Consider the following 132,947-nt stretch of genomic DNA (forward strand, 5'->3'; position numbering starts at 1 on the left):
CTAAGCACCAATGAGCTCAGATAAGTTTACAGCAGATATCCAGAACTTCATTGCCCATTGTTCATGAAAATCAGGCTGAGATTCACATAGCAGAAGGCTGAACTGAGCAGAGCACAGACCAGTTCTGACCAGAAAAGACGGACACTGGGGAGCAGGGAACAGAAGGGTCAAGCCGCTTCACAAAAAGGTCAGGCAGCTTCACAAGCCCCATGTGCTTCATCTCAATGGAGAGACTAGTATGAGTAAAGAATGGTACACAAAAAGTAATGTAAAATACTTGTATACTGCTTTGAAACCTAGCCTAGGCACGTTAATTGATAAAGGTAGCAACTCAATTTATATTTTCTATGCGTACTTGCTGTCCTAATAATTTTGGAAACACAGATTGTAGACTCTTTGACTCTAGTATGAAATTAATGCATTTCTTTCTTTTTCTTCCTAAATGTGTGGAACAGGAAACTATTTGGCTACAGTTAGAGGAAATGAAACCTCAACAATTCACTGTGATTGTTTTTTTAGCATTATAGTAACATACTCTTTTTTTTGAGTGAGCTGAAGATAGAAACACAAACCTAAATCAATTTATTCCATTCTTTACTTAGTTCACAGTAATGCTGGAATCCTAATTGCGAGACTTTTATGGCAGCTTCACTTGTCCTGATGCAAAATTGAGTGAGAACCAGATGAAATCTAGGCTACCACAATGGGCTCTTCTTTCCCATTTCAAGTCCAATCTTCATAAACCACTGACTGCTACATTAACCAGTGCTTGTGCTCCTTCTGACATGTCATCACAAGAGAACTGGCAAAATGCAAGAAGGTAGAGACAATGAAGGGGGAAAGAGGAAGTATTTGTTTAAAAAGATGGTATATTCAGTATATTGACATGCTGAAACTTTTTAAAAAATATTTTACGATTCTATGAGATTATATGCTTCTATAATTAGAAATTTTAAACCATTTATTCTTAACCTAAGTATTTATTTAAATGTGAGTGCTCTCAGTTTTTCTTCCAGATTATATGATGCCCATTTTTGATTGAAATAGTATTAATTCCTGTGAAAAAAGGCACTTGACATGATCAGGGCGTATGTACTATAGGGAAACATAAAAGGATTAATGTTCTAAAATGGCTCTTAGCAAGATGCATATACCCGCACACCATATAATTTGTACAACTTTAGATATTACTGTACCTTGCTTAGTTCTATCTTTGAGACACAGTGACCTTTCAACATGTGACTTAATTTAGCAGACTAAGGGAACTTTGATAGTACTCACTGAAACCCCCAAAGAGATCCACTTCTTACAGAGTTCAGCTTACCCACTCATCTAAGATCCCAACATGCCACTTCAGTGAACTGATTTTTAGAAAGACTAAACATTTGAATTGTATCATGACGGTAATAGAAGTCATAAAAATGCAACTACATTCATAGTCTACTTTATTTTCCCTAATTGACTTCGTATCTGCTGATCTCCGATGCTTTCTAGGTCAGTCTGTTGGAGATACAGCCAGTGGCTTAAAGGACAAAATTTCTTTCTGCAGATGAATCATCAAGGAGAAGTTGCTCTCATGCAAGTAGAAAGATATCTTCACCAACTAAAGCAGAAGAGAAAAACAGTGTGGGAATTGAGAGATATAAATATTTCCTTTTCTCTTTTAACCCTTTCAAAGATTATGACCATAAAGAAAACACTGCAATGAGACTTACCCTTTCTTTACACAGATCTTCATTCACACTAGATGGAGGGTAATGTTATATAAAAACAAAGTCATCATCTGAATGCTGCTCTGCCCCTAAGGCTTGTGGAATGAAATAGAAGACATAATTTCAGTGACATAAACCTCTGTCAGGGTATATTGCATTATACTAGAGAGCCTTATTAAAAATAAAAGTACATTAAACAACTTAACATGCTTATTTATCCAACTTAGAATACCTTATTTGTTATGCCACTGAATCCTTCCATTTTACAAAACATTTTAATTTATCAAGGTGACTCTTGGGCAACAAGTACTCCCCAACACAAGTCCTACAAGTAGCACTGCCAACAAACTAGAATACAAATAACTTTTAGAAGTGAGGTCCTTGTAGGGAGGTGGGAATAAGCCTTAGAGGAGACAGCATCTGAGTTCCTCTGTCTGAAGTTCCTCAAATTTACCACTCTCTCATGCTTCTGCTACTCCCCCATCCTTTTATTCATTTAATAGTCTCTGATTATGAACGCACTTGTCAACATCCAAAGAGCTGTTAACTGTAATTATTGATGACAGCTGGAAGGTGTATTGAACTCCTCTCAAATAAACTAATTAAGAACAATTCCAGTGACTAGAAAGCATAAAATTCAGCATAGGCTTCTCTGAAGCCAATACTACTAATAGATAGGAACCTTATGTAACTTTTCTCATCTGTTATTACTACTCTCCTTCTTTAAACAGAAGAGCCATAAATGACTGAAGAGGATATGTCAGTGGAACTGCAATTTACTTTTTAGAGGATGGACATAATTGCAAGCCATCAGGAAGACTGTAATGAATGTAAGGAGAAGGAAAATTATATATAAAATAATACTGTGCCATGATAAAAAATCACACCAATTTACAATGTTTACCAATTTACCATATTTAGCAGTAACTCAGTTATTCCAGAAGGGTAAACTACTGAATTCTTACCTCCAATGCTACAAAATCTGGTGTCTAGACCTTATTTACATGTATAGAGAATTAATCTAAACCCTATAAAGCACATATTGCAATAAAGAACAATCCTCCTCTCCTCTATGTTAAATACAGTATATGCACTGCTAAGATGCGTGCAAAACCTCCTTATTTTCTACTAAATTTATCAATATGTTGCCTAAATGGCTGTGGGAAAAAAAGACTCCAAGCCAAATTAGGTAGGAGATAAGGATACAAACGCTTTAATGAGCCCCCAGGCTTTCTGGAATACCCCCAGCGCTCCCGAAATACAGATGTCCACAGTTTTTATAACAATTTTCGCTCAATCCCCGTCCTGCCACCACCCAGGTTCTGCCCTTGCCACGCCTCTTGGAAATTGGGTCTGGGGGCGTTTTGGGACCCCCTCTTCTTCATCTTCATCTTCCTCAGTGCACGTAATATCCTTGGAGGCCTTCCAGAATTCTAGGCCTGAAGGTTTTTGGGTCTATGGCTGTATCTTGTTCCGTAGGGTTAGGGTGTTCTTCTACAATTCTACCTTGAAAAAGAGACTAAACAGGCTGTGGAATTTAGGGAATTGATATGGGAATGGGTAACAGGGGTTTGAGCTGGTGTGTTAAAGGGTAAAGGGATAATATGCTGCTACTCTAAAATCTACATTTACTACATAACTACTTCTAAGATCTACAAAAATTAAAAAAATCAAAACATCAAAACTCCAAGGTATCAATATCACTAAGGATATTGAGGAGCTATCTGAGATGCTTGGTAAACAGTTGTGGCTTGCAATCCAAGATAAGGGCACTTATCCTTGGTAAATATAAAACATTCAAAGCAGGAGCTACCCTAAAAAAAAAGGATGTAGTGTGTTTCTATTGCCAGTCTGTAGGTCCTGCTGCATGATGAGAAAGGTCCCCAAAACCACTCCAGATAAAAGAGATGTGGACGGGTTTGAAACAGGATATTCCAAAACAGAGACTATTCTGGATGAATGCAGCTGAAAATCCTTCAGACTCAACCAACCACCTTCCATCCAAACTGGCTAACATTCCTTTGCATGGATTCTTGTAAAGACACATGAGTTTATTACTCATTTCTGAGAATACTACTCCTAAAAGCTAGCAACCATGGACAGAAGGTTTCAGAAGGTTTCCAAGTAGCAGGAAGAAAACAAAACCTGAAACCTCCAAACAAATTCATGTGTATATTCAAACAGCAAACTGACCTTACCTTCAAAAGTAAACAGGTTGTTACTAGTTGGCATCAACTAACTAGAATATTCTTAAGGTAAATACATTGGAGTAGAAATAAAATCAACATCCCCAAATTGTCGATAACTGCTATTCAGGCCACAAAGCAGATGAAAGAATTAAACACCTGAATTATGCTCCCAATAAACAATCTGCCACAATACTGGGAGGCATGTTCAGTTAGCCTAGGTATGGAGAGCAAAAGGAAGAGCTTTTTGCAGTAAGTAAGAAGGACTTTCTGTTTCACTCAAGATTAATATCTATGAGCAGTTCAAGGTGCAGGAAAAAGTCAACATCAGAATAAAGTCTTAGATGTACAGATGTAAAACACCATGTAAGACCCCAGGTCACCAAGAGAGTTTTACTTTAAAAATACACAAGTTCCCTCTACATTATTTGCCCTCTGGACGTATTAGAAGAGTCTTAAGTTCTTTCAACACCTTAACAGAGAGCGGAAAGGAGAAATTCTGCACACATTTTCTCAGGGAGTACTTTACTGGTAAACTTTAGGAAATAAATCTTGGCAAAAGTTTAAAGGCCACTCTGGGACTCTGGGGTGGGGTGAGGGGTGGTGCTCCCATTGTGTCATCCAATCAGAGGCTGGGTTAGTAAAGGTATTTAGTAAAATGATGTTCTTGAGTAACCTCCAATCTGTTAAATCGCAATAGGTTTCATTATTACCAATTTTCCCTACCTGAGTATTTTTGCTTCTCACTTAAATAGAGGAGGAGAAAAAAAAAATCTTATTAGTACTCTGTTCCCTCCTGGTGGAGAAGTATTTTCAGATTTCAGATTATCCATGGGGCTGAGAAAAAGAAATCACCTGTTGTGAAGTATCAAGACGATGTAACGTACAGTATATATGCCATTCTTAAATGGTTGTATTGGTAATTGCTTTCCTAGTCTCAAAGTTAGTTCTTCACAGTTCCTTTTGCTTAATTCCCCAATTTTTTTCAGCATTACATATAGATTTATGGGCAGAAAAGATATGTGTAGAAAAATGGGGGTTTATGATGTACCACTTTAGTATGTTGACCCTAGTCGGATGTTAGGTATCCACTAAAGCCACTCTCTCACTCTCCCTCTGCAATTAGACAGAGGAGAGAATAAAAAACCAAAACAGCTAGGGATTCATGAGTTGAGATAACAGCTGGGAGAGGTCACTTACTGATTACCCTCATGGGCAAAACAGACTCAAACTGGGCATAGTACTTAAATTTATTACTAACAAGGTAAGAGCCAAAGAGTGAGAAATCTCTTAAGAACTTTTTCTCCCCACCCCTCCTTCCTTCCATGTTCTCCCTCCTCCCCCTCAGCGGTGCAGGGGGATGGGGAATCGGGGTTATGGTCAGTTGTTTCTGCCGCTGCTCTGGAGAGGAGTCCTTCCCCTGCTCCCATGGGGTCCCTCCCACAGGAGACAGTCCTTGATGGACCTCTCCTGAGTGAGTCCATCCCTCAGGCAGCAGCTCTTCCCATGGGTCACTCCTCCATGGTGTGCAGTCCTTCATGAATGAGCTGTACTGATGTGGGTCCCCCACAGGGGCCACAAGTCCTACCCAGGAAAAACCTGCTCCAGTGTGGCTTCCCTCTCCATGGGTCACAGGTGTCCGGCAGGATCCTGTTCCATCTTGGGCCTCCCATGGGGTCACAGTCCCTCATGCATCCACCTGCTCCAGCATGGGCTCCTCCATGGGCTGCAGGGGGGTCTCTGCACCCCGATGTCCCTCCCTGGGCTGCAGGGGCACAGCTGCCCCACCATGGGCTGCACCAGGGGCTGCAGGGCCTCAGCTCCAGTGCCTGGAGCACCTCCTGCCCCTCCTTCTGCACTGACCTTGGTGTCTGCCTTGTTGTTCCCATGTTCTCACTCCGCTCTTCCCTGGCTAGAATTTTTTCTGTGCCACAACCTTCTGTCCTTAAATATGTTATCACAGAGGCATTACTGTTACTCCTGATTGGCTCGGCCTTGGCCAGCAGCAGGCAGTCCATCCTGGAGCCGGCTGGCATTGGCTCCATGGGACCGGGGAAGCTTCTGGCAGCTTCTAACAGAAGCCACCCCCTAGCCCCCCATTACCAAAACCCAGCCACAGAAACCACTACAACCATATACATGCATAAAATTACAAAGCTGCAGTCAATCTGTCCTTCTCATATGATTCCTTAAGAGAAAATAACAGAAGACACCTTTACCTATTTAACAAAAAGCTGCTTGAAAAATAGAAGCTCGGCAGTAAAAGGAATTATTAGGTCCTATTCATACATGAAAATGACTGCCATGAAAAAGGTAAATGTTATGTGGTAAAAGGGCATTTCTTCAATAATTTCTATTTGACAGCCTCTTTGAGATGGCAAATGTCACTTGTTTCCCACCTGTTCATGATGTCATCTTTGTGAGATACTTGTTGACATAAGATTCATGTTTCTCTGCCTGAACCAAAGTATGGCTGATGCTATAGCTGTGAAGATATAAATTTGTTGAGAATTTGACTTATTTGACACATAGAATTTATCTTCCTACTGCCATCATACTCAAGTGCAGCCCCATAAAGTTCTTTAATGGCTATGGTCTACCCACAAAAGGAAGGGAAGCATCACCAAGTTTTAGAACAACAAAAAAATAATTAAAAATTCCATCTTCTAAAATAAGGCCTCCTCTGACCAAGAAGAAAAGTCTTAAATGGCCTGAATTCTTTGAGAGGTATAAACACAGAACATGTCTGAAGGAGGAAAAAAAACATAATTGAACACACAAAATGTTGGTCAAACTGATGAAATCAAATTTCCAGGTGTTCACATGGCTATTAGTGATTAAGAGCATACCTTATTTAGAAAAAAAACACAGCCACAGCTGCTGTCTCAGTTCTGGACGCAGGTTCAAAATGAGGAATTCACTTCCATTGTTCCCTGCGGCGATGGTGCTGCCCCTCATGAGAATGAATCTACATGAGGAGTAATCTAGCTCTTGTAACAGCTTTTGGGGCAGCATTAATGCCTCCCAGGTGAAAAAGTTTTCCCTAAATAATTAATGCTAACCACTTTCCATTTGTAAGAGTAGCCTATATGAAATTGACTAATCAATCTGGGCAGAGCTAAGTTCAAGAGTTTTTCCTTTACAGAAAAAAAACACGTAATGAAAAGACGTAAATAAATGGAACTGATTTCCATCTTCCAGCTGTTTTGATGGGATCAGGAGAACTTCAGACAAAAAATCAGTTTTAATAATAAACCAGCTAGACTCAGAGAAACCAGACAGTCTATCTAAGGCAATATGAATGATGACTGACAGACACATATAAGGAGATATCAAAGACATCTATTGGTTTAATTTTCTTCAGAATTAACATAGAAATATATGCTTCTTTGTAAGAACTACATACATTTTATTTAGATAAAGGTGTGCAATGAGGAAAGTATGATTCTCTACCATTGTTGAGAAACTAAAAAGGGACAATAGTAACAGTTATGTTAATTTCATAACTCCTGTCTACAGCAATTAAATCAGCTTGTATATTTGCGGTATAAAGAATCAGTACATTGATGTTATATAGAATGCAAATGTTTCAATCATTGATTCTGAACTAATTAAAGTTTCTATCTTCTGAAGTTCCTCACTGCTGTGGGTGATGATCAAGCAGTTCAGAGTTTGGCATAATCTTTCAGGATCATTTCCAATTTCTGGCTCAGCATGATGTTACCTTTCACTTTCAGTTTACCGGAGAAGAATGCCTAAAAGGAGTAGACAGAAGGAAAAGAAAGTGTATATTCAGTTGTTTGCACACAAACCAAAGAGTTGCTAGAACCAAATAAGAAGCCGAAGGTTAAGAGTGGTTGTTTAGCACTCAGGAGAAAGCCTTCAGGGCAGGATGCCTGATGGTTACCAGTTATTAATGAAAACCATTCCAATTCAATTCTAATACCATCCAGAAACAGTTCTCTGTCTGTAGCTCAGACAAGGCTAAATCTATCACTCAGGGGGAAAAAAGTAAATACAAAGTAACTTCAGCAACCTCTATTTCTTTTCTTTGTATAGCACAGAGGACTTCTCCTGCTTTAAGACAAATGCCTTCACAGAAGCTGATGGCAAAATTTCAGCAGGGCACAAAAATAAAGCTCCCAGCCTCATCCCCCCATGCTACACTTATCCATATATCCCCGTAAGAAATGAAAAAACATAATGAAAAGGTTATTTAATGAAAACTAAAGGCTAAACTAAAAGGTAAGCTACTCACTCAACTTCATAACAAATGAACCAGAAACTTGCACAATGTATGTACACACATATTTCAAAGAAAGGCTCTGGGTTTATACATAGCATGTTTTCACTGAAATGCTGGTATATTACATTTTTATTGTCCCTACTTCAAAGAGCTGTATACCTTGTTTCAAATTCAGTTCGTAATTTTTTAAAACTAGTTTTGCTTCACTGTGGCTTTGCAGTTTGAAAGCTCTTTGAAAGTTCTTTGAATGTGCTTTTGCATAGTTCCATTAACTTGAAATACATTCAAATAAAGAATAGAGACAGCCAGCAGAAAAGAATTTGAATAGATGCTTTGAGCTTCTTTAGATGAAAAACTTCACAGAAAGTCAAAGGAAATACAAATGCCCAAGAATAGATCATGTTCCTGAATTGCAATCACTGTTCTTTAGCACTCTGATGATTACATGTCAACATCTTGTTCGTTTATGCTTTATGCGTGCTATATACAGAGGGTCACAAATGATTTTATTCATGTGGTATGTAGGAATTATAACAAACATTCACCATGATCGTTAGTCTCCAATTTTACAAAGTCTCGAGCAACTTCTGCTTGGGATCAAAGAAAAGGAACTGTTTGATATATGATGAGCTCAATTAAAGTTTTCATTTGCTCAAGCTTTAATCTGTAAGCTGACATATTAAATTTGTGACAGTTTAATTTACTTTTACATAAGGCATTTTTATTAGCAAAATAGTAGTTTTAAGCAGTTGATTACTCTGAGAAACTGAAAGTGCAGACCCAGATTACAGACCTTTCTTAAATCTTTCTTTCCCTGAAAAATCATCCTACTTTGGGTGAATTTTGACCAGTTTCAATACATCTACATGCATTCACTGTCCAACCTTTCTCTCTAGTGCAGTACTAGCAGTAAATCAAACATTGCAATAAATACCAACTTGCTGCAACACGACAATCAAAAAAGCCTGAATGATCAAAGTGACAAACCTACACTTGCAAATCATATATTGTGAAGTACCAGGAAGCAAACAAACTACTAACTTTGTTGCAGATTTTGGAATGCAAACAGTCAAGAATCAGAGCTTGATTTAAGGCAAATAGTATGTCCCTATGCAAGTGAGTATGTCTGTGACACACATGTTTTACCTTTTGGGGGTTGGTCTTCTGTTGTACCACATCCATGAAATCCTCATCAGAGAGAGTGAAGGTGGTATCAGGAGAATTTCTGGCAGGTCCTTGATACACTGCTCCAGAGCCATTCTTTAAGTCAATCGCTGAGAAGCAAAAGCAAAGATAGTTTTATATTTATATCAAATATAAAATCTTCAGGCAAAAGAACACTTCTCTCCTTATATAATTTAAAGCATCCAGTCTAAACTCTCACCTATCAGCCACTAAGAAAATGAATGGGGTATAATTCTTCTTCTTCTTTAATGAAAGAAAATAAAAAATTATCCGTGTGGTAATGTGGAGGGAACTTGCAGCAGGGACTGCCATTTAAAAATTCTTGCAGCAATGGTTAAAACTATTTTTGAACAACACTAAAGATGCATAAGATATTAATTAGTGCAGTTACTGCACAAATGTTAGTTAGTAATGAAATTCTAATGCTTGAAAACAATATCCTATAGTCAGACAAGGCAGATGTGGTGCCATTCAAACACACTGCTGCATTTTCCCTGTTCTGCCCCACAGGCAATATAGCCTGTTCTGCTTGATGTAAAGAACATTTACAGCCTTGCCAAGAATCTGTCTTTCTCTTCCTCAAACTGTCTGTAGCTTCAGAGTGTTCTTTTCCCACACCAAATGACCTGCCAAAATAATCTATTACAAAGCTAACACTATCAGGTACTCTGTCATTTGGCTAGAAGAGTATTTTGACAGGATGTGCTCTGCCAAATCATTCTCAAATTTTGCAAATTCCCTGTCTTACCTTTACACCTCTTCCTCTTGATCCATCATGCTCCAACCCCACACATTATTCAAGTGCATGTTCCCATAATGAAGGACATGGCATCTCTAATCACAGAATCATGGATGCCAGTTGATTGCTCTTCACTGACAAATTTTAAGGCACTTGTGAAACCATGGAGACTTATTTCTGCATAAACTATCTTATGTGCATTCTATGTCAAATAATTTTTTTAAAGGGTAAGGGGAATCATGAAGACTGGGAGTAGCTTTAGTCTAAGTCTCTAATTTTCTGAAATTTATCCAGTTATAACAAAACTAGAAGGGAAGTTAAGTTGCTCAGTGAGAAGTAACATACTGAACTATTATATCCAGTTGATTTTAAAGTAAATTATAATTTCTGGAGCAGGTTTCATGCATATCACCTTCAAGCATATAACTTGTTACAATATGAGGACAAAGAAAACAATGACTGATCACCAGACGAATGACCTATAAATTTTTGTTTGTGGGTAGGAGCTGTGCAACATCCTTTTGACACAAAACAGCTACTATTTGGCCTAACATCATATGTGAGCCTTTAAACATTGCTCCTGTAGGTTATATAGGCCTATTATTAGAGAAAAAAAAGACCAAAAAATCACCTACTGAATCATGAAATGCAAGCTTCACAGTGGATACCAGCTCCTCAGACTAAGTTAACTAAGCTTAACTATCCATGGGCTTTCAGAACACACCACTACTCAAATGCTAACAATGTTACAAACCATAGAAATGTAGCCAAACTGAACTCCCTTTGAGCCAAACAGTATTGGTCAGCAAGCTCAAAAGATTAATTTACAAAACAGACATGGTGTCTAGGATGCTTTAAGTTCTTAATTATTCGTTTTGAATTACTTCCAGACCTTAGAAATCCCTTCTAGTGCTTCACTTTGCATGCACTAATTTTTTTCCTGTCCTTACCCTTTCTGGACTGTTCCAGAAGGCACACAGACACTGAAAGCCTGACATAACGTTTCCCAAGACACAACTTCTTCTTTTCGCTACGTACTGACTGGAAAAGCAATTTTGATTTATCTTATTGATGAGACTCATCCTTCAGTCTCAGCAGTGTAAAATTTTGATACAAAAAGAATTAAAAAGGTGTAGTGGCTCAGGCAATTTCGAATACCTAAGTTTTATTTTGAATATAGTACATACTTAACAGTTGTTAAATTGTTGTACATTAAGTTGTTACTTAACATTGTTACACTCCCTATTCTCCATTTTCTAGCCAAATCACAGGACCACTGTTTACCAATCAACATCTACAATTAATTGTAAGCCCTCAAAGCACAAACATACCTTTAAACATTGCATAATCATGGTACCACAGGAAAACCTTTTATATTTACAGAATCACAAAAATCACAGAATCATTAGGGTTGGAAAAGACCTCTAAGATGTTGGAGTCCAACCTCTGACTCATCACTACCTTGACAACTAAACCACAGTGCTAAATGCCATGTCCAGTCTTTTCTTAACACCTCCAGACTCCACCCTTTCCGCGAAGAAATTCCTTCTGATATCCAACATGAATCAGATCACTTCCTGTTGTCCTGGTGCTAGTTGCCAGGGAGAAGAGGCCGATCCCCACCTGGCTACAACCTCCTTTCAGGTGGTTTTAGAGAGTGATAAGGTTTCCCCTGAGCCTCCTTTTCTCCAGGCTAAACACTCCCAGCTCCCTCAGTCACTCCTTATAGGACTTGTGCTCGACACTCTTCACCAGCTCTGCTGCCCTTCTCCAGACATGCTCCAGCTCCTCAATGTCTTTCTTGTAGTAAGGGGCTCAGAACTGGAAACAGCACTCAAGACGTGGCCTCACTACTGCCGAGTACAGAGGGACAATCACTGCCCTGATTCTGCTGGCCATGTTATTTTTGATACAAGCCAGGATGCCAATGGCCTTCCTGGCCACCTGGGCACACTGCTGGCTCCCATACAGCTGTTGACCAGCACTCCGAGGTTTTTTTCCAACAGGCAACTTTCCAGCCACTCTTCCCCAAGCCTGTAGAGCTGCAGGGGGTTGCTGAGATTCAAGGGCAGGACTTGGCACTTCACCTCGTTGAATCTCATCCAACTGGCCTTGGTCCATTGATCCAGCCTGTCCAAATCCCTCTGCAGAGCCTTCCAAGCCTCTAGCAGATCTATACTTCCACCCAACTCAGTGTCATCTGCAAACAGACTGAGGGGACACTGGATGCCCTCACCCAGATAATCAAAGATGAAATTAAAGACATTAAACCAAACTGGTACAAATATTGAGTCATTGGGAATACCACTCGTGATTGGATACCAACTGGATGCAACATCATTCATCACCACTCTCTGGGCCCGGCCATCCACCTAGTTTTTAACCCAGAAAAGAGTGCTTTTCCAGGAAAATGCCATGGGAGACTGTATCAAAGGCTTTGCTGAGGCAGACACATCCACAGCCTGTCCCTCATCCACTAGGATGGTCATAAGAGGAGACCAGGTTGATCAGGCAGGACCTGTCTCTCCTAAACCCCTGTTGACTGGGCCTGATCCTTTGGTTATTCTGCCTGTGCCATATGATCACACTCAAGATAATCTGCTCCATAACCTTGCTGGGCACCGAGGTTAGGCTGACCACACCAAATTCTTAACCTACCTCAAATTTCTAAAAAGAAAAAGGAAAAAAAAAACAAAAAGGACCGATGTAATGGTATGTTCTTAAAATATTATTTTCACTTCTTCTGTATTCTTTATAGAGAGCATCAAGATTTTTGATAAGGAAGAAAAATTGAAAAGGAATTACAGAGCAGCCACAAAAGAAAACCACTCTGACATCAAAAACTGTCTTTTCCACAAAAACATGAAAAATCTTTTATTGTTACTTAAAGTAATTAAATATCTAGTAATTATTATCACCCACAAGATACTGTTGTCCGAGATATAATAAAAAGAGGGGGGAAATCACATGTATAGAAGTTAAAACACTAGACATTGAGATTCTAAGATTTAGTATAAATATTTTGCTTTGTCTTTGAAGAGCACCTTACCTTTTCTAGGAGAGAAATATTAACAATTAGACTCATTTTTGTTTGTTTTGGTTTGGGATTTATTACGCTTTTAAAGGGCAATGGTAATAGTAAAATTTTTCCTCAAAGCAAACGAAACGAAGTGTCACCCATTCTTCACTGCCTGAAATCATTCTGCATCATAAAATTATTGAGCAGTTTCACCCTGATTTGTCAGCTGTTCCCAAGCAACTACAAGTAACAATTTCTCCCTGGTTCTCATAACAAGGTTTTAATCTTCCAAGAACTGTAAAGGAACAGAAATATCTCCTGCCTTCAGCTGTGTCTTCAGCAGCATGAGGAAAAGCAACAGATGGGTAAACTCTTCTGAGAACTGTTCCAGAAAGCCATTAACTATGAGCTAATAAATCTCAATGGCAATGCCTTTTCTCTTCTCTGGAAAGAGAAGTTGAAATGAACTACCTTAATTCTAAAAAAAAGATTAATATTTTATAACCACTGAAAACAAAGGCAGTTGTTGTACAGTAATAAATATGAAAGAGAGAGCAAAGCATGTTTTAGGTAGTGAAGCAAACTAGGGAAATCAAAGGGAGGGTGTCAACTAAGAATTTTGTTAAAAAACAATAAAAGATAGCTCCAGTACCACTACACTTATTCCTTAGGTTTTGATACTGCTAAAATCTGTATTGCTTTATCTTCTTAAGAGTATTTTCATCATCCTCTTAAATTAGAACAGCTTGCTTTTGTATAGAAATACCATTAATTCAGGACAATTATCAGTGGTTACAGTTAAAACGTTGTTTAGACAGAAGATGAGCTGTCCAAAATTTCACATCCTGATTGCAAGGTCAATTGTTCTACACCTCTCCACAGCTTCACAAAATCCACAGACAACTACATAAAAGTCACTGCTGGTTAAACAGGCTAGTGTTACTAATATTGGTGCTTCCATCAAGAAGTGTCTCTGTAACAACAAAAGCTAATTCAATTCACAAATTACACTTAAACTAATAAAAATCTTGGTTTACTGCAGAGAGTAGAGATCAAAAGGTCACACCTGCAGTTGAAACAAAACACTAGAAATAAATGTAAACATGAAAAAAAACAATCTTCTGGTTCCCTGAAGTTTGAAAAAGACCAGAATGACTGCATACATGAGAACAAATTTCATAGGATCATTAGGTTGATGATTTCATAGAATCATTAAGGTTGAAACAGACCTCTGAGATCAAGTCCAACCTTTGGCTGATCATCACCTTGACAACTAGACACGGCCCCAAGTGCCACATCCAGTCATTTCTTGGACACCTCCAGTGATGGTGACTTTGCCACCTCCATGGGCAATCCATTCCAACGTTTAACAACTTCTTCCATGAAAAAATTCTTCCTGATGTCCAACATGAACCTCCTCTGCTGCAGCTTGAGGTCATTTCCTCTCATCCTGTCGCTTGCTACTTGGCAGAAGAGGCTGACCCCCACCTGGCTACAACTTCCTTTCAGATAGTTGTGGAGAGTGATGACGTCTGCCCTGAGACTTCTTTTCTCCAAGCTAAATAGCCCCAGCTCCCTCAGCTGCTCTTTGTAAGACTTGTGGTCCAGACCCTACAGCAGCTTCATTGCCTTTCTCTGGACTTACTCCAGCACCTCAATGTCCTTCCTGAACTGAGAGGCCCTGAGCTGGACACAGGACTCGATGTGTAGCCGCAACAGCAGCCCTTAATACTGCTGCCTTCTCTCTTATGCTTCCCTCCCATATCTTAGGAGGCTGAAGGATGTTAGCAGAAGATGCTGGAGCTACAATCACTGGCTAAGACTGCAGTGGGCTGCAGGGCCCAGATTGTTCCCAGCTGCAGATACAGCAGTTGTCAACTGCTGCAGTTACCACAACAGCACAAAGCTGTGCAAAAGTGACAAGTCAAAAAATTGAAACACAATGCAGGACAACTATGTAACAAATTTAATAAGGGGAAGAGGCCTAGCAGTTAGCCCAAGAGAACCAGAAACACTGCTTCTAAAGGCCTGGGAGGCCTTTAAAAAGAGATACCTAAAAAGAAGAGAGATAATGGCATCAAATTCATGGCTTAAAACAAAACAAAAAACTCCTCCCAAATAATATTCCTCCTCTCACTTCAGTTCAAAGAATTTTGACCATACATTGAAATTGTATGTAGTATTTAGCCAGGTGAATCAAAATCTAAATTAATTTTAATGTCATATTTTTCTTTTTGCTCTCTTGTAGATATGTACATTATAGGATCTACCCTTCAAACAGCAATTTTACTTAGAAAAGAGAGAAAGAATTTTGCTAATCTAACAGCATAACATTTACAAAACTAATTTAAAATTACTGTAAATAGAAGATCAACTAGTAATCAGTAGGTCAAATTGAAATGTAGTGTAAACTCATTCTACTGACAGAGTTGAGTACCTCTGTAAATCTGAAGCAGGTTTGAAAAGCAAAAAGAGTGATAACTAAATCTGAGCTATAGCAAAGGCTACATCTTACTATCATCTTCACTTTTTAAAGTAAGAAATTAATTTGTCAAAGGTTAAAATTTCTAATTATGTACAGAAGCTTCCATTACATTAACAAATGAAAAAGTCAAGCATTCAAGTCAGTAAATGGCATTGTCAACATTATGTATTCTATCATCATTCATGTGCTTTACAAAAGTCTTGCTGGTGACCTATATATAAGGCTCTCATAAAGATCATATAAAGACAGAAATCTTTTAAGTTATTGAGAATATTTTAACTGCAAGAAAGCTGTCTTCCTTTGAATGTAAAATCATAAACTACTCTCTTCTTCCACATGCACTATGCAAAATGATTTATACCAGCATCTGGTAGAAGAGACAGTACATGATGATGCTCCTGAATACTGAATAATAAAATAACATATGTAAACGTGCAAAAAGAATTAAGCTGGCAACTGCTTATAAATCTCTTTTTCTTTTTTCTCTTTGTATTTGTTTGGGTGTGTTTTCAATGGCAGGAACAGTGTTTTAAAAAACTCACAAAATAAAATTGCCATCATGCAGACACATACGTACCCTGCCATTAGAAATCCATTGGAGTTATGAAGGCAGCAATAGTAGCAAGTTACTGATCCATAATAAGGACAAACTGTGAGGGTCAACACTACAGTTGTCATAACTGCTAACACTGCTAGTGAGTTTTCATAACTATTTTAATATTACAATTTAATATTTAAATTATTTAATAAACCACAGAGACTACAGCAATTCATAAGCTTGAAGGAACTTACCAAACTATATAAATATTCCCAGTAACTTTTCCAAGATTTTGGAAATGCTCAATACTCTTAATACTAGTCAGCAACAGGAAATGTTTAAAATATTAGATTACCTCCTCCACCCTCCATCCCACAGGGAGCTTTCAGTTTTTTTCCAAATTCGTATAAAAGTACAAATAATTTTTACTGCAACAGAAGCAGAGGGAACAGGACAAACAAAAGTTATGTCTATTTAAACCCTATAAGCTAGGGAAATACCTACTGGAAGAAGGCTACTTTACTCCTACTGCTTCAGCAGGAAACATGGGAGAGGACAAGCTTTGTTTGAAAAGCAAAAAAGGCTGACCACTGATTTACTTGACGGAGGAGTCTGGATACAATGGCACATACGACAACTGTAGTGTTTCCCCTCTAATGAAACTTGGTCTCATGAGGCAGGTAAGGCCACTGCTCAGGCCTAAATCTATCAGTGTGTTTGTTCTGTACTCGGTAGTTTGCAATTTCAAACCTTACCGAGCGAGAAACTTTATTCATGTCTGGAATATTCCTCAGCAGATTTTTCCTCCACTGTATTGTCCCTCAAAATACACACTTAATACTGAATTTAGGTGACCAACAAAGTTAAGGACAATGATAAATCATCCTGACATAGTTTTTCAGCTGTTATTATAAACATGACCATCACTTGTATCACATTTAGTTACACATGAAACAAAAGGCAGGACCTATGTAGTGTACAGATTGATTCCCAACAAACACAAGTATCCACATTAAGTATTTTGGAGTTTAACCTATGCATTTATAATTATCTTCTAAAAATGTAGGCAAGAATGTAAGAAAGACTTCATAAGCCTTTTGCTGAGGTTCTAAGCATGTCCATAATTTAAATTACTGAGTGTAAAAATGGAAAACTGCAAATAGGAGAAATGATTAAGAGTAGTAATGAATTTTAAGACAGAACATCTGAGGTGGATTATTCAATATTTCCCCCATCTCATTTTGATGTATAGGTAATAAGCTTGCATAATTTACACAGGTATATTCAGTATATTGATTAACTGCTATCCAAGTGAAAGTCACCCTTTATTCCTCAAAAACTGCTTAAAAGGCAAAACAGGTAGAACACAAGTATTTTGATCAATCTATATATAATATTTTTCCCAAAAATTAACAGCACTCTTGCTACTCAGAATCTCTGGTGGTTCACATTAGGCAAAGATAAGGTAAAACTACAGGTTTCCAAATTGCTCTGTAAAAGGATAAGCAGTTTCTTAAACACAATAACCATTTCTTGAGAACAGACATTGTGAAGATTTAACAATAGCTTTAAAAAAATCACAGTGTACAGAACAAAACACAACACAGTCCTGCTTTGAACTACTGTCAGTCTCTCCCCTCAGCCCATCAAAGGGGAACTCACTCATCTGCATCTCCCTCAAAACTCTTCCGACTACATGCAACCATAAAGACCAATGAAAATGAAGCAGTCTAAGCAAAAGACTTGACCCAAAGACTTTAATTTCTCCACAAAAAATCAAAGGTTTGAAAGTTACAACCTGACTAAGCTTCACCCCTTTAGAAAAACTTTACATTCCACTAACAGACAAGTAGATGCATGAACTAAAAAACAAATAAATCCCCAAAACAATAAATAGGGTTTTAAATTGTTTGTTTTTTTTAAATACATGTCCTTAAAAAGATAGCACAAGAGAATTTAAGAAGAAAAGATTTTTTAGGAAGTAGTTTTGGCTCCATCAGACCAATTCACACAATTCCATAATCCACTTTACCAGAAACAGTTCTGCTCTGACCTACTGCTATTAAAGCCTTTAGCCTCTTTTCATCAACCAGTCCCACGCTTAAACGATAAGAAATCATGATTGTACCTTCATTAAACCTTGATCTCAGAAGATCTGAATGGAAACAAATTGGCTATATTTTCACTGAAGTGACAAGAACAATGCAGTAGAAATAATTACTTATTTTACATCCATTAGCATGTACATCACCAGCAGACTAATTGCTGTAACACAGAGCTCCTAGTAGGCTAATGCAGCATACTTTCCTAAATCAGTGGCAATCCAATCTGGAAAATGTAAACAGCAATGCAGTTCAGTTCCAAAGGATATTTGCCTATGCCTGCATCTAAATAAGCAAGTTACGGAAGTATGTTCCTAGAAAGGTTAGTAACTGCCATTCTGGAACTTTATCTGATCCCCTTGTCAGTTGTGCATCCAGAATGCATTCAGACTTTCAGGTCCCAGTGAATATTCATCTACTACCTTATGTTTATTTTCAAGCCATCAGTTTAATTAGAATGAAACAATTAATATCACTTCATTAAAAAAATGCATCAGATTATTATACAAAAGCTACAACTTACTCCACTGCATTGCTGTTTTTCCATCTTTAGTGATGTCCCACTGGAATACAGCATTTACTTTCTTTACCAATTCATTTCCAAGCTCTTTGACACGACGACCAATTTCTTCAAACACAAGGTCACTCTGCAACCCTACAGTCTTTAAAAAAGAAAGTATGAAGAACTGAAAATTGAAACTTTGTTAAAAGGTACTGAATATGTCTCTTAGTTTATGCATTGTGTCCAGGAAAAGTATCTGCAGCAGAATCATTAAATGCAATTGAGATTTCTTCCACCACAAAATAATTCCCTCTACCAGCCGTAAGCACTGAAGAATACATTTAAGCAGAAAATGCTTCATTCCAAATTTTCGTTTCAAATTATTTCAAATCTTGCTTTTGCAGTTTTGTCATTTATCACTAAAAGATAGGCTTTTTAGTTAGTGCTCTAAGAGTTTCTAAGTTGCCCTTTATTCCCTTTGGAGGATAACCATTGTTACTTTTTCCACAGGGAATGGTAGGTTAGTTTTTAAAACAAAAAATTGGTTTTACCAGTATACTGCTTTAACTTGACATAGAAGTTGTTGAAAACATACTAAACTATGAACGCAGTCAAAACTCCAATGAAGACAGAATTTAAGAGTGCAAATAGCTACTTTTACATTTTCAACTTTTCTAAACACATTATTGTGCAAGCCTTTCATTGACTTTCTTTAGCAAATACTTGTGCTAGATAAAAGGTTACACCTTCAGAAGCTACTCCAGTGACATTTCTCATCTAACTGGAACTGGAGCAGAGAAGCTCTTACAGTTGTAGTTGTTCTGCTGTACCCACCTGTACACCAGAATGCAGCGCTTCTCAGGTTGCTATCCTGTGACCTCTTTGGTTATGCCCAATATATTCCATTATACAACAGGGCATTATACAACAGTGGCATTTAAATTTGCCAATCTTCACTCAGTCAGATTAGTCTCCCTCTCAGCAAATGTCTGTCACAGCACCTTAATTTCTCAGAGTAAGTTTATACAAAAACACTTTTGTATTGTCTTAAATGTCTTTCAGACCACATTAAGAACCAAGGTCATTCTCAGCACTGCAAGTACAATTCTGTCTGCTGTGCAAGCCCAGTATGCAAGGCTTAAGGTAGGAATGCATGCAGAGGATTTTTTAAAATATACACAGTATAAAGTGCATATTGTGTTAGGCCTAACCACATGTACAAATAGCTCTCAGAGTCTTATCTCAAAATGATTCAATGACAAAACTGTTGTTTTCTATGAGTACATTATCTCATTTTCATTTATTCTAATGCCTCCTTGCCACTCTCTCCATGTCTCTGAAAAAATTGAGAAAGGTCAGTCACACACTTATACATCCTACATAGATTCTGATCTTTAACATCTACAAAATAAAAACAAAATCCTTGTTCTACAGATATAGGATGTAATTTCAGTTTTAAGTTACGCAAGTGCTCAAAACCTGTGGCCCTCACTGGTACGTGCCTCACTTGTTTTGTAACATTACAGCACAAGGCTTATTATAAGAGTTCAGTTAGCATCAAGCACATTAAACTACATCAGCCATCCTGCGTGTCTTAAAACAACTGGAATTTTCCTCTCAAAGAGATCAATTAACCTCTGCATCTTAAACAACATATGTGTTCATTCTTTTTAACTTACACATTCATCCACGTATCTCAAATAAGACTAGTAAGTGATCTAAGTATCTTTCCTGTGTTTATCACAAAAATAAAGCCTAACTATGCTGCTTTGCAAGGTAGGATTTTTATTGCTTCCCCCTACCTTCAGAGGCTCTCGAGCAGAAGGCTTATCCAAGGCTGGTACTATATCCACATAGCCCCCTGCAATAGCAACTTCTCCAGTCTCCTTGACCTGTGGGGACAGCGAAATACATTAAGGAGGTTATTTGCTAAAAGTAACAACAGAAGGGCATCCAAGGAGTTCTCCTTATATTTTAAAATTAGAGATGAAGAAAATAGAAAACATAAAAGTTAGAGAGTGAAAAAAATGCCTCATAAATGAGCTGTAGTCTTGAGGCAAACTGTTAGTATCCCACATTTTTCAAGCAGCTCTTCAATTGAAATAACTATGTGCCTCTTGAGAAATTGTACCAAAACATAGTTCTGGTTTTCTGTCCACAAAATAGTAGAAAAATCTTATTAATCTGAAAGTTTACCTCCATTGTCGTAAGTTACTGTTAGTGTTTCTTTACAAATAGTTCTGAGAAAGACATTGTTCTAAAATGTTTTTCCTTGAAGTAGACATTCAGTTGTCAGGAGTCCATTTAGACAATTTCAATACCTCCACATGCCTTATACTGCAACTTGCACTAGAAACAATTTTTAAAGCATTTTAAACCAAGAAAGACTACAAGAGAAGGATGAAAAATATCTGAATTCCCTTCTGGTTTAATTTTTTGGAAATAGTTAAATCAAAGAAGAAAACAGATTTCATTTTGGCATTGTCTCTTTGAGGAGTGTAACAAACCATTCTGACTTATGGCAGCAAACAGAAGATGGCAAACTGATTCACTGACAATGCATACAGAGAGTCAAGAAAACAGAACATTATTCAGTATCACAGTCTAGTTTATTGCTCTACTACAATTACTCAAATTATGCCTAACAGCTTGTCACCCACTGCCACTGCACTTCAGACAATGCCAAAACTGGAATCAAATTAGTTCAAATCAAAGTAATGTGTCCACTTTTAGTTTCATTTAGCCAGAGTTTATTTCAAGCACAAAGATGCTTTCAATTCAGAAAAATCCAAAATGGAATAAGAAACAGAATTCTACTTAACTCATAACTGTTCAAACAAGGCAGATTTCTACTATCCTGTTAAACCTTGTAATTTCTCTCTAAAATCACCTACTTCTAACTTGTGTGAGGAAAGAAACCTGTAGAAAAATTCACCAAAACTCTATGTATTAGCAATGACTAAACCAAGCATAATTACAAATTCAGCTTTTAAACAGAAGAAAATAACTCACCCTGTTTACAAATTCCAAAGGGCTTGGAAGCATATCATGAGCTCTACTGGTTTACACAGTGCACACAAACCCTCAAAAGTAAATACCTGAATTCTAGAAATTCTGTCAGGACTGGGTGGTATTATCTTTTAAATATAACTACAGTAATCTCCAAAGCTCATCTGAGGCACCAAACTACCTGAGTTACTACTAGTAATCAGAGATGGACAGTTTGTACATGGGATTCACTATATTGTTAATATTCTGAAACTCTATAGCTGCTAACACTTATCAGGTCTGCAAACAGAATTTATCTCCTTCAGTCAACATATATACCACAAAGCTCTATTCCTGAGGACACAGCAATCGTGTGTCCCTATGATGACTCCCCTTATTTGATTTAGTGTGTCAATCCTCCCTGCAGCTGCAACTGTACCTGCGGCCTTACTCACTAATCAAACAGCTGATATGGGACTGCAGAATTTTGACCAGCCAAAGTAATGTAAATTCTATCTGCATTAGTCAACACATATTGACAAATACCAGTATTAAACCACGGTTTACGAAATGACAATGCCATACAATACTACATCAGAAGTGATGAACATCTATTTTTTGCCCTTTACCCGAAGCATTTTACTCTCAGTTTCCAAAAAAGAGCATAAGATGTGTAGGCGAGGATTATAGGATACCCACATAAAATGTTAATAGCAATGTCAAAGAAAACAGACTAATGCAACACCAGAATTTATAAAAGGGTAAACTCTGTTTTATTGTACTTTCTGTGTCCAACTGCTATGAAATTTCCATTTTAGGTAAGTTTTCCTATGTTTAATTCAATTTAAGCTAAATTTGAGGCACGTACACCTGCAAAAACTGTCAGGGGTTGATTTAAGATACATATTAAAAAAAGGGGTGCACATGCAAGGTTATGAGTAACTGCAGAACACAAGTGCAAACTGAGTATGACTGCTTTCTGCTCTTCCACACTGGACAAACACAGAAAATGCAACACAATGAAATGAGTTCTCATTTAATATGAAGGTATTTAGTCCTATAATGGTATTTTGATTGAAATCCTAATGACACTATAAAATATTTCCTTCTATTCCTAATTTCTTTACAAAACCCTTGTCAGGGGAGTGTTTTTTTTGTTTTGGTTTTTTTTTTTTTGCTTCCCCCAAACCCCCAGTGTTTTAACCAACACATCTTTCTCTCAAGCCCACAATGATGAGATTGTTCTGACCTTGGTCTGAAAATGGATTCTATTTCCTTCCTTCCACATTTCTGTCTGCAAAGTTTGCCCTGGAAAGACTGGTTTTGCAAAGCGAACCTAAAAGCAAAACAAGAAGAAAAACCAAGTGAGACTGTGAACAGATCTGTCATATGTACATGCAACACTTCAAAGCACCGATTCTACTGAAATGATAGAGCAAAGAGGAAAATTAATCAACTATTAATGTAGAATGCCTAAATATTTAAGAAAACATACAAGATGGAGGCATAAAAATGCACACAGAAGTAAAAGCAATTCTGTAAGTTAAGACAGTGCAAAAGCCTTTTCTCCACTCTAAAGATTTGTCACTAAAACCAGAAAAATCAAGAAGATCAACTGCAAAGAATAAACACACAGACCTTGATTGCCTTGAATCTGTTCACATCATTATTTGCAAACTGCTTCAAAACGTTCCTAGCAGCAAACCCAAAGGTGCATAGTCCATGAAGTATAGGCTTCTGAAATCCTATTTAAAGAAGTAACATTTTAACACTTTAAAATTAGGACCTTGAATGTTGCTTCTATGAACATCTACAGTTCATTCATAGTATTTTCATCCAATAATGTTCTTAAACCTTTTTAACCTGATTTATCTCACTGACAAAGCATCTGTTATCATTTATTTTCCTCTGCTTTTAGGCAAAGGAAAGCATTTGCTGAGAACCAGCACTTCAACAATGCCTATGGTCTGCAAGACTCACAAGTAGGATTAGTCCCTGTCTGTAGAGGTAACAAAATGAAAAATATGGAGATTAGCTGTTTTAGTATATGTGCATATATGTGCACAGGCACACCAGGCACACAGTTACATGGAAGACGCATATCAAGGGTAAGAGGTATTGTAATTATTGAAAGATGACAATACTATTTGATGTTTCCTATTCATGGTTGCCAATACGGTGCTCACTTCAGGATTAACTTCTCCTTATTTAGAAGTGCAAAAAACCCTGAGAAGATTTCAGGAATTTTGAACACATGCAACAAACAAACAGATAAACAAAACAGGCTAAAAAAAGTGCAGTATTTTTCTTATACTGGCATTTTTTGGCAAGTTTCCTCGCACTTCTATGCTTTGGAGTGGGCGTTCAACCTTGGCAGAGGATAAGCTTTATATTAGTGTTGAATCTTTTTCCAGTACTGTCAAAGTCTGACAAAAAAGCCCTTTGAGAACTGGCCTCAGATTTATTAAAGTGCAACAGTAAAGTTATAAAGATGCTGCTTTTATGTTTTGATCCCTTAACAAGTTGCTCTGACCTGACAAAGCATGTAAACAGTAATTGACCATACGTGCAACAGCCCATGGAACTCAGATACATCTGTCTAGCTTTGGCTCTGAAATCATTTGCTTTGCCCAGAACTCATCTGCCACTCTTGTCTGCCAGAGTCTGTTTTTCCTGAGCTCTAAACAACTCCTGATAGCATCTACACAGCATGAAATGCCCCAAGGGACAACAGCTGGGAGAAAAAGCAAAAGTAAAACCAAACAAAAAAGAGGAGACGGGACAAAGTGTAGCCTGCAGAAAAATGGAAGATGTAAAAGAAAGAAATCACCTTCAAGACAAAGAGAAAAAAGAAAAGAGAAAGTGGTTTTGGCTGGGATACAATTTTTCTTCCCTAGTAGGCTGTACAGTGCTGTGCTTGGCTCTCACTTTAGGGTAAGAATAATGCTGAAAATAACTCACAGGTTGGCTGTTGCGAAGTTGCGCCTAACCTAAGCCAAATGTCTCATGCTCTGCCAGTGAGCAGGAGCACAAGAAGCTATGAGGAAGGGCTGCCGACCTGCCCAAGAGCATATTACATCCCACAGAACGTCATGTCCAGTATATGAACTGGGGGGAACTGGTCAGGAGCCGCTGATCACAGTTCAGGGATAGGCAGGGCATCAGTCCCTGTGTTGTGCATCACTTGTTTCTCTTGAGGAATTTTGCTTTCATTTTCTCTCTCCTCTCCATTATGATTACTAGAAACATCATCAGTATTATTGGCATAATGTTTTACTTTGTTTCAGTTATTAAAGTGTTCTTATCCCAATCCACAAGTTTTACATTTTCTTCTCTCCATCTCTCCTTCCCATCCCACTAGGACTAGGGGTGGTGGAGAAACTTGAAGGGAAGAGAGAGGGAAGGAATGAGCAAGCGGCTGTGTGGTAATTAGTTGCTGTCTGAGGTTAAACCATGACAAACTCAAGGCTGGGGAAGATGGGAATTATGAGAAAGTCCAAAGGAAAGACAAGGCTACCAGGATCAAGTGTAAGAAAGAGAAATTCTGATTCTTTAGGTTAGAAGAGAAGATGTGACATGACAAGCTAGAAGGAACACGAGTCTGTTTTCTCACTGTGTATTACACCCTGATCATTGTGCCATTTCCTTCCTGTAAAATATTTGAATATAAACACTTTTATTAGCACTCTCTCTTGTATAAAATGTGCCCTGTTCTGAAAGCACAAAGATACCATGCAGTCAAGAACAGATTAGTAGCACATCATCACTATTCAGCATCTTTCATTCAGAACGTAATAGTGACATTTAACTCTTTAAAAACTTAGTTCAATTCACAGTGCAAGAACCAGAAACTACCACTGTTTTCAGAACTCAGAAACACACAAAAATACATGATTCTATTTTCACCAGTGTTTTTTTTATAAAACTAATGCCCATTCAAAGAAAAAGGTGATTCCATAAGGTGACCAAGTTACACTGTATATAGACTAAAAAACCAAAGTAAATGTTGCTTTCACTTTCTAGGACCTGGAAATACAAGACAGAGGAAAATGGCACAAGACTATAAACAGGTGTTTTCACGTTGTATATGTCCTCTGAAATATTATTCACAGGAAGGCTTAACAATAACCCCGGAACAACCTGAATGCACTATGCTGAATGCTTCCTTCCAGTGCATCCTATGAGAGCCAGTTAAAAAGAACATTCACAGAGACTGTTTCAAGGTAAGAAGATGTGTGAATACGCCCAAAGAAAAAAGCTTTTGCATAACTAGAAAAAAATAGTTGTGCAATACCACTACAGTCTTCTTTTTTTTTAAACTGTACTTACTTTTAGTATAAGTATTAGAGTAGGGTACTGCCACAGTTTCAAAATCCAGTGCAGCAGTTTTATGTACCTCATCTACACAGTTAATTTCATTTTCACTGTGTCTAAGTGTCAGTGTTCTTTGTGTGAGCAGGTAGAAGATTTCTACTCCTCTTTTTTCGAAAGGTTTTTAAAGGATTATCATCATTATTCCAAATACTGGGGTTTCAGTTCCAAACATTTATTTTTCACCTCCAGCATCTTCACAAGGAAATATTTATCCAAAATCATCAGCTGAACAAACAGGGAAAATCTCTTTATGGACTTCTGTGACTAGCATTACTTATTAATACTAATCTACATGAAATTATACACAACTGAGTTAATCAAATTTATGAAAGATCATTTGTGAAAGTATGTTAAGCGTGATCTGAACAAGAAAGTATAGCTCCGTTCTGTTTGTCTTGATAAGAACACCATACAATGATACTTGTATATTAAAAGGAAATTCACTAGAAAATTGCTGACCAATTATTACGGATCAGTATTTTCATGTAATGTTTATAATGACAGCATACGTCATATTCAGGATATTCAAGAAAATAAGTAAATCAAATTGCTGTCTGACTGAAGTAAGTAAACTGTACTACTAGCAAGGTCTGAAAAGAACTCAAAAGTAACTTTACAACAGAATATTAAGCAAACAGACCCTTTTTCTGTAATTACATCTCTTCAAGAATCAGTAAATGTAGCCTCTGGTCTGATGCTTTCACATGTAGAATTATTTAAATAAACAAGCTAATGTGCTAGCAAGAGGTGCAATTAAGCAATTTCATGGGAAAGAAGCATTAACTCCCTCTCTCCTGCCCTTTTAGTTTTATCGGGATTGAGAATACAACAAGAAAGAACAAAAAATTCCACCAACACCATCATAATCTCAGAATTATTTAGATGGAAAGAAATATATATATCAAAGAATTTATGCAGTTCCTTCTGAAGCTTTGATAGCCAATTATTTCTCTTTATGAAACACAGACTGTAAAACAGGATAGTGGCAACAAACAAGCTCTAAAGGAAAATAGGTTAGGTAAGACCAAGCACCACTCTCCATTTCCAGCTACAAGAAGTACTACTTTAAATTGAAGTGTCATGCAGAACTCTGAACACAGGTAATGGTGATTTTAAGAACAGCTATAAAACAAGCACTATTTTCTCCAGCTTGCCAAAGATGTACAGACAGAGTGGGGAAAAAAAAGACTAAAAATACATTTACACCATATTTCGTCCAAATATTAATACAATGGTATGCCTCAGCTCACCTCCAAGAGCAGCAAAACTTGGATCAAGGTGTAAAGGATTCCAATCCCCACTCAGCCGATATAAGGCAGCCTGCAGAAACACAGAAGGAAAAATGGGAGGCAGAAACAAGCATGAGTCACCCAAAAATTCATGACAGGTGAACAAACTCATCATAATCTACGTTGCTAGTCCTTAGATAACATACTCTACAACAAAGCAGGCAAAGCAGAAATTATTACTGTGCAGACAAACTGCCAAAGCTCCAGGAAAATGTGCTAAGAGCCATGTGTGGTCTTGATACATAAGAAAATAATAAAAGTGCTTAATGGGAGGAAGAAATTACCTACTCTGTTGACAAACAGATCCAGCTCCACTAAAATTTGGCAACAGTGAAGTAAGCCATTTTCTAAAATTTTGTCCAGAGGTTCTTCAACTTGAAGTCTAATTTTAAAGTTTTTTCCTTGACAATTTTATCCACAACGTAAAAAAAATTACAAATGAAAACTTCTTTTTTAAAAAAAAACACGCACACACTACCATGTTTTTCCAACAATTGATTCACCCTAGGGAGGTCAGAAATACCCTTATTCTTCCCTTTTAAAAGTACCATGACTGACTAATTGTGATACACTTCTCTAGTAGCAGATTCATGGGTAGCTGATCCCAATAAAGAGAACAAATAAAACCTCAAAGTAACATTATAAGCTTTCTAGAAGACTTCGTCCTTCATGAGAAATAATCTCTTTCATTAGCAAAATACAGATTTAGTGTGTTTCATATAACGTGAGTGTGAATAAACCTGAGAAATGATGAAGGATGCGGCTACTATACTTGAGTTTGCCGTCTCTGTGTAGCCTTAGCATTTCCACTACCAAATCTTGTATTTGCTGTAGGTGTACAGTAGCCAGCAATCCATATTATAAGAGCTATGACAAGCCAACCTGTGAATCTTTCTGGACTAAACCCATTTTTCCCTGGGCAACAGATTCCAGTGAAATCCAGTGACTAAATGATTATGGAGTACCCTCTAGTACAAATTTCCCAAAATTACAGAGAAAATCAGTACATCATTAATCAGTACGTTAACTAATGAACATTTCAAGAATTTAGTAGCATGATAAGATGACATGAACAAACTGAACACAGACATAATGGAAAAAAGCTGTTAAACCGAAACAAATTTTATTTTCATCAAGCAAATTACTGACTTCTGGAACACCTTATCACTAAACATTTTTTCCCAGCATTTTGTACTGTGACTACAAAAAATGGTATGAGTTTGTCCAAATGAGAGTAAAGTGAACTAAACTTTGTTTGGAGGAAAGAAGCTGGCAGATTTCTCAAAGGGAAGGATAAAAAATCAAAGACTCCTCAAAGGAAGTATTTTCTAATATATATGCATAACACCGTTTCTCCTATCAAATCTGAAGCAGACAGTGTGACTGAAGAGGTTCTGAACTCGTATTATCATTTTAATCCATAATACATTTGTTTTATTGTTTAACCTGTTAATATTCAAGTCTATTTCTTCAAGTATCTACAGCTTTAACACTGAACTCTACCTCTCTCTTATTTGTTCTGGTAACCTTCTGCAACACAGCAAGTGTTTTGAGCCTCAATTAAACTGGAATGTAGAAGAGCTTGTCACTTTTTTCTGTGAGAGTTGGAGACATGCACTGAAAACAGCAAGGGGAAAATCCTAAATTGCACCATGGCTTAAGTATGCACATCTTAGAAAGTAAAATTCTAAGCTAACACTTCTCAATGGATGTATACATAGTTGTTTACTCTTTTTGAAACACTTTTCCTTTTGAAAACAAAGATGTATCAGTACAACGACATCATGAATCTGAAGCTTCTAACTGTAATTCTACCTTTGCCCAAAGTATGTATTTACTGTAACTTTTTTTTCTTTCGCAATTATCTTCTAATTGATCCTAAGTAATGTAAGACTAAAGTTCAGGTGGGTCTGAGTTCGATGTTCTGCAAAGGACAGAAAGAGAGAGCAAATAATTTGATGAATATATCAAAGTTGTAACACCATGAAAGAGATTTTTAGTGAGGGACAGATCCTTACTTTCTTTTCAAAAAAGTAGATTTAAAACTGACAATTTAGAGAGAATTCCTCAACAGAATTCTATGAAATAGGGTATCCCTCTTCATTACTGAAGTTTTCTTTCAAAAGCATCTAAAATCTAACAGCAAATTGCCATAGAGAACTAGAAAAAACTGCCAGATACTAAATAATTAAAAGGTTTTTTAACTAAATTAAAATTCTATGGTCTCACTTTCATTCTTCAACTAATTTGAATTTTTATGAAAGCTGTCAGGGGGCTATTTTCACAAAGGAGTTGTTATAATAAATTTTAATTCTAACTTAATAACATTCAGTTGCACTACTAGAAAATTCAGTTTATGTGGCATAAAGACAAATTTTGTTATAAGAGCAAATCTCAATTTAAATCTAACTATGCAGATGTTGCTTACCAAAGCTGTAATAAGAATTAGCAATTTGTTTTGGGTTTTTATTTACATGGGAGACAATACTTGTACCAAATGCTTTTCAAAATGACTGTAGTAAAAAGTACTTGTGCTTTGCTAACAAAATAAATGTAGCATTTAGGAAATGATTAGGTTCAAAGAATTAAATGAGATCAATGTATTTAACTAAAAGTCTGATATATGAATGTGGGAAATGATACTTGTCTTTTTATATTTTCAATAACTACGGTTGGCACTGGTCACAGTTAAAAACCACAACGGCTGAACTGAATACAACAGGTACACAGCAGGTTATTTCAGACTCAGTGCAGCCAAATCAGGTCTGCCAACAAACTTCATTTACCACAATCTTTGGTATTACTTCATTATATAAATTACATTCCACAGCAGCAAGAAAAAGCAACAACAAACCCCCAAAACAAACAAACAAAAGCCCCAAAAAAAGCATCCTTGCAGGAAGAATCAATTGGTGTGAAGCATTAGATTGAAGTCAGTCATAATACGGTTAGATTGTTCTCCAATTAATAACACAAACTGTCAAGTCTCATTTCCTAACAATTTAGGAATTCTGCCAGACCACAAAAGAAAAGGCGATATCCAACCTGTCTGTGCCAATTTTTCAGTCTTCCTGCAGACTGCATTAAAGGTCAGCGGTAAAGCTAATGAAAAAGGAAGCTAACTATCCATGTATTTTCTCTTCTAACTGGGTAGAAAAAAGCTCTGCCCAAGAGCTTATCTTACAAAGTATATGTGTATATATATATATATGTATACATGTACGTACGTATATGGACGCGTATGTAGGAATTCTTCATTAGCAGTCTACTTAAGAGCAAGCAGTCAAGCAATTTCAGGGAATAAAAACACCACAATCTCACCTACACATGACAATAAGCTGTCATTTACATTAAGAACAGTGAACATTTCCAGTCAAACTGGTAGTGTCGATGCTTCAAGGGCTCAAATTTAGCACAGTACTTCAGTAATTCACTGTACATAAAACTTCCACACCTGACATTACTTATGTATTTACTGTTTGTCCATATCAAATATACCAAATATTCTTCAAATTTCCTATCAACTTACATATTCTGACACAAGCTTCACAGACATTAGTAATTTTTCAGTAGTATGGCAAATGTACGAGAAGCCTTTCCCTTAACAATGCCTCTTTTAATTAAAAAAAACCAAATCACTTCAGCTTGGGGAAACTTCAAATGAAGTAACAATTTTTATAGCCTTTACTAAGATATGCATAGATAAAAGGAGGAAACAAACTTGCTGAGGAAGACCATCTTATTTAAAAAAATTGACTGCCAGACTAGTACCTTTTCTTCTTTTATTATCTTAACACACAACATTCTTGCATAATCCAAGCCCTTAGCTACTTTTCCAAAATTGATTTGGAAATTATCTTCTGATCTTCCCAAAAGGAATAAGAATGGAGGACACCAGATTATATAAATCTTACATTAGCATCATAACATGTAACAAACTTTTAAAGGAATTACTATTACAAATGTTCACTCACTATACAACAGTTCTGAGAGTACCATCTCTGCACACTGAAATCTCTAGACAAACAAGGAAAAGGTTATCAAATCCTAGTAAAGGCTTCACATCCCTTTGTTTGGCTTGTATCCTCCTTTGTTGCTTTGTAATTTTTTTTTTCTATCAATTTTTTTCTCAATATTTATGAACCTCCTGCAACACATCGTTTTCTCTATCGTGAAACAAATTTTTTGTGCTACAAATAGAAACAATCTCTCTTGTGCTGTTGTCTGAAGTTCATTTAAATGTACAGGTTTTCAGGTAATGCTGTACTACAGTCTTTACAGAACAGGATATAAATTACAATTTGTCCTGCATATTTTGATGGCAGCTGCATCGTAGCCTTCCTGTTGCACAACGGCTTCCAGTTCCTCCTGTTTGTGGCCCACGCTGTGTGCATTGGTGTAGATGCATTCTGCTTGGGCTACTGATCCCACCACCTTTCTGGAGGGAAGAAACCCTACATTGTGTTCTAATTCCTACATTATGTTCTCAGGCACTTCCACGGTTTCTGACACATCAGTCACCCTCATGTCTCCACTGACATGTGGATTCCATCTCCACTGAGGCAGCAGACTGAAGGACCTCACTAGCACACCTTCCCTCCAACACTGTCATGCTGCCTCATACGTATCTCCAGTGAGCCCAATTTTATCACCCCCCCTTTCAAATCTAGTTCAAAACTCTTTTCTTGAGCACTGCTAACTGCTGTGCAAACATCCTTTACCCTTTTGAGATGGTGTATCACACCTGTTGACAGCAGGTCAACTGTGTTGTGTTAACTGATCCAAAAAAACAAAATTCTGCCAGTGACATCAGACATGGAGCCACCTATTGATCTGTTTGGTCTTCCTGTTTCTTCCCTCATTGTTCCCTACATTTTCTAAAAACACACACAAATATTTACGTATGCTGAGAATGAAAAAACATACGAAAATTGGGTAGAATAAAAGATGACTTTCACAGGTAAGGATTCACATCCCAACTACACAGAACTTTTAAGGGTTTTATCACACCATCATCAAATTAAAGCAAAGCCTCATAATACTGAACCTGTTGGCAATAGGTAGAAAACATTTCACAGTAGATTTTAGTTTAATAATTCATCATGCTGTGAAATGCTCCCCATTTCTAAGACATCTTTTTAACAAGTTTTTATAGTAAAGTCCACTCTTTTACAAAGACTAGATTTTTGCATAGCTGTCTTCAGAATTCTTTCCTGTTACGTTAAGAACTGTAGTTTTAACTACACAGTGAAAACCTAAACTCAGGTAGCTAGCAGACAGCAGGATGAGCAGGAGGACTGCAGGACTGTCAATGACTCAGGAAGGGAAGGTCACTTCTGCAGTCTTAGTCACAGGATACTGACAACACTACTTCAAACAGGACAGGTGCCAATTATCTTCTCCTTTTTCAGAGAAAACAGAAAATAACTGTATTTTTTAAAAAGCCACAAACCACTAAAAAGCAGCAATTTCTTCATACTGTGCCAGTCAGTGCTATATTTATACCTGGAACGGAAGGCTTTACATAGCTTTTTTATATTAGTCTAGGTGTGAATTTACTGACTCTCTCTCAAAATCTCTGAATGACTACTATATTCCCTAATATATGTCATATCTCTTTTTTATGCTGCTCACTGCGTCACATTCTCAAAACACACCATCCAGTACTATACACCACTTGTTTAAATACTCTCTGTGCAACTAAAATGTCTCAAACGTTTCTACACATCCTTACTTTACAGACTGGAAAATACAAGATGGCAGAAAAGGGTGTAACTGCCAGCAGCACAAACCAATTCCAGCTGTCCAATACAACATCTGAAGGCCTAAGTTTTCAGAAAACCTCACATTTTTGATGTACAGTGGGAAAGTTCAGAACACAGCTCCTACAGATTTCAATTACAGCCTGTGATGCTCAGACACCCTCCTGCTAGTACAACTTCCAAATTCCATCTTCAAAATTCCGTTGTCTAATCCTCTTCTACCAGCCACTGATTAAGGAGCACCCATGTCAGAGTACTTTGAGCTATCTGGGTAACAGCTGCCCACAGACCATAAAAACAAAGCAAAGAAAACCTACTGTCAAACAACAGTCACTAATCATGAGATCACTACAACAAGTAACATAGCAAAACTGACTTCCTACACTGTCTCAGCTCACGCCTAGCGCCCTCTCTTTGCATGTGGAAGGAATTCTTGAGGAAGAGCAAACAAACACACTATTCACGCCTGCATGACTGAAAACTGTATCATAAAGCATTGCACATAAAGTGGATTAAGATTACAAAAAACACAACCTTTATTCAGAATTTTTATCTTTTTGGAGACTCTGTAACATTTAAAACATTATCATAGTTTTCCAAGTAAAAATAACTTACAAATAACAGGATACAAGAAAGCTATTAGTCCAAGAGACAATTTATCAGGCTCAGTTTTATTAGCTTTAAAGGGGTATTTAAAAATTCTTGAAAGCAAGGTTGGCCAATTTTCCTGACTCTGGATACCACAGAGCAGAAGTATTGTGTGCTTGAGATACTCAAGTGTCATGGAAAAGTAGCTCTGGCAGAAATTCACGTGACAGCTCACATGACGTTGCACTGCCGAGACTTAAAGGTGGCAAAGCTGCACAACTGGTCTCAAAGCATGACAGGTTGAGACACCACGTTTTTCAAAATCTGTCTAAATGGTCTTATCTACCTTTTATCATGCCTATTGCTCCCTATTGATATAAGTAACAAAGAGTCTGAATTCAATGTGGGAGAACACTTTCGCGAAATATATGACACTGTTGCAAGCTAAGAGAATTTTTCTACTAAAAAATGTTTTGTAAAATTATTGTATGATTTATTTAAATAAGATGACATTATCAAAAATTTGGGAGTCCTGCAAACTCCACATACTACAGCTTTAGTTTTTCCCTAAAGCAAACAAGACAAGTAGCCTTCCGAAGAAAGCAGGAGGAAACAGAATAGTAAAACTTAAACAACTTCTTGAAAAATTCTATTCTATGGACTACTGTTATGATGTTTATTCATTGCCCTAACATTGTGTATTCTGAATATTATTTCTGGTATTTGAAGACAAAGAACAGTTTGTTTTCTGGAAGGAAACCTGCAGAGTACAAGAATACTGTGAATTTTTCCATGAGCAAACAAAAATAAACCCCTCAAGCAAACCTCAGAAAGTCACCAACAAATGCAAGACTCCTTATTTGTTTCCTTTCTCAAAAGTGGAAACATTACTTAAGATTTATCCACTTTAAATAACCAGTGAAGCTTATTTTGAGTATCATCATTAAATGAATTCCCAAGAAATCAACACATTTAGGAAGAGACTGAAAGCTCTACATAGACAAAACTCTCCAGAGATAGAGGCAACTCCCTGCCTGTGATTTTTCATTGCATTAGGAACCATTCAGCAAAATCCATTTGATTGATTAATTTAAGCTCCTGGTTCAAAAACCGGCAGGACAAAAGCTCTGTAACTACATTAAACATTCCCTACAGGGTTGAAATTGAATGATTCATTCCTGCTAAATGGCTAATAGTCAAACACCCTCTAGACTTCTTGACCTTCTGTCAAAAGAACTATTTTATTCAAAAGATTTATGGCAGTGTATCTAGTAAAGCATAGTTCAGGCTATAGAGAGAGAGAACAAGCTAGAAAAATATCACTGCACGTGTACAGCTCTGCTGGGCAATATGGAAAAATTGTTCTAGTTCTCTGTGGAAAAATTCTTGAACACTGAAGAAATATTTTACATTCCTCTTCAGTAGGATGCAAATTTTAAACCTTAAAGCATTTTAGAAGGTCAGATACTTGTAATTTTTTTCTTAACCAATTTTCATCTTTAAGCAGCTTCCATCATGGTACTTCAAGTCATTCATAAGCACTGGCTGATCTTTAAAGAACTTCTCAGAAATGGGTACAGATTTGAAAGGGACAAATGTGTATTACACCACCTCCTATTAGTTTTTGGTACCACAAACCAAAAGAATTACTTTGTTATGTCAATGGTCATTGACATAACACAACTATTTTTCAAGGAACTGCAGGGGGTCGTACCCTCTATTCTGCTGAACACATGGTAAAGGGTAAAACCAGTTATTAGCCCTCTATTCCCAGTATCTCCTTCCCTAGGCAGTGCTTCATCTGGTCTGAAACATTCCTCCTCTTGGAAAAAAAACCAGTGCAGTTAAGTGAGAACTGACTATAACGTTCAAGGTAACCACAGTCATTATCTTCAGTGAAAGGCAGGTGTGCCGTCACTGTAAGTATTTCTAAAAGGGACAGGAAAGTCTATTTATAAGAAGGTTTACTACATGATCATGCTATGTAAAGTTAAGGGGAAAAATAATAATTATGAAGAGCAGTTTATTCATGTAATTGTGGTAACACAAAAACTGGATATTAGCACAGTTTAAGTTAAATCAAATGCCATCTGCAAACCGACTCTTCCAGTCTTATACTCTGTACCAATTCAATAGGTTGAATGCCAACAGTCATTGTTGCCAATGCATTTTTAATTTAAACACTAAGAAAAAGAAATTCAGAAACTTTTATACAATTTGTGTGCCAGCTTCCATTTTTTAAAGATTTTAGGCAGTCATGTGTCATTCCACAGACACATAAATGTGAAATCTTGATAACATTTTCCCAAGCTGTCCTTCACATGGAAGTCTGTACTCCTGCCCATAAAGTTACTGAGTTCTACAGAGTCCCCCTCCTGTACACAGTCATCACCACTGAAGCATAGATGCTACTGAATAATTTGGCAGATAAGCCTCCTGACAATTATCAAAGTCCATTGGCTGTGGCACCTCTAAGCTCTAACTGGAGAGGAGTTCTCTTTATATATGAACATGTCAGAGTAGATCTTAAAATAAAACAAGTGTAGCAGCTAATCTCAACCACCTTCTTTATTTCCAAAAATCAATTTTGCAGTAGCAAAGTTTCCCAACTTCTGCATTATAGGCGCCAAATCCTTTTCTTTTGCTCATGAACTTAGCATTTTATGCACAATAACAATTCCAGACATAAGGGCTTAAGGCTCAGACACTAAGATTAATGTAAGAAAAAGGGGATCATAAATATCCTGTGAAAATTGATGGGCCTGAAATCAATTACAACATAATCATGCACAGGAGAATCTGAACTAGGGCTCCAACATTCAAAGCAAATACTTTTAACTACCAGGCAATTAGAGATGATGTATTTTATCTAATAAAGTGGGTAGGACTAACTTAGACTTCAAGCACAGGAATCAGCTGAATGGACTTACTCTGTACATAATCAGAGGGAGGCTAAGCAGACACCACAGTCACCACAGTCAAGCTAATGCTGAGCATTTTAATTCCATCTCTGAAAGTATAGCATCCTGCCATGACTAAGCTGCTTTTGAAAATACTACTCAGTGTCTTAATAGTGGTAGCTCCAGACTTTCCTATTTGTCTGACAGATGCATATGTTTCCCTTGAGTGGAGGTTACACTTCTTTATTCAGGTTTCTCCCCTGGAAAGCAGATGTCTGTAAACCAGTGGGAATGTGGAGAGATGAAATACATCTGGACAATTATCTGTCAGTATTTCAGGTTTCCCTGACTCTTCCTAATAAAGAAATTTAACTTTTTCAAAACTGTCAACTACAACCACCTTTTTTTTTGTCACAACGTATTTACACCATGGGCTGTAAATTTCAAGAAGTCTCAAGCCTTTTTTTTTTTTTTGGAAGTAAAACAAAATACAAACTTTAATTTCCTCCAATGTAAAATTTGTAATAAAACATTATAGATTTCACCAGGCTTAAGAAAAGAATGTTTTATATAGTACACTGAGCACACAGTCATTAGCTAGGAGAAATTTTAGCTTTATAAATATATACACATGCACCCTATACACACATAAACATATATATACAAATACCTGAGGTACATCAGAAAACCCAAACTACTAGTTAACATCATTTAAGATTCCTTTCTCCAAACCAAACAAACATTTTCACACCTAAAGCATACAAAGCTTTACCTGATCAGATGTTGTGACATCAGAAATTACAGCATCAGGGAGTCTCTTCGGTGGATTTGCTGTTAACTAAAGCAAAAGAAATAGTATTATTAATATTTCACAGCAAAAAATCTTTTATTCATACCCAATGCCAGAATATGTCAAGTATGTATAAAAAGAAACAATAGTACCAATCTGTTAAAGTTCCTCCTACTATTTCTACCTTTATGGACAAATAAAAAAAGCTATTACTCCAGAAAAAGTCTCCTATCAAGGTTAGCTTAACACAGATAGTGATCCTGAGGCATCAGGTCTTGCCTTACACATCACAGCTGATGAGTTTGACAAAATTTCTTCAAAACTATCCAAAAAAGCTCAAGTAAGAATTATTCACTCAGAAAAAATAGTTGTCTCATTGAACATTATTGCTTTGGAACACAGATATTAAAATGAAGCCTTTAAAATAATACTTTAACAAAATTATATACTGCCTCACTCACGGACTACGTTACATCATTTTTCACCTTTAAGAAATCAAAAGAAACCAAGTTCTATGTAGTTTCATATTTAATAAAAGCAAAAGCTCTTTCCTGTTTATTAACAGCAAAGACACTTCTTGGGTAGAAGAACACCTTGGGTGGAAGTGGGTAACATTACTCCTGTTTTTGTCACTTCAGAGAATCACAATGGACTTACACATTAATCAGCTTGGTAACACTACCTAAAGATGCTACTGAGAGAACATTACCTAAACATGCTTCCAAAACAAGAAAGGCTTGCCAATCTATTTCCAGTTGGATTAAAGAAACTCAGCATAACCTGAGTCATTAAAACCACCCACCATACGAATAATCAATGAAACCCCTCTGTGCCAGTAGGGCAAGAAAACCTCAACTCAAGAGGAGAGTCCTGACTTATATAACATGGTGCTCCTCAAAGATTTCAACGTGGAAATTTGTTCCTCTTAACTTGCAATACAATTTGCAAATAAAATGTAAGTTTAAACTGACAAAAAGACATATTATAATACATATCTGATCAGCCTGGCATTCCTTTTTGGCACAGAGGGACCCAGAACTCTTTTTAACTGGGAAGGTTTGCAAAGAAAAAGAATGAAAATTTACCATTTGAAATTGGTCTCAGGTATGCAGATGCTTCTGTTGAAATTGCTATATCACTGCATTGCCTTAATGAGAGTACATTTTAGGTTTTTTTCTATCACAGGAGGGACTGCTGTCTGAAACAGGTATTCTTCATATTTTAAAACGTAAGATCATTTCATTTTCACACTTCACTAAATAGAGTGAAGAAGTTGCAGTTGCCTAACTGTTTAAATAAAAATGGCCAATGCACTACACCAGACTTTCTGATGTCATCGCTATAGGCTGGTCGCCTTTTTCCTTTGAACCACTGGGGATTTTTTACATGCACTACTATAAATTCTGACTGCAGAAGAATTAAGGGTTCCTTCAAAGACCTCTACACACTGTCTGCAGTAATATTCTGTGAATTTTTTTATATTACACAGAGGTTTATCCTGCTTCTCTTTGAAGCAGAACAGGTATTTCAGGATTTGATTCCTAGAGTTACATATGGTAAGACTTCTATATAATTGATACACATTTAAGTAAAAAAACCTGTAAGTTTACATGAAAAAAATCAGAACATTACCCATAGTATTTCAGATGTATGAAACCTAGCTATTTCGTTATAAATTTTTAAAAATACTGGGCTTAACAGATACTCTAATAAATTGTTTATTACTGTACTGCCTCAGGGCTCTAGTTTACCATGAGAACACACAGTTACAGCTGACACTACCCTCAAACACAATAGTGAAGGAGACAAAGGTTGTATGTCAGGTACCTGACTACCTGCTTGATGCATCTAGACATACACACTACAAGTTCACGTGACAGCATTTGCTACTTGCTAACTTTCTCCCAAAACACGAAGTTTAAGTCCAAAACATAACGCTGCTTCTCTCTTCCTCTTTATACCTCTTCCATGCAAACACATAGATTTAGAAAGAGCTACACCTAGAGATCTTTTCTAGAAACTGCAAGTTCAAACTCAACACTGCTTTCCATTAGGATATTCCACATTTGTAATTTCAAATATTTGAATGTAGGAATATCTAATCCATTGTGTATTTATCACTTCCCATATCTCCCTATTTGTCAACACAAATCCATTGGTTTCCCAAGCCCTGAACAGTACCCTTTCACTCAGGCTCTGCAGTGAACAGTATTTAAATTCCATTTGAATTCGTACCTCCACACTACCTAAAAGCTAGTTTATCCTTCCTGGTTGGTATAGCAAGTGTTTTCCTTCCAGGGCTGACAGAAATCTTTATGCGTTGGATTTTTTTAAATATGAATACGTGAGAATTTACCTTGGCCCTTTCTGATGTTCGTTTTCCACCAAATCCCCCAGCTCCAACAAAAAACAGAGAGAACTGATTATAGCACACGAGGTCCTTTCCGCAGTACGTATTCACTGAAAGGCAAAGCAAGAAGAAGGTCATATATTGTCTTTGACCTCTTTTTTCATACAACTTGCATGTGTTCTTACAAGAGACAAGTTCATATTCAAACATGACAAAGCTCATTTTAAAAACTGAAGTGGGAATGGTCACACCTTCATACTGCACTGTTGCAAGTCACTTCCTGACCAGGGAAGAATAATGATCTGCCAAATAACATAATGAATTTTATCTATATGAAAGCATTAAAATTGAAAAATGAACTACTGAAATGGTGATAACATTCAAGGTGCTAAAATTATGTGTCAACAGAGTGTAGAAATTAGATTTATTTCAGCATCTCACACTGCATTAGTAATTTATTTAAATATGATAGACTTGTACCATAAAATATATCAGAAGCTATTAAGAATACTTAGTGTATAAAACAGATTATGAACTCATATAAAAAGTGGTACTAGTACCCTGTATAAGAAGAGTTCCAGAGGTTAAGGTCACCTGTTCCCTCTTCCAAACAAATTAGACTCCTTCCACTAAATTGAGATTCAGCTTCCTATTTCCAGTTCATATCTATTCCACTCCCTTATACTTTAGACTGAAATTTACAGTATAGTTTGTTAATAATGTTCATTTCCAGTTCTGGAAGACATTTCAAAAACACTGAGACTCTGCTGACAAAAAGAGCTTTTGCATGTTGCAGAAACAGACAGGTTTTGTATTAGCCCAGTATGAAAGCAAAACACAGCTAGGAGGAACAAATGGTCAGTAAAAACCTGGTTTACATTTTTATCTGTCCACTGAAGAACTTAAAGGTCAACAGCATTTAGAGATTCACTGCCTATTAACCTACTCTTGCTGCCTAATTTCCCAAAGGACCTTGGTATAATCACACCTAAAGACAGCAGAATAATGAAAACTACAAGTTATCAACTTCTGGAGACATTCCTCTAACCACCCCACAAAATATATACAAACATGCAGACACACACCCCCTTGCTGGCAGAATGTAAAATGGCTGCCTTCAGGAATGTGTGTTATTATTATTATTATTTAAGAACTTTGATCAGTTTTCATAGTGCACTATTTATTCCACCCACAAAGGAAGAGGGTGTTCTTATTTCAGGATGTTAAGCGCTCAAGAACAATTACACAGCCACATCTCACTGAGATTTAATACGCTAACAGTCTTTTCTGTGCAAGGGCTGGTAGCTGTTAGTACAGTTAGGTAAAAATGGAGCCTAATAAATTTTACTGCATCCCCTTCAAAAATTATAAACTTTTTTACCATCTATTAGCAAGACTGCTCCTGATCCTTTGTCGAGAATATCAGCAACAGTTGAAACTGAAGTTAATTCCCCTGTAAGAGAAGAACACCAGACACACACTGTAGGTTTTACTTCAGGAATAAAGCCTCACAGATTCCTCTTTACACTTCCTTACTAGCTATCTTACTTACTGACTTACTTACCAATCCTTATCATTATCATCATCATCATATTCATAGTAATCACAATCATCACAATTATAATACCAGTGTCTGGGTATCTTTGCAAATCTCTGTTTGCAGATGTGAAGGGGTTTTGTGTAGGGGTTTTTTTGCCTGTTTTTCTTTTTTATAAGTTTGGGGGGTTTTTGGAACAGAATTTTGCTGTAGTTCATGTATTTGGAGCTAAACACAAATCACATTTCAGATTCAAACTCCAAAAATAGCTCCATTCACTTAAGGATTGTCCCCAGCTTTCAAAAGGGTTAAGACAACTACATTCTACAGAAGACAAGCTCAGCTCAGAGCCTGGCCCTGGGTTTTCATGAAGTTTGTCACTGAGGAGGTTATTGCTCTAGAGACACACATACCCAACATCTGTTTATAAATCAGCCTATGGAATGAAAAAATAAAAAGCTTTATGAAGTCCTGGTAGTAATTATCAGACTTCTTTGAAGTTAATGTAACTTTCACACATCTCTTTTTTTGTTTCAACAAGAAATTCTGCCATTAATTTGTGACTTTTATTTTGTGACATTTCATTCTTTTTCTTCTACACACTTGAAAACTTAGTTTTTAAAAGCTATTGGCAAAGAAATCCAGACACATGCGTACACATCTTGAATGAGCCTAAAGAGCATTTCTCAGGTGCTGTAACCTGGGAAAACATAGCTGTCTGTGAAAAGAGTTCGCTACTGCAGTAACTAATACCTTAAGAATTTTGAGAGGAAGAAAAGTAATTGTTTTTTAGCCTCCTTGTTTAGATGTCAATTTGTTCTTTACATATGTAATTTAAATCTTACCCTCTTACAAGCACACAGATGCAATCAGTGTTAAAGAATTTTTAGGTAAACAGCCCAGAAGTTTTATGCTACAATCTTACTGAAAGAATGAAAAGTATCGAATTATATGAATGAATAACACAGGCATGTAGTATATTTGCTTATTATATGAAAGATTAAGCATACTTCACTAACTATACTATAGAAAAACAACACATGGTCCCAAAGACACAGTTTCAGAAATCCTTCAATTATACAACAGCTTGCCTCCCTTCTCCCAAACTCCTTGTAAAAAGAATATGCAATAATCCAGTCTGAATCAGAGCTTCCCTGTTACCATTTACAATATGGCTAGAGGAGCTGTTGTCACAGGGAAAAAAAAATCTGCAACACAAAAGGACTGACCTGAGGTTGGTAATGGTTTATACAGCTCCAGATATTGCTCACCGTGCAGCATCTACGTAAAGAAAGACAGGGCTCTAACATCAATCAATATACTGGTGTCTCCCTCAAGTCAATAAACAGTTATTTTATAAAATATTCAGAGCAAAGAAATTTAAAAACAAAACAAAACAAAACAAAAAAACCAAAACTTTTCCTCCTTGTTTTTTCTAACTTCATCCCGAAGTATTTTCAAAGAAAGTTTTAAACTTCTGTGGTTTAAAAAAAGCATAGTGAACACAAACTAAAATTTAATATAAAATGGAGTATTCGTAATATCTTAAGAAGACACCTGTTATTCAAGTGAGGTAAATGAATCATTTCTTAGGATGAAAGAATACAAAACACTGTATTTTTATTTCTAGAACAAAAGGAGCATAGTAACATTACAAAAATAGTACTTAAAGTCACTTTCTATCTAGTTATATGACACACAAACAATATTAGCTACTTAACTCTTCCATACCTTTGCAAGATCAATATTTAGTCCTGGAAGAGAAGGAACACCATCAAACATTGAAGACTGAGCAGGAATTACTCCAAAGCTAGGTAAACAGCAGAACTCTTCACTTCCTTCGAAGAGAAATTTTAGGTGATCGGGATCCTTAGTTGACATTCCCACACCAAGGGCATACAGAATAGGCTCTAAGTGAGTGTATTTATACACGTTGGTAGCCAATTTACGGCCAACAATGCTTGCCTGGAAATTAAAAGCATAAAACAAAAATTTTAAATAGTTGATATTGAACTTGAATGCTTTCTGTAACTCTCATATCAAACAAACTTCCTCTTTGAACAATTTCTTTATAATCCATGTAAACATAAAGTATGACTATTAAATACACCGTAAAATACTAACGTATTTGTTACAATACAAGTAACCCAAATGTATGCCATTATGCCTCACTGAAAGCAACTTACTTCAACAGTAAGTAGTATAACTTCATACAACTGTACTCCCAGCAGTGCATAAGATCCTTTTTCAAACAAGCCACAAATTAAATAATTAACGCCATAATAAGATTGAAACGAGGAAAAAGTACCTACAGACAAGGAGGTACTTCAAAATGGCACTGCCAGTGTCCAAGCCCTGTCCCTTTTTGCAACAGTATCATAATTAAAGAGGCTTAACAGAACTTAAAAGCACTTAGATTCTGCATTATCCAGTCTGTGCAGCCGTTAAGTCTTCCAATCATCAATAAGAAAAATAAAGACTGAAACCTGGTGATGTTTCTTATTCTAATTCCTCACTTTACAGTTTAAAACCCACTTTCCTTTTTGCCAACAGCAAGTGAGAGGAGAAGCTGATCAGCAACACAAGTCTCTCTGCTCAAGGTTTTCACCCAGCTTTGAATGCATGTGGTAGACAGATGTACTTACCGTGTCAACCGATGAAGATGCCACTGATCCAGAGCTCGTGGAATTCATAGAAACATTCCCTTGAGACTCTATCTGACTTAGAGCATCACTTAACACACTTATGGACTCTAGAGAAAGGAATTGAAAAAAATTCACTTAAAAATATCCATAAATGAGACACTTCAGTTAGACACACAACAAACACACCAGGAAGTGAGATACAGCCTGATATTTCTCAATTAATTTTTAAACACAATAAATACACATCTGCAAATTGAGCATAATGTTGCATTTTACAAATATCTCAAAAAAGTCGAGGAGAAGTGATATCTACACCAGTTCCATCAGTTCTGCACTCACCAGTCAACCATGACACCTATCTGAAGGTGTTAAGGAGAAGATAAAGAGCACTATATGTTTCAAACATCTGAGAAGCAAACATCTGAAAATTACAACTACTTTTCTTATCTTGAAAATTATTTCCTGTACAAGTAGCAGGTCTAATCTCCCAGCTGTTACCCTCTTTCCTGAATCAGATAGATAGATAGACAGACAGACGGATTATCACATAAGTCTGAGACCTGAACAGTGACAAGATTACAAGTGAGATGATGCATGGCTGAACTTGGCTATGGTAAAGGTAGGACATCAAGAACAGCTTCTTCCTTGAAGCTTAATATGGCTAAAATCAATATTAAACACTAGAAAGAATAAAACAAAAGTTGACAAGAACATGCACAGAAAAAAAAAAATGTGTTTATATCAGAGGAGTGCAAAATCATTATTGAACTACCTTAACCTGGAGTCACTCCCCTCCACTTCAAAACCCCTGCGCCTATACTGATCTACAGTGCTGCCTGGACTAACACTGTGTTGTTCTGTCACACAGCACTACCCTAAAGAGGGTAGTGCAAGGTAACTGAAGGACCTCTCATAGAATTCTGATTTCCTGAACTATTCTCTTGCTTACCAGTGTCACCAGAATCATTATGTTTTATCTGTGGCCTGTATCTTGTGAAGAAAAAGGAACATCTAAGAAACAAACATACAGTGTCACTTCTCCTGACAAAGACAAGCTTCCTCTTTGGATACAAGCTCTGCCACAATATGACACAAGGTTATAACATTTACATAATGCGAAAATGTGCAAAATGAGATTTGTGATTTTTAAGAACCCTTTAAAAGGCAATCTCTTTAATCCCTTTATTCATTCATTAAATGAATAAAAGGAAAGCAATACCTGAGCTGCTGGTAGAAGTAACTTTTTCTGCATGAACCAAGTGAAGGTTTCATATTGCTTTAAAATCTTCACAGGAAAATACACGTCTGATCTCCAAGTAAACCCAAACGTTTCCTCAACTTAGCACGTTCACAACCTATTTCTATGCAGGAACTAATGATCAATCTAAGTGGTGAAATCCAAAGATTAACAACATGCAAAAAGTGTATGTTATTCTTTATGTTTCAAGGTGGATTTCACCCTGTGATATCAAAGCTACTTTCAAGATGCTGCTCCTTTGGGTTGCCTCAAAATATTTAAGCAAATTATTAGAATATCATCAAACTGAAGGCAGCAAAGCTGGTTTTGTTGGGGTTTTTTCAATAAGGAAAGGGAAAAAAATACTCATTTCTTTTATTTCCTCTCCCTGAATTACTATGTAACATAACTTTTCCAGTTAAGAACTCCAGTGCTGACATATTCCTTTCATCTTCCAGGCATTGGCAGAGCAGAATGCAACTGAGTCAACATATTAATTTGTTTCAGTCTTCACTGCACTCCTGCTGCCTGGTATAAGAAACTGGACTAATATGGTGTTAGATATTTTAGCAATATTTTAGCAGATATGAATCTTTCATGCAGGGCTACACTTCAAAGAAACAGTAAATTAGATTACTGCACTAAGAGGTACAAAGGTTATGATCAAATACATTGTTGTAAGTCAACAATGTAATGTGAGACTATCAAAAAAGAAAGATAAAACTTTAAAAATCACTGGTAAGTGAGGTTTGGACACCGATAAGGATGTCTTTATTTTATATTATTTTGAGTACTGCAAGTAAAAGATGAAGAGGGAAGCACAGAGTGGGATATGAGTGTTTAGCCAAGTAAACACACAGGATGTCTGAAATTAACGTTTCAGCAATGACAATTTGTACTTTGTAATACTCCACACGCTGAGGAAGGTTCTTTTTAAGATCCAATAAATATATAATTATACCAAGGGGTATAATTTTGGCAGAAACAAACCTAGTAGGAAATCTTTTAATTAACATAATTATTTTAGTATTGGTATAGGGGTATTTTTTACATTGTTATACTGCGACTGAACTCTAAAACCTTAAATGTCAACCACCACAGAATGATCTGCTCTAATGCAGCAAATGATTAGAAGACTGCAGGAAAAGATTAACCTGGAGAGCAAAGGTTGAAAATAATCACAACAAAGGCTGTCCTGTTCCAAAAGTATTCCTCTCACTTTCCAGCTAGGGAACATTGTATATGAACCACATCCCTTAACAAAGGAGGAAACAGCATCAGTGTTTAAACCCTTTCTAAACATATATGAAGAAAGCTGATATTGAAGCTATTCCTCTTATGGAAATTTTTTCTTCTTATATACATAAAGTATACACACATATACACACACCTTCTATGTGTTCTACATTAACCTGCTCTATTCCATAAAAAAGTTTTTGAAATGTGCCAGAAGTCAGCCAGTGAGAATACTCAAGGTGGTTTCTGTACATCAATAGCTTTTAAGAGAATTAAAAATGCACATGAATCCCAGAGCTGATTACAGACCTCTAAAATATTAAGATTTAGCTGAAACTGGCTCACATCTTCACCATTGAGGAGAAAAATCGAGACAGAGTAACAGACACAATGAATTCAGTTTTCCTACATTCAGTTTTCCTACAATGAAACAAGTAAACATACTAACTGGTGCAATAAGACAACAGGACAATAGGACAAGAGGGTACAGGCTTAAGTTCTGCCAGGGGAGGTTTAGGTTGGCTATTAGAAAGAAGTTCTTTACAGAGAGAGTGCTCAGGCATTGGAATGGCCTGCCCAGAGAGGTGGTGGATTCACCGTCCCTGGAGGTTTTTAAGACGAGGCTGGATATGGCACTGAGTGCCATGATCTAGAAATCACAGTGGGGTTGGATCAAGGGTTGGACTTGATGATCTCAGAAGTCTCTTCCAACCCAGTTAATTCTATGAATAAATACTGTGGAATGCTGCATACAGCATACAATCTGCAGGACACGGATGGTTGTCTTCTGCCTACATCACAACATGGTCTGATTCCTTTTCCACAAGAGAAAGAATCAGACAATGACACGAGAGCAGCTAGTACACAGTGGAGGCAAGAAGAAAACACATCACCATTCAGTGCAATCTGCAACTGTGACCTTCTGCACTGTGCACCACATATTGAGAAACCTCTGTATCACACTTAATTTGTTTTTTCTAATTGCTCTTTTGTTTTTGGCTTTTTTGTTTTATTAGACATAATGTTTAGTACATCAATACTCTTCACAGCATCAAATCACTTAAATTAATGAAATCTTCAAGAGGAGTTTTAACTTGTAGAGAACATGTATAAACTCACATACATTTGGAACCAGTACATCTGTAAGTCAAAAATCAGTAAGGTGACCTACAACTACTGTATGGATGGTTACACTCCACTGACAACACGTGAGGGAAAGAACAAAGTGTCTTCTATTCTAGGTTTAGTTTAGGCATCTAAAAACATATCCCTAAAGTTTTAGCAAAATGTCCTAATGGATTTCAGAACCAACAGCTTAAACATCTACTGTGTAGCTAAGTATCTCTGAAATTCAACTGACATTGTACATAAGGATGCCTCTTTCCCTCCTACCCCACACTCTTAAATGCTGGCAAGGAATAAGGAGAGTAAACAAAGTACTGAAAGAGAAAATCATCTTGGTCACCAGCCAAGGGGGTGATGTGACCCAGGAACACAAGGCACAGCAAGAACTTCTTTGCTGTGATGTATCACATGACTTAACCAGAGAGCTTTTTGGTAGAGAAACGTTCACAAAATACCAAGATTCCAGGACCAAAAGTAAAACACAATCTCTCTACTACACTGTTACTGCCTGTGCATAGCTGCAATCAAATAAAACACTATCATTAGTCTGACTGTAATACAGTCAGATTTTGTTTCTCTCTTAAAAAAAGATAAAATTATGTCTTAATTCTATAGGCAAGAACACAAACGACTCTATAGAAGGATCTGACCACACTGAAACAGTAAATATTGTTACATATTTACAAAAGAATTCACTGGTTCTGTAGATTCTGAAGTAAAGTTTCAGCAAATGTTTGAAAGAAAAGTATTCTCTTCTAAGCTTTGCTTACCCAAACTATCCACACAGAATCAAAGAATAGTTTGGGTTGAAAGGGACCTTTGAAGGTCAGCTAGTCCAACTCCCCTACAACTCCCCTGAGCAGCGACATCTTCAAGTAAATCATGTTTCTCAGCACCCTGTCCAACTAGACCTTGAATGTTTCCAGAGACAGGGCATCCAACACCTCACTGGACAACTTGTGTAAGTGTTTCACCACCCTCACTGTAAAAAACTCTTTCTTACAACAAAGGTAAATCAATCCTCTTCTAGTTAAAAGCATCACCCCTTGTCCTATCTCAACAGGTCCTGCTAAAAAGTTTGTCCCTCCTCTCTTATAGGCTCCCTTTAAGTACTGGAAAGCTGCAATAAGGTCTCCCCAGAACGTTCTCTTTTCCAGGTTGAACAACCCCAAGTATCAAAGAGTGCTTTACCTTGGATGGTTCTGGGCTTGCTGGCGTTTTCAAAGTCACACACCTTCTCCCATTTATCTCTCACTGCTTCAGGGGTCATTGGCTGATTCTTTCCTCTGACAATAGCACCCAAAGATCGCTCCCAGCGCACTAATGGGAAACATGAGCCAGAGAGTTCAGTAACAAACAAAGAAACTTTTCAGTTCTTAGGTAACTTTCATCTAGGTCCCTACTTTCAAGATTCTGCAACAAGGAAAAGGTTCTAAGTACTCCGATGTAACTCACCAGTTACTTCAAGTTGGACTAAAAGGGTTCACTGCTTTTAACTAGCATTTAGAAAGGGAATAGCATTGGTTTTAAACTTCATTGAAGCCACAAGAAATTGACTGCCCTCCAAAAATATTACATCAATTTTAGGACTCTGCCTAGTGAAAAGATGTAGTTAGTATGTATCTCCAGACTTTCTCTTCTGACAGAATTTTGACTACTAATGCTTAGGAATCTCCTGAAAGCCATGGAAAACTATAGGGAAAATGTGAAAACCACTTGCTATCTATGACAGAATAGTAATACCAGTAGCCTGCATCTCCAAATGGTCTTTGAAGTTTTATTTCAGTCTTTAACCTGAGAGAAACTGGTAAGGTCAATGTGAAGTTAGTTCTCTAAGGATACAGACTTCCTGGATTACAACTAATACTTAACCTGTCATGTTGGTTTTGCTTTTAATTAGCAACAGACAATGAATAAGACCATAATGATACCTCATTAACAACACAGTTTCATTTCAATAACTTCAACAACAGCCGCTGTAATGATAAAAAGTGGTACTTTCTTTTGATCAGAGAGATTTCCAGCTGTATTGAAACTCAACTCCTTGTGGAGGGCAGAGAGATATTTATGCTGCTGTCCTGCTTCTTTTAAGCTGCTTGCTACACTTCTTGGAAAAGCTATTCCAGTGCGAGCAGAACATTTACAGTTAGTTAGAAATGTACAAAATGGTTATCAAGCAGGTAAATAAAATGTTTTAAAAGAAGGAGGAATGCCTTCTTCAATTAATGGCCCTATTTCCAATCCACTAGTAATATTCATGTAGGCTAAGAAGTTAAACCTTTAGTAATGCTGGTATAAGGTTCAACGCACTTAGGAAAGAAGTTCAGACATTTCACACTATTTTCTCTTCTCTTAAGTCCTCAGTATTGTGAGTTTTCTTTACATTCATATTTAAGTTAGTTACTGGAGTTACTCAAGGAAAATGCAGTTAGCATAGCTACTGATTATTAAGAAGACTAATTGTCTCAACATGTTTAGAAGTATAAATAAAGGCAGAAGGCAACTAAAAAGCTCTTTACCAGCATTTGCTACTTTTATATCATGAAAAACTGAAGTTATCAAGAAAAGGCAGCAAGGTATACCAAAAACAGACATTCTTCTTGACTTCAAATTACATCTGGGATCCAAGAGCTAATGTTACTTAGGCAGATTTTCAGTCACTATCAGTCAGCTCAAAACCATAACAATGCATACACCTAAGTTACCAATTTCCTCCACGTAAAGTTAAAATTGTGATTTCTACTTAAAATAAGCAGTTTCCTCAGAACCTCAGTCATTTGTTAATCTTCTCGCCCTGAAAAAAAAAGTCTTGAGCAAAAGTTAACTGCTCAGAAGATCTGCATATTTTTAATATCAATTCAAAAAGCAAGATCAATTCTGCAACATAAAGTACTTACATTTTCCAATCCATCCAGCTCCCACCTGCCAAGAAAAAATAAAATCATTACCTTTGCACATGCCACAAAGAAAAGCTTTGGTAGTATAGGGAAACAAAACTATTTTCCAGAACAAATTCAAATATAATAAAAATTTCTGAACTACTGCTGGTTGCATCTAACAATTCCGTTAAGCACCAGGATGTCATCAACATAAAACTCTAAGTACAAGGTAACAGCTTCCATCCTACTTATGAACAAGCAGTCTGATGACAATATCTATAATGAATGTCATAATTAAGTCATTCATCCTGAAATTCTGCAAGCTATTTTCTGTATTTGAATGATTTAGAAAACAAATATCATTTGAAGTAGTTTCTTTGGTATCTTTTCAACCTTAAAAGAGTATAACAAGAATTGTAGCAGTCAAATTGGTGGTATTTTGAGCACATACCAGAATTTGACAAGGCTGTTGTACTGCCTCAAGTACTTGTCAAATACTACACAACATGGTCAACATTTCTTCCAAAAAGCTTAAGACTGAATAGGCTAAAAAAACTACCAATTTGGGGGAAAGGGATACAGGGAGGGAAAGAGAGGCAAGAAAGGGAAAATAAAAAAATTACCTCAAACAGACTGCCATTCTCTGCACAGCTCTCATGGCAAAGCCAAACAACCAAGGGAGCAACATACTCTGGTTTGAAAGCATCGACCAGATCTAGAGCAGATTAAAAGGTGGAATTATAATATACAAAGAAAGTAGACAAAAAAAAAAAACTCTACATGTTCACCAAATTATTATTACTTTAACACCTTCTGATGAACAGCAACATGTTCATCATTTAACCAGAATTTAACCAACAGTCATGAAAAGAAAGGACAAACTAAATGAAACTTTGAACATCCATTAAATACGAACAACTCGTGTATATGCTGCCACACCCCATGACACTGCTTCTCAGGCAGACATGAAAGTCTTTTTAAATGTTGGGAACACCATTACATGCAGACTGCAAAGCCAGAGATCGTCCTAAATTTCCATCTGACAGGTAGCCTGAAACAAGGGCAAGCCAGCTAGACATAATCCTGATGGAGATGTATCTGAGTAATTTCCCTTTTAGTCTGCTAATCAGTTAGAAAGGTAAGGCATTATGAAAATAATTGCAGCTGCTGAATGTTCAAGAAACATCTCATCTGGAAATGCTGATTTTTCCAAACAGGACATAGGGAATATCAGCCCTGCTAAATTTATATAGCAATTGTATTTTGGGATTTCTACTGGTATCTAACACAATAGAAAACTATCTCAAAACCGAGACATTGTCATGGAGCAGAGTAATTATTTCCTTGGCTTTGAAATCTGCCTATCAGGGAAAAGGAGGGTAGGAGGGAAATGAAATAGGCTAATCTAGAAGACTATCTGAAAGCAATTTCCTTTTATTGCCCCTTTTTTTCCAAATTATTTTTCTTTTTTTCTGGTCACTTGCCAACATAATTAGTCAGGTTATTTATCCTAAATTTACACTTTACACACAGTTGTCTCCTGAAATGTTCCTTACACAGACTTTCCAATGCAGTGCTCTGTTAAAACCTGTTCAAACATTCAAAGATTAGTAACTGTGCAATAAAGAAAAATTAGGCAACTCAGTTCACTATCGTCTCCTGCTGATCATGAAATGATTAAGTACACACATGACATGTTGTGCAAAAACTCAGTATTTTGCAATCAGGCAATATTGTAGCGAGTGTAGACACCTTATGCACAGACCTAATTGCACATATGATGAAACAAACAAGCCTTTCCACTACGGTAGGAGGATCTTGGAAGAGATTGTAATTAAAGAGCCTTGCCACATGAAATTGCTTTTGTAAAACAGAAATCTTGCTTCTTATCTTGTGGCAGAAAATAAGAATTCCTCACAACAGGCTAAGCAAGTAAGTTGACAGTTCAGAGACAAAAAGACAGTGGGAACAATGAATCACCATACTGTGAAGTGTGAACAATTTGCATTTTCTGAGAGATAAGAACATTTGCTGTGCTTTAATTCACTGAAAAATATCAGCACAGGTAGACCTTAAATGATTCACCTTGTGGCATGACAGTCTGGGTCAGCCTGGATCCAGCAGTCGGAGCAATTGTGTTGCAGTGGATGTTGTATTTCCGGCCTTCAACTGCAATTGTGTTTGAAAGACCCAAAAGGCCAAGCTTTGCAGCACTGTAATTTGCCTGACCAAAGTTTCCATATATTCCAGCAGCTGAGGATGTCATAATTATTCTTAGGGGAGAGGAGAGGAAAAAAAAACTAAATTATTTCTACAACTCATTCAATTTTACACAACAGCATTTTCCAGCTCTAGGATTACAGCCTCCATATTCCACAAAACAAATGCATGTAAGTAAAAAAACATTATTGTTTGGTTTGCCAACAAACAGGTAACTATTTCATGTCTGATGGATAGCAAATATCCGACAAATCCTGAAGCACAGTCGGAATAGCAGAAAACAAACAAGATCATGAGCTTTTATGAGTTATACTGCAAAAAAAGAAAAGACATTACTTGACAATAGGGTAAAGGATAAAGAAAAGTAATTTCATTTTACTTAGGTCACAGGATGAGATAGCACCTCACACAGTTTTCAACACGTGGGTATGGTAAGATTAATAAAATTACACTGGCACTTTGACAAGGAAAAACAACAAAACTGAAATAAAGTAAGAAGATCTGATTTCATTGCACTCTTTGCAATAGCAATAATTTGTACCAAGACAGACTAAGAACACTCCCATAACTTCTCAGACAAGTACATTTGTCCAGAAGGCTAAAATTAACCAACCAAAAAACCCCATGAAAACCCAACCACAAATAAAAAGAACCCATGACCTACAAGCAGAACTCTACGTACAAATCATTTGAGTAAAAAGAAGCAGGATCAGAATCCCATGGATTTGAAATAACATACAAGTAACAAACACTTCTAACCAGTCTCCATGAAAAGAAATGGTACTTTCACAGTTCTACAGCTCCTGTCTTGAATACTCAGAAAAATACATTTAAATACATGGAAAAAAACCCTTCAAACATTTGGCTGGGGAGGTGGAGAGGGAGGGATCAGAACTGAACAGGCTTAACATTTTAACTGGTTTTACTTCATCCCTGGGACAGTGAAAGAAAAGGATGCAAAACTCCTTCACTGTCATGCATCAGTCTGTTATTCCCTAATGGAAAAGCAAAACAGAAAACAAATTTTTACCTGCCAAATTTCTGGTTTTTCATGTGATTCCATGCAGCTCGAGTGACCAGGAAAGAACCCCTCAAGTGAATTCTATGAATTATATCTAGGAACAAATTAAATGTCAGTTTAATAACTCCAGGGTTTTTTCTTGTGACTTGAAATGAACTATGTTTCTTCTTTATGACAAAAAATGCACTCTCTTCACACTCTGACACTGGTAATAAAAGACTGGTGTGCTCTTTTTTTTGGTTTTTATTTTAAAATTCCTGCAAATTAGAATTAGACGAAGACTGACAGCAGACAGACCGTCTTTGCAAAAGTCTTCTCCACTGGCCTATCAACACTATCAATATCATCTCACTGAAGGTTTCACCTTTTCTTCTGTCCCTTGGCACATCAGAATGCTTTCCTCTCTAGTTAGTTCTGGGTCTTTTAAGCCTGTACAGTATTCAGCCACTCAGTGCTGGTGCTGGGAATGTGTTCTGCTCACAGAAACTGTTGTGTATAATTCACATGGCTTTTTTGTACTCCACTCAGCAACTAGGAGTGGTAAGTAAAGCCTTTCTTCCCCTCTGGAACTAGATATACCTACTATGCGTTTCAGCACAGATCTGTTTTGCAAGTTGAACACCAGCAGCTTACCACTAAGCTTTCAGGGCAAAAGGTAAGTCTTCCCTGACTTCTTTCTTGCTCCAAAAGGATGAACATAGCTTTCATCTTTCACACAGAAAGCAATTTTAAAGTCATTTTAAAATCAACTCACCCCAGTCTTCATCACTTATCCGAACAAATGAACGGTCTCTTAGGATCCTAAAAGGCAACATTAGGAAAACAAAACAAACAGAAGATGAATAGTTGTTTAAACAAAAGTGACAGTCCACACTTAAACAGGGTAAAACCCTCAGGTATACTCACCCAGCATTGTTTATAACAATATCTGGGGAAAAAAAAAGGAAACTAAGTGAATGCACTTATAAAGTTCAAGCTTGTTTCTACTTTTCTCCCACTTATAAAAATGTATCCAGACAAGAACACTGCATATATGCATCATATTACTATTCTATGGCTCCTTGTCTCTAATAGTGAATCCTACCACTGGACAATAATTAAGACACAACACTTCAGGATAGTTAAGTCTCAGCCTGCCAGTGGGACACAGTCTAACAGAAGGTATAGTTGTGAAGTGCCAGCTACCTGGGAATCCAATACCAGCAGGATGCAGCTATCCTGTACAGTTTGAAGCTTGCTTTGAGTTCAGAGTGCTCTTGATTGTGCAGTCTGTGCCACCACCTTTGCTGCAGTAAGCCCAAATGATAACCAGAGGAACCATAGAGCCACAAAGCCAATAAAGCAACCTGGATCACAACAATTTTTTTGTCAAATATTTAATTAGATTCCTGTTGGGTTTGATTATGTGTACTTTAAGCCATTTACCCCTGAATTAAAATCACAACTAAATAGTGGCAGTCACACGGTAAAAGCAAACATTAATTGTTAGATAAAATATCTCAAGCTTTTTTTTTTCATTTCTGTCAAAGTATTTTGACTTCACATAAGTATGAGAGCTTCCAAAGCATGACAGTTCCTTATGCTAATTTTATGTAGCTAGTTATAACACTTGATGGACTCTGTGCTTTGAGACAGAAACTGTTAACCATTACTGAAGATCCAAAATTCTGAAGGGCAGGAAAACAAGTATATATTCAGCTTTAAACTTCTGCTAAAAACACACACACATACACAAAATCAGAAAAGGTGTTCATTCCGATTAAAAGTTGAAAGCCCCTTAATTAGATTTCACTGACCAAGGGCATCAAGAGTTGGTGAGTGTTATTGCTGTCATCCTGTGTTTCATACACTTGTTGCCAATTGCACTGTTTATAATGTCTTTGCCCTGCAAACAAGTTTCAATATGAATTAAGCAATTGTACCTATCCTCCCAAAAGCTTCAAGGGCTGTCTTCACAAGCTTTTCACCATCTTCCACCGAATCTGTAAGAAAAAGGCACAAATTTTCAAATGAAATGAACTGGATATACTGCACTTCCAAGATATTAACAACTAATTCCATGGAGCTAAGAAAAATCAATTGTGTACAACTCCAATACAACCTAAATTCAGACTCAAATTCAACCACTATTTGCATGTAAGACAGTAAGTCTAAATGGCACAATATTTGCCATTGCAAGAAAAACATGAAGCAAAGCAAGCAAGAATAATCCATCCTAATCCACATCATATTACACCTATTTAATTTATGTTACTGGCAAGCTAGCAGTAATGCTTTACTAAGCAGTGTCAATTTTTCATTAAAGCATTATACTTATCTAGGAAAATAACATACCATAATTGGGTACTGCTCTCCCTCCTTTTGCTCTGATTTCGTTGACAACTTTGTCAGCAGCTGAGGAGCTCTTGCCATATCCCTTGAAATCACCTCCAAGATCATTCACTATGCAAGACAAAGAAATTAATTTTTCATTGTTAAAACTCAGGACTTCATGCTCTGACCTTACCTCATTATCATGCTCAAAGTTATAAAGAGCATTAGAAAGCCTGCTGCATCTGGATATTACTGAAAATCTCAGATGACTAGAGAAGAACAGCAGGACACATGATTATTTTTTTTTAAAACTAGTGTAACATATATTACCCCTTTTTTTTTTTTTTAATAACATGGGAAGCAGAACCTTTTTTTACCCCCCCCGCCCTCCACCACACATTCAACTTGCCTGCGAAGCCCAGGCTACCTGTGTAATTGTGTTGTAGTTCAGAGATTAGTATCTAGAATACATACCAATCACAGGTGCTTTATTCTGGTCTTTTGTCACACTGCTCTAACTAGTGCATGAATTGTAAGCAAAACTGAGAAGACTTTGTTCCTGTTTAATAGAGTAGCTAAATTGTTACTAGTCAGCTTCACTATAGAAGAGATCAAGAAGTCTGAACAAAGCGAGAATTGCCCTCTCTGGAGCTTCAGATCCTACTCCTGTGGGATAAGAGGTCCACCTGACACACAGAGATGCTTTGTTTCCAGGTTGTTCTCAGTACTGGGGCACACATCATTAATGGTGGTAGTTGTAATGTACCCTCACCACTCGTCGCTGCACTGCTGCTATAATTGCACTTCCCACTGATTCACAGAATTCACCAAGGGAACAAAACACTTCCCAAAACCCCAAACATTATATTTGAACAAAAGATTTCAAAAAATAGGTAAGTAGTATGTTTAAATGGGTGCAAAACGAAATTGTAAGAAAGCCAAAACTGACTGAATTTACATGCAATAATGGTATTTTGCTAGACAGTCTTTCAGTATGGTAAACTCCAGCTTTGTGCCTTCTAACTTCTTAGAAGTCCTCAAGAAGCCAGACACAGTGAAATCCAGAAAATATGCAAGATATTCTTGCTAATTTTGATAATAAACAGCAATTGCAAGTCTGATGTATCATCACAAAATTAAATAAACCCATTTTTTTGTCTTTTTCTTTTAAACTCTCCATGTAAGCAGGAATACAGCTTGCAGGACACATAACAAAATCATTGTCTATTACCCAGACAAAGAAAGTCTCGTCTGAAATTCTGTACTCATCTTTCTCTGTAGACAAGAGAAACATAGAAATACTGCAGAAAATTCATATGAGTAAATGAAAATGTCAAAGCCCAGAAGAAGTGAGCATGTTTTACAACATGAAAACAACAACAACAACAAAAAAAAAACCCAACCAATTAACAACAAACCAAATCCAAAACACACCTAGCTTGAAGAAGGAAGAATTAAGGCAGAACATCACGCTATGCTCAACTACAATAACAGACTGATGGAAAAAAGAAGGGAGACAGAATCTCCCAGCTAAATAGATCAGTATCTAACAGTTCAAACATGCAGGTAGCACAATTCAGGTGAGGTATTAAGGAAAATTTCCAAGTGCAGTGAAGCTTTAGGATAGGCAACACAGGCAGGCTGCTCAGTCTGCAATATAGTAAGCCTTTAACATGATATTAAAGCAAAGTGAGTCAGGAACTGCACTAGAGTTTATAATTTTTCCTGGGAAATAAGAGTGGACAATTTTTAGGTAAACATTTACACAAAACATTCAGTCTTGTTAAGACACTAAAACCTAAGACAAAGCTTATATGTGTTTACCTTTCACTTCAGTAGCAGTTTGTTGACAAAAACTTAATTAAATACTTTGAAAAATTTTCAGAGGCAGCAAAGTACCTTCGGCTGAGCACAGGCACCAACAGAGCTAAAGCAAAAATGAGTATGAAAGAAAGAACTGAGCTATTCTAGGCTTTGAAATAGACCAGTAACAGTATTTTAAGCTTAAGCTTTCCATCACGTAATTTCCAGTTGAAAACATCCAGTAGAAAAGAGCTGGAGACTGTAGCAGTTGTGACAGAGCTTGGTTATAGTCTGACCCTCAGAGAAGAAGAACTCTAAGGCTATGAGTGTGTCACTAGTAGAGCAGCAGAAGCAAATCTGAAGCGTGAAACAGCTGGTGCTGAGGACCTGACATCTACAGTTCATGTTTTTTGCAAAACAATCCAGCTCATTTCTTGCTGTAGTCTGGTGTCACAAATCTAACATACATGTGGAACACTGCAGATGTGCTGCTAAGTAGCATCTTCCAGTCTGGTTTTTAAAAGAACTCCACTCATGCAACCCAATATCATTGCACAATGCAAACAAAAATATAAATAAGACACATCAGGGGAGATGCTTCAAAAGCATTACTCTAAACTAAACTAAAACAGCAACACAGAAGAACTCTGATAGACTGGAAGAAACCACAGGTCTAGGAATAATGTAGGTTGCAAAACAAAAGCAAGGTATCCCTTCTTCCCTCTTTCAACTTCTTCTGATGAGAGGCATGAAAGAGACAAAGCACGACAAAAAAAGGTGGTAGCAGGCAGTCATTGGGTGATGAGAAAAGGAGTTTTTCCACCTGGGTTGCTCTTGTCAGTTTAACCTCACCAACAGCAAGTCGCTCAGAGAGAGATGTGGGATTGGGTAGAAAAGCTGCTCTCTCCCAGGGTATTTGATCACTGTTCTTAGAACACATCTTCATTTCCAGAATATGGAACTTGTTTAAAGACACATGGCATGAGTTTCGCATCTGCTTGTGTATAAAAAAAATCACATTTACACAAGTAGCTTCTCAACTCCATGAAGTCAAAATCATAAGAGAACAAGAGAGACAAATACAAGCATTTAGAGGTAACTGAAAAGCAACGGTAAGAAGAGGTGAAGTGCGGTACAGTTTCCAAAAGGAAACAAGAAGTTGCCCTTACAGTCAATTCTTAACTTACTGATATAGCTATTATGCAATAAGGTCAAGAGATACAGGATTATTAGCTATGGCAAGGCAATACAACACATTTTCTTTCAGATCCTCCTGGAAAGTCAGAACACCACTAGCTACACAGAGTCAATCAAAACATTTGGGCTGCTTTAGTGACATAATTTTTGTTAAATGAGAACTCAAGGTGAAGGACTCATTTCTCCAGTAAATAAGACAAGTATCAAAGATGGCAACTGCCAGAAACAAAAACTACCTAGATTTTTTCAAAGTTGTCTATGCACATATATTGATATATACACATATATGATATTAAATCAATGAAGTAGAATCAAACAATTTTTAGGAAATTTTGTAAAACGAATTGCAATTTTCATTAGAAAACTAAACACCAGTCAGCAAGTCCTTGTCCATAATTTCTTTAAACATTTAACCTTGAACTTATCAACAATACCTGCACAAATTCATTCACAGGTAGCCAAATCAAAAAATCATAGCATCATTTAGCTAGGAAAAGTATTTTAAGATCAAGTCCAGCCATTAACCTAACAATGCCACGTCCAGCACTGTCATTAAGTGCCACATCCACACATCCTTTAAATACCTCCAGGGGTGGTCACAGGACCACTTCCCTGGGCACCCTGTTCCAGTGCCTGACAACCCTTTCAGTGAATAAATTTTTCCTAGCAGCCAAACTAAAAATGGCAAAGCCGACTGCCAGCAAATGCCCAAGAATATAACTTAAACTTCAGAATCACCATGTGATGGAGCATTTTACACAATTAAACGTGCACTGAGAAGGTTCAACCAAAGGCACAAACCCACCAGAAATCCTTTTACTGAGAGCTATTTGGCACTTCACTGGGACCAAATGGCTCTCCTATCCCATAAGCTGCAGAAAAAAACAATGCTCCTGATACTGAGTTACACTCCAGTAAATTCTTTCTTGGGAGAAGGTACTGTAACAAATTCACCTATTCAAATGGTCATATTGGAAGATTCTAAGCAATATTGACCTAAGACAACACAGTCTGGCCACAAATCATGGTAAAGACAGGTATACAAAGGTGAAAGTCAAATCTGGGAAATGATCTGACTCAAACTGGCTTTCCAGGAGAGATAAGCCCATGGAGAAACTTGGGCAGTTTGTTTCATCACAAAGTAAGGCTTAGAAGCAAAATTTAAACAGCAAAAGATAAGACAGAAAACCATTAAATAACAAAGGTTACTGTCAAAAAGGGCATGGACTGCTGAATGCAAGCTATGTGAAAAGGTAAAGGCAAAGGTTATTGTCTAGATCAAGTTAGCTAGCATAGAACTTACCAACTACTGAAGCTCCTCTTTCAGCAAAAGCCAGAGCATATGCTCTGCCCAAACCTAGGTTAAAAAAAAAAAAAAAGTTAAAAACAAGTGTTTTCTGGAATTCAGACAAAAGCTAAACAAAAATGAATTGCATCAAGAAAAATGCACCGATTCAACACAAACACCTTCAAGATTCAAAGTAAAACATTATTTCCCCCAGGAGTTCAAAGTTTTTTATAAGTGCAAATCATGAAAGTAAACAGATAGGTAAATTGTAGACAAAACCTCCAGTCAAGAAAATAATAAAAAAAAAAAATCCCATGCTTACTCCTTGTTACTGTATTCAGCAGAATCATCTGGGAAAGCTGCTGCCGAGTTTGTGCTTGTGACAGAAAAATACATTTGAAAGGAAGAACATTTAATGTCCTGATTTAACAGTTAAGAAGGAGGGGAGTTTCAAGTTAATTAATTACGCTCTAAGTGAATAAGATACTTCCCTGGTTAGAGTAAAGATTTGAAAAAGAAACTGAACAAAATTTAACTATGATTGAAGATTCATTGACAAAATCATCTGGATACAAAGGAATGCCTAATACCTCAATTAACCAGACACATACACAGTTTGCCTATGGCAACAGAAGACTGTCAATTCTGCATTACATACAAAACAAGGGTCTTGCACCTTTACTTTGGCCTAGATTCTAGTTGTGTTACACATCAGTTACTTGTTACAATTAATAATTTTCAAATTATAACTGTACTAAAGTTATTGAGATCAATGACACTGATCCTTTTTTTATTAATTTCAAATGAAAAAGAGATTTGAATGATTAAAAGTTTTTCAGAGTGCAAACAGCATCTACTCGTCCCTCACCAGATCATTCAAATCCAGTTCCAAAAAGTAAAAATGGGGACAAAAAAATCAGAACTGTTTAAGACTGTTTTGAAACACACTAATCTCACGCCAACAAATTGAAAATTCCTTTACTACTCTCTTCAGCCTCTACAGTGGAGAGTAACACATGTGAGGTGTATGTACTTCCACTGCCTGATGCAACCCAAATCCAAGAAAACTTTTTCTGTTGTTTTGAAAAGCCACATAATTGAGAAGTGCACAAAACCCAGACCATGTTATACATGCTGGCATTCTCAATTGGTCAGCAAGGACTGGATGGTTAAGAATCAAAACAAATTTTTTAAAAAAAAGAAAAATAGGTTGAATTGCATAAACAATGACAATGCTGTATGACAGGCAGGAACAGTAATTCATAACGGATTTGCCCAAAGTGAAAAGAAACTGCTGTATTTCAGATGCCTGTGTATGCAAAAACAGGTCTCACTTTAAAACAAATCAGTGCTCCAGATGTTTAGATAAATTTCCAGATCTGATCTATGCACCAGCATCGAATTCAAAAATCAATGTTGAAAAAAAATGCTAATAGCAGTAAAGTCTGACTACAGCGTTGTAAACTAAATAAAAGCAAAACAAGAACTAATCTGAATTTAATACGGCTTCCCTAAATTTAAATAACCACTTATTAAAAAGCTATTATGAAATAAAACATACAAGATGCGTTTTTTCTGTTAACAAACAAACAACTTATGACAAGCAATTTTTACTCAACACTGTGCTTTTCAGAAGCTTTTTTATTATCAAAGTGGCTTTGTTTAGCAACTACCAAAGGTACCTGTTTTTTTCAGTAAGACTTGCTATGCAGGGAGAAGCACACAAATATAGATCTGGTAAAAGTGGGAAAACACCATAAAACATCTGGCCTGAACTATGCTCACGCTGGTCACCTTCAGGTGCATGGACTGCTCAGTGCTTTCCACATCTTCTTCTTCACATCACCTATTAGGCCCCCAAAATGACAACTCTCTGGCCATGTGCAGCTCCACAAAACGAGAGTAAAACTTCGCTGTGGAACTTTCTTAGAGGATGGTAGAATAAGCTCCTTTACCAGCTCATCGCAAACACAAACTTTGCTTCTCGCTCAGTGGATACATTTACAGCTCATATTTTTGCTCAAGTCTCACAGAAGCCAAAGGTCAAGCATGCGTGCAGAGGAGGAAGTAAAAATAACAGTAAAAGGAGGAAAAACAAACAATAAACTACCAAACAAAAAGCCCCTACACCACAACAACAAATAAAAAAAACATTCGCTGGCAAAACCAAGCATTCCACTGCAAATCCACCCCCGTGGAGAGGCCAGGCCTGTAGACCACCAACAGCGCGGGTGACAAGAGGGCTCTCCCCACCCTCTCCCCTGCCCTCTCCCACGTGGCTCCCGGCCGGCTCCCGGAGGAAGGAGGGCAGGGAGTGCACAGAAGGTGGGTGGCCGCTTCCCGCAGCACCACCGCGACAGCGCCGTGCCAAACCACGGGGCACACGCGTCCGTCACCGGGCCGAGGCACAGCTGAGAGGGACCAGAACACCACGACACCCATGACCTGCGGGGCGCTGCTCCCCCCGTGTGTTCAAAGAGCAGGAATCACGCGTTCGGGGGCAGCACAACTTTCGGCGGTGCCGGGGCTCGGCTCGAACCGAGGGCAGCAGGAGGCACGGGCGTGACCCCTGAACAGCCTTGGCACGGTCGGGGCTGGCGCTGACAGCGCCTCTCCCGAAGCCCCGCTTCTGTTTTCTAAGGAAAACAACCCGCCTGTCCCCGGCCAAGCCCGACCGGCCGCCCCGGGGGCACCTGCGAGGGCCGCGGGCAGCGCCGGCTGCGCGGAGCCCGCAGCGCCGGGGCCCCCCCGTTCAGCCCCTGCCTCGGGTGCGGGACCCCCGGGCCGTCGCTCACCTCCTCCGGCGCCGGTGACCAGCACCACCCGCCCGTCAAAGCGCAGCCCCGCCGCCGCCATCGCTCCGCTGCCCCGGCCCGACTGCGCTGCCGGCCCGGCTCGCAGGGCGGGACACGGCGGGGACGAGGCGGGACACGGAGGGAGGGACGGCGCGTGCGTCGCCACCCACCGCCCGCTGGGAAGTGTAGTGTGGGATGGAGGGGAGCGCAGGGAGAGCGGCACCGTGCATGGGCGGCGGGGCCCGGCCCAGCCCGACCCGCTCCTGCTTTCCCACGGCGCTTGTGAAAGGCGGGGAAGGATCGCGCCGGTCCTGCTCGTCCCGCAGGCACATCCACGTGTGTCTGAAGGGGCCACAGCCAGGCCAGGTGGATTGCGAGACCCTGGTGTAAGACATCACGCCTCCGTTTAGAATTAATCTATAGTTAACTTCTTGTATGTTAATCTTACGGTTTGTGTTGTGTAACCTTTTTTTGCTCTGTTTACTATTTCCCAATGCAAATCAGTGTGGGAACACTCTCTATCGAACCAGTGATGTAAAACACGCCGCCCTTTCCCGCCCCGTGTTTTGGCAGCCCGTGTGCGGGAGGCGGTGCTGGGGGGGCTGTGCGGGTGTGCGGGAGGCGGTGCTGGGGGGGCTGTGCGGGTGTCCGGGTTTGCCTCCGTGAGGAGAGGGCCGGGCTGCCCGGGCACAGCATTCCCGGCGGCTCCCAGGGACCCCCGCCGGGCACGGCTCAGATCCCCGGGTGCGGGTGCCTGTGTGGGAATGTGTTTAAGAAAGTGTAAAACTCACTTCGCAGCGGCTGTGGGAGAGAAGAGAGAACGCTGAGGGAGAAGTAGCCCTGCAGACCCCCAGGTCAGCAAAGGAGGAGTAAGAGCAGGTGATCAAGGTGCAGGAGCGGAGATTCCCTGAAGTCCATAGAGAACACTGTGGTGAGGCCACCTGTCCCCCTGCAGCCCATGGAGCTCTGCGCTGGAGCAGGTTTGCTGGCAGGATTTGTGACCCCACCTCCCGAAGGAATGCACCCACGCTGGAGCAGTTCATGGACAACAGCCCGTGGCAGCGACCCCATGGTGAAGCAAAGGAACAGGAGTAGCATAATGCATTGTATTTTGTCGAACCAGCCAGTGGGTTAAGTAGAATGAACACACTTAATCATTATATTATTGCAGGTATGGTGCAGTGTGACAGGGTTATTCAGAATGTCATTGTACTGGAGTTTCATAGGGCCACTGCTCTGTATCTCAGCAGTAGATCTAATGAGGATTTTCCATTATTACCCACCAATTCAGACGATGACAAACTTTATCTGAACTAAGGAGAGGGATCTTATGGAGCCATTAATTCTTACTCTTTCTCTCTGCTGGCTGACTGCTCATGAGAGCAACATGAGCCTGTGGGAGCTATAAACTCCCTGCTCCTTTGCATTGTCTGCCTTAAATCTAGGGGGTGCTCAGGGAACAGAGGATTGTGTAAGGAATGCACAGAATTATGCTATTGGCGAAATCACTACATACTCCTGCACAGATGAACTTTATTTCATGATTAACCTTTCTTGTAAAGTTTGGATTACTTCTGGAGCTAACAGAAAGAAAAACTACTTCTGGAGCTTAAAAAAAAAAAAAAAAAATTGCTTTTGCTGTGTGGTTATCTTCTTGGCTGGTAATGCTTTACTGCACTACTACACTAAAGAGAGGCAACAGGTACCTGAGTATAAATTCCTATTTGGCGACTTCCAAAATAGAATAAACTGTCTTTTCTGAGCTCAGATGTAGCATTCGCTCTTCAGAAACAGCAGGAACGGAGCCGCGTTGCCTGTGATTTTTATGACACAATTCATCCTGAAGGGGGCTGCGTGGGTTTGAATACTCCAGCTGCAACTTACACTTTGGGCACTGGAGGGAGATCGTGCTATAGTAAAACTGCCCCACGTAACCCGTATGTCACAGGTACCGCCCACAGGGAAACTACTGGAAACGACCAAAAAAATTTCTGGGGGCAGGCAAGGGAACATGGATCAGATGGTTAGTCTACAATAAATCACAAGCTTTAACTGTGGGAAATACCGTTGAATGTGTGCAGAAACAACCCATTGTACTGTATTATTCTGTCACAGCACAAAATACTCTCACAACTAATTAAACTTCTAAAGTTTGTCTATTTAATTTGAATGAAGCTCAGTAGAAGAGCAAATTTCCCAGCAGTAAGAGGCCCGGTGCAGTTGGATGCGTATTGCAGAGAGAACATCACTGATTTGCAGTTTGTCTCTACAACGCTTGACAGTAGGAGGAAACTGTTTCCCTGGGGTGGGCAGAGCTGTGAGTCAGTTTGCAATTGCTCTTCCTGAGGAAATAACAGATTGAGCTCACAATCATCTTGTGAGCTTTGGTTCAACCTCAACACTCAATATTTTGTTTATTGTTGCTACAGTGAGGGATTGGGCTCCCACCTGGGAGAAGAAAGGGAAGTCTCCAAGACGAGAGTGGCCAATGTGAGAGCAGCATCTAGTTCAGACACAGTGGTCATCCTTACAGTACCAATTTGCATAATCGCCTAACAATCATATCAGTCTAAAGCAGCATAGTCCTGTGGGCACTTCCATAAACAAATCTTAAGAGAAGCTGGTTCATTTTCAGTGCTGTTTCTGTCCAGCACTGGATCTTCCATGACCTTGAAAAAGCCATTTCAGCTCTAGCCTTTCACATTCCATAGTCTTCTATCTCCCATTTTTTATAGATAATAGGCTATCCAAGGACAGGACTTATTCTTGAATTTGTCTGAAGGCTAGTGGTAAAATCAGTCCCTGAGGTACTTCTATAGCAGAATTTGTTCTTTAGATACCTAATAAACAGGCTGGTTAACAAGTCAGAAACTTTCATAGCTTCCTCATTTTTGTGCATAGACTGGGATTAGAATGAACAAAGAGCTCATACTTAAAAATAATACAGAAAAATAAGACTTTCCTCAATAGATTGCAGGTGTTTTTATCTGTAAAACACAAAAGAAAGTGAAGAGGAGCGATAGTACGTCTCTTCTATATTTTATGTTTTTAAAGTGAAACTTTTCTGTATTAAAAAGATCCAAAATACAAAGAACCACTCAGAATAGAAAGGTTTTTGGACCTAAAAGTTCCCTTTAAGAGTCAATAGTGCTTTGTTCCAAAAGTCATACAGCTATCAGAAAATAACTGCATCAGTCTGAAACAAGGTATGAGGGTACTGCTGCTGACCAAAGTGGGGTGATGGCAGGTGGAAACATGAAGAGAGTAGGTGTCAAGCCACAAATCAATAGCAGGTGTCATACCGAGTTTTCAATGAGTGAGCCATAGTGGGAGATGAATAGCAGGATAGCCACAGTCCAAACTCAGCCAGAGAGGGTTTAAAGTGGTTGAAACTGGTAACAAAATAAGTGAGTTCGAAGAGGAGGACCAAATTTACTTTGTCTCTTAGTGAGCAGAGTGAACTAACATATATTTGTCACTAACATTTTTATTAGCATACGAGACATTTTACGGCAGGAAAAAATTGCCAAAAAACCCATGCAGTATCCTTTATTACTGAATGAGATCATGGGGGTTTTTTTTCTCTTACACTTTAATGCCTAGAGCAGTAAGTTCTTTTATTAACAGGGCATTTTCATGTTGTGCACTGAAACAAATCTGATGTATGTCCTTACGTCATTCTTTCCACTAACAGACTAGATAATTTGGTTGTGCTTTTTTACTTTGAGTCTTTATTATAAACTAGGGGGTTGCATGTGTTGTGGATAATGGAAGAGTCTTAATTCCATTGAAAATGTGTTCTACTGTCTGCTAGTGGAAATGGTGAGCACCTAGGAAACTTTTATTTAAGGGGAATAAAAGAATTGACTGGCTTGCTTTTACTCTGTATTTTTTAATACTGCTAAAAGATCTGTTTGGATCATAAGGCTCATTTTCAAGCACTTTATTTGCTTTCTAAATGGTTTTGCTCATGGAGATTAGCAAAGGCCTATTCACCGGGGAAAAAAAGATTTCTCTACAAGCATGAGTGAAGGGGGCTACCAGATGTTTGTTGCCATGACCAAGAACTAAATATTGAATCCATAGCACCCTTCACTGAGAACTGCAAAAGCATGGCCTCCAACAGATGGTACCTCCCCACAGCCTTAATGCTTGTAAAAAGTCTCTGAGTTTTGGAGACACATTTTTTGCTGTGACTGAAGATGAGTTCCCTGCAGCCAGGTCACCCTCCCCATTTCCCCTCTCTGCAGCCATCCTCTGGCTGTCAGTGCAGAGAGGTCATTGAGAGGTCTCAGCACTGAGCTGATCACATATGATCATCTTAAAAAACCAACTGTATGGGCCGGCTCACTGTAGTAACTACTCTCTGAGTGAAAGTGTTTAGACTAAACTATGATCTTGATCAGGTTTACTGTCTAATGTGACAGAACCCCCTGCTGTGGAATTCTTCGTGGCTAGAATACAATGTTTCTATTGATTCCTTTCCTCTGCAGGAACAGCATATAGTAGTTTCCATTCCAGCTTGCATTTTCTTGTCTTTGTTTTTCTGTGACCCTATAGCAATTTCTAAGTGGGTTTTTTCTTGCCATTAAATCCATTGTTTGTCACCCTCAATACTTGAAAATCAGCTTTCCAGATGATGAGGAACAGCCTACTGTGTAGTCAACAGCGCATATTCCTGTGCACCAACTGCAAATGTAAATGCAAACATTTTTATAGCTGTTGTCAACAACCCACATCACAGGAGGTCTCACATCCCTGTTTTGGCAAGAAACATTAATTTTGGCATTTGTTGCACATACCACTCAATTAAGTGGAAAATCCATGCAGGGAGCACAAGCAGAGCACTATGGAAGTTCTCCATTTCATTCCACCAGAGACTTAGGATTTAAGGGAGAGCGAAGCCCTGGGTCAGTCAGGGCTTGGGGGACTGCTGAGCAGGTATGTAGTAACACAGTAGTAGAACAAACTCATGAAGCAGAAACTAGTTGTGTGTGCACATCTACAGCTTTGAAAATGCATCCTGTGGAGAGACATTAGGGAGGTGCCAGCAAAAGGTTATGGTGTTACTCCCCTAACAGAACCACTCTATTTCATCCTAAATGATTCTTCATGAAAACTCCATTACTTTGGTCTCCTTGAAGAAGGAAAAAAACCAAACAACAACCACCAAACCAAAACCCCAAAACAAACAAACAAACAGAGAAACAGAGAAAAGAGAGAGCACAAACCCCCACATGGACTAAAACAAAATGTAAAACAAGAGGTAGAAAGACTAGCAAATAACCATATGTTGCATTCTGTGGAAATCAGATGCATATTGGCACTACTACCAAGTTACAAGTAAACAGACTCTACAGATGAACCAAATCTTTAATGAATAGATAGAGGACTCAAAATGCTTCCTGAGGAAACTGATTTGGTGCAGTTGCTTCTGAATTAACTGCCATACTGAGCTTTAGAACAGCCAAAAATTGCATGATGTTCTGCTAGTAGAATAAATCTGGGCAGCTCCTTTAATGACCACAAAGTGTGCACAAAAGATAAGCTACTTTTGTGCTTATCTAAGCACAAGTAGGGTACTTTATATATATAAGATACTTTTGTGCCTTCTAAAATGGCCTCTTCTCTCAAGTTGCTACCAAGGGCATTCAACAGTTCTTACTCCCAGTGTTACAGAAGCTTCCTCTGTGCACAGAAGTACATATATATTCAGAGTTCCAGTAGTCTCTCAGGAATACCCACTATGCCAGCATCCACTCTAACCATCCTAAAAATGCAAATGAAAGCCAAAAAACATGGTTTCAAATTGACTATATTCTGTGATCAGAATTCCTCCCCAGCCGGCAGTAAAGAGCAGTTTTACTCAAGAATACATGAAGTATGGAATAGCCCTCCATCTAGGAGCAAGATGGAGAACGGAAGTCAATGAAGTAACAACATAAACACCTTTTCCTGTAGTTTGCATGTGCTCCTCCCCAGCCCTTCATTTGCTAATCAGAAGTGAGGTGGGAAGTCAGAATTCCCCAGCCAAAGTTCTCCCAGCTCCCAACAGCAGCAAAGACTAGTTTTCTTTGATAGTGTTGTATAAAGGGCCTCCTTCCCTGTTTCTGTATTTTGTAGCACAAGCTTCTCAGTTCTAGCTTTGGGGTAAACTGTAGATTGCAGTGCCATAGGATACTGAAACTGTAGGCTTAAACACTGTCTTATTTAGCCAGTCAAGTGTCTGTGCTTACAGTAGGCAGTAGTCCTTATCACAGTGTGGATGGCAAAGCAAACTTAATGAGACCTTTGTCTGATCACAGTCCTTCCTCCCAGAAAATTGCTGAGCTTTCCTTTCCATTTTTCCTTAATAGTTTCTTATTTGATGGCACAGCAAATGTACTTTAGGGAGTGTCCATACCACTGAAATCAAGTTAGGCAGTCTGTCACTGAGACAGCTTTTTAGTTGGGTAAAGAGGCTCACTTTAGTTCCAAGGATGAGATAATTTCTCAGTTGCTGAATTATCAAGATCCTTGAGATACAAAACTAGCTCTCTTGAAAGTAACAGCTGATCTCATGTCGTGTCCTGGGACCAGTTCACTCACTCCCCCTCTGGCTCAAAGCCTCGGGGGATAATTAAACAGACAGTCTCAGACTCTTTTATTTCTGCAATCTCTTAGCATGCCTAGCAGATAATACATAGTTCTAGGTCGTGACTCCTTACAAAAATAAAACTGAACCCCAAACAAAGCAAAAAACCATAGTATCTCAAGTCCGGTCAGTGAAGTAGGCTGAAAGCATCAGCTAAGTGCTTCTGGAATGGGGAAAGACTGTTCTTTCATGTCACACAAACCTTTAATTAACAGCAGGCTATCAACAACCATGGGACTTTCTTCTCAGAACCCAAGCCAAGCCCAGCTACTGAAACAGATTCCCCAAATAAAAGACGTCTAAACCCTGCTCAAGAAAGCCAAGTACTTTTTCAACATTATTCTGTAATGGAGTATAACTGGTGCATTTGTATTCCCACAATAGAAGAGGAGGATTGGTGGTGTATGGGCCCTGTTGAACTGATTTATTCCATCTACACCACCATATTTCCTGCATTAGAAAACCGTCACAGGATTTAACCGGAACAATATTTTTCACTCACCATTAGCTGTGCCTTGGCCAGAACAACCCACAAAAAATGAATTCTGAAAAATGTAATTCAAAATGTTTCACAAATGTCTTGCCAATTAGAAGCTTTATGTTGCCATGTTTAAAGACCAGTGGGCTGACACTCTGAAAAGGTGCCAGCAGAAACTAGAGAACAAGTGGGTGAAAAGCCAGCAATTTTCTCATAGAACAATCTGAATTTATGAAAAGTTTCAGAATTATATCCAATAAGAAGCTTCTTTACAGCATACAAAAACTAATGAAAAAAAAAATGAAGCACAATATGATGCACAAGGCCAGCTTCTAATTTGTTTCAGCTCATATTTAAGTGCATAATAAAAGCATACTTTAAACCCAAGTATTTAATACAAACTGAAATAGGAATTAATTTGTCATTAAGCCAATGGAAAGTATGATTGTAAAATCTAGTGTTACAATTTTTAGAGTAGTGGAACTTCTTACATGTGATGGTAATTTATATCTAAATCATAGTAACTGTAGGAAGCTCCACCTTTGTCCTCCACCTACCACACCAAGATTTTCCCACAGGGGAGAACAACAAATAGCAAATAAGTTTTGATTGCTTGGGAAAGCTGGGTAAGTAAAGTACCTTCTTAATTACATTATTCTTAATCATTATAGACTGCTTCTTTGCCTGAACTGTGTAATTATGGTACATCCCAAAGGTATATATAAGCTGCCTCTTTTCAATCTCCTTCCTAATAGAAAGAAATGCTGCAAGGGATATTTCTCCAGAAACTGGTGTTGTGCTAGCAAATAGAAATTTACAGATTCTTAGAAGTTATATATCAGCACCCAAGCTTTCAAGAAAAAGTGGGTATTGATTCAGGAGAGTGTTGCTCATAAATATCAAATTTCAAATTGGAAAACAAAACTCTAAATAATAAAACTAAGAAAAGAGAGGTCACTTCAGCAATTTGTAGTTCAAACACTAAGAAATGTTGATTTGTTATATGGACTGAGTACTACTGTAAGTGAGAAAGCTCTTCAACATAGCCTGTATGGAGATACTACTCCTTTATTTTTACAGACAGAAAATAAATCCCATAGTAACTTGTCTAATGCTACAGATATGAATTACAAATTTGTGATATAATTTCAACTGCAGGATGCAAAATTCAGCATGAAAATATTAGTAATTTAGAATGGATTAGTTTTTCAGAACTTCTTTCAAAGGCAAGGGTTTTTCTGTTTGTTTGTGGTTTTGTTTTTTTTTTTTGAGTTTGGTTTTTTGTTTCATTTTGTTTGTAACAAAATGGAAATAACTACATTACTTAGTCTAAACTTTCTGAGTAATACAGTATCATTTTGAGTAGCAATTTTGGTTTTAAGATAAGTAGGACACTTTCCTCTCCCAGAAGAAGTTTCATTTATGTGAAAAACACAAAAATAAGATACTACAGAACTTTTCTGGATAAGTACGATCTCCTTTGACAGTTGTTTTATCCAGAGCACAGATGTCTGCCACTTCACCATGAATGTTGGCTGACCTGCCCAAATCTCAATAAAAAACAGTTGTAACTAAGTTTTTCTGCAAATGGTTATGCAAACAGGAATCTATTTCATGTTCATGCTGAAGTATTCCCTCCATAATACATTTAAAAGCACTTAAAAAAAAAAAAAAAGCTCAGAAGTACATGTACTGAAATCATAGCTAAATGCTTACTACATTGATGAGGGTACAGATTATAGCCCAAACAATATTAACAACTAAATCAAGATGTAGATTATTCAGAGATCAAATTATATTGCAAAAAAACCCCAGGAAACTGGTGTTTACCACTGTTTTGTTTTTTTTTCATCAAGTGAAGTGCGTAACGTAGCCTATCTACTGTTCTCGTTAGATGCATACACAATGTAATATGATTTTGTGGTAAAAACAGTAGGGAAGGAGTTGACCTGTCTTAAGAGTAAGTAGTAGTTCAGGTGCTCAACAGAGCAGGAAAAGCATGCAAGGACAAAGAAAAGCCGTGGTAGCAGGTTACCAGACAGCCAATACTGATCACAGAGAAATCATCCAAGCCCATACAATGTACAATTTATCCATCCTTAACACTCTCCTCTGACTGTGATGTGGCGTGGTGTGGATTCCTCTCGGCTAGGCACTAAAAACAAGCATTCTCTGATCCCTTGAAAAGTTACATGCAGAAGTCCAGTTTACCTCTAAATAATCACATTATAGCTGTTGTAGCTACGTGGGGCTGGAAAGTGACTGAAGCCAACTGCCATCAGAATCAGTTCCTTATTTCCTTGGGGAGAGATACGAGAAAGTAATTGGCCATCTCACTCCTTTATTTTACAGGAATTTGCTTAATGGGTGGGGTTGAGTCTTTTCTTACAAGACACGTGGTTTGGTATTTTCCTTTTAGGAAAAAAACCCCCACACATATCACCATACACCCGCTGCCTAAAGCTTCCAGATTCCTGATAATCTCTGTACCTTCTAAACGGGAGATAAATCTCAAGAGAGCTCAAGGACAAGAATAAGGCTTATAACTTACCCAACTGAGTCTTTTTGTTTGTCTGTGCATACAAACATAATCAAGGGGTGGCCAAAAGCTCTACTGAATCCCTTTTAAGGTGGTCCACACAAAATGGCCATGATAACCTCCCTGTATCTTCTTTTCCTTGTATGGCTGAGATTACATTTCTTCATGTCTTGCAAAACATACCCAAGGTCTGACTTAACACTTTTTCAGTGCCTCTAGAGGGCTATAAAATTAGTTTCAATTTCCAGAGCTTCACCAACATATATTTTAATGGCACTAGACATGACCTATTAACTAAGCATTGAAAGGACATTACAAATATGAAACACCTAAGGTACTGAGATTTAAAGGCTTATTGTAAAATGAATCTAGGACAATTGAATTTAACACATTATTACCCTACTAAAACACAGTACTGTATCAATTTTGCAGCACAGAATGATGGCATTATGCTACCTGTAATTAAACAGTACCATTCTAACCCTTTTTAAAATTCTGACAATGTCAAGTTTCTGCAGGAGGGTCAATACCTTGCTACAGGGAAAAGTGCTATCAACTTCTTAATTTTTATAATTAAAGCTACAAGTTATGTATGCTGCTGTAGAAATTAAGTAACTGGAAAAGGATACAGCTTGAGTGCTAGGTCCTTCTATTTACAAGGGTAGATGCTGGAAACCCAACACAATCGATTTCTTTCATCATTAGAGAAGTCACTTTGTAATTCAAAATGAATGCCAGACAAGAACCATTGTTACAGCAGCTCAGAAGAATGTAACTCAGTTGTGAGTAAATAAAAGTTCTCCTAGTTGCCAAGTTTTTATGCTTATAATCAAATCTTCATGAGCAATTTATTCTAACAATAAATAGCCAAATAATGAAGCTAAGTAAGAAGGTACTGTGTACTGAAAATACACATTGCTCATATACATGTTAGTAGGTGTTCATTAACAATCTACAAAGACCATTTTAGCAATTTTTATCCCAGAGAAAATTAAAATTTGAGCAATCAAAATATTCTGGGTCATGGCTGAAGAAAATCTTCTGTGGTTTACACAGCACATGCATATATTACACCTGGTTCTAAATAAGGTACTGTCCTCTCCTTTCAGTAACTCTTATAATCCATTATAAATTATGCTATTTTGGAAGAATCAGAACATGATTTAGAAATAGGATTTGTAAGGAAAACTGTTTCAATCTCCAGAGCTCATGTTCCTTTTTGTTCTCACCCCTGAGAGAAAAACTGGTAAAGAAAACAAACAGCTTTCTCTTTCTAGGTGAGAAAATAAAATAAACAGATCAGAAACTAAACTCTACAATTTGTACAACTTTCCTCATGATGTTGCATGCCTATACATGACTTCTGATGCACACCAGTATAATGTATTTACTGTTTAAGTAAAACAATGGAAGGGATCTTGCATGATATTCCTTCAGATATCGACCTAATAATCTATTTCTTGGCAAATTCTAGTGTACTATGCTGTTGTTCCAGCCTAGTAGTACATAAATCTTCTCTCTCTTCTGGACGCTAGTGGATTCCATAAAATGAGTTCACATTTTGAACACACTTCTGTGTCACATTTCTAGGAATATTGAGAACCTAATGACAAACCAAACACTAATAAAACTTAACTTTCTCTCTTAAAAATCACAAGTAATGCTAAAACCATATGTCAGAAGCTGTGATGTTTCTGTTGATGGCATAGCCCAGGTTTGTTCTTTACAATTTACAAATTAATTTTAAATCTGTAATTTAAAATTAAACAAGGGGAAAAAAAAAGGCAAGAAAAGTTCAGAGTGCAAATATTCTTTGGTTTACTCATTAAAACAAAAGGACACAGCAAACAGCAAAAACACTGGCAATTAAATAAACAGCAAATTCTTTATATGCTTCCTAACAAAAAGTCTTCAGCTGTTTGAAATGTATTAACTTCATGCTCTAAAGTACATTACAGTGTCTAGAAAGTCACATTTTTTTATCCCCAATGTCAAGGCAGAGGGAAGATGAAGGAGAAGAACAATGATAAAAGGTAGGAATTGAGAAAAGAAGAAAAAAATTACTCAAAATTCCATTTTTCCATTAGTTAAATAGTATATAACACAATGATAAAACTAACTTCTGTTTCTAATTTCATTGTACAGAAAGCAAATTGGCTTGGAATTTATTTTCAGATGATCAATCTTAGTGAATTCACATCATCATACACATCAGACTAGCATATAAAATATACTGACTCACACCTTTTCAAAAAGAATTGTGACCCTTCCAACCCAAATGATTGATTCTATGATTCTACTAGCAGAATTCTAAATATGTCAAGGAATTGCAGAAAAGTCACTGTGTATTACCTTATCATAGGCAGAGTTAAAATTAGGTAATGCAGGTGGCTTCTAGGGAATACTCTTCCCCGGTACGGCTATTTTACTGTAGCTTATTCCTCAGATAATCCCCATATAATCAAAGTAAGCAAGCATCTGTGCGGGTCTATAAGGATCTATACTTGGCAGATCCTTCTTTGCAGACAGGAACTTTTCACCTCTGAGCTGGAGATGCACAAGCCTGTTGTTAAGACTCTATGTGAACAGCATCACTGATATTATTTAAAACTCAGTGCTTCATAACGGCAACACTAGGAAGCTGTGATGTGTGCAGAGAGCATAGAAGAATAAACGTCAAATACATTTATTTTACAAGAGAAAAAAATTACAGAGTGTACCATCACCATGATAGTCTGTTACCAACATTACTGGACTCTGATAGTTTAGAATTAATTCTTAAATCTATGAAAGATGCTGATTGTCTGACAACATATTGTTTTGGTTTGTATATCTATCTTGCAAGACTCTTACTCTACTTGGATCATTCTGTTTGATTGTCTTTATCAAGCTGTTTCCATAGGCAAAACACAGTAAAAATAGTCCTGTACAGTCTTTCTTCCAGATGGACTGTGAATAGCAACAGATAGCTCGTAATAAGAAATCAATTAATAAAGATATTTGGAATTATTTGTCATAATGTAAAAAACCCTCTTTACATGCTCTCTTATTCCTTCATAAATCAACAGTGTTCCATCTACAAATAATTCATGGGCAGTCACCTCTAATACAAGTACTTATATGTTCCCCTCATCTAGCATTTTGTTGACCCCATCACAAAGCTTCTGCAAATGTACTTTATAAGGTCCAAAGGGATTGTACAAGGCAGCCAAAAATTCACAATCAGAGAAGTGATCAAACACGTTGTTGACGCGTCCGTGTGACTTTGCAGTTAGGTGACGCTGAATGATTTCATGAAGTAGCTCTCTGCAATCATTTAACAATTTGGACAAAAAGTTCCTGTCAAAGGTATAATCCACCTGATGGAAACTGACCACAGTCTTAGCCAGCTGATGAACCTTCTTCTTGAATTTCTCCATCAATGCTATTTCATCTTGATTAAATTGGTTGTTCCTGTAGAGAATTGCCAATTTGAGGACTATTTTAATGAGGTTTTTGATGATCTTCTCTGCTTCCTTTTTATTCTGTGTATATTCCTTTGTTACTCTGTAAAGCTCATCTAAAACATCACTGCTTGTGTCATCGATCAAAGTAGTTGCTATTGATTTGGACACCATTTTTCCAAGGATCTTCTTCTGGGCCTGAATGGCCAGACTTTTGGAGTTGAAGACATCTGTGGCCACTAGGGGAAAACAAAAGTATGCAGTCAGTACTTCCAAATGGACATTCTCTGGTCAGCAAGTTAAGGAATATTTCCATGTTTAGCCATTCATGTTAAACTCACTAACTGCCACAAAAATAGTGCAATTTATTTGCAGAAAAGTCAATCTTTTAAATCCTTAAAACTTTGCTCTTTTTAGGCTTACATTCTTTTAGACTTTTATTTTTGAGAAAATACCAAATGAACTTGCTCAGAAATGGTTTAAAAGATCACTCTATACATGGGTTGATGGAATTTCAAATGGAGGCAATAAACCTGCCCTATTTAATCAGATGAGTCATTAAGTCTGATCTGATTCTCACATTCATAATGAAATCTGAAACTGTGAATACCCCAAATGTCATGACAGTTAATTGGTACTACTCAAATAGAGATAGTAATTCAGTGAATCTACCGTTGTAAACCTTTTCCTGCTTAGCCTTTTACGTGATCAGTGAATTCAGAACCCACACATCTATTATTACTTTTTATATATATTTTTTACATACCTAGATATGTATATAGACAAGAAATACAGAAATACAAAACAAACACAAAAATCCTCTGTCAGCAAACAATCCTGAGATTCTCTGGGCGCAATTTGAAGAAGTTAGTTTTCAGGAAAGCAAGTACAGATTAACATTTCTATGTCCTATACTTATTGCAGTAAAAGCCAGAATTTAGCTGTCTAGGGATTGGCATAATACTTGAGAGCATAACCTTTTAAAGAAATCTTTTGGTGACCAATGAAGTAGATATTAGAAAAGATTTCCACCTCCCAAACTATGCTTGCTTGCACCAATATACCCAATGACTAGACTGTAATTTTGTTCATATACCTAAGAGACCCCAAACATTCCTTCACAAACTTGACTCGTGAAATTGATCTTTATTCCGTTGCCAGCAACAATTATTTACAGCACACTCCCTTTGCAGCACCTTCTCCCTTTGCAGCACCTTCTCACTAAGGCACATGTGAGTTCACATTTCCAGTTTCAGCAGCCTAGGAGATGGCTGCCGTTGTGCTGCAGCTTTCCTGGAGTCTCAGACAGGCTGAAGGAAAGCTTCATCTGTTTACATTTACTATACATATGGAAGGTTTGCTTAGCAAACATAGGGACTGGAAATATTTCCTTTCTTTTTTTTTTTTTCTTTTAATGAAAACATCAACTCTGCAGATGTCAGACAGTAAGTCCCTGAATTTGGAAAAGGTTTCCTCTTAACTGTTGGTATGTGGGCAGCTGGGTGTGTTCAGACACAGGGTGCCCCAGGGGTTTCAGCAAATAGAAAAAACTTGTCCTTCAGGACATGAAACATAAATCTGTATTCTTAACTCAACAGTATCTTTGAGAAACTTAATAACAAGCTCCTTTTTTGTCATCCCAGAAACTTTCAAGAAGTTCTGTTTCTTAAGACTTTCAGTGCATATCAGTATTTTGTTTTGAAGTGTGAAGTGTTAGAGAGCATTTTTTAAAATCTCTGCTGCACAAGGACACTCAAAAACCAAAGAACCCTTGTTAACTATCTTGGGCAAAACACTCAAGATCACAAGACAGACACACTTCTCAACCACAGACATACAGGAAGACATTGAAGATGCTAAGCAGTCATTCTGAACGAAAATATGTGATTCACTTTTTGTGTTTTTAAATGTAAAACTTCAACGGTTACTATTAAAATAAAACTAATTCAAGTATCTCAAAGGGTGGTCAAATACTAGAACACAACAGCCAATGCTGTACAAAGATCTACAGATTAAAACCTTTTTTTCCCTTTCCAAACCAGGAATATCAATTTATTTATAATAACTTTTATTACTTAGTCTTCTTACTTATTAATTGCTCACTCTCTGCACAAATATACAAATGTTCACACTAATAGCAGTTACTGTTTCAGTGTATCTTCCAAAAATTTGCAGAGAAAATCCCACATATACAAAATACCCATATTTTCAAGCATTCTTTCCCGAGATGCTGTAGGCATTCTTATAAAATTGTGACTATATCATATGGAATGCTCCATGGTAATTCCAACCTGAAAAATTCTATAGTTCTAAATCTAAATAACCTGCCTCAAGAAAGTCACACAACCACTGAGGTATGGTTCTAACTTAGTAATCTGCAAAGTATCATTTTCAAGAAAATGAAAACTAGGCAGTTTCCTGAAAGTTTTACAATTTTTCAACAAAAGAAAATACAACCCTTATATTGCATAATTTTACATTACACAAAGTGCAGCTCAACACACAGTTACCTTTCATAATCAAAACAGGAATTGCTCCCTTACAAAAGCTGTTAAACGCTTAATGGTATTTCTCTAAAATCCATCCAAGTTTTGGTACTACCTAGTATGGCCTACTTTCTATCTATTTGCCATAAATATACCAGGAGTCAGCTTCATTTTCCCTGTGCTGTTACACAGGTTCTAATTTAATTGCTAAATATGTAAATTCCATACTTCAGTATTTCAGTCAATCCAAAAAGGAACTTGCTAACTGTTTGTATTTTATAGTCAGAATTTTTCCTCATTACCAATAATAAAAAAACTTAAAATGTATTTCACAGCTTAAATAAACCTGAGTTTAAGCAGTAACATTGTAGAGCTCCTTCAGAACAAAAACACATACTTCCTTAAATAATAGCAAAATTACTACTTACTTGTTCATCTAAAGTAATTGCAGTTGTTAATGCTGACAGGAGAAAGAGAAGCAAAACACCCAAGGTGAAGACTTGCCTGTGGCTTATTTATTCCAGTAAATCCACTGCACACTTTAACTTATCATGCGCTTTGAAACACTGTCAGAAGCTATCACAGACTGAATATGGGTTTTTCCCCCTCGCCATAACAGCAGCTCTTCTCAGCTACCTTTCTCTCCTGCAGTGCTCCATTTTGCTCTGGCACCTCAAAATGTAAAAATACATCGCAGTGGTTTCACTTCCTCGAAGAGAGAGCCGAAAGGAAACTGCAGCGCTGAGCAAGCAGTGCAACACTGATGGCTGTTACTGCCAACTCACAACTGGAACAGTTTGCAGAAAGGGAGGGAGAAGAAAGGTCCTGTGACTTGAGAGGACAGGTGACATGTCAAGAAGAGGTTAAAGCATTAACCAGGTACCTGTGGATGGAGATGCTTGCACGTATTAGGGACGCCTGGTTCACTGGGTGCTGGTGGAGGGGCAGCCACCAGCTGCATGCCTTCCCAACCTGAGGGCAGCAAAGCATCCCCTGACAAACCTCTGACTACAATTTCAGATGCGAGCACCTAAGAGTGCACATTTAGACAATTACTTAAAGCAGCCTCATTTTTTCTTAGGGATTATTGTATGTAGCCACCTTTTGAGAGGGATTACCATAGCTAGCCTGGATGTATAAATGCCTGACCACATCTTTTGTACTGACAGGTTCCATCCTTGCACTTTAAACTGAAATACTGTGATTTCTATGGTGACTTGCAGTAGACCCAGAATTTGGGCAGGTATTCCCACTAATTTTAAGAATCTCACAGTTTGTTTTTCCTCCAAACTGTCCTTTATAGCTCCTATTATTTCCTGTGCAGTTTTACACTTTACTTTTTAAAAATGTATCATCAAGAAAAACCCCTTTGCAATCAATGTCATTTTCTGCAAAACCTATATAAATATGAATATGTTCAGTAAAGCCACTCCTCCACAGAGGAAACAAGTCCAAGGGGAAAGGCCCTCAGAGGAAATCCTGCCTCCATTACTTTGAAATTCACAGGACCAATCATAGGGATAATGCAGACAGACATCTGCAAAATTTTCTAATTTATTATTTAGAGGAGGAAATGTTCTAGAGATTGCCTCCTGTGAACTCTGTGAACTTAAAGATCATGAAAATTCTTCATTTTAACCACCAAAGCACACAGTATGTGTGTGTTTAACATGGTATTTTTGTATTGAAGTGAATAAATATTAGACATGTAGAATTCTGGATGTGTTTTTCCCCAAATATTTAACCATGCAGAGGTTTTCCTTACAACTGTGGTGGAAGTATAAACTTTCAGTGAAAATTTAAAGTAGTGGTTAGTAAGCTCTCAGGAGACTCCTACAAAAGTACAAGCAGGCTAACGCTTGCTGCTGTGATGCTGACTTTTCCCTCACACAGAAGCGATGGAAGCTGGTACACCTTCCTCCATACTGTGGCAAATGACTATTACAACATACCCTATGTCTCAAAACTATATTTACATTAAAAGGCGTAAAAAAAAAAGGAAAGGTAGTATTCGGGAAAAAAAACCACCTCTTTTTCCACAAGGTAACAGTCTACAGTACATTCAACATCACTTGCAGTTGAGTGTATGCAATCTCATGTACACTGACAATGAATACTTGAGTCACTGAGTATTTTTAAACTTCTCATAATAAAGAAGTAAAAGAGGCAGGCAGTGAACCATGTTAAATTCTGTGGTCAAATCAACAGTTGAGCTTTCTGAAACTCACTATGTTGATACAACAGTCCCAACGGAAGAGAAAATGTGACTGTGAAGCCATTAATAACAACACTGCTGCGTGAGACTCAGTTCTCATTTTAGCGACTGGAATACCATGTGCTGCACCAGTACCTGGTGAGTGCAAGGCCAAGAGATGACAATGGGTTTTGGGCAAGACACAAAGAACACTGACATGGGACTGGGAGGAAAGGGACAGCACTGACTGAGGGCTCCAGGCAGCATTTAAAAGACTATCACAATAGCGTTGAGAAATGAAGCAATCGATTTCCTGCCAGGCATCCTGTGTGGATGTGTTTGCCTCTCTATACACTGTGTGTGAGACCTACAGCTAAAAGTCTGCACACAGTACACAAACTGGATGTTCAGACTCCGAGAGTGAGAGAGTATGATTCCCTTGGAGGGAGGCAACTTGAAATCAAGTGGAATTGACAGCATTTTGCTCTCTGAGTGTATGTGACCATGAGTCATGCACCTCCAAAATCACGAGATCGCCTAGATGTGAAGGGATAAAAAAAATTACTGAATATTTACTTTTTCTTGTGCCTTCTGCTTTCTGGGTCTTTACAGGTTTACTCTTGTTTTCAGGAATGATAAAGTCCAGAAACATTAAAGAAATAAATACAGGGGCATATAAATATATGAATTTGTGTAAAGTAAAGCCCCAATGGTGGTAATCTGAAAGAGTTAGCATCAGTGAACAAACCAATCCTGATGTGCAAAATAGGCAGAAACAGTCATAAACCTGTTACCAGGGTTGTAACAATTTTCACAATATACTTATTACATGACAGTATGATTAAAAAACCTGAGTGGTAAGACACTCACTATGAACTCTTCAGATATGAATAAGGTAAGCTGATTTTTCTAGCTGCCACCATGATATATAGTTTCTTCTCAATAACCATCTGAGTAAGTCACAGTTTCAAAAGGTGAAAGGTATGTTTCCTGGGTGAAAGGTATGTTAAATTGTTAAAATGTAGGAATCCTTCCAAAAATACAGCTGTTCCCAGACGGTCACTTCAGCACACTGGCCAGTCTCCACATTCACAAGGCTTTGTTCACTTGTTGGCTTTTCAAAAGGTGATGAAAACTGAAGCTTGTACCAGACATGCAAGACAAGAAGCACTCTGACAGCTTTCACTCTTCAACCTCAGACACTGGCACTGCAACTTCTCATCTGGCTGAGGGCAGGAGTGAGAAGAGACCAGGACAGCCACAGAATTTATTGAGAGAAAGACAGCCCAGAGAGCCTGGACAAACACCATCAGGCAGTGGAAAACCCAGAGAGCAAATGGCCAAGTGCAGAAGAAGAATAAAAAAAAACCAGCCTCAAACAGGGGCCCTGTACAGTACTTACTTCTTTCACATACACCTCCTACCTTTTGGATTCATGTACACAAGGTCCTTTTGGAAGATCAAATATTTTACTTGGCACCTTGTTTTTAAAAAGGGGGATTTATATATGAGTATCGATTTTAACTGGGAAACAGTTTAAACTAAAATATTCAATGCATACAAAGCATTCTTTCACAAGTACCATTTGCCTACAGTTCTCTTAATAGGTACACTAAATTGTAGTAAATTCTCACTTGCCATAACTGTTACCAACTGAGCATACCATGAGAATGTTAATTAATCAAGCAACGTGCACTCATTTTAGCATTCACATGGAAGACCTTCAAAAGAAAAAGCACCCCATCTGAAGCCAAGCCTAATGCATGGCAAATACTGCCTGAGCAGTCTTACTGGATTTGAAGTCAGCTGTGAGGCTGCAAGTCACTGTGAAGCAACATTTAATCAAGGAATTTTGGAAAACAAATATGGCTAATAAAGCATTTTTGGAAATACACAGTATGTCTAATCTATGTATTCATACTGACAGTGAGCACACTGACATTCAGCTGCAGAAACATGGAAAAGATAAAGGAAAAGCCAAAACACATCATTTGGAAGACCTTTTGTTCCTCAATAAAGTGCTGAATAAGTAATTGTCAGTATGTTTGCAAAATGCATATGATATTGCTTCTGGGTTTTGCTATTTAATTCTAACCTTGGTATACTAAAATGACCAAAATTTGACCAACAGCAAAACATTTATTTTGACAAAAATTCTTGCTGCAAAACCAGAACCAAAACACTAAAAAAAACAGAAAATGAAGTATTTTTCTGATCAAGAGGTGAGAAGAATTGCTAAAAAATGTACCTGAAGGTTAAGGCTGTGTAGAGTGGAAAGGAATGATGCTATTTCCAACAAGAAAGTATGTGCAGAGTTTTGCAGTCCCATGGGAGCAGCCAGTGCCAACAAGTTATTCTGGTTTTACATGCTTTTGCTTCCCACAGCCAGCCTGTGCATCACATGATACATATACTGTAGCTGATTTAGACATTTAAAAAAGCCTTCTAAAAACCCTCTTTCCTATAGCCTCTGCACGTATTTTAATTAACAGTGTAGCTTTAAAAAGAAGAAAAAAAATCAGATTAACTTCTTATGACTGCTCTCACAGAAGAGTATTTCAGAATATGCTGGATAATAAACAGACAAAATGACAGTTAAATGGAACAGGGTCATGAACTTAATTTGGTATTTCACTCCTCTGCCACCATGTGTTATCCTTGTCGGAATGTAACAACTGCTGCTGTGGTATTAAATATGCAGCCTGTATATTTCAGCTGTTGGCCATTTCAGGGCTGTATCAAGTTCCTCTGTATCTACCAGGTGTCCACGCAGGGTGAACAGTAACACTTCACAAAGCTTTTTACAGGAAATGAAGTATATCTTACGTCATTCCTTCCAAACAATCAAACACAATGCAGGTACTCTATTTTGTCTAGCCTTAGAAACACATACCAAAGTGCAGGAAGGCAACAGTGCCAAGCTCCCTGACCCAAGTGGAACTTCCAATAAAATAACCTGGCCATTACAATTGAATGTCTTACCAAAAGTTAAAGTTTTACAAGGAGGTATCTTTTTTACAACATCCTGGCAGAAAGAATGTCTTCTCGCAAAAAGCCCCAAAAAACTAGGCTGTAGGCACAGGACCTTTATATAATAATAGAAGAGTTTCTGGCTTGAATACAGAAGGCTCTGAGGCCCACAGCCCTGGGAAACTTGGAACCCACTGGAGAAATTTCAAATTTGACATGGGGGCAGGGGTGGAAGTTAAGATCAAGATACATGTTGCAAAATTGCAAGGAACTGGAAGATCGACACAAGATAGCAATCTGGCCTGAGAGGAAGGTGGAACTCAGTCCCAAGGACAAGGTAGCTGTCAAAACCTGGCAGAGGGCATACATGTTGAATCGCATGTAAAGAAAGTCACAGCAGAGTGTTCAGAGAGTTCAAATGACGCAGAAGTTCTGAGAGATCTTACAATGGTAAGATAGTAGTTAATAATATTTTTTCCTGTATTCCCAGTTTTGGTTCTCTGTTCTCCATGTTGATCTGCAAACTACACACACTGTTTCCTCCAGACAGGACAGGAGTCCCTTGGTATCTGTCGTTCATTATAATGTTGAAATTAGGCTGGATTGCTACTTCACTTTAAATGTGTATATATACACATACATACATATATATATAAAAATCACTCTTCTATCTTCCACTAGTTGCCCTGAGAAACTAAACAATGCACACCCCCCCCCCCCCATTTGATTTCTGTCTTCTCCTTTCTAAATAAACTTCTGAGGCATTGAAGACTGCCAGCTACATAAAAAACTGATAGTGATTCCCAGGGCTTTTGGTTCTCAGGTGTCTCTGGTTTGTATATTCATTATCAATATCAACACTGAAATGGAGATTACAAAGCACAACAAAACTTGCCATCTAAGATATCAAGATACTGGCCGTTTTTTAGGCCTGGGACACTAGTGAAATCCTGTATCTCTTTTTAATTAGTTTTTAATTTTTCACTACCCATTTTCCTGTTTTATAGCACGAAGGGAAAATCTTTTGGCATTTAATGCATGGCTGTACAGAGAATAAATGCTTTGTCTACCCTTCCATACCAATCATTCATGGTACCTGTGATTATGAAGGACTACACTTGGTGGCTGTGGTGGTCACTTTCTTTGCACAGTTAACAAGCATTTTGCTTGCTTCCCCCTTCCACAATGAGCAAAATAAACCCACCCCTCACTTTTAACTTTCCCCCCATATTTAGTAGCCACAGACTGTTCCTTCTGTATCCATATTGCAAATCCATGACCTTCATCCAAACATCCAGCCATGAAATCAGTGGTTGGGAGTATTTTCTCTTCTCTTCTTCACTCTACTCCCTTGCTGTCAGCTCAGAACAGGCTCCTCAAGACCCAAACACACAGTTTACCTTTTGAAGGTTTTGCTTTGACTCCTCCTTGTTTCCACTTCGATTGCTCTTTTTCTGGCACCTCCAACTTAAAATCAATGCTCAAATCAGCTGAAAATGTATGCAAAGTACTTATATACATAACACTTACTGAAAAAAACCCCAACAAAGTACCTTTAAAATCTCTGACTTAACAACACCAAAACTCTCAAACATAAACTAAGATTGTCAAAATACCAGTCCACCTCCTCACTATCTCAAAAGTTTGGTTTTGCTTTCACTAATGTCATTAAGTTCCGGTGGAATATAAAACATAAGAGAAAAACTAGGTCTTCAATACTGTTAGCAACTTATTCTTCTGTAAAATTTAATCTTCTGGTTAAACATCATGTGTGCAACACTCATTTTCTTTTACATCACGAAGTAATATTATTCAGGTACAGAACTTTGTTATCCAACAAAGCACTAGCAATCCTGTTTATTTTTAAATGTTGCAAATATATTTACTGACTAAAACTGGACAGCTTCCAGAGGTCCCTTTCAGCCTCAACTGTCCTGTGATTCTGTAAAATCTGAATCTACTGTAATTCACTTGTTGGGGCAAAGAGTATGAAACTGACTGTACTGGTTTTTACTGCTGTTGACCACTGTAGAATTTAAACTTCTAGCTTCCTTACTTTGCACCGGCATCAAATGGCATTTTTAACTAGGCAACAGACAGCACTCATCAGCTATGAGGGGATACACACCACCAGGAAAGGTTGTAGTACCTTGAGATTTCCAAGGTTATTACCCAAACAGTAAGATGAAGGGAATCCAAACTTGAACCTGGAGAAGGAAAGCCCTCAAGCAGTAAATAGGAACACCGTCAATGTAAATTCCGAATCAAAATAAAATGTCAACAGTTTCTCTTTTTCTCACCATATCCTCTCCTCCCAAACTGCATGGCATTACACAACAAGCCACAACAAACGGATCAACATCTAACTAGAAGTTACATCTCTTTCAACTGATTTTGAGACCAACTTCTTGTCGTAAAAAGTTCAAACATATGACGAGGACACCAATGTCTTGCATCTCAGAATTTAAATCTCCTTTTCACCACTGAGGACAAGGCTGTGAGCTTGATGAAGACATCCCAAGATACCAGAGTAAAACTTTATTCTTCCTGAAGTATCCACCATTTCTGTTCACAAATACTCAAATTTATGATTCACTGTTTCAACTGAATCAGAAGAAAAGCCTACATCACTATTTCTCAGTGAATATTTTTAATACAAATGTTTTTAAGTGAACAGAAACATTCATTCATTATTTCATTTGCAAGTAGTGAAAAACAACCCTTGGAATCAGTAGCTGAAATATTCACCAATGTAATCTGCTTACTTCTCTTAATATTAAACCAAAATTTTCTTCCTTCTATCAATAAAATTATCTTTTTAGAATAGTTTGGTAAAGCAGACATGGCAAAAGCAAAACCAGATCTCATAAAAGTTTTAAAATAATGGAATTTCTGCATTTTTCAATGTCAAAGTTTCATACACACCATAGTGCAGTTAATGAAATGGAAGCTTGTCTATGCATGTACTAATTCAGTGCTTTATTAATTCCAATTTATTAATTGTAAACATCTTGGGATAGAGATTTGAGGGTATCACATTCCTAGAGAGCCACTGAAATCACAGGTCAGCTAGCAATTCCTCAGAGAAACTTGCAAGTACTGACCTTCACAGATACATAAAAGCATCTCAAAACATGTCCCTGGAATTTGAGGTTACAAAGCTTTCAAGGATAAATGCACTTAAATGCATGAAGTGTTTATTCCCACTTTACTGAAATTTATTCTCATTGCTGTAAATTGCCAGCAGGAACAGGACTCTCTGCAGACACCCCAACGTTTATATATTATATGTCAAAACTAAAATGTAGGTTTTCCATATTGCTCTGCAAACAGACTCTTTGATCTTTCATTACTAATCTGTGTAGTTATAAATATCAATACTGAATTCTGCAAAAGGCAGGGAAAAATAACTTCATTTATACAATGTGTATCCAATCCTCTATATTGCTTCTGCTGAAATAGTTCTGTGGGAAAATCTTGGATCTCAAGTTCCCCAGACTGAATCCAACATGCCATGCAGAGATGCAAGCTCTCTGCTTCTCCCAGTTAGCCAGCTGAGCACTAGAAATGAACCATTAACCAGACTTGGGACAGAGAATCATCTGATGAAACAATCAAATCACATCCCAACCCAGGCAGGGAATCCTAGGGATAAGAACAAAATTAATGAGAAAACATCATGAAGTTATGAATATAGAATGAATATCTCAAGGAACAGGTCTCTCAGTTCCTCTCCTCCTCACGCAAAGTCAGACTGTGCCCAGGTGATACCAGGCTTAAGGTTTGTGCTTTTGCTGGCATTATGGTTAAAAGAACCAAGTTTTTGACAGTTGCCTTCATATCACTAATACAAATATGTGTCCTGTTCTGTAGTGAGGATAGAGATGCATCCATAAAACAAAAGGTCTACATTGACCATTAAAAAATACAGGGAACTTGTAAAACACCAACTTGGCAAATCAAACCAAGAAAACATGAAAATCTGTAACTTCTAGAGTTCCCACGGTAACAAAAAAAAAAAAAAAAAAAAAGTACATGTCAATATGTATAAGACTGTTGTTCAGATTAGTGCTATTTATTAGTGCACTTAAAACTTCAAATTTCTTATGTACTCATAAACAGCAGTTGTTAATACTAACAGTACTCCTACCGGATACTACTCAACCTATGAAGTATCTACGAAATATGCAAACATAAAATTAATCCTTAAATATGAAAAAAAAAAAAAAAGGAAAGTAATTTTTGCTTTAAAGCCACTATGGAATAGATTAAACTATTTTAGCCTACTACTCCTTTTACTGAGTGTGATGTAAGCAAAAAAGAAAACGAGAAGTTGTTTCATGAAGCAGCATAAAAATCTTTCACACCTCTTTATGAAATGCTCTCCTCTAACTACATTTTATAATCTAATTGTAACCAAAAAAAAAAAAAAAAAAAAACACAACAGTCCAGAAGGTTGAAATAACAGCTGCAATATAGTTTTCATTTGCTTCATTTATTACTATAGATACTCTAAATGCCTGAGGGAAGAGGGGATGCATTTTGCTTCCCAAAAAACAATATTTAAGAACCCTTATGAAACTGTCATATTTAACAGAAGATTTGACCAAATGATAAATTGTTACTGATGAAAGGAATGATGTGTGGTTTCAAATAAAACCTGCAAATTACAATTAATATTTCAGTGTTACACTTTCCTTATGTTACTCCTGGCACATGTATTACAAAATATTCATTATTCTTAGAAGTAATTCATTTAGCTTGATGATGTACTTGGAAATAGTACCGGTATAGAACACAGCTTTTCCAAATGTAGGTGCAAGGCCTTCCCTTAGCCAGATACTTTTTTTGATTCTCTAGAGATTAAATGACTGTTGTTCCCTGATCTCTAACCTCTGTCTCATTTATAACAGCACATGGTTTGCAAAGCCCCCAAAGAAAACAACCAAAAGGAGTAAGTACTATAATACAGCAAATGCTGTCATCAACAGACGAAAGGAAGACCGGGAAACTAAATTCCTTTACAACAATCAATTTTGGAAGATGAAAAAAATCTAGTAGAATTTGAAACCAAAGTACTATCTTCTCTTATGAAGTACTGTGCACTGTTTTGGGCTCCCCAGTATCTCTCCAAAAAAGGAGCTGAAAAACTGAAGCAGGCCGAGAAGACAGAGGCCAGCATGGCTAGGGAGGTGAAGCACATGATACAGAAGAGGGGCTGAGAGTGCTAGGTGTGATTAGGACTGGACCTTATGGATACATGCAACTTGCTACTGAATAGTTCCGGAGTAGACAAAGCCAGGCTCTTTATGAGGATATACAGCAAAAGAACAGAGGGCAAAAGTTACAAGGCCAAAAGGGAACGACCACTTCCATAGCAAGGGTGGTCAAATACTGGAATATGTTGTTAGAGAAGTTGTGGGACCACCACTCTTGAAGACACTATCAGCATGACTGGAAAAAGCCAAAGCAACCTTGGATCCAACTTTAAATCTGACTCTGCCTCCAGTGGAAGGCTGTGCCCCACGACCTCCAAAAATTCCCTGCAGCTTCAGTTAATCTATGATTCTCTCTATCAACTAGATAGCTCAAGGGATGGTATCTTATTTGAAATTAAGTATGTGAGTCTTGCAGTTCACTGTGAAATAAAAGATTTGATTGCATAAGTATAATTATATTAATGGAATTTTCTCAAAGCAATCTAGCATTCAACCCAACAATCATAGCTAAATGATTAACCTGTTAAGTTTCAGAGATTCTCTGAAGTAACCTACCAGTTACAGCCAGTGCTTATCCTGTGGTCTGTGCTCAAATTACCACCTAGCTTCCTCTTTTGATCCAGGTGCTCAGATTGCTAAATACATGGGGTACAAAGTGTTCTGTAGAAGACTACTCCATATGGACTTCCAAGTGTAGTATAGAACAAAAAACATCAGTTCAACTTATTCAGCTCTGAGCCTAGAGAAGGAGCAATTGGAGTGGCCATCTAATCCACTCACAGATAGGTTATCCTAAAGATGACCCTAATTTGGCAAGGGAAATAAAAAACACCATTCTTTCAGTTTTTAAGGGGAGAGATGCAGAGCTGCTTACAGAGTCTTATGGTTTGACAGCCTGAAGTCAGTGCTCTTACCATAAGATTCCAGTGCCCACATCTCAGTGATGCTGCAGCAGCCATGATACAAACCATGGCAGTTGTATTCCTGTCCTCAGAGCCCTTTCTCCTTATCCTGTATCTTGCTTCATTAACATGTACTATCCCCCAAACTACATTTAAAAAAATCCAGCAATTCCGACTTGCCTCTGTACTGTAGTCTTATTTCCTCCAAATTTCCCACTGCTCCTTCTTTATTAAGGCTTTAGTTTCTTGATTTTCCTTTCACTCCACTATGTGTACCTCTGGCAATGTTTTCCTCATGTGTATATATGATATAGTATTACAGCATCTAGTTAGTAATAATTCTTTCTAACCTCTCATAAGCTTACTTCCTTTTTTCCTTCTTTCCTGTACTAGAGTGATACTTCTTTTGCCATCACCTGTGCTATTAATCTTGAATTCTAAGTATCTATAGGAGGGATTACACAAAATGCCAAATTGTCCAGCATTGCTACGATTTACAAAGTGTATACATAATCACAGTAATCTTTTAATTCTCTTCATCAGCAGCAAGAAAGTTATGTGTGGAATAAAAAAAAATCCTCAAATTGACTAATCTAGATTCTAACATATGCATTTGGGGCTGGATGATTCTTCCTGCTCCTGAACTGAAATTTTCAGACTGCTCTCAACAAAAGGCCCCTGTTTCACTGGCCTTAATGTTTTATGGAGATTATTATTTTGACAAGGGAGGGCAAAGAGCAGATGAAACAAAGGAAGCCCACATTGTGTAGTCTTCATGGTGAGAGCAGAAGGTGAGTCTGTGGGTAAGTACTAATTGCATGTTCTACTTTTACAATTTGGATCTCCCTGTTCACTGTCATAAAAGCAAAAAAGGTTCTAACAAATGCTAGTTTTGGAGTTAGTGGAATGGAAAATCACACATTACAGAATCCCGTCGATGTTGTGGATGGAGTAAGTGGCGTGCAGGAGCACAAGAGCAGACTATTTGTTATCTAAATGAACCCAATTCTACCCTGGAAAACATTCACACAGTCAGAGGTGACTGCAAAATGCCAAAACAAATCCATGACTACTTACAGGAGGGAGTACTCACTTCTCAAAACAGTAAGTGCTCTGTGATTTTAAAACTCCTGTGTTGTTCTCAGCTCTAAAAGGAACAAAACAGGTGAGCTCATTCTTCAGTAATCTCATTTGGATTAAAAAATGCTAATCATGTCTAAAAAAATCTCTGAGCACTTGTAGGAATGCAGTGATCTCTCTCTCCCATGAAATGTGGTACTTAAAACTAAGTATGATAAAGGTGCAATGCAGGCTCTCAATGTGTCCAAGTTTGTAATACAACAGCCATTGTTTCATAGGTTATGTATTACATTCACTCTGATATCTATTATTTTACTTTTCCCTTGAGACAGTAGATTTGTCTTCTGCTATTTTTTATATATACAACGTAAAACTTGCAGAATGAAGCTGAAGTTCTCTGGAGCTTTACATAAATTACTGTTTCCATCTATTGAAGAAATATATTCACATCACAGTAATTTTAATCAATATTGGCATGCATTTTATAAGTTATACTAAAATGTATATATATAAAATTATACACAGTTGCAGCACAACAACATTAAGAACATTTCCTTCAGAAACATTCAGAATGGAATTAAGTCAAATAACAGCCTGAAACCATTTGGTACCTTCCATAGTCCATGACATGCCACCAATCAACACTAGACTGAAATTATGCCACGCAGTTAAATGCTGTAGTCTTCTTCTGGACTTTTAACACACAACTTGTTTCATCCAGGGCAAAAGTAACTACAAGAAAATGTGCCAGGGTTATTTATATCATGATAATTGCTAGAATCTGTAAATGCAATACAGATTGATGCCGTACAGACACATGCACATATTTACCACAGCACTGTGTTAAACAGATGAACACAAAGATTGTTCTGAAGTTAGTAAGCAGCATGGCAGGAGGAAAAAAAAAACCTGTTTCATGTTACCATTCTAATATGGGCCATGAAGAGATCTAAGGCAAAAACTGGAAACCCCTCATACGGTACTGCATAACCTATATCCATGCAATTAGTATAATATATAGTGAAGTAATGATTGTCTTTTAGTCTCTGTTCCTGATAAAATATTTGACTTTACTTGAGGTCAAAGGTTCTACCACTATTTGAATACATACAAAAAGATCTCCAGGAGTTTGCCATTTGAAACTGACTGTGATTTTGGGTTTCATCCTAACAACGGGTGGAGTTCATTTTTACAATAGTAAAGCTTATGGTGTTTGATCTTGTTATGCAGATTTTTTTAAATAATCCATATCAACCTATTAAATCTGCTTTTACAGACATCCCAATGTTCTCCAAATACTGCAATTCACTTGTCTAAGGTAGGTGAAAGTGAAGTATTGCTCACTTCAACATCAGATCACTGACAGAATACACACAATGTTCTATGCTGTTACTTTGCCATCAACTCTCTTTTTCATTCAAGCTGATCTTCCAACACATGGTCTCAGAGTCACACCTGGAAGCTGCAACTGAATTTTAGAGTTTCTCCTATAGCCAGTGATGCTTCCCTGGACACTTGAGTATCTCTGCTTTCAGGAAAACAGAAAAATTCTGCCTATGCTTACAAACATCATTAAAACATTTTTCCTGTAGCTTTCTCCTCCTTTACTTTTTAGCTTGTAGCAGATTAGCCACTATACCTTCATCATGCTTTGGTATTTAATGCACAAAATAGGCTAAAATAACTATTTTTTAACTGTCCAAGTGTACCCTCCTTTCATAATCAGTCACAGACTTTTACCTACTAATTCCCTGTCTGGACCTTATAATCTGTGAGTAAATCAGAATTTCTCTTTTAGAGTGATATTCAGTCTTGCACCTAAAAGAAAAATCAACCACCTTCCCTTTGGTAAACCACTTAAAAAATTATATATCCTCAATGTCAAACGCCTGAGCCCCATATTTAGTTTGAATTTGTGGAGCATCAATTTTCTTTATGCAAAAAGCACTGTTTCTTCATGAAACAAAGCTAGTTAGTTGAAAAACTCTGACTGTTTTATGCTACATACACTGAACCATTACAAATCCACAGGTATTTGACTGTATTTTTCAGTATTTTAATCAGTGATTTTTCATAACATGTTCAATCAGACTATGCAAAGCAGTGTAAAAGCTGCAATTCTACATATTCACCTGTTAATCCCAGTCTTTATTCACATACACATAAACTCCCCTTTTCTCATGCCTTTTCTTTCTTTTAAAGATGTGAGTATATTACCAGGAATACATTTACAGATAGACTAAAAAACCTTCTCAGACATCTGTACCTCATCTTCCCACAACGGCAACTGGTTTTTTTTCCATTCTAACACATTAAGAACACAGGACAGCAAAACCCAAGTATTTCCCAAGCTAAAAATAACTTATCAAAAAGCTACCCTTTCTCTTCTGTCTCAGACACCTGCTTCAAATGCCTTTTTTTCAGCATGAAAATCCTGCCACCTCAAATAGTTTCTAAAGAAATGTACAGAAAGGCAAAAATAGGATTTTAAGAATCTGAGTCATCTAAGAAGGCAAGACATTTCTTTAAACAATAAAATCTACATTTCAAATATAGCCAACTTAGTAAAACTGTCTGGAACTTCCTGTATGAAACCAGAAGATCTTTCCTGCTATACCATGCAAGCAGATCTCTGGTGCTGTAAAACTGAGGAACAATGTTCACATATTCTCTTTTTCAAAGTTTCTACAGAGAAATATTTTTTAGAGTTCTGCTTTTCCATAAATCTGTCCTACAGATTTAGAGAAAAAAAAAAAAAAAAAAAGAGCTGCCTTTTTGTTCATCTGCTTATTCAACAAGCAAAATAAGATACGAATTATTCTTATCAAAACACAGGCTTCATTACTATGCAGGTTCTACCAGCATTATTAGCATTATGTTTGATTCAGTGCAAGCTGACATTTTTGCAAATCAACCAAATACTCTTTTATGCAAGTAAGCAGACAGACGTCCCTGGTAATGTTATTCTTCAAGTGGAGGAAGTTGTACAGACTGTGAGGGGAATACCATCTGAAACATTCTGAAAAGTTCTTGTTTTCAGCAAATCCAAAATGCTTAGGCTGCTTTATTGCTTATCTGTTGTGGTTATTTTAGTTGTTTTTCTCAGCCATACTGGATCCCTGTATATTTGAGTCTCTCTAAGGACTATGTATAACCATGAAACACCAATTCTGTTCTAAGAATCCAGTGCACAACCCCACCACTGCCCTGTTCCCTCATCTGTATAAATGCTCTTTTGTACATAGGCACTTTCAGGAAATTGCCCTCCTCCTCCCCTGCTTACTCCCCACTGTCCGACTCCAGCTCACACCCCCCTCCCGATCAACACTAGGGAATAATTGCATTTTTGTTGGAGCACTTCCAGCTCCTCTACATGTTCCACTCCAGAAGCAGCACGCTGTAGCTCTGGCACACTTCTCTGTTTTAACACACACACACACACACACACACACACACACTCTCCCATACACACTCATTTGGACAGCATCAAGCTTATTTCCAAAAAAAATGACCTTTCATTTCTCCCCCATGCAACTTCCTCTTTTGCTGAAAAATACTGTGCTTCCAAATTAAAGAAATATTCCTCTTTCGGTATGTGACTACCAGTGTTCTGAAACACTGTTTCTTCCACTTATCGGTACCCCACGTGCAAGAAAATTACCATTGCCAAGACTGGTATCTCTGGGATCCAAAATTTCAGTCATTTCACATCCAGCAAAATCGGCAGGATTTTGCTTTTGTGGAGGCCTTTTCCCCTCCCCTTTGAATATCCAAAAACTAAAGCAAGTAAAAAACTCTCCTCCACGCTCAGAAAAGCGGCGTGGGCAACACAAGCGTGCATATTTCCTCTCCTGTGAAAATAGTTAAGAAAACATACCTTCCCTGGGGTCATCGGCTTCCGAACTCATGGTGTCAGCTCAAGGCACTGGGGACCAGATTACAGCTGACGTGCGCGCTGAGATGCAGCAGCAAGTCAACTTCTCTTTCCCTCTCCCTCCCTTCCTCAGTCTCTCAAAAAAAAAAAAAAAAAAAAAAAGAGAGACACAGAGAGGGTTGAGGTTTTGAGGGGAAAAGGATCCCGCCCCTTTCTCAGCTGCACAGCAGCGACTGTCTGGAAAACCAGCACCTTCAGAGAAACCTTGATTTTACTCGCCAGCTGTTGCCGTTTATGAATCTTATTCTCCCCCGTCTGTAGGAAGGGTGGAGTTTCACTTGTTGCAGCTTGCCAACGTGGTATGAGAAAGCAAGTAGGAGAGACCAAAAAAGCCCTGAGTGCGGAGCAGTGTCTGATCGTGGTAACTGACAATCAGATTGGGCCTCTCTTAACTTGCTGGAAAATCTATTTTAAATCAATTTTTTTTTAAGCCTAAATTGTACATTTCAACACTGGTTGCTATCTGGAATTACTTCTGTAGCCTCCGTAATTACACTGACTAATACTGGATGACTAAATACATACTTCAAGGATGAGAAGCAGCAGCTTACTTTCAGGTAGTTTAAGCTAAATAATCTTCTTTCACTCATGCTCAGAGCATGGTGCTGTCTACCCTGAGAGCAGCAATTCACTTTTCCTTCTTGGAAAAACTATTTGATTTCTTTGTGCTTCCCCTGCCCCCCCGCCCCCATCTTAGAACAGATTGTTAACTACTACACAACATAGTTTTACAGTACAGCAGGATAAATGGGGTCTTTTGCAGCCACCCTCTAATTTGCCATGCATCACATATGCCTTCAGTGCAAAATCAGGGGGAATTACTTGGAAGCCTATTCTCAATTAGCACAGCCTCCAGTAAAACCACTGTCATAAGGAACCATCTTTCCCTACTTACTAATTCAACAGATCTTTTGCACAGTGAATAGGACAAAACCTCACTGGAAATGTGACTGTTCTGACAAGAGGAGAGGTATGAGCTCTCCAAATTACCACCTGCCTCTCCCTCACAGGGTTAAATGTGCCCTCTGAAGGGCTGAGAGGGTCTTCTGGAAGTAACACTGTTCAGAGCTATTAAGAGCTAGCAAGTGCCTCAGTGGAGTCAAGTAGAAATAAGTGTATTTCAAGATGAAGTCAGAAAGAGCCAAAGCTGTTAAGTGCACAAAATTGTGGCACAGAGGAGAAAAAAAATAATGTCAGATTGTAACATTCAGCTGTATCAATTAAAGCTTATGAGAAGACTGGACACAGGTAGGACGGTCTTGTAAGTAACAGTAAGATACAATGTCATGAAGGGCAGTATGAATTCTTTAGCCACAGCAAAATTGCTCTGGGGACTGCGGTAAATAGTATTTCAGACTGTAAGCAACTTTTAACCCATTATGACTTAATTTTATTAATGATAAGGACCGTCCTTTGCCATGTACTCCTCCCACAACTAGGAAAAATAGATTTCATTTTAGTTAAAGATTCTGGGTAACTGACAATTTTTTGGTTTGCAATACACACAATTCCACAGGTTCCTAAAGACATTCCTCTTTTCTAAAGGCCTTATCATCTCCTGTAGGGTATAAAGCAGAGAAGAGACATCCTTCAAAGCATAGTGAATGAAAATGAGTATTACCCTAATTACAACACTGGAGTAACTAATGAAGCCACATTTTCAAGTTAAAAAAAAACCAAAACACATTAGGAAAAAAAATTAAAGTACTGGTTTGGGGTAATTATTGTTTAGGGGACTGAAACCACTCAAAAAACATCACACAGAATATAGAAGGAACAGGAAGAAATATAGGGTTCATTCAGATGAACTGCAATAGCCTCTGGGGTCCTTTAATCACAAGAAGTATTGTAGAGAAATAAAAATATATGCCAGTATGAAGATCCTTGCATGATCAGATTTAGACAATAGATGGATGCTTTTTGTTATTTTAGATGACAGACACAGAGAGATAATGAGCAAGAGATAATGAGATAATCAGCAAGTTCTACAAATTAAGAGTTCTCAAATCCCTCAGAAACTTTGTACCTCCCTAGACAGATAACAAAAACACAATGATTTTGCCTTGTTTCTTCCCTACAGAATCAAAATCACATCTCCTCACTCACTGCTTTTCCTCCTGCATACAAGGTCTCAATTCAGATTCAGGATATTTTTTTATGCTTCATTTTGGTTGTTATGCTTTTTAAAAACACATGCGTTGGCTGAAAATACTCCAACCTGACTGAAGACTGTTTAGGTATGTAATTTTCTGCTATCAGGTTAAGCAGGGACTTTTAATGGTATTTGATATTGAGGACATATATATCACCTTCTTCAGAGTCTGCACCCAATTAACTTTAATTACTTTTCTTAGAAAGCTAGCAAAAGTAATAGAATAAGGAAGGTAAAATTAAACAGAGTCCACAGACAACACTGGAGCTCAGGTAACAGATGACACCACATCTGCAGGCAAGTGGCAATTATGAAAGCATCCAGACTGATTTCTGGATCCCATGGTGAGTAAAAAGCCTGGAACTTCCAAAAAAACCCTCTTTAATTGTAAACTGTGCATGTGATAGGAATAGGAAGGACAAAACAAAGAATGACAAAAACTCTAAAAAACAGAATCAGTAGGTACAGCTGAATTTTACACAGCAGATTCTCTTACAGAAAAGAAAAGTTAATTTTCTAAAACGAAGGGTTTAAAACACACCACACATTTGGACAGACACTGTCATGGAGAAAAGGCCAGAATTCCCAGAGGAAAATTAAATCATTTGTGTAAAACATACCAAAAAATGGGTTTACACACTTCAGTGGCTGGAAGTGTAAAAGCTACAAAGCTGGGTAAGACAAGCAGTATGGTCCTTTACACCCTTCTCTGCTGAAACAAGAAAAAAACTTCTGGTTTTACTTTGAAAAAAATATTTAGCAGGTTTTGGTTTGGCTTGGTTTTTAACTCATTATTTGTGAATTGCCCTAACTTCTCCTAGGAAGGCTTACCACAGAAAGAACAGACTAGAGCCAGGCCTCAGCTTCTCAGCTTACTACAGGAATACATGGGGAATGGTGAAGGGATGGGTAGCTGTGTGTCAGCACATCCTGAGTCCAGCTCAAAACCCTGCCTATGTTCTGTGTCTTGACACATGCTGAGACAGCTCTGCTTAGAGAAGGATTTACTTATTAGATACAGAGGTGGTAAATCCTATTATGTGTAAATACATAACAAAAATAATAAATACCTTAGTAGCAAAAAATGGAGCTAAAATTGCTGCCAAGAAGATTCTAAAGCTCGATGGTGAAATGTCAAAAAAACCCAACTGTAATGTTTTGTTTCACAAAAAAGAAGAAGCAGCACTACTACATGAAAAGTATCAGGAAGAAACTTTCAAGAAGAGGTAGCTGCCATGGAAGCAAGAACAAGCCTCCTACTGCAAGAAAACCCCTGCACAGCCCTAGAACAGTTCTAGAGAAGGAAGTGGTAATGTCACACTTCGGACATTACATATTCATGGGATGTAAAAAAAAAACCCCAAACCTCCACATTTTGTTAACATAATTAAAGTTGTTTGATGATAACTTCTGCTCTTCCAGAATGTCACATTCAATGGTCTGCAAACCTTTAAATGATTAAAATAAGGTCCGTGCCCAACCTCAACTCCTTCACACAGATGACAGTCACCAGTGATTTTCTCTAAGTCCACTGTGTGTCTTTTGCTGACAGTAACTGCACTGAATTACTTGAAGCCGCATGACAGACCTGAGGGCAGCTGGGTTTCCCACTCCCACCTGTGAAACAGAAGGAAAAGGTGTACAAGGATCCTGAAAGATCACACTACATGTAACTGCAGGTATGGTTTCTTTATGCTATCAGTAGATAGCCATGCTATTGAAATTTTCTTTCCCACAAATTAGCAAGGTGGAGAATGTTGTGTGGGGAGAAAGTAAGTGTTGAACTACACTGTCCCATGTAAGACTGCATAGTTAAACAAATTACTGACTTTCACAGTAGTGCTATAAACAAAGCTTTTCAACCAGTTGCTTTCATGGAATAAACTAAAAGATACCATAACCTAGGGATAACGCTATGCCATCTAGCAATTATGCAGAAATATAGGAAAATATTACGTAATTTCTCTTCTGTAGCCCCAATAAGTTGTTGTACCTATTTCTGATACTATAGGTTTGGGTTAATAAATTTTCAACTTCTGAAACTCTTCCACGGGTGTGGATTACTGACACATAATTCAAGTTTTCGCTAGGACATTGGGATAAGGATAGCATTGGACACCTCCTGAATCACTCACATTTATTCCCAGTATATTTTCCTACATACAATTTTCAAAATGTAATGGGAAATTATGTTATACACAAGCCACAGTAAACACATTTCAGAAATTCTCAAGTGTTTTGAGTTTTTTCAAAGTAATGAAAAGGGAATGAGATTTAAGATTGTTATATTTAAGTCTAAGATCTCCCAAGCAGACAAAAAGTTCATCAGGTCTGGTCTGCATACATATAGAGAATTTCCAATCATGCTGCCCCTCCAAAAGTGCAAGAAGATGCCTACACAGTATCTCAGGAAAAAAAGGTACAAATATTAGTTCATGGAAATAAGAGGAAAAATTGTTAAATTCAAGTCTGGAAGCCACACTGAAATACTACTAGGAAACTAACTTAGTTTGGGTAGCATACTTAAGCCTCTTCTTTAAATGGCATCTTGCTAACTTCTAGGTTTTACCTGAAGGATCTTTTTATAGAGGTAACTGACTGAGTAAGAGGTCAAAGACAACACAAAAGCATGCCTTTGACTTGCTCCATCGGTCCTTTTCTGCATTCCTTCCAGTACCACTACAACCTTTGTTCAGGTAGGCAGGCTGATCACAACTCTGCTGAGTTTCAAGACACACAGGTTGATAAAACAGGAAATATTTTTGTTTTCTAGCCCTTCTCTATTAGTTCAAACTGGTGGATGAGCTCCTAGAACACTGAGATCTTGCAGCACAAAAGGAGGAGCTGCTGCCTCTTCCAGCACTCTCCATCTCCTAGGATGCAGAAACCCACCTGTCAAGCATCCTCCCAGCTGCCAAACAGTGCAGCCCTGACCTGACCTGCTGGCTGTGCCTTCTGCTGCTGCCACACATGGACACTCTGTGTGCATTATAGTATACAGGGAGAGGAAAGGTCCGGAGAGAGTAGTACAGAGTCACAGGATACAATAAAGTTTCAGTTTTCTTATATTGTATCTAAGTTGTTCTGCTTTCAGTTATGCACTCAAATAGTTACACACATTTAAATCAGCAAACCAAGAAGCTATTTTAAAGTTATTTCCTAACACAGAGGTAAAGCAACACCCTTTGTAGCTGTATTACTCCAGTTATTGCAAAAGGAAGTGCAATATGCACTGTCTGTGAGGTGTGAGCACAGCAAAACCAAATTCCAACTCTTATGCAATTTGGTTATTTTGGAGTTGAGTAAAAAGCAGGTTTTGACTAATTGTGTGATTTTAATGTCGCTGTTTACACAGTTTTGTAGCAAAAAATATCAGGTAGATAGCCCACCTGTTGTTTGTGTAGCCAGATTTTACTCCTGTTTTATTATGATCTACCATGAACCAGATATATATCAAGATAACATCGACAGTGCTTAGCTTTCAATCAGTGTCAAAAATCTTGTTTTCAGTATACAGCATTCAGTGTTTCCATTTAACAGCACAACTCTAACATCTCAGTTATCTACAGCACCGAAATTTTAAAGACATTTTTCTTTCTACACATAAACTTTCAGATATTATTTTTATCTTAGGAAAATTAAGTCTACTGAAAGCTAGAAAAACAAAATAAACAAAACATTAGCACATTGAGCTATAAGGCACATCTGAAACTCCTGGGTTTGGTCTGATTGTCACTGCTTGCTGTTCCTTATTGTTAACTCATTTTTTTCCCTTCGCACAGCAGACTTCAGACCAATGCAGATGACTGTGGCACTTGTTGAATCCCTCTCAATACTTCCACCTGTTGGGGAGATCAGTCAACAATACTCTGTTATATGATGTTGTATCCATGTATCACATTCTACCAAGTGGTTAACAAATTAATATAAAAGCTAATTATAAAAGTTAAAAATTATAACATATAACTGTCACCCGACAATTATATCCGGAGATCCCTCCACAGCATCTGCTTGGCATCCAGCAATTCATCCTGTTCTCAATGTTGTCCTGCTTTCCTATTCTAGACCTTCCTGTTAAAATATCCATTCTCTACCCTGCTACTGGTTTATTGAGCTCCATCAATTCTTTCATTTCCAAATGGCAAAAGGAATACATGGCAAATCTGGTGTTGAACGAACCCACACCACACTGCTGGTGTGGCCTTCAGATAAAGTAAGCAAAATCTAGGGCTTTACTACAGAGTAAACTGAATAAAAATATGTCTAAAACCTTCTGATAATGAACTGGCAGAATAAACAGCAGAATGCGGTGACATGGAGGGAACAGATGTTGTTTCCATGTGGACGCAGTAAAAACTTCCCTTACAGTCCTCACCTCATCTCTTCTGCCCCTGACAGAAAACAGACAGAAAGAGGGCAGGAAGGCACAAAAGGCTTCATCAAGTTGAACCTGCTTAATACGGAACATAACCTTGCTACAACATTTGAATGTGCCATCCATCTCATCTGTGCAATACCCTCAATCACATTTATGTATTTTCAGAGCTGACAGTGCAAGAAGACAACATAATACTAACCATCTTGCAAACCTGTGTCCCTGCTACAAACATGCTGAGATTCTAAGATTCCAAATAGCAACAAAAGTTGTTTTTAAGCTGTCATGGACTCTACTCAAAAGCTCCTGTGTTTAGGAGGTGAGGAAATACCTTCACTTGGCCTCAAAATACAGTTTTCTTCATAAACTTTATCTGTGTCTGCCACTAAGTGCTGGACTATTCAGTCACAGCACAGCCTCAGCACAGGTCTGGGATGCTGGCTCAGACTGATCTCCACCTGTCAACCTCACATTCAGCATTGTCACTGCTAGGGTACAAGACTGTTCTCAACTCAGAAGAGGCTTCTCTGGCTTACCTTTTCTCTTCAAAATTATTCTGCAAATTCACACACAGAGCAACACTGACTTCCACGATGTGAACTCTGATGTAATTCTGATTTCTTGACTATAGGTATCATCTAGTACAACACCACTAAAAATGAGAGATCTGATTGTAGTCATGTAGATACTATTCACTGAGATGAGTGAATATTTATCCAGTAGTTAGCAGTTACTAAAGACAAGGTTTCAGTGCATAAGCAAGTATAAAATAATTTCTCAAGCGCAAACATGTCAAATAATATTCAATTACTTGGTTGTTATTGTCATAGTTTAATCTCAACTAGCAACTGAGCCCCACACAGCTGCTCACTCACTCCCACTCGGTGGGACAGGGAGAGAATCAAAAGGGCTAAAGTGAGAACACTTGTGGGCTGAGATACAAAAAACTTAGTAGGAAAAGCAAAAGCCGCAAACACAAGCAAAGCAAAACAAGGGATTAATTTACCACTTCCCATGGGCAGGTGGGTGTTCAGCTATCTCTGAGAAAGCTGGTAACAGTGACTCGGGAAGACAAATGTCTATGTTCTGATTGTCCCATTCTTCCTCCTTCTTCCCCCAGCTTTATATGCTGAGCACAACACCATATGCCAGAGAATATCCCTGGGGTCAGTTGGGATCAGGTGCCCCAGCTGCATCCCCTCTCAACTCATCGTTCACCCTCAGCCCACTCTCTGCTGGGGTGGGGTGAGGAGCAGAAAAGGCCTTGGCACTGTGTAAATGCTGCTCAGCAGTAATGAAAATATCCCTGTATTAACCCTGTTTCCAACAGAAATCCAAAACACAGCCCCATACAAAGTGCTATGAAGAAAACTATCTCTATCACATCCAAAACCAGCAGAGCTATCCAGAAGGAGGTGTTCATCAGTGACAGTTGCTGAATGTTAGGGAATTCATAGAGGATGTGACAGAAGTTAAAGACAAGGTGTCTTGCCTTGCACCAACCACCACAACAGGTACTGACACTGGCTTATAGCACTATTTCTTCCAATACCAAAAATTGCACTCATTATTTTAATTTTTTTTCTTTTAAAAGGGTCACACAGATTGTTCCTGACAACACTGCTATGCCAAGCAAAGACAAGCTTTGAAGAGAATAAGACAGTGACAAAGGACAGTGACCTGCGTGAACAGAGGTAGGAAGATGGTAAAGAGTACAGCAGATCTGACCTAGTTGTCACATAGCAAAATAAGCTTCCCAGCAGTAGTTTATGACAAAATTCTTATAAAATGGTTGTGTTACCATATGAAGTTGCAGCCCTTGAGAAAACTAAGGCATGGTCTAAGAAATTCGAGAGGCAGAGCACCAAAAACATAAATTTGAAAAAACCCCTGCATCAGAAACAGGAATCATGCCAAAGCATCACAGACTCCCCAGACAAGCAGGAGGGAGTCAGTGCGCTGCACAGAAACTGACGGCACCACAGGCCATGAGAAGAGATACCTACACCAGATCTGCTCTCGGAAAGGCATAAGAGGTATTGCCGGATACTTACACATCAAAACAGTGCGAGAACAATTTTAATTGAAAAGGGATATTTTAATTAAAAACAGAAAATCTAGTATCACATAGCCAAAAGTTACTAAGAGCTCAAAAACAAAGTGCCTGAACTAGTGTTAAATACAGTACATTTTAAACAGTGCTACTGGAGCATATGGCTAATAAGGTCATTTTTTTTTTTTTTTTTTCCTAAGGTATGGCAGTGATGCTGATAGAACAAAAAACTGAATATTAGCTTAAAAAAGGGAAGATTTTTGTTCATATAAAAACAGTGTACATGTGGGAAAACACATGTGTCTTGGTTTGTGAGGGCTGTGTTCCAGTCCCAAGCAAATGATCCAAGTATTTTGCTAATGTGCAACAATCAAACTATGCCCTTTTTCTCTTAGACGCCAAAGCCACTAATCATGCAAACAGTCAAAACACCACTTGCATATCAAATGGAATCTTATCTGGATAAAATTTCAAATAAAACAAAACTAAAAAATACCAAGCTATGTGAATAAATCTCCTTTTAGTTCAAATTTAATTAAGAGATTAAAAGGGAGATTTAAATGGATATTAAACCTAAGCAGAGTTTGCTCTTTAAAAATTCAGTTTAGCTATAGTTTACATTCACAAGCCAGATGTACCTAATTATATGGTGTTCATTCAAAGAACCATATTGATTTCTGCTTGTTCCAAATCAGTTTTAAATCAGTTTATTATTTGCCTAAAGCTCAGACCGAGGCCACAAAGAATCTGAAAGAGTACTTGCAAGAGCTGGATTTCTTTTAGGAAGATATTAACTAAGACTATGCTGAACAAGTGCTGAAAAGTCAATACCCAAAGAAATTTAATAGTTCATCATTCATGGCAATCTTGGAGGGAAGATTTTTAGCACTTGCTTTCTCTGGTTTATGGTGTCATTTTCATAACTAAAATATAATTTAGAAAACAGCACTTCAGGCTCGTCCAAATGACAGTCTATCAGAGTAGCTTCATTGTCGTCTTCTTCCTTTACATCTACCATGCCAGTAGAGGCATGTGGTGTCTGCTTACAGAAGACCCCAGTTATAGCTAACCTTTAACATTTCTTTTTTCTTTGGCTAGGAGAATTTTAACCTAAACTAGCTCCCTGATTTTTTAAAACAATAAATATATAAAAAATTAATTGCAGCTAAAAGTAAGCAATTCTCTCAAAAAGAAGGCCTTGAATGATCTCTAATCTAGTTATGACAACTGAAAATTCCTCACCTTGATCATTTTTTCCTATATTAAGCAGGTTTACACTAGTGAGCAATGTAGACAAAATTTCAGATATAAACTCTGCTTAGCATTTCAACATTACATTAAAATCTCAATATCGGACTTCTAATGATTGCTCTGAGTTCCAACTAAAACAAAACAAAATTTTAGCTGCAGTCTAGATGAGTTTATTTAGAAAAAGCATATCTAACCTTTCAAGGATTTTATCCACTTTACAGGAAACTCTTACTTCAGCTCTTAGAATGCTTTAGCAACAATAATAACACAGTTTGTATTCTGGGGCCAGGCCAAACTGAATACCACTTCACAGGGTTATTGCAATACTTTCATGAACTATTTCAAGCATTTGCTTTCAAAAAAAAAAAAAAGTTCTGGATAACAAAATCTGAACAAGCCTTCTTAGTCTTGTTGCTCAACATCTCTTTTGCAGAAAGCTGAATTATTGGCTCATACTTAAGATGATTTACTTGTTCAGGCAGATGGTCTGTCAGGGCTGTGCTACTGCAATTCTTCCTAAAGGCTGAGGACTTCACAATACGTTTCCAAAATCTGAGGGTCAATATGGACAAGAGCCGATATCTTTGTCCACTCTAGAAAACAAATGGGAAAAGAAAGACTATAAAGATTGCAACTGATTCTGCCACTCTTGGCACACAAGAATCTGGCACTTTGATCAGAAATCCCATGTAACAAACTTCCGAGTGCTGCACAAAGATGAAGTCTCATAAGAAATCCAGCCACTCCTCTCTGTGCGCCCCACATTCACCTCACTCATGACATCTGCCGGTGACTGATTTAGATCACCAGCATTTGCTGGTAGTTTTGGCCAATGCCACGAGGTGGCAACAGTACCCTGAGTAAAACAGAGCTGGTCTGCAGGAGTGTGTTTTGCTCCAGTCTAGGGAACAGAGCAGGACCGGCAGCAAAGTGCTGGTAAAAATGTCAAGTGAGAGGCTTCACATACAGCCTGGCAATAGCATTTCATATTGCAACTCACAAAGAAAGGCTGAAATTGTGACTCCGCAGGCCAGAATGGCAAATCTGGAGAACTAAAAGCTTCTGAAGCAGCAGCCATCACCTGAAATCAGTTGTCAGAACATCAAGCAGCAGCAAAAAATATTTATCATTTTCTCCAACCCAAATGTCAAATATGTTTAAAAAACCCTTAAAATATATATAGATGATCCTTACTTGAATATATCTAGATGATACTTACTGCAGTATAGCAGATGATACAGTGGTAACAGCTTGACTCCATGATGTTAAAACCATACTAAAATTTCAAGTATCACTTCAAGATATGGATACAGCTGCGCTACTCACGATACTCACTGCTTCTCTCAGTTCTGCCTGCCATGACTTGCTTCAGCCCTGCTCTGCCCATATGCTTTTCCTTTCCCTATCCTGCCACTGCATTTCCAGAAACGGGATAATGCAATCTTCTTTCTTCTGTCAGAGGGGAGGCGTTGAGTTACCTATAACTCAACTTTCCAGCTACAGAGTCAGAGTCAGCCCTTCCTCATACCGGACATGCAGGATTCTTTTGCAGCCAGAGACAGTGGATAATTGAGGGGGACAGTAGATGAAACAGGGGCTTGGACTGGAGTAGGTCTCCTCTGTTTCAGGAATTCAAACAGGATAAGGGTGACTCTTCACTGTAGTCAGCTCAGTGAAGTGGTCATGTTGAAAGCTCCTAGGACCCCAACGTGGTACAGATGGGGTGAAAGAGCAGTGTGGGAAGGGAGAGATGAGTTCCAGCGCTCATCAAGTCACTGGGAATCCTGATGGCCTCTCACCTGATATGTAGCAGTGATACCAGGTCTGACATTAGGAAGCCACAGATATCACTACTGTGCAGAAATTAAAATGCCCATCATAAACAAGGAGTGCCACGGATAAAGACTGCACATACAACCTCAACTGGGCCAGTGAAACAACCCCAAGTATTACGCTTTTCTTCATATTACTCCCGAGAGAAGCCAGTGTCTCATTAATTCTGTCAGAATGCAAAAGTTCAAAACGTTTGTTTACTTCTGAAAACTAAGAACAACACAAATGGTGGAGAAAAGACAGTGTACCTAAAATTAGATAATAGTTGATGTCTCTGTGTAAAACTGCAATTATCTTGGGACCAGACCCCCCTCCAATATTTTTTTCCCCAAATATTTTCTCTGCATGTCAAAACCTCTAGAAGACATTTTTTTTAAAATACAGGTAATTTATGGAAGGAGATGCAATAAGAAAAATTAGGATATTCTAGTTTAACAAGTGTTGGGTAGAGACAACTGCCTACCATGTTTTTAGATGTGTATGAAAGTAAAAGAAGTACTAAATCTATGTTTTTTACTTCCTGGTTGCCTTAGACTATTTAATCCTAAATGTACATACAAATGTACTCACATTCCCCATCAAAAAAGATGAAGCAGGAACTGCCACCACAAACACCACTTTAACATTGCCATTACTCAAAACAACACTATCTAATCAAGTAAGATTTTCCCCAAAATCTTGATCCATATTTAAAGCCAATGTAGAGTTATCAAGTTTTTCATGTCTGTAATTGAAACTGAAAAAAATGAATCTCCATTCTTTAACAAATACCAGAAATTACATGCTTGTCTTAACTATGGAACTAAGAAAATGGCACCAGAGAACACATTAACTGAAAGCAATAAACCAGCACCTATTTAGCACAAAGCTCATAAATTCACTTGGCTATAGAGCTGTTTCATTCAAATTGGATTTTTATAACCAAACAGGCTTACTTGATCTCAGCCCAGTTGACTGCATGTAGGTAACAGGAGCAAGTCTAGCTGATGAACCGAAAAGCAGAGCTGAAGTGTAGCATTATGAGGCCAGGTTACAAATATATTTGACTCAAAGCTAATGCAATGACTTCCCAAAATAGATTATTCCAACACCTACATAACAGAACTTATTTTTAACATCAGGAAAAAGCCAGCAGGAACTCACCTGAGAGTCAACAGTGAACATGTTTGGGCAACATAATACTAAAGCCATCATGTTTCCCCATTTCCTGAGTGTTTGGTTTCACAATCCTCTGTGGTTTTCACTCCATAGTTTATACTGTAAATGCAGACTGACCTTCAAGCTTGTGACCAATCCATGACAGCTCCTCAACAGTCACTGCACAAATAATCTAATTTCTTTTCAAAATTCCTACGGCATTTTAAAATAGCAGACTCCACACGTAGATACTTGGAAATCTTTAAGTATATCAGTTTATCAAAGTGAATCAGAATATATAAATAAATAAATATATAAATAAGAGAAAACTTCTTTGGAAAAATCACAAGCATTACAAAAAAAAAAGGACAGTGTTGATCCTAATGACTGTAAGGAAAAATGAAAAATTCCAATTTGTCATAGTGGGTTTCTTTATTCCAATATTTATCATTAACAGGTGAAATACAAACACCTAATAGTGAATGAATAGGCAAATAAAGAAAAACTAACCTACTACACTAAAATATGCAAGTATCTAACACCAATAAATGAATATGTCTTAATATAAAACTTGGAGAAAAGGAATGTCAAAAACTTTAAAAAAAAATTCCAGTCTCAAAACTGGAATTTTATGATGACTGATTTCTGACAAACACTGTTGTTTTGTCTTAAGAGTTGTGAACTTGATTTTCTTATTTCTCTAGCTTTTAGTGCACTTCTCTAGCAAGTGCACTCAGCAAGAAACTCTGCATTTTAAAGTCCTAAGGTATAATAAATGTCAGTACCCCCTGCATGAATTTGGGCATCACAGATTCTGCATAGCCTTCTCTCATGATGCACTCATGTACACGTGGAGCTCCTGTGTGGTACCTGCTGTCTATCTTTTTTTTCCAGATCCTTTAAAGTACAGAATCTTATGAGTATTTACCTTTTGAAGAATGTTACACATTAAGGCCATCTCCATCTTTTAAATCCAGCTTTAAAATTCTTTGCAGAACTATAGATGTACATAGGTACATGTGCACAACAAAAACCAGAAACCACTCACAGTTAGTAATATTTGTGTAACAAAGATCTGAAAAAGAAGTAATATATTTGATGACCACAGAGATTTACACTCATCTGATCTCCAACTCATGGCTTTTCACCAATTGGTTTCTAAATGAAATCAAAACTGAACTGAGTTAGAAATGCTTAACATTGATTGAGACTTGAAATAATAACCCTTTCATCATCTTGAAGCTATTTCTAACCTCGGTATTTAAAGAAAAAAACAAACCCCACAAATTATACTTAGTCCAAATTAATGCATTAACAACTTCCATGAATGGAAAGGCCTTGTTTCAGAGGTCCAGGATTTTTTTTGGAAACAGGCACTACCTTTCCGTGTGAAGTAGGACATCTCTCGCCAGAGAAAAGCCAGGACCTCATGCATGTCAATTTCTCCTACTGATGCCCAGGAAAGTCCTTGCCTAACCTACTGGTGGCTGTGAATCCCATGTAAGTTGTCCAGCTCTCTTCAAGGGTGCTGATGTCTGACCCAGAGTTGTGAGCTGAAACCCCCTTATCCTTGCTGTGAAAAAGGCAGAAATTCCCCCCCCCTCCAATATTTCTTATAGCAAAATTCTCAGGTATAAAGCAACAGATGTTTAATTTGACATAGTACTGGTTTCATAGGGTAAAAACAGAGTAACTACAAATGTCTACTCTAACATTGGCTCATAGGGAAGTTAATTATTCACAGGTGGTTTATGCTAGAACTCAAACTAGCCCTAAATGTTATTTTGACTAAATAAGACAAATGAAACTGTATCTTCCGCATCTCAGCAGAACTACCAACCCCCAACAACTAAACTGCATCTCTTTCTGCAGTGAACCGGAGGCTAGCTATTGATCAAAGTGTCTGATACACCTTCGGGGAAAAAAAAAAAAAAGGTTAGCAACAGCCCAGATACTGACAAAACACATCAGCAGCATCTGTGAAGATACTCTTAAGGCTCTTGTTGAACTATACTTGTAATGCCTGATACTCCATCAAAATGAAATATGTATTTCTACTTTTATATACATTTTGGTGATTACAAAGTTTTGGGAACTAGTTTCATTACAAAAATTAAGTAATTTCTTTTTAGCCCAAAGGCTTGTTTTGAATATATTCAGCACCCTATCACAAGCCTGTGCCATCATTCTGGTCTGCATAAACCTTGATTTATTATACATTATGTATTAAACAATTGCCTACCTAGTATACTGTCCTAAGACATGTACACTTCATCCACAAAGCACAGTGCCTTCCAAATTTAACTCTGTTGTATTCCTAACTGTTTATATTAGCAGTAACCAATAGCACTCACATTATGACTAAGTATGACTGGAGATGCTGGGTCAGGAGAAGTGCTCCATCTCCTCCCTCTGAGAGGACACAAATAGGTGGAAGATGCTGCTGCATTCTTGGTCTCTTTACAGTCTTTGAATATTAAAATCAGTTGACAGCACTTAAGACAGAACGCCAGAGGACTACTAATAGGAATATGGAATATATCTGGAATTATCTGTAGTGATTAATAAGCAGCCTTCCCATCTCCTTCAGGTGAGTGCTCATTCATGCTCACCATCCTTCTCCCCCAGAAGAAACAGCAGACCACTCAAGGTTGCAGCCTTGAAAGGCTCCTCCCCAAAAGACATCAATGCCTGATTAAGGTGCCCTCTGAAACACTATCCCTGATCGTAGGAAAACACCAAGGAACTAACTTGACTCAAGTGTTCTGTGTTTAAAACTGACAAGCACAATTCTTGGGGCTCAAAAACACATTTATGCATCTGAGACAGTCTAGTTGACATGGGGAAACATTTGGAAAGGGCAGCTGTCCCAGCATTCCCAGGATTCCTGAGAGTTTTTTGAAGATGAGGTAGAAATGCTCAGTAAAACCCTCATACCTCAGATTGAGCGGGGAGGAAAGCATCCAGTTGCAGTGCTAGGAATCAATAGGTTCAGACACAGAAAAGCCACTGCTCTTTTAAGGTAAAAAAGAAATGTAAGGCTTAGGAATTCTTATTTCAAGTTGTGTTATTTTGAGCTTTTGTCCTGGGCCTCTCACTAGCAGCCCAGATGTTTAACCAAACTGAGTTATTTTGTAAGACAACCTCCCAAAAGTCAATGACTTCCCTACATAGGAGAAAGATCTCATACTTTTGTTTATATCATACATTATGATTGTTGACTGTCAACACTAAAGCATGACAGCTGTTTATTCAGTGGGCAAATGCTAGACATCCCTCCATAGTGCATGGAGCTGCTTGTGCAGAGGTACACAGAAATGGTATGCCTTAACCACCCAAGTGTACTATCAAGCTGAAGAGAATAGCTTCCATGTCACCTGAATCTGGATGGGTTGTTTCCCCCAAAAAACCCTGGTCTAGCCTTTCAGAAAGAATTTAAAATTCTCAGAAGAACCACAGTCACAGTTATCTTCAGGGATTTTTGATTCCTTGCATAATTTTATGTGGAATACAGCAGCTGATGGCATCACACACTCCACTACAGTTAGGCAGGATATCATAAATCTAAGAATTGATGTTCGTGATGATACCACTGCAATGAAATGGAAAATGGTACATTCTGTGTCCAAATGCATAACAGAGGAAGAAGAAAAACACACCACTCTGGCAAGTGCCCAAAGATGTGGTGGTGAGATAGTCAGAGGCCAAGACAGGAAGAGAGTTTCTATCAGCAACAGCACTGCCTCCTTCTCTGAATATATGGATGAGTACAAATGGTGGTAATGTTAAGTAACAGAGGCAGAGTTTGTGGTTCTAGAGAAGGGTAAATTCTGGTTCAGATTCTTTCAGAGACAGGGAAGAAAATGAAGAGGAACACCTCGATGGCAAAGCTCTATTCCTGCAGTTGTGACTCCAGCATCTCTTGTAGGGAAAATTCACAGCAAGGTGATCTTCTGGAGAGGAAGAGTAATGGAATCAGTTTAGTTCTTTGAGAAAAGGAAATTATTTTAGGCATTTAGGTCTACTGAATATAAACTATTTCAATAGTTTATATTCAACTACTTGAATATAAAATGATTTCAATTTGTTGTGCTAACCTGTGAAGTAGCTTGGGAATACAAACTTTATCAGAAGCACCAGGGTATATGCAGATTTCTGTGAAAACAGCAGAGTAAAGCTACCTTCTTTGCTATCAGTAACACCAGGTGAGCAAGTTCAAGATGGATGAAGAAGCCACCAAGTTAAGCAGTAAAACCATGTGAAATTTGTGCTTTCCAAGAATTTCGTTTAGGTAGAATATGTTGATATCCATTGCTTCTGACATCTCACAGCACCCTATCCCAATTCTCTATAGAATTCAGACACCAGAAGAAAGCCTCAGAGCCTTTGTCAGTCTTCAGACTTGTCACCATAGATTTCAAGAGCTTTGGGAAAGGCCCCTAAGTCTGGTAGCAGCAGATGCTGGAGGTATATGCCACCCTTCACTGAGGTGGTAGGGAGAATACTATTTGAGAAATCACTGAACTGCAGTAGATGAAGACTAAAACATCGTTACATGCTCTCATATCCCTGTACAAGGGGAAGCATCTTCACATTGTATGAGTGCAAAGAAACTAAAATTTAAAGAAACAAGCTTTAAACTATCAAAGAAATAAACTTCAAACTCTTAAAAGAATTTATGTTTTAAACTATTTTTTGAGCAGAGTGAGGCTGATGTACATGGATCATATATACAAGGAAATCACCAGAAAGGTGATTTCTGAATTCTCTGAATGCCAGAGGGTATCCTGCCACCTGAGTTAATCTTAACTGCTCTGGAAGGAGCTGGAGAAGTCAGCTATCACTCAGCATCTATCTGACACTGGAGAAAAAAACCTGCCAGGGGGCAGATTCCTCTGCAGTTTCCTTACTCTACCTTTGAACCTCAGAGCATTTTAAGCTCTTCATTATGAAAAAGACATGTTCTTTACAGTACTAGAAACCTCCCAGTTCATGCACTGCTGCAAGCTTGAAGGTCTGGCTGGGTGACAGAAAAATTAGGGCTACCAGTGAAGCATATGCCTTAGCAACTTTTGCTGCTATGAACTTACATTTTTCTAAAAACATAGCTAGAAGTTTTCCTCACTCTAAATGTTAATCACTTGTGAACATAAAGAGCAGATCTACCAGACCAGACCAAAGGTAAGTTTGTCCCAGGTCTCTGCCTTCAACAGCAACCAAAAGAAGGAAGAGCACAAGACATCTAAAAAGATACCACAACCAGTCACCATTCTGACCACCTGCAGTTCATGATCCATCAGAGGCAGAGTCAGCAGGGCTGGTAGATAGTTACATGCAAAACAAAGGAATTTGACAAAGCAACTAAGTTAATAAATAAACAAAAACGTAACAGGAAGGATTAGGAACATATTTTAAAGTTCATAAATCTGTAGCTTGGGAAACACATCTCACAACTCATTAAAGTTCTTAGCTTGTATAATGTGTAAATAGCAGAAGACAACACCATATTGATCACTAAGAATTATGACAACATTAACTTAAAGGATTTATATGGAAAGTACTTACATATTGAAACATCTGTGCAACTTTTTCATGTTTTAAAGTTATAAATGCATTATTTATTATTTGCTGGATTCAGTCCCAGTACCAACCTATCTACACTTCTTAAATATTACAATATTAGACCAAATTTATTCTAAGTCTTTAAGGACTAGCACTTAATAATTGTTTTAATTTATAACAATTAAGGGTCCTAAAAACCAGACTTATCTGTTTATACTGTAAAAGTAAACCTGAAATTAGAACAAAAGTCATAATAATTTATAGGACATTCAAAATATCTTCTTTTGTTCAATTATGTCAGTGAAAAAAAAATCCCTAAACAATGTACTCTTCAGCTTGAAGAAGTCAAAAAGAAATCCTAAACAGTAAAGTCATACATCTACAGCTACCAAGCCTTCACCACTCTGCTTCAGCAGATAATTAAATACATCTGTAACTCACAGCATCTTTGCTTCTCTGTATAGTCTTGTTTTGTTCAAGTTTCTCCATCACAATTAGTACTACTTTAAGCGGTCTTCTGTACTGTGGATTTTAGAGAATGAGAGAAGAACTGCAGCAAATTATGCAGGACTCACTCTAGGAACTAATATAATTTTAACTTTCTCATGCATTTTGAAAGTAGACTGGAGATCAGGATTAAAGACTACCAGTTTTTCTCCCTTAGTTCAAGAATTTTGAAAAATCTCAGCCCTTTCTTCACATGCACTGACTTGCCATTTGCTATGCAAAAACAATTAAACAACAGCTAAGGAAGCTTAGTTTTAAATCTGTGTATATATGCTGGTATAAACATAAAAATATTTTGACACGCATATGTATGTCAGCTACACATTTGTTTATTAAGATGTTTAGACAGCAAAGGGCTTTTTTAAAACACAATATCCACATGTGGATTGCAGATGGCACATTGGTCCTTCTCATATACACCCAGCAATGCAACCCAGCCACTGCTGATACTGAGAGGCAGATATTTCTAAGAGCTAACTACAAAATTAAATCATTAAGCATAGCCAAAAAAAAAGTTATGATTAATGAAAAAAACCCTCAGTGTCTGGCATCTTCTATTTTCCATATATCCATTGTACTTAAGCATTCCTGGGTCAAATGCCCCTGCATTTCAAGGTAAATCTCTCACTTCATTGTAACAAGTGGCATTAATAAATGCCAAACACTACTGTGGCACAACATACACGTTTCGGATCACAAGCCTCACTCAAAGGGAGTTTTTATTTGGGGAGTTAATATTTGAGAAACAAAGCTAACCTGTATCAAGCACTGAATGTTCCAATGGGGAAAAAAAAAACAAACAAAACCCCCAAAAAACACAAAACAAAACAAAACCAACAACAATAAAACTTAGAGAGGATCAAACACTCTTCCTAAAAATATTTCAGAATCCAAAACAAAGTTTCCTGAAAATTTCTCATACACAGATGATGATTATATTGATTTAAGGTTGAATACACTATATCTGTAATTTAGGAAAACTTCAAAATATTGAAGGGGAATTGAAAAAGGAAAAAAAGTGACCTGACCAACTACAACTGCCTCTTGGTTTACAGCAGTGCTTCTGGTTAGGGAATGCTTTTTAACAAGAGGTTAAAGAAACTGAAACATTATTCAGAAATGGTTATCTCAAAAGTAGGTCATGTGAAAACAAGCTATTATCTTTCCCAATTGAGACTTATTACATGGAAAGCTACTAGTGAACAATAGATGACTATTAATGCCTAGTTAGACAGTGGACTTGCTAAAGGAAAAATGGTAACAGGGAGTTACTCCCAGGGAGTACTGGGAGGGTAAGTACCAGACTAAAAGAAGCTTTCTTCTACAGTTTAGGTAAACTTAAATCTTGCAACATATTTAACCTCAAGTCAGTAATATATAAATTGGCTCAAAAGGACATGAGCGTTTGCACCATGACTATCACAAAGCTGACAGACTTCCTTAACACAGAAAGACAAAACACACAGGAAAGAGAGACTAAGTCTGAGGACGGCTGGTTACAGTGAAATGGATCAGTATATCTAAGTGCAAAGTCAGACAGAGAGACTTCTATGAATACAAATTTTTAAGCATTGCCTCCAATTGAAGTGGTTGCACAATTCCCAACCCTCACTCTTCTCCTTTCACCCAGCCTGAGAGCTCCCTGCAGTAGCAAAAGTATGTTTAGCTGTACAACGCACAAGGATTGAAGAACTGATTCACAGAAAAAGATTGCTGGGGGGAAAATAAAAAAAGGCTAATTGATCTCATAATTGAGTTCCTCAGTCTGATGAACATGAATGTTTTTGCTGACACAAGGAAGGAAATAATACAAGCATTGGAGCAGGACTGCATGACATTTCTGGCAGCCAAAGATGTGTGGAATTAGTGCTTACTGACTTGAATCCTTCAGCAAAGAGACGATATCATCAACTGGAAACAAAAGGAAAAGGTACTGTGCCACAAGATCATGCCAAACACCCAATCTGTTACAGCTTCAAAAAAGATAAGACAACAATGGTGAGACACACAAGACCCTAATCTGCATACAAAGGATGGCACAGACATTTGGTATGTGACTAAACAATAAAGCACAGCTTCAGCTCTTCTGCAGAGACTCACCAAAGTTACAAACTGTGTGGGTTTGAGGATGCATTGTTTCTCATCCTGTACCCAGTCATGCATGTATCATAATCCTTTAACCAATCAGAGACCACATAGGTAAAAAAATTCTTCCAGTCATCTCTTTTCTGTTCTGAGGTTGAAAATTTATTAGCTCACAGTATTGCCTTCAGTTATGCAGTCCTTGACTGCAGCTAGCAGTCGAGAGCTGTATCTGTCATCATAACCCTTTGGTGCTTGATTGCACAGGGACTCCGGCATTTGAAGTAACACTCGCACAACATACTTCTTGAGCAATTCTACTGCTGTATACCCTAATTCTCAGTTCAAATTTCCATTACCTTCAGTCAGGCATTAAGCATGCTCAATAAGCAAGGGACATTACCTGCCCTCAACAGCTCTCCCTAGGTGCACTGCATTTGTTACTACCTACTGATACTGAGCCCAACCTTCATTCTGACCATTTCAAGACCCAAATTCAAGCCTGCCATGTCAATGTCCCTACCCTGGATACCATTGCATCATACCTGCCTGTCAGCATTGGTGACTGATCCCATTTTTCATCAACCACCTCTTTCATTGCATGGCATGCAGTTCTCACGGTGGAGGTGGGCAAGAAGATGACACCAGAACCACTCCCTACAACAGCCTGGGAGATGCACCAGCACAATACTCACCCCACAGGCTTCCTTTGAGGCTCATATATCCACAATCTTGATACCTACTGATGCTTGAAATGTTGTATTTTTCAATATAAACAACCATCACCAAGCTTTCCTCCTGTTGACAGGCTATTTTTCACATTAAATTGGGCCTTCCTCATCCTCAAGCCAACTCTAGATGAGCAGCTCCCTCAGCAATGCGTGCTGAGAACAAACACTATTTAACCTTCACTTGAAATAAGGATAACTTCAAATGCTCACGGGTTTTCCACCAGTACAAATGGATGCATCCTGACAATGTTTGCTAAGGAATTGGTCTATATTCTTTCTCACATGCAGAAAGTGAAGGAACCAAATACGCTGCATCTCCTTTTGCTTCAGTTACCACTTTACAGCCTTAATTATGCACCAGGACCTCACCAGGTCTACCCAGGACCTCACAGCCCCATATGCCCGTGAGGTCCAAAAGCAGCTGCTACACCATCACACAGTGATCAGAGCAGCTGTCACAGCTAAGCATGAAGAAAAACACGTCTTGCCACATGTTTGCTAGCATGTGCATAAGAATCTGATAGTAATGCAGCCATATGAGCCTGCATGTTGGTGATTAGTATCGATGATTAGTTAGTCCTAGAATCATTCAGCTCGTAAAAAGATCATTTAGTCCAACTGTCTTCTAAGCTGTAACAGAAATGCTGCCACAACACAACAACAGTTAATGCCAAGGCATATCTATGCCTGTGGTAGCATGAAAAGGCATAGCAGAGGGGTCAATGTCTGTCACTCCAGTAAGAACCAGGAGAGAAGAATCATGAGCAGTGACTCCAGCAGAGACAGAACTTCACCTAGAGGTACTATTTATGACAGATGTGTATGTATGTATGCAAACAAAAGCATGTTCTTACCTACACTGTTCGGGAGAGCAGGATTCAAAGCACAGGAATCACAAAGTCAAGGGCAGGCAGCGCACAGCCTGCAGTAGCAGGCAGAAGAGTTTGACATATTTACTTTTTCAACAAGCATGCTAATTACAGAAGATGTCAGTCTATAAAAACATCCAGGTTAGAGAAAGACTTATTTCAGCTCACAATATAAAGACAAGGGAGAACAGACCAGCCACAAAAGACAGGTAAACATCAGAAGTCTCCAACACTACAGAAATCCTCCATCCATCTCTGTAAATAGTGAAAACGACTGTGCAGAATTAAAAATATGTTTGATTATTATGTGAGATGCAATTGCTTGCTACAGGGCCACCTGGAGCCTGTGATTCAGAAGGCAGGCTTCTTCCAGCTATCTCTTCCTAAAACACAACCACCACCACCAGCCTAATGAAACCGGCATGAGTTTATACAGGACGAGGACTAAAGCAATAAACCTTTCTTATAAACCTTATAAAAAAGAGTTAGGGGATGTCTTGTCTTAATTATTAATGGCAAAACCTCCACCAACTGTCACTGATTTCAAGCTAGCAGCATAAACATTGGGCAAAAAACATTTAGTGTGCATCCCGAGGTGGTAAGTGATAAAACACCAGAAAATATTTTCTGAGTCAAAGTGAATAGCATTCAATATTAAGTGAAGAAAAGCAGTGAAATTTACATCCAGGAACATAGTACCATTTTTTAAAATTGCACAACTAGCAGAACCACAAAAATTGACCATAATTAGTTTGATTCTGATGAGCTTGGTATTATGAATATCAGTTTTTAAGTTAAATTTCTTTAAACCTATCTACCTACAGGAAAAATAAAAAAGAATCAACATTTAGTGAAGTTGCAGACCCTTCTCTACTTCTGCCATGCTAAAAATTATATTAACAGACTTTAGGCTTTTTCCTAAAAGAAGCTTGAGAAATGAGGGGTTTTTTATAGTTCCTATTTGAAAAACAATGGAAGAGAAGAATCTGAGTGAAAGTGGCTGATGACTGCAACATGAGAGCTCATTTCAGCCTATGACCGGAAAAGCTTATGCTGGTCTTAACATGCATCATCTGAAACAGCCTCTTAAAAGTTCCAGATTCCTGGCTTCAAGTTCTCCAATAAGGAAACCACTATCAGTCACCAAGGGATTGGTCTCCCTGCACAGTCTCTACAACAAATATATTCATTATTTTGCAAGATGGTAAACAGCTGCACTTCCTGGAATGTGCTGTAACTAGTCATCTTTACCTCCAGGTAATGTTAGCAAAGCTCAGTGCATTTGAAACAAAAAAAGATTTTATCCAAAGGACACTCTGTAAAATTTCCTTATTATATGGCTATTGACAAGGTACACTTCCTTAGGGTTATCTGGTGCTAGATCATAGAATCAACCGAGTTGGAAAAGATCTCCGAGATCATCGAGTACAGCCACTGCTGTGGTTACAAAGAGGTGCTTGATTGCTCCTCTGAGTTACTGTTAAAATTTCATTCTAAGCTACACAAGTAACTTGTCAGTAGGGTTACAAATTTCCATAATTTTACCTCTGAAAAACAGGTTCCCAATCTACATATGCTACCCAAGTAAGTGTGTAAGGGCTGAAAGTGTTCACTTCCCATGGCTGACAAACAAAACAGGGGTTCTCACAAAACAGGAGAGGTGTATTTCCTTTATATGTAAACAGAATTGTAAGAAAAAAACCCCACACACCAAAATCAGTAATACTGAAGTACAAGAACACACAGAAACATTCCAAATATACATTTTCTGAATATAAACAGAAAAAAGCCTTATTCCCCTGAAACTTGTAGTACCCTGCACTAAACTATTCTTTCTTCTAAATGATCTCAATATATGACACATTTCATTTAAAGCATCTAGAAATCTGATGTAAACTTTTCACAACTTCCTAAAAACTTACATTATTACTAGAAGGCTCTGGAAGTTTCACAGCTAAACATTAAATGAATTAAGATTCATGAAACCCCCATTTTCTTCTGCATTAGCTAAAAGCATCTCTTTTGGGAATCAGTTGCATGTCATTCTAAATGGGAAAATCACAAATATAATAAAATATTCCTTGAAATTTCTTACACCAGTGGGATGTAGTCAAAGCCACTAAGGCTGTCCCCTGGTACAGTTACATGACTGCTTTCACTGTTCTCACCTTATTTGTTTTTCCTTGAGGATTAAGGCCATGTATTGTTTTTCATAACATTAGGCAAACTTTTCCTGAAAAGAATATAGACTGGCAGGATTTAAAGCAGAATAACTTGTGACGTTTATTACAGGGCCTTTCTGGAATCAGCTATTGCCCATCTGTAACATTCTAACTGCAGAGAGTAATTACCGAGGTGGGAACTGTAAATATGTTTAAGTGTATGTGAGAGAATAAAAAAAAAAAAGGGGGGGGAAAATTGGACATAAAGCTGGGAGGGTGTGCTTGCAGCCCAGAAAGGCAACTGCATCCTGGGCTGCACCAAAAGCAGCATGGCCAAGGGAGGTGATTCTCCCCCTCTACTCCACTCCTAATGAGATCCCACCTGGTGTAATGCATCTAGTTCTGGGGTCTCCAACACAAGGAGGACATGGACCTGCTGGAGTGAGTCTAGAGGAGGCCACGAAGATGATCCAAAGACTGCAGCACCTCTCCTATGAAGACAGGCTGAGAGCCGGGGTTGAAAAGCATCTGCGGCAAACTCTTTCCAGCCTTTCAACACTTAGAGAGGACTTAAAAGAAAGATGGTGAAAGACTTTTCCCTAGAGCCTTTAGTTACCAGACAAGGCAAAATGGCTTTAAACTGAAAGAGGGTAGCTTCACATTAGATATAAGGGAGAAATATTTTACCACAAGGGTGAGGCTCTGGAACAGGTTGCCCAGAGAAGCACAGGCTGCCCCAACCCTTTGAACACCCAAGTGTTCAAAGCCAGGCTGCATGAGGCTTTGAGCAACACCATCTAGTGAACAATGTCCCTGCCAGCAATGGGGGCCAGGGTGAGACCTAGGATATCTTTGAAGGTCCCTTCTAACACAGGTCATACTGTGATTCTGAAAAAATGGGAGCACACAGTTAATGAAATAAATAGAATGCCAGCATGATGAAATTATCTCTATACAAGGCATTTTCCAAGTAAATACAGGGATAAAATCTGCTTAAAAAAATACATCAAAAGCCATGAATGAAAATTCAGGTCTGAATATCTTGAGTAGTTTCTTGAGTCCTACACACTGAAAGAGCAGGGGAAAAACTAGGTTTTGAGAAGAAATCTAACTTGTGGTCCCAAGCACTGAAAAGCTTTAATCATAGTACTTTCTGTATGTTATTAATGCAGAAGAGAAAACTGTTCAGACATACTAAACTTACTTGATCCACATATAACTACATGCAGCTGTTACGGAGAAATTTAGAGAAACCTGTCTGGATTTGGCACTCTGTAAAAAAAAAAACAACCAAAAATCAAAGTCAGAGATTTGAATCATAGGCAGAAAATCAACTTTTAAAGCATATTGCATTTAATGAATCAAATCAATAAATAAACATTACAATCAGATGTCTGAGAAATGTTCCTGTGTATAACAAGGTTTAGCTTGGTATGAATTATCTCCTAAACTGTACATAAAAATTGATGTGTTTTGTAAGAAAACTATCTCAAATTATACTAATGGTCAAATGCTACCAGTTACTGAAAGCTCCTCATCTAAATTATTGCAAAACACAATAGAAATCAAGTGCTTCCATTTGGCAGTGTGGAAAGAAGTTTTATCCAAATCGAAAAATCTCAACTGTTCCACTCAGGTAAAGCAAAACAAGGTTAAAACTTCACAGTGAAAGGTTTCCTCCAACAGACTCTTTTCACCTCAGTTTAGACTTATTCAAAACAGACAACACTTCAGCATCTGGAAGATATTTACCTTGGATCACACAACCAGCTTTAGGGCCACCAGCACTCATTCACTTACACACTTCTACTGTCAGTAAAAGGTTTCGTGTACTCAAAGAGGAACCTGTTTTCCTTTAATGATGATTATTTCTTACTGGGACATCTTGGGCTGCCTTTATATTACACTGCTCAAATATCTCCAAAGGTTTTGGGGAGAAGAAGAGTATGAGAAAGAAGAGTTTGGTACAAATCCTGTATAGAAGGATCACACAAACAAGAGTGACTGCAAAATTTGGTAGTCAGACTAAACATTCATATGTATATATGTACATGATTACTGCCAGAGGTACTGCAAGAAGAGATGGGTGTAAAACTAATCTGTTGACTTCCTTTAGAGCACTGAAAAAAAAGACAGTACTAAGGAGGTCGGCAAGTTACTGCCTGAAGACTTTCCACAGTTTTTGAATTTCATCGTCTTATTTCACTAGCTTATGTCAGAAGAACTTCACTAGTTTATCCTCCCATTTTCTCTCAGCTGTTAAGCTGCACTGCAAAAATATCATTGCTCTAACATTTTTCCTAAACTACACAGATTTGTGAACCACCTCAGGATTCCCATTTTAAGTAACAGAACTACTCCATTAGTCTGTTTATAGATAAAAACTAAATTATGCATAAATACCACAACTTGAAATAATTTTAAGGGAAGAAAAACAGCGGTTCTCATTTTAAAGCACCTGAATTACTTATATTCCCTCAAAGAAATCTTGCATTGAAACTTGCAAAATCTAGATACAAAATAGGAGTTAGTTTTGCTATAAGCTGCCACACATTGAGTATTATAGAATAACTGCTGCACAACAAATGTGTTTGTACAGACAGCTATTTCTTATTTCAAACATTACTGTATCCAGCCAAAGTTTTCAGATACAGGAGCATAACTCTGGGACACAATCACCCAGTGCTGTGCTCTGCTGTAGGCTTTGAGGGTCCCAAAAGTTGGTATTGTCAGGAGCTGTGGAAGCCCATTGCAGACATACCTCAGTGTCCTCCTTCATCACCCACCATGCAATAACCTTTCACATGGGTATATGAAAACTGTCATCTCCTAAAACTGTCATCAGACAAAACTGATACTCCAGCTCCCAAACTGACTACACACAGATGCATCTTCTGTATGTCAGGTTCTAAGAGCGAGTTACTCTACCATCATGCTATTTGGACAGACACAGTAATGGATGTACCAACCAAACACCATCAGTTTTTATCTTTGTGAGTTATTTGTTCCTCAGACAGATCCATTTAGGTGATCTGATCCTTAGCTGCTCATGAAGGACTGTGATGTTAAACTAAGGTGATTGGTACTGCTGAGTTGAACAAGTTTTCAAAGATGCTCTGAGGTCACCCACAGAAAACAGAGAAGATAATGTTGCAACATGCTTTTTAACTGAAAAGTTAAGCAGGATTCAACATTTATCTGTATGTTTTATTTTGGAGAAAGTTATTTTCTCCTACTACTTTCTTACAATAAAAGAGGTTGAGAGTGGAATGGGGGCTCTCCAAAACACAGGATTTCCCCAGCTCTGACTTTTATAAAGAACTTTTGCCAGCAAGACTCAAAGCTTTCTGCAAGCAGCGATTGCTCCAGAGCTTGAAAATCATAATTACACATGGTCTTGTTTAAGGTATAAACAAGCTTAAGGCATGTTATTTTCAGGGCTACATTGCAGCAACACTAAGGAACTGAACAAATTGCCTCCAAATTAGTCAGGCATGGTAGTGTTGCCCTTCAGGGAACTTCAGTTGAATTTGCCTGAGCAGAAAAAATTAAGCAACGGTCACCAGTCTTCATGCTGTCTGTGTGAAGTAATTGACAAACCGTTTACTTCCCTCAGCTGTCCAGCACAACAGTGTAACATTTGTACTTTGTCACCCACCTGAACACAGGAGACACAAACATTCCTGTCTCATACCACAGCATCACTGAAGACGGGTGGTTCCGACAGGCAGATAACCACAACCTCGTGACAATTGTGAGGGCCTTGCAAGGCACTTTGTGGGATGTGCCTGCCCCCCTGCAGGCCACCCTCAGAAGATGCAGGCTGCCCACATCAGCTGTGGCACACCAGATGCTTCTGCTCCACACATCCCTGTGGTCTGAGGCACCACTCCAGATACTGACCTTCAGAGAGAGAAGAGCCCCAGCTGTGAGCTCATTTAACAGTACAAAGGGGGGTCTGACGGCTTTTCTTGATGCAAGTGCAGGCTCTAAAGCCAGCATGCCTCCAGTGCATTCTTATTGTAGTGTTCTCAGCCCATATGCGCTGAGAATAATATCCATAACAGCTTTAGTTCACTCATTCCACCACTTTTGCATAACAAGCCCTTAGTTCACAGAGCACAGAAAAAAAATCTGCATAATCAGATAGTTTCAGACTGTCATGCTGGGTATCTAAACCATGAAGAGGCTTTGAAAAAGAATTCTCTTCTGCCTGGCACGTTTACACATTTTGTTAGCTCTAGCTTACTTCATTATGGTGTTATCCAATTCTTCACATTAAGAAAAAATAAAGCCTTAAACATACAAGGCTTTTTTTTTTCTTCGAGCTTTTGGTTTTCATCTCAAGAAGTTCATTTAAGCTTCTGAAGGTTCTCCTTATCCTTATTCCAGTATTTTATCAAGTTCTGAATTTACTCCTCCTAGCTAATTATTTAATTATTGCTTTGCTTATCTATTAATTGCAAATCTTCTCCATCAATGTATGACATAGAACACCAACTTTCAGATATGTGCTACTAACTTACAATATTTTTAAGACAAATAAAGATGAAATATGTTGCAACTGCATTTTTAGCTGTGGACTCCTGTACTTCTTTTCTCACATGCAGTTGTAAAACTGATAGATTTTTAAATGCTTCATGATGCATTTAAGCTTGGCTAGTAGAGAGTCTTGCTTTCCTACAATGTTAAAATTCAAAGTCCACTGTGACAACACACTCTCCTTCCCCAAACTCAGTCACGTACACAAAACCTCTTGTGCTTCAGCAGAAAATAGGGTTTTTTTATGTAACATGGTTTCCTGTGTACAGAACAGCAGTACATACTCTGGTTTTAGGCCCTTGCAGGTTTTATAGGTCTCAAACGCTGACTCCCCACCAGATGGACCCACTCTGAAAATATTTTCAATTCTACCGTCACTGAAATAAAATACCTGAGTTGATATGTAGAACTGGGTACTTCTTGTAAAGCAGAATCTTTACACAAATGTGAGGTTTACACTGACATCACATCCAGTATTCCTCTTTATCTATTCCCCAGTTATCCTCCTGGTATTAACAACAAAATTCACATTTCAAGTGACTTTAAACTATCCACCTGCATATTCAAAACCACTTGCACAGCAAATACTGCTGGCAAACCTGCACAAAAGCGTTCGGTCGCAATCAGCATACTTTCTGCACCACTGAACAGTGTGCTGTTTTGCAGACCAATACAGCACAAATTCATAGTTCGGATTACACAGCTTTTTCTACAATTCAAACGTCTGTCACATTTTCACTGTTATTCAATGTTACAAGTAACTTCTAATGAATTTTTACAAGCAACAAGCAAAACCAGATTTTAATACTTCTTCTTTAACATGAGAGTAATCTAATACACTGAAGTACTACAATAAACATTTTAATGGAGAACCTATTAAGTGGGTATGCCTGGAAATAATCAATTGAATTCACATAACGTAGCAGATAAGACCTTGATATATAACTCATGGCAATGCAAAAGCATCATACAAACTATTGCTAGAATGAGCTCTTCAAATAAGAAACAAATCCACTTCTCAATATGTTGTCAAGTGCTGCAGGAAAAAAAAAGATCTGGTAGCTAAAAAAAAAAAAAGTCAAGATTCGCACTACACTGCTTATAACAGATCTGTATTATTTCATTATGTCATCAGAGAGGAGGCTAAAGCATTCTGTCATTTTTACACAGTAACTTTAAATACTACTCAATGATATAAGAATATAAAACTGTACTCAAACAGAGAAAGACCATTAGCTTCCACTCAGTGTGTTTAAATAATTCTGAAAGTGCTGGAAATCACAGGAAGACAGAAGTACAGAATGTTAAGGCATGTTAATGTTCACCTAGTCCCAGCCCCCACCAGGGACACCCTCCACCAGATCAGGTTGCTCAAGGCCTTGAACACTGCCAGGGTTGGGGCATCCACAATCTCCCTGGGCAACCTGGTCCAGTGTCTCACCATCCTCGCAGTGGTGATTGCTTCCCGATACCTAAATTAAATTTACTCTCTTTCAACTTGTACCCAATTTTCCTTGTCCTATCACTACAGCTCCTGATGAAGAGTCCTTCTCCAGCTTCCCTGTAGGCCCTCTTCAGAAACTGGAAGGTTACTACGAGGTCTCTATGTAATCTTCTCTTCTTCAGGCTGAACAGCCCCAACTCTCTCAGCCTGTCTTTTTACAGAAGGGGCTCCAATCCCCTTATCAATCTTGTGGCCTCCTCTGGACTTGATCCAGTACTTCCATTTCGTTCTTATTTTGGGAGCAACAGAACTGTGCGCAGTACTCCAGGTTGGGTCTCACAAGAGCAGAGCAGAGGGGCAGAATCACCTCCCTTGCCCTGCTGGCCATGCTCCTTTTGACGCAGCCCAGGACACTGTTGGTTTTGTGGGCTGTGAGCACACACTGCTGCCTCATGTTGAGTTTTCCATCAACCATCAAACCCAAGTCTTTCTCCACAGGGCTGCTCTTGACAGACGTTCACAGAAACTTTGCTAGGCTCATCCTGAATCCACTTGTGACTCCTACAGAAGATATCCCTACAAATGAACCTCACATATTTTATATAGTTGGTGTTTTTTTTTAATTTTTAAGAAGGTTAGGGAGGATACATGAAATATATCCCGCCTGTTATCCCACCAATGCAGATCAGTTCTTTAGCTCAGATACAAGAGAGTCAGTTAGCATCACAAGGCTAACAAAATAAAACAGCACAGCTTCTTGATTTTGTTACACAAAAATTTCAAGTATAGCAACAATATAAAAAGTCCATGATCTGTATTATTCCATGTTTCACTGTAACAGCTATAACTAAACAGCTAAACATAAAGGTTATCAACTACCTTCTTCTAACTTGACTTACAATGTTTTGGACAACTAAGCAAACTTCAAGGCTCCTACAAAGCTCAGCTTTGTCTCTCTTACTCTATCCTCTCATTCTCTTCTCTCTAACTTATGCAAAAAAGCTTCTACTTTTTAATCTCATGAAAACCATAACTAAGTTTCACATGCCACTAAACCCCACCTAGCCACCTACAAAATCATTCCAGTCATGCCAAAAAAGATAACACAGCTAAAAGTTCTAGCAACACTTTAAGTAAGATCAACTTTAGACTACTTGAGACACAGATTTCATGTCTGGAATCCCAAACACTACAAGTTGGAAGGCCCAACAGTAGCAAAGTACTTTCTTCCATGTAAACTCAACAATTAAAATATATCAAAGACACAAAGGTAGACTAGATTTCCTTAGAAAGGGATTAATTTTTTTTAAACAAAACAATTTTTCAGTTAGTCATAAACACAGTACTCTACACATCAGGATTAAGCAAAATCTTAGTATCAACAGTTACTGACTATAAAACATGAAGATGATCTGGAATTTTAAAAAAAAAATTTGCTGAACAGTTTTTCTTCACTTTTGTTTCACCTTTAAATCATGAAGTAAAAAATTCATCTGAAATGCAGCTGATAAAATTCAGAGTTTGTGTTCCAAACTGAGGAAGAAGGATGTGGGAGGAGATTATGGTGGGCAAAGGTTCTTCCACAACTTGAAAATTACTTTAATACACTAAAGAAAGTGGGCTAAGCATATATAAAGAATAAATACTCTTCTGCTTAGAAGTGGAAGGATATCATAAATAAACAGATACCTAATTATGAATGCTCTAAATTGGCTCAATAATCAGGGCTTAATTGCAGGCCATTTAACTAGGCTTACCTTATCTAGGTTTTTTATGTGTGCACTACTTATCACTCAGAGAGAACCATCTGCAGTAGATGAGTCAGAAAGTCACAGGTACCTTTCAAAACCAACTAGAACTTCTCTACATTCTGAAACCACAGATCAAAACACTCAAAAAAAAATCTACAAAATGTTTTGCAAAATAGGGAGGTATGGTTTTGCTACTTATTTCATATTAGTTAACCACAATATACAGAGAGAGCCCTAAAAACTGACTGCTTCATATAAAACTGTGATGCTTTATTAACAGTAATTAATCATAATAATGTAGCAGCAACTTCCTCTCTGCTCCTCAAAGCAAAGCAGCAACAAAAATCCCTTCATAACTGTTTGCAGAGAAATAACACCACGTGCTAGGTTTGTATGGTCAGGCTTTGGTAGTGGGGAGGGGCTACAGGAGTGGCTTCTGTGAGAAGCTGCCAGAAGCTTCCCCCATGTCCTGCAGAGCCAATGCCAGCCGGCTCCAGGAAGGACACACCACTGGCCAAGGCCAAGCCAATCGGAATAGCAGTAACGCCTCTGTGACAAGTTATTTAAGAAGGAGAAAAAAATTACTGGGCAGATGTAACTGAGGCCACAGCAGAGCAGAGTGAGAATACGTGAGATGAACAACTCTGTAGACACCAAGGTCAGTACAGAAGGAGCAGGAGGAGGTGCCCCAGGCACCCAACAGAGATTCCTCTGCAGCCCTTGGTGTGGACCACAGTAAAGCAGGATGTGCCCCTGCAGCCCATGGAGGACCATGGGAGTGCAGAGATCCAGCTGCAGCCTGTAGAGGAGACCAGTGCTGGAGCAGGTGGATGCCCAAAGGAGGCTGTGAGCCTGGGGGAAGCTTGTGCTGGAGTAGGGTCCTGGCAAGGACCTGCAGATCCATGGAGAGAGGAGCCCACACTAGAGGCAGGTTTTGTGGTAGGACCTGTGACCCTGTGGGGGACTGTAGACTGTGCCTGAAGAACTGTGCCCTGTGGAAAAGTGACCCACACCGGAGTACTTTGTGGAGAACTGTTGCCTGTGGGATGGACTCACACTGGAGAAGTTCCTGGAGGACTGTCTTCCATGGGAGGGACCCCACAGGAGCAGGGGAAGGACTCCTCTCCCTGAGCAGCAGCAGGAATGGTATACGACGAACTGGCCATAACCCCCCCATTTCCATCTCCCTGCACCACTGGGGTGTAGGATGTAGAGCTGGGAAGGAGGGAAGGGTGGGAGCAAGATGTTTTTAACATTTATTAACCTGCTCCGATTTTGTTAGTAATAAATTCAGTTAATATTCCCAAGATGAGTCTGTTTTGCCTGTGACAGTAACTGGTGAGTGATTTCTCATGGACCTTATCTGAACTCATGAACCTTTCACTTTATTTTCTCTTCCCTCTCCAGCTGTGGAGAGGAGTGACAGAACAGCTTTGGTGGGTGCCCGGCATTCACCCACAGTCAACCCACTACAGACTGGAATGCTTTCATTAAGTCAAGAGGCAAGTATTTATTTTAGACATTGTAACAAAAAAGTTGAATCACATCCTAGAGCATTTCACTATTATGGGTGCTGGGGATAAACCTTCTGCTGCAAGTGGACCATTTATGGATAAAAAGGATTTTCTGCAAAACCCATGTTTTGAAATTGGAACACAGCAGAAGATTTATGATTCCAGACACATCTTTTATTTTATACCTTCCACTATAAAGGTTAACATTTTCAATGCCCATGTCCATAAGAAAACAGTAGCAATTATTTTATATCCCCCCATCCCATCAACAATAGTACAGCCATAGCAATGACTTGGTTCTGTGTTAGATTTCTGCAGAACTGACAAAAGCACGAAGTTAAGGTTTTGTTTCTTTGAGTGATGGTAACATGTATTTATGCCAGGAGTATTAGTTAGCACACCCACCCAACTCCTGACAGAGAATGCTCCTCATCACATACCTGAAGCCTAGTTTTTAATATCTTTTTTTTTTTAGGATTTCAAGATTAACTTCCAGAACTTCAGCTGTACTTGTAGGTAAAGTACACTCTTCAGGCAAGTATAATCTGCAGTAATGCCAAAACACTTCTGATAGCTCATTATCATGCATCAAATTGGAAGTGGGCAGCACTACCGTATGAGAATTGGATCCAAAATATCTTCCTGCAGCAAGCAACTAGAGGGAAATTCCTCTTTGTGGAGAATCAGAGTGGTTACGCACATTGTATTTCACACTCAATCACTGAAATGTGGTAATATTTTGTTTCATAAATTCCAATTTAGTATGTATTTAGAAAAAATTACTATTCCCTCTTAAATAATTTTTTACCTAACAGATGATTGTCTTTGCCTTGCTGGATCACTCATTATTAGTTAAAAAGCCTTTCAAGACAGCCAATTTTTACAACCCTATCTGTGTGCCATATGTATGCTGGAAAGGACAAAGGGCTTGAAAACTTGGTAACTAGAAGATTTTATTTCCTTCACAAATTAGGCATTCAACTTCAAAGCTCAACAGACAAACATATCTGAAGATCATCACATGCAGGTATATGCTTTCTCAGTTTGGAGCTTATTTTTCTGCTTCTCAGTGCCTTACAGTTTAATATATCCTTTCCTTTTACATGAATATGTTATGTAGAATACCATGGACTACAGAGTTTTCTTTAGTTTAGTTATTTAAGACAGTCCACATGGAATGTATCTGAGCCCCAGTAAGTTCTGCGGACAAAACAGCCAGCATGAAGAAACATCTTGTCTCTATAAAAATACTTGATTAGCAGGAAGTTAGTTTATAAGTACCAGATGAAGCCAACTAAGAGAAAGTAAGCATGTAAAATCTTCAATCACAGAACACCATCCACTTCTGTTTAAAAGAGTTGGCTTTGCTCTTCCCTTTCCTGAATTCCTCTCAAGACCAAGTCTTTAGGAGGGCACAGCATTCAGATATGCTCCTGTAAGGCTGCAGTACTGCAGCAGAAAATAAGCTATCAGTTGAGGAAGGCTGACCATAAAATTAAAATCTTGCTATTGATCCAGGCAATATCAAATTCATATGGTAAATGTAATTTCCACCAGTTCATTCTGAATTCTGGGACCTCCAGATATGGATACAAATACAAATACTCTGCTGTGGATGTAGACAGTACAGCCCACTGCTCATGCACACACCTCCTCCACATGATTTAACAACCACCACTCAGAGTCAGACATGTAGCCAAACAACTACCACCAGCAACAACTGCACCTAGGCTATCTCCACAGGCTAACACTACTGCACTCCTGCATTCTTCACTGCAGTATTTCTTAAGTGGTAGAAAATGCCAGGCCTTAACATATTCAGTTTTGTTGATCCTGTAATGTAAAATGAACTTCAAAAATATTTATTTAAAAATAAACAATCCCATTTCTGGAAGCAAAAAAAGATTTTGGATTAAGGCAAGCATATTTAAAACTAAAATTCAGCTGTCAGAAGATATGCTTTTAGTTAATGAGAAGACATTGAAAGAAACACAGATTTTGGTACTAATGTCTTCTGGACTAAATCCTCCACATATATCTTATTAGCTTACCAATGCCAACTAAGGGTTTTATCATCTAAAAGGCATGTAATACCTTTTAAGTCCCTGTGAGGTTTGCACAAGAGCTGAGACACTCACTTTTCACTATCTGGATTTCTAAATAAAAACAGAATTGAAATTAAGGAATAGCTTTAACTTGTGTTTTTCAGAAGTTATGTACTTTGTTTAATACTCCATCTCAAACACCCGCTTTACTAAAGAGATCACAGGAACCACCACAGTGAAATAAAGAAAAAGAAAGAAGTGGTGTTTTGGCTTGAAGTGACAATGTCAATAATCGTTCAGAAAACAGCACCTGAAGCACAGGATTAACAGCTTCTAATTTAAATCATGTATTCTGCAGTTCTCCCCCTCTTTGAGGTTTGTTAAGAGGTGCTAAGGAAACAGCCAAGTACTACCACCACTCTGCAAATTGCACACCTCAGTCTCAGAGCACAGAGTTTGCTTCTCAGTGGGGGTGAGATCGACCTTCAGGTTAAAAAATGAAATTCTGGTTTGAGCAAAACATTACTTGAGAAAGAAACTGTAAAAATGCTGTGTGAAACTTCCTGCTCACATGCTTAACTGATAAAATGCCAGTTTAACTTCTATTTGAACATACATAACATTTGCTCTGGGTCTTATGATCTGAAGATGCTGAAGGCATAGGAGGAAAAAAAAATAAACATAACTGATTTCAAGGCCATTCTCACTTTCTCTGATTACAAAGCCGGTCTCAAATAAAGAGGCCTAGATTTTGCACTCCATCACAGTTGAAGAATGTTGTAAACATTATTATTACAGATAAAATTGACAACATAGCTGCTCAGGACTGTGAAAAGATGGACACAAAAAAAACCCCCAGACCAACCCTAAAAAGTCCCCTACTTACTTTAACATTAAATCACCAGTTCCTGAAGCACCACATTCCATGTATGGGTGATCCAAACAAAAGACAAGAGCACTAGAATATGGCAAATTGAGATACACAATACTGGAATATGTCTTGACACTTGCTCAAGCTATGTACAAGAAATACTTTCCCTATGAGAAAACTCTTCCTACATACTTGATTTTTTTTTTAATTATTATTACTTAATTTAATGAAATTTAGCAAAAACAAAAAATAAAGCATAAGAACAAACTTAAAGTATAAGAAATTTGTCAGCAGGAGAAGACGAAGTAGTTTAAATTATCTGCCTAATGGTGGGAAAATATAAGAAATGGCAAGAAACCTACCTACAAAGGCAATGGGAAAAGAAAGACAAAAAGAAGAGGAGCTAAGTCCAAATGCCTTGTGTTATATCTTAGGGATGTAATAACCTATAACCAAATTTACCTAGACAGTGGTCAAAGCTTCTAGAATGTAAGCAAGACAGAAAAAGCTGTGGGAAACATATTAGCAACCATTTAGATAAAGGAGGTTGTATAAATGGATATATACAACAGTAAGATCATGACAAATACCACCTGGTCACTTCTTTTCCATCTTCTTACCTTTCGCATACAAGAATTATTAAAAATCATACAGGGGAATTCTAGGCCAAAACCTCTGCTAAGAGGTAAACTCAAGAGTGAACATCTGCAACCTGGAAGAAAATTAATCCTAAAATGTAACATATCAAACCAGCTGTTTACGTTGTTATTCAGTACTCCTGTTATTTGAATAAAAATAATTTGTAGGCATTGATTATCTGTTTTAACAATAATTAGGCATTTTACTGTCCATCACCTGGTGGACTCATCTTGATGCACTACAATAGGAAACTGACTAAAGTTGAGATCTCCCATCCGTTCGATTATTGCCTCAGCCTTTTCAAGCAGCAATTATTATTCTTTTAAGATTATTTAAGATTATTTACTCTATTTAAAGAATACTCAAAATAGACAAATTAAGTCATAAAGCACACCGAAATCGAGGTATGGTCAGATTAGGCTAGTTACTATTTAATGGAAATTAGCAGCTTCTTGTTGTCAGGCAAACAGCAAGCAACTTCCATTTCAAGATGCAGT

At 38.0% G+C, this 132,947-nt stretch overlaps 2 protein-coding genes across 5 annotated transcripts; both read right to left on the reverse strand.

Moving 5' to 3' along the window:
- Positions 1-7,220: 7,220 nt before the first annotated feature.
- Positions 7,221-63,216, reverse strand: HSD17B4 (hydroxysteroid 17-beta dehydrogenase 4). Its single transcript, XM_050329038.1, has 24 exons — positions 63,052-63,216; positions 60,272-60,325; positions 55,990-56,097; positions 55,578-55,637; positions 54,562-54,583; positions 54,410-54,456; positions 53,665-53,749; positions 52,500-52,687; positions 51,038-51,129; positions 50,433-50,457; positions 48,727-48,855; positions 43,938-44,044; positions 43,024-43,257; positions 42,522-42,573; positions 41,137-41,208; positions 39,762-39,865; positions 37,388-37,453; positions 27,327-27,396; positions 23,341-23,447; positions 22,952-23,038; positions 20,517-20,606; positions 18,736-18,874; positions 9,291-9,418; positions 7,221-7,653 (listed from the first exon to the last, which is right to left on the reverse strand). Exons 1-24 carry the CDS (start codon positions 63,110-63,112, stop codon positions 7,564-7,566), a joined length of 2,217 nt encoding a protein of 738 aa, XP_050184995.1. The 5' UTR covers positions 63,113-63,216; the 3' UTR covers positions 7,221-7,563.
- An 11,275-nt stretch (positions 63,217-74,491) lies between these two features.
- TNFAIP8 (TNF alpha induced protein 8) lies at positions 74,492-120,916 on the reverse strand. 4 transcript variants are annotated; one of them, XM_050329050.1, is made up of 2 exons: positions 120,849-120,916; positions 74,492-76,384 (listed from the first exon to the last, which is right to left on the reverse strand). In XM_050329050.1, coding segments are annotated over exons 1-2 (567 nt in total). In that variant the 5' UTR covers positions 120,850-120,916; the 3' UTR covers positions 74,492-75,818. The 4 variants fall into 4 exon arrangements, with proteins under 4 accessions (XP_050185007.1, XP_050185005.1, XP_050185008.1 ...); XM_050329048.1 differs by lacking the exon at positions 120,849-120,916 and adding an exon at positions 94,874-95,071; XM_050329051.1 differs by lacking the exon at positions 120,849-120,916 and adding an exon at positions 90,994-91,049.
- Positions 120,917-132,947: the final 12,031 nt, after the last annotated feature.

The sequence above is a fragment of the Myiozetetes cayanensis genome, unplaced genomic scaffold, assembly GCF_022539395.1.
Source record: "Myiozetetes cayanensis isolate MyiCay16 unplaced genomic scaffold, myiCay2020 scf4, whole genome shotgun sequence".
Taxonomy (NCBI): domain Eukaryota; kingdom Metazoa; phylum Chordata; class Aves; order Passeriformes; family Tyrannidae; genus Myiozetetes; species Myiozetetes cayanensis.

What these genes read in the sequence shown, in the direction of transcription:
- HSD17B4 (XM_050329038.1), bottom strand. Translation starts at nt 63,112, where the DNA reads ATGGCGGCGGCGGGGCTGCGCTTTGACGGGCGGGTGGTGCTGGTCACC. An exon ending in AAGAGGAGCTTCAGTAGTTG is followed by an intron (nt 56,098 to 60,271) that starts GTAAGTTCTATG and finishes TGTCTTGCATAG; the next exon opens with TGAATGATCTTGGAGGTGAT. An exon ending in CTGCTCGAGAGCCTCTGAAG is followed by an intron (nt 18,875 to 20,516) that starts GTAGGGGGAAGC and finishes TCTTTTTTAAAG; the next exon opens with ACTGTAGGGTTGCAGAGTGA.
- TNFAIP8 (XM_050329048.1), bottom strand. Translation starts at nt 94,904, where the DNA reads ATGAGTTCGGAAGCCGATGACCCCAGGGAAG. An exon ending in AGCCGATGACCCCAGGGAAG is followed by an intron (nt 76,385 to 94,873) that starts GTATGTTTTCTT and finishes GTTTTCCCCTAG; the next exon opens with TGGCCACAGATGTCTTCAAC.